This window comes from Carcharhinus amblyrhynchos, chromosome 35 (assembly GCF_965287045.1).
Source record: "Carcharhinus amblyrhynchos chromosome 35, sCarAmb.v2.hapA, whole genome shotgun sequence".
Lineage (NCBI taxonomy): Eukaryota > Metazoa > Chordata > Chondrichthyes > Carcharhiniformes > Carcharhinidae > Carcharhinus > Carcharhinus amblyrhynchos.
Window position 1 is genome coordinate 19,069,097 of NC_137358.1, and position 144,179 is coordinate 19,213,275.

Sequence of the window (144,179 nt, forward strand, 5' to 3'; positions counted from 1 at the left end):
ATAAAAAGGAAGAGGCTGGCTAGGGTGAACGTTGGTCCTTTAGAGGATGAGAAAGGGGACCTAGTGGTAGGGGATGGGGATGTGGCTAAGGTATTGAATAACTTTTTTGTTTCTGTCTTCACGGAGGAGGACGTGAATAATTTGCCGGGTGTTAGCGATGGAAAGGTGGTCGGACTGGAGGGTCTTAATGACATTACTGTTACTAGAGAGGCGGTGCTCGACAGACTGGAGGGGCTGATTGTGGACAAGTCCCCAGGACCGGATGGAATGCATCCGAGGGTTCTGAAAGAAATGGCGGAGGTGATAGTGGATGCCTTGGTGGTTATTTTCCAAACGTCGCTGGATTCCGGGGAAGTGCCGGAAGATTGGAAAACGGCTAATGTTACGCCGTTGTTTAAGAAGGGTGCCAGGCAAAAGGCAGGGAATTATAGGCCGGTTAGTTTAACGTCTGTGGTCGGTAAAATGTTAGAATCCATCATTAAGGAGGAAATTGCGAGGCATCTTGAGGGGAATTGCTTGATAGAGCAGACGCAGCACGGTTTCATTAAAGGGAAGTCGTGTCTGACAAATTTACTGGAGTTCTATGAGGATGTGTCCAGGGCAGTGGATAGAGGAGAGCCGGTGGATGTGGTCTTTCTGGATTTTCAGAAGGCGTTTGACAAAGAGGTTATTGCAGAAGGTCGAGGGACATGGAGTTGGGGGTAGGGTGTTAGCGTGGATAGAGGATTGGTTGTCAAATAGGAGGCAGAGAGTGGGGGTCAACGGGTGCTATTCGGATTGGCGGATGGTGACTAGTGGAGTGCCCCAGGGGTCGGTGCTGGGGCCTCAGCTATTTACCATTTATATAGATGATCTGGAGGAGGGAACCGAGTGTAGGGTGTCGAAATTTGCGGATGACACCAAGATTGGGGGAACGGCAAATTGTGCGGAGGGTGTGGAGAGTCTGCAGAAGGATCTAGATAGGCTGGGCGAATGGGCCAGGAAATGGCAAATGGAATTTAATGTTGGCAAGTGTGAGGTGGTCCACTTTGGAAGGAAGAATGGTAGGAAGGACTATTACTTACGTGGCGAAAAACTGCAGCAGGCGACGGTGCAGAGGGACCTCGGGGTCCTTGTGCATGAGTCGCAAAAACCCAGCTTGCAGGTGCAGCAGGTGGTCAGGAAGGCGAATGGGATGCTGGCCTTCATAGCGAAGGGGATTGAATATAAAAGTAGGGAGGTCTTGCTGCAGCTGTATAGGGCATTGGTGAGGCCGCAGCTGGAGTACTGTGTGCAGTTTTGGGCGCCGCACCTGCGCAAAGATATTTTGGCCTTGGAGGGAGTGCAGAGGAGGTTTACTAGGCTGATACCGGAGTTGAGGGGGTTGAGCTATGAGGAGAGGCTGAATAAACTGGGCTTGTACTCGTTAGAGTTTAGAAGAATGAGGGGAGATCTCATTGAGACGTATAAGATAATGAATGGGATGGATAGGATAGAGGTGGAGAGACTCTTCCCGCTCAAAAAAGACAGTAGGACTAGGGGGCACAGCCTCAAGATAAAGGGGGGGGCGTTTTAGAACGGAGTTGAGGAGGAACTTCTTCACTCAAAGGGTGGTGAATCTCTGGAATTCTCTGCCCGTTGAAGTGGTGGAGGCTGCCTCGCTAAATATTTTCAAGAAGCGGGTTGATGGGTTTTTGATAAGAGAGGGGATTAAGGGTTATGGGGAGAGGGCCGGAAAGTGGAACTGAGCCACGACAGATCAGCCATGATCTTATTGAATGGCGGGGCAGGCTCGAAGGGCCAGATGGCCTACTCCTGCTCCTATTTCTTATGTTCTTATGTACTGAGTTAATTATTGTTACACTACTTTTTATTTAAATAAAGATCATTTTTCAAACAGTGTGTTCGACCACCTTATTAATGGTTCCAGTGTACCTTTGCATCATTAATTCTGAAATTATAGTGTCCGCCACTCTATACAGTTGTCCCAAAAGGCCCACCAATGCTTAATATCGGTTTACCTAATCAGTAATCTGTAAACTGTCTATGCTTTATATGCTCTGTCTGAGGCCAGAACTCTCCATTCACCTGACGAAGGGACTAACCCCGAAAGCTTGTGCGTTTACTATCAAATAAATCAGTTGGACTAAAACCTGGTGTTGTCAGACTTTTTACTGTAATATCGGTTTAACAGAACTTCCTTGCTTTTGTGTTCTACAATCCTATTTATAAAACACAGGATGTCATATGTTTTATTAATCGCGCTCTCAATTAGTCTTGTAACCTTGAATAATTATTGCATGTTTACACCCAAGCCCCTTTTTCCCCTTCCCCCACCCCTCTTTAGGATGGCACAGTGGGTTAGCACTGCTGCCTCACGTTGCCAGGGACCCGGGTTTGATTCCAGCCTCGGGTGTGCCTTCTCCCCATGTCTGCATGGGTTTCCTCCGTGCGCTCCAGTTTCCTCCCATAATCCTAAAGACGTGTGGGTTTCGGTGCATTGGCCCTTCTAAATTGATGCTTGTTGTCCCAAGGTAAAGAACAAAGAACAAAAACAGCCCAGGAAACAGCCCAGCAGAGTGCCTCAAGGATCTGTTCTGGGACCCTTGCTGTTTGTCATTTTCATAAATGACCTGGATGAGGAAGTGGAGGGATGGGTAAGTAAGTTCGCTGATGACACTAAGGTCGGTGGTGTTGTGGATGGTCTGGAAGGATGGCAAAAGTTGCAGCAGGACATAGATAGGATGCAGGACTGGGCGGAGAAGTGGCAGATGGACTTCAACGCGGATAAATGTGTAGTCGTCCATTTTGGCAGAACCAACGGGATGAACGAGTACACTATCAAGGGCAGAAGTCTGAGTAGTGTTGAAGAGCAGAAGGATCTTGGGGTCCGGGTCCACAGGACTCTTAAATCGGCCTCGCAGGTGGAGGAGGTGGTCAAGAAGGCGTATGGTGTACTGGCCTTCATTAATCGAGGGTTTGAGTTTAGGAGTCGGGAGGTAATGCTGCAACTTTATAAGACCCTTGTCAGACCCCACTTGGAGTACTGTGCGCAGTTCTGGTCGCCTCACTACAGGAAGGATGTGGAAGCTATTGAAAGGGTGCAGAGGAGATTTACAAGGATGTTGCCTGGATTGGGAGGCATGCCTTATGAAGATAGGTTGAGGGAGCTGGGACTCTTCTCCCTGGAGAGACGAAGGTTGAGAGGCGACCTGATAGAGGTTTACAAAATGTTGAGAGGAATAGATAGGGTGGACTCTCAGAGGCTATTTCCCCGGGTTGAAATGGTTGCTACGAGAGGACACAGATTTAAGGTGCGGGGAGGGAGGTTCAGAAGTGATGTTAGGGGTAAGTTTTTCACTCAGAGGGTGGTGAGTGAATGGAATCGGCTGCCGTCAGTGGTGGTGGAGGCGAACTCGCTGGGGTCTTTTAAAAGACTTCTGGATGAGTATATGGGGTTTAATGAGATTGAGGGTTATAGATAGGTCTGTAGGTTGGTAGGTGTTGATGTGATCGGCACAACTTGTGGGCCGAAGGGCCTGTTTGTGCTGTAGTGTTCTATGTTCTATGTTCTATGAAACAGGCCCCTCGGCCCAATGAGCCCGCGCCACCATTTTAACATTATTCAGTCTGCCTTGTTGTCCAACGAAATGGGTCGTACGAGGGCTGCTCTTGGATGTTTTGAGAATAGCCTAGTGCTTCATGTCGTTAGTGTGCGCCTAAACTGGACCAGATACTGGGCAAGACGACAGCTCAGTGACTATCACTGATTGCTGTGCAGACACATGGATTTGGGCCGGTGTCTGTGGGAGTTTGCGCATTCTCCCCGTGCTTGCGTGGGTTTTCTCCGGGTGCCCCGGTTTCCTCCCACACCTCAAAGATGTGCTGTTAGGCTGATTGGTGTAATAAATTGTCCCTAAATTAGTTTCCCTCAATGTGGATGGCCATAATCATAGACAAGGGTCATGGGTGGAGAGGGGGACCGGTAATGTTAAAATGTGTAGGTTAGGGGGATTAGTGGGGTAAATAGGTGGCTCTATGGGGTTAGGGCCAGGGTAAAATGCTGTGTTGGAGAGTTGGTGCTGACCCGATGGACTGAATGGCCTCTTTCTGCACTGTAGGAATTCTATATATTCTTTATTTTATATTGTCGCTCTGTGTTTCCAGTCTTGGTGTCCCCTCAGAATCCTTGGCTGCATCACATCCAGTTCCAGTAATTTAAAAACTTTAAATACAGACTCCTTACCAAGCGTCTGAACCATATCCTTTCCATCTTGTCCTAAGTAGCATCTCCATCTTTGGTAAAGACAGGCGCAAAATATTTATTTAGTTCCTCAGCCACGTCCACAGTCTCCAGGCTTTATTGTCTAGAATCAGCCCTATTCCTCCTTTTACCTGCCTCTTATTAGTTGCCTGCCTACACAAGACTGTCGGTTTATATTTTATGTTGGCTGCCAATCTCTTCCTGTACTCTCCCTTTGCTTCTCTTATTTGCTTCTTCAATTCCCTTCTTAACCTTATAGATTATAACAGTCTGCAGGTGCAGCAGGTGGTCAGGAAGGCGAATGGGATGCTGGCCTTCATAGCGAGGGGGATTGAATATAAAAGTAGGGAGGTCTTGCTGCAGCTGTATAGGGCATTGGTGAGGCCGCAGCTGGAGTACTGTGTGCAGTTTTGGGCGCCGCACTTACGCAAAGATATTTTGGCCTTGGAGGGAGTGCAGAGGAGGTTTACTAGGCTGATACCGGAGTTGAGGGGGTTGAGCTACGAGGAGAGGCTGAATAAACTAGGCTTGTACTCGTTAGAGTTTAGAAGAATGAGGGGAGATCTCATTGAGACGTATAAGATAATGAATGGGATGGATAGGATAGAGGTGGAGAGACTCTTCCCGCTCAGAAAGGATAGTAGGACTAGGGGGCACAGCCTCAAGATAAAGGGGGGTGGTTTAGAACAGAGTTGAGGAGGAATTTCTTCACTCAAAGGGTGGTGAATCTCTGGAATTCTCTGCCCGTTGAAGTGGTGGAGGCTGCCTCGCTAAATATTTTTAAGACGCGGGTTGATGGGTTTTTGATAAGCGAGGGGATTAAGGGTTATGGGGAGAGGGCGGGAATGTGGAACTGAGCCACGACAGATCAGCCATGATCTTATTGAATGGCGGGGCAGGCTCGAGGGGCTAGATGGCCTACTCCTGCTCCTATTTCTTATGTTCTTATGTTCTTATGTATAATATCCTCCTGACCTCAGTTATGTGTTTCTCATCTTAATCTCTTATCACTTTCATCGTGCAGGATGTTCCGGATTTCTTTGCCTCATGTTTCCCCTCCCTTCAGTGTCACAAGAGGCTATTCAGCCCATCGAGTTTGCACTGACTCTAGAACAAAGAAATTTTCCCAAAAATATACTTTATTCATAAAAATCTCAAATAAACCATTGCAAATCTGCAGGGCTTTGAACTGCAAACAGTGCAGAATTAAAACATTTTTACAGTTCTATACAAATTACAGTCAGAACATTTCAATACTTAAAACTCTAAACGTGCCTCAATGAACAAAGAAAATTACAGCACAGGAACAGGCCATTCGGCCCTCCAAACCTGCACTGACCATGCTGTCCCACTGAACTAAAACCCTCTACTCTTCTGGAGACCCTATCCCTCTAATCCCCATCCTATTCATGGATTTGTTAAGATGTCCCTTTGTGGTAATATATAAACAGGGCCTAGTTTTAAGGCTGATAAAATTGGATATCCTAAATTAAAGAATTGGGCATATTAAAAATCAAACACAGTCAAACCTCGGGCAGGCCAGTTGTACAATACCCAAACCTGTCTGGGTCTGACTCATCAATCTCCCATCAAAGGTCGCTGCACCCTACTGATACTTAGCAGGAGATCATTGCACCCCATTGGAATGAACCGGCCTATTGTTAGAAGCCCAGATCGGGCCAGACTTCCTGTCACCGAGAGTTCCTGCAGTTGGTTTAATCCAATACCAGGTTACATGTAAGCAGCAGCGTGGAGATGGACACCTGGGGACGGACCCTGGTGTCCTGTCTGACAGACATCAAGAAACCCACTGGGTATCGGAACCCTCTCCTGGGACCTCATTGGCCGGAAGCCAGAGAAGTTTCTGGAAAGGCGAGCAGGCAGGGGATAAAGGAACACATTTTCAGACACCAGAAGCGAAGACTCAATGAAGGAGGTGACCCTTGACCCTCCGGAAGGCTGACCAGAGAAGGAAGAAGCTGCCATCGAGACTCACCTTCGTGACCACAGACCAGAGGGACTCAGAGAATCGAGCCTGCAGTTTTAACCAAACCATCTTTGCGGGTAGTATATCTGATTTTGGGGTATCCTCTTGTCTTACGTGGGTAATTTAAGGGTTAGTAGTGTTATTGTTAATAAACTTGTTGAACTTTTACTTGTGTTTGTCCTTTGTCCGTCTTGCAAATACGGGCACCGGGGAGTAAGCAAACTGTTGAAAGTATCTGAGAATTAACAAGTACAACGCCATAAAATTCACTATCTTATCTGCTTTCACTACCTCCCCCAGCAGCGAGTTCCCACCACCCTCTGTGTAAAACATTTGTTTCATACATTTCCTTTAAACCTTGCTCCTCACACCTTAAGCCTATACCCTCTTTTCCCCCGGGGAAAAAGCTTCTGACTATCCACTCTGTCCACGCTCCTCATAATCTTGTAGATTTCTATCAGGTCTCCCCTGCAAGATCTGTCATTCCAGTGAGAACAAACCAAGTTTCTCCAACCTCTCCTCATAGCTAATGCCCTCCGTACCAGGCAACATCCTGGTAAATCTTTTCTGTCCCCTCTCCAAAGCCTCCACATCCTTCTGGTAGTGTGGGTGACCCAGAATTGAACACTATATTCCAAGTGTAGCCTAACTAAGGTTCTATAAAGCTGCAACATGACTTGCCAATTTTTAATCTCGTTGCACCGGCCAATGAAGGCAGGCATGCCGTATGCCTTCCTGACTACCTTCTCCACCTGCATTGCTACTTTCAGTGACCTGTGTACCTGTACACCCAGATCCCTCTGCCTATCAATATTCTTAAGGGTTTTACTGGATATTTCCCATCTCGATGCATTACCTCACATTTGTCCAGATTAAACTCCATCTGCCATCTCACTTCCCAAGTCTCCAACTGATCTATATCCTGCTGTATCCTCTGATGGTCCTCATCGCTATCCGCAAATCCACCAACCTTTGTGTTGTCCACAGACTTATTAATCAAACCAGTTACATTTTCCTCCAAATCATTTATATATATTACAAACAGCAAAGGTCCCAGCACTGATCCCTGAGGAACGCCACTTGTCACAGCCCTCCATTCAGAAACACACCCTTCCACTGCTACCCTCTGTCTTCTTTGACTGAGTCATGATGTGGGTATGCCGGCGTTGGACTGGCGTAAACAGAGTGATAAGTCTGACAACACCAGGTTTTAGTCCAACCAATTTATTTGATAATAGACTCACAAGCTTTCGGGGTTAGCCCCTTCGTCAGGTGAATGGAGAGTTCTGGCCTCAGACAGAGCATATAAAGCACAGACAGTTTAGAGATTACTGATTAGAATGCGAATCCTTACACCTAACCTGCTGTTCAAGTCCTAAAGTGACTGATAATTATCAGCCACTTCAGGTCTTGAACAGGGCTGATAATTATCAGCCACTTCAGGTCTTGAACAGGGCTGATAATTATCAGCCACTTCAGGTCTTGAACAGGGCTGATAATTATCAGCCACTTTAGGACTTGAACAGCAGGTTAGGTGTAAGGATTCGCATTCTAATCAGTAATCTCTAAACTGTCTGTGCTTTACATGCTCTGTCTGAGGCCAGAACTCTCCATTCACCTGACGAAGGGGCTAACCCCGAAAGCTTGTGAGTCTATTATCAAATAAATTGGTTGGACTAAAACCTGGTGTTGTCAGACTTTTCACTTTCTTTGACTGAGCCAGTTCTGTATCCACCTTGCCAGCTCTCCTCTGATCCCGATCGACTTCACCTTCTGCACCAGTCTGCCATGAGGGACCGTGTCAAAGGTGCTCCAGTTAGGTGGATTGGCCAAGCTAAATTGCTTCTTAGAACATAAGAACATAAGAAATAGGAGCAGGAGTAGGCCATCTAGCCCTTCGAGCCTGCCCCGCCATTCAATAAGATCATGGCTGATCTGTCGTGTCTCAGTTCCACATTCCCACCCTCCCCCCATAACCCTTAATCCCCTCTCTTATCAAAAACCCATCAACCCGCGTCTTAAATATATTTAGCGAGGTAGCCTCCACCACTTCAACGGGCAGAGAATTCCAGAGATTCACCACCCTTTGAGTGAAGAAGTTCCTCCTCAACTCTGTTCTAAACCGCTCCCCCTTTATCTTGAGGCTGTGCCCCCTAGTCCTACTGTCCTTTCTGAGCAGGAAGAGTCTCTCCACCTCTATCCTATCCATCCCATTCATCATCTTATACGTCTCAATGAGATCTCCCCTCATTCTTCTAAACTCTAACAAGTACAAGCCTAGTTTATTCAGCCTCTCCTCATAGCTCAACCCCGGCATCAGCCTAGTAAACCTCCTCTGCACTCCCTCCAAGGCCAAAATATCCTTGCGTAAGGGTCCCAACATGTGTAGGTTAGGGGGATTAGTGGGTTAAATGTGTGGCTATGGTGATACGGTGGGCAGTGGGATCTGGGTAAGATGCTCTGTTGGAGAATGGCTGCAGTCTCGGTGTTCGGAGAAACAATGATGGGAAGTGGGATATAACAGGGGATGGAAAGATGGATCGGTGGAAGAAATGAAAATAAATGGATAGAATTAAAAATGGGGTGAAAGTGAAGGAGGGAGTTGACAGTCTGAATTTGTTGAACTCAGTGAGGGAATGGGCTTAACTGGAAGATGAGGTGTTGCCCCTCCAGTTTGCGTTGGGCTTCACTGGAACATTGCAACAGGCTAAGGACAGAGAATGGGTTAAAAAAAATGGTTCTCTCAACCTGCCCAGCCACCTTCAATGATTGTACACATATATCCCTGGAGCACTCTCTTCCTGCCAACCTCTTTAGAAATCTACCCTTTATTTCATCTTGTTCTTCCAATCAAAATTCCACTTATTTTTCAAAAATATTCTTTATTTGTAAAATGTGTAAAAGTACATTAAATAACAGTTGATATTTGACATTACATAAAGTACAATACAGATCAGTTAATTCAATCATTGCAGATGACACCAAGATTGGTGGCATAGTGGACAGTGAAGAAAGTTATCTGGGATTGCAACGGGATCTTGATCAGTTGAGCCAGTGGGCTGACAAATGGCAGATGCAGTTTAATTTAGATAAATTTGAGGTGATGTATTTTAGTTGATTGAACCAGGGCAGGACTTACTCAGTTAATGGTAGGGTGTTGGCGGAGAGTTACAGAACAAAGCGATCTAGGGGTACATGTTCATAGCTCCTTGAAATTGGAGTCACAGGTAGACAGAGTGGTGAAGAAGGCAGTTGGCATGCTTGGTTTCATTGGTCAGAACATTGAATACAGGAGTTGGGACGTCTTGTTGAAGTTGTACAAGACATTGGTAAGACCACACTTGGAATACTGTGTCCTGTTCTGGCCACCCTATTATAGAAAGGATATTATTAAACTAGAAAGAGTGCAGAAAAGATTTACTAGGATGCTACCGGGACTTGATGGATTGAGTTATAAGGAGAGGCTGGATAGACTGGGACTTTTTTCTCTGGAGCGTAGGAGGCTGAGAGGTGATCTTATAGAGGTCTATAAAATAATGAGGGGCACAGATCAGCTAGATAGTCAATATCTTTTCCCAAAGGTAGGGGAGTCTAAAACTAGAGGGCATAGGTTTAAGGGGAGAGGGGAGAGATACAAAAGGGTCCAGAGGGGCAATTTTTTCAGAGTGATGAGTGTCTGGGACAAGCTGCCAGGGGCAGTAGCAGAGGCAGGTACAATTTTGTGTTTTAAAAAGCATTTAGACAATTACATGGGTAAGATGGGTTTAGAGGGATATGGGCCAAATGTGGGCAATTAGGATTAGCCTAGGGGTTAAAAAAAAGGCAGCATGGACAAGTTGAGCCAAAGGAGCTGTTTCCATGCTGTAAAGCTCTAAGACTCTATGAATCCAGTGCATGAGGTACCTCATGTCAGTTGCCTTTAAAATTTGTTTATTCGTGTCACGGGTAGGCTTATATTAACGCTGCAATGAAGTTACTGTGAAAATCCCCTAGTCGCCACACTCAGGTGCCTGTTCGGGGAGAACGTGCAAACTCCTCACAGTCACCCAAGGCCAAAATCAAACCCAGCTCCCAGGTGCTGTGAGGCAACAGTGCTAAGGGATGGGGTGTATTATTGACCGGAATAATCACATTTTAATTTGATGTTTCTTAAGTTGCCTTTGTTTTTGTTCGGGCTGTTCCCTTTCCTTTTGGGGAGCTGCCCCTCTTTGTCCTAATTTAGTTTGAGTTTGTTTTTCGGTTTGACCTTAAAGGAGGGAGACAACAGTGTTAACCACTGACTAAGTCTGGTCAACCTTCGCTCTACTCCTGTCATTGGGCAATCACAGAACAGAATCATTGAATCCCCACAGTACAGAATAAGGCCATTGGGCCCATTGAGTCAGCACTGACTCTCTGATAGAGCATCTTACCTAGCCCCTTTCTCCCACCTTATCTCCGTGACCTCACACAATAATAATCCTTCCTAAGGTACAGGGACCAAAAACAGCACACACAATTCTAAAGGAAGAGGAATAATCCAGGATAGTGCTGGAGCAAGGCAACTTTGAGCAAGCTGTTCCCAGTATACCTTCAAATTCAACCTTTTACTCCTGTTCCTAAGACTGGACTCTTAAATGCTCTAATAACACTACCGTCTAATTAAGCTGACCTTTTTCTACACCCAGCTATGACTGCAACATTACATTCTGCACTCTCTCCTTTCCCTCTCCTCTGTATACTCTATGAATGGTATACTTTGTCCGTACAGTGCGCAAGAAACAATACTTTTCACTGATACTAATACATGTGACAATAATAAATCAAATCAAAATCAAAGAGAATTAACAAACACACAGCTGTGTTGTGTTTCCTTTCACTTTGGAGATTGGTGGCACTGTGGTTAGCACTGTTGCCTCACATACCAGGGACCTGGGTTTGATTCCCAACTCGGGTCACTGTCTGTGTAGAGTCTGCACATTCTCCCCGTGTCTGCGTGGGTTTCCTCTGGGTGCTCTAGTTTCCTCCCAGTCTGAAAGATGTGCGGGTTAGGGTGCATTGGCCATGCTAAATTCTCTCACTGTGTAACCCAAACAGGAGCCAGAGTGCGGCAACTAGGGGATTTTTCACAGTCACTTCATTGCGGTGTTAATGTAATCCGGCTTGTGGCTATAATAAAGCTCCGCTATGGGCTGACTGCGCCCCCTGCTGCGTTAATGGGGAACTGCAGCCTGTCCGCCTCGCCTGCGGCATGTTGGGGGCGGGGCGGAAGGGGGAGGGGGCGGGAGTGAGGCCCTTCTTTTTGTCCTGATTGGACAAGAATGATGTCAATCATATACCGGCGCTGCTGCTGATTGGAGGAGAAACGTGTCAATCAAAAGGTGGGCAGCGGCTGAGTAAACAGAAACCTGGTAAGAAATCTGATAACAGGTTAAAGTCCAACAGGTTTATTTGATAGTAAAAGCCACTGGCTTTCGGGGTTTGACCCTTTGTCGGGTGGGTGGAGAGTTCTGGAGGGTTAAATAACTGTTAAATAACCCGGTCCAACACCGACCGGCAGCTGCTGAAACCTGACAGAGCCCGCCATCTGATTGGGCAAGCGGGCTGTCAATTAACCGTGGGCGGGACCAAAGCGAGACCCGGATGTTCGGAGCGCGCATGCGTTGAGCTTTGGCAGTTGCCCGGTGGATGTGGCGAACGGGAGCGGGAGTGAGGTGAGGGGGTGAGGGAGAGGGGGTGAGGGAGGGAGGGGGTGAGGGAGGGAGGGAGGGGTGAGGGAGAGGGGGTGAGGGAGAGGGGGTGAGGGAGGGGGGGTGAGGGAGGGAGGGAGAGGGGGTGAGGGAGGGAGGGAGGGATGAGGGAGGGGGGGTGAGGGAGAGGGGGGTGAGGGAGGGAGGGAGGTGTGGGGGAGAGGGGGTGAGGGAGGGAGGGTGAGGGAGGGAGGGAGGTGTGGGGGAGAGGGGGTGAGGGAGGGAGGGAGGGGGGTGAGGGAGGGAGGTGAGGGGGTGGGGGTGAGGGAGGGAGGTGAGGGGGGTGAGGGAGGGAGGTGAGGGGGTGGGGGTGAGGGAGGGAGGTGAGGGGGGTGAGGGAGGTGAGGGGGTGGGGGTGAGGGAGGGAGGTGAGGGAGGGGGTGAGGGGGGTGGGGGTGAGGGGGGTGGGGGTGGGGGAGAGGGGGTGGGGGAGAGGGGGTGAGGGAGGGGGGGGGTGAGGGGGGTGGGGGAGAGGGGGTGGGGGAGAGGGGGTGAGGGAGGGGGGGGGGTGAGGGGGGTGGGGGTGGGGGAGAGGGGTGGGGGAGAGGGGGTGAGGGAGGGGGGGAGGTGAGGGGGGTGGGGGAGAGGGGGTGAGGGGGGTGGGGAGAGGGGGTGAGGGGGGTGGGGGAGAGGGGGTGAGGGGGGTGGGGGAGAGGGGGTGAGGGAGGGAGGGAGGGGAGGGGGGTGAGGGAGGGGGGGAGGTGAGGGGGGTGGGGGAGAGGGGGTGAGGGAGGGGGGAGAGGGGGTGAGGGGGGTGGGGGAGAGGGGGTGAGGGAGGGAGGGAGGGGAGGGGGGTGGGGGAGAGGGGGTGAGGGGGGTGGGGGAGAGGGGGTGAGGGAGGGGAGGGGGGTGGGGGAGAGGGGGTGAGGGAGGGAGGGGAGGGGGGTGGGGGAGAGGGGGTGAGGGAGGGGGGTGGGGGAGAGGGGGTGAGGGAGAGGGGGAGGGGGGGTGGGGGGGGTGAGGGAGGGGGGGGTGGGGGAGGGGGAGTGGGAGTGGGAGGGGGGGGTGGGGAGGGAGGGGGAGATTGGAGCGGTTCCGGTAAATGGGGATTTCTTCATTAATTATTATTGTTTTTAAGTTGAGAAACTCCATGAGTTTTAGTGACACTCGGGGCTGGTTCAGCCTCAGCTGTCAGGGGCGGGAGGGGAGGGGAGGGGAGGGGGGAGCAGAGGCCGTAGATTTCAGGAGTTTGGGTAAATAATTTGGTGCTCGGGTAATTGTGATGAGAGAGAGGGAGATGGGAGCAGGATTCAGGGACAGGGTTCAGTAATTCAGGGATCAGTGACGGGGTTCAGTAGCGTCCAAAGCAAATGGGGATAATCGAAGGGAAAGGATTGACCAGGGTGTTGGCAAAGGAGCAGTGGGATATCCCCACTGCAAATATGATGGGCTGAATGGCCTCCTGTTGTCAGACACTTTGTGACATTCCTTCATCACCAGTGGGATTTTTGAGTACAGGAGGGGGTAAAGTCTTCCCTCAATTCTGTGCGACCGCGCCTGAAATTTTGTGGGCTGTTTTTGGCCCCCCGCCTTCCTCAGGGAGGATTATTATTGTGGGGGGTTATGGAGATAAGGTGGGGGAAAGGGCCTGGGGTAAGATGCTCTGTCAGAATCAGTGCTGACTCGATGGGCCAAATGGCCTTATTCTGTACTGTAGGGATTCAACGATTCAATTCTGTGATTGCCGAATGACAGGAGTAGAGCGAAGGTTTACCAGGCTTGTGTAGTGGCACTGCTGCCTCGCAGTGCCTGGGACCTGGGTTTGATCCTGGCGACTGTGAGGAGTTTGCACATTCTCCCCATGTCCGTGTGGGTTTCTTCCAGGTGTTCCAGCTTCCTCCCACACTCAAGGTTAGGTAGATTTAAAATGCTAAATTGCCCCCTTAGATTAAGCAGGTAAATACAGGGGGATGGTAGCCTGGGTAAGATCGTCTCTCAGAGAGTCAATGCATACTCAGTGGACTAAATGGCCTCCTTCTGCACTGTTGGGATTTAATGGTCTTCTCCTTATTGATGGGATGTGGGTGTTGCTGGCTGGGGCAGCGTATATTGTCCATTCCTGAGAGCATTTCAGACTCTCATGTAGGCTAGATCGCATAAGGGTGACAGATTTCCTTCCGTAAAGGGCATTTGTGAACCAGATGAGTTTTTATGACAATGGTTTCGTAGTCATTAAAGTTTTTATTCCAGATTTTTATTGAATTCAGATTTTACCATCTGCCATGGTGGGATTGAAACCTGGGTCCCAGAGTATTATCTCTGGATTGCTAGTCCAAAGACAATATCACTACACCACCACCTCCTTTTTAAAGCAGAGCCTGAGTTAAGAAATGTGCTTTTTAAATCTTGACCTTGATCTTGCCAATGAATTTGCATTCGTTTTTCCCACATTTAAATAGGTTTTTACCTAAATCCTGCAGCCAGCCAAGGAAATGTCCTTCTTTTCGAAATGGATGTCCACAGCAGCTAAAAAAGGTGAGAGTTGGTGGGGACCCTGATCTGTGGGTGAAACTTGGGAAAGTGATCCGTTCATCAGCGCCCAAGAACTGTAATTTCAATTACAGTTTTTTAAAACTTTTTTTATTTTTTATTTCAATTCAAATCAAATCAAATCCAATTCAGAGTCCCAACAAGTTGGGACATTCCCGATCCAAGCTGACAAGACAGGGCTCTCACCTCCTGTCTTGGGCTTGATCTACATGATCCAAGCTGATGGGAGTAGGTGTAGCTCCTGCTCCAAGGCTTGATCTCATTTGCATCTTAGCCAAAAGGCCCAGATGCCGCTTTAAAAATTGCGTCAAATGAAGCTGAAATGTAACCGAATGACTTCAACCAAGAGTAGCATGTCGATAGTACACTTGATCTTAGCCAAAAGTCCGATACAGTTATTTACATTGAGAGGGGGCTTGGTTACAAAAGATGGAAGTTGGTTATTGTTGGAAGAAAGGCTTGTATTTTTATAGCACTTTTCACAACCGCTTGGATTACTTTTAAAAATGCCGTCACTATTGTAATGTAGGAAACGCGGTAGCTAATTTGCCTCAGAAAACACTCGCAAACAATGTGATACTAGCAGGCAGTTTGTTTCAGTAACTTTGGTTGAGTAAGAAATATTTACAAGGACACTTGGCGAAAAGCCCCTTCTGTACTTCCGTGGGAGCCTTCAAGCCACTGGAAAGGTTAGACAGCCTCAGTTAGAAGTCCCATGTGACAGTCTGCACCCCTGGTAACGTAGCCCTGCTATATTTGCATTGGAAAATCGAGATGGTGCCACAATGTGACGATTTTTTTTGTCCCCACCATATCCTCTAATTCTACCTTTACCCTCGTTTTAAAACTTACTTTAACTTTTTTAAACTCTAATAATGTTGTTTCAATCTCTTATCGTCTTTTAAGTTGATCTTTCTCTACATCTTTCCTAATGACTGTAACACGACATTCTGCACTGTCTCCTTTCTTTCTCTATGAATGGTATGCTTTGTCTGTACAGCGTGTAAGAAACAATACTTTTCACTGTAGCTCAATACATGTGACAATAATAAATCAAATCAAAATCACTGGAGGAGCGTTGGCTGAATTGTGTGCTTAAGTCAAGATGATGCAGTGTTAGTTCTTTGAGAAGGTGACCAAAAAGGTGGATGAGGGTAAAGCAGTTGATGTGGTCAAGTAGATTTCAGTAAAGCATTGATCGGGGGCTGAGTGTAGGGTAATAAAATTTGCTGATGACACGACGATGAGTGGAAAAGCAAATTGCGTAGAGGGCGCGGAAAGTCTGCAGAGGGATCTGGATAGGCTGAGTGAGTGGGCGAGGACCTGGCAGATGGAGTATAATGTTAGCAAGTGTGAGGTTATCCACTTTGGTAGAAATATTAGTAGGAGGGATTATTATTTAAAGGGTGAAAAGCTGCAGCATGCTATGGTGCAGAGGGACCTGGGGGTCCTTGTGCACGAATCGTAAAAAAACCAGTCTGCAGCAGGTGATCAAGAAGGTGAATGGGATGCTGGCCTTTATAGCGAGGAGGATAGAATATAAAAGCAGGGAGGTCTTGCTGCAACTGTACAGGGCACTGGTGAGGCCGCAGCTGGAGTACTGTGTGCAGTTTTGGTCCCTGTATTTGCAAAAGGATATATTGGCCTTGGAGGCGGCACAGAGAAGGTTCACCAGGCTGATACCGGAGATGAGGGGGTTAGCTTATGAAGAGATGTTGAATAGACTGGGTCTGTACTTGTTAGAGTTTAGAAGGCTAAGGGGGGGATCTTATAGAGACTTACAAGTGAAGGGGATGGATAGGGTAAAGGTGGAGAGATTCTTCTGGCTTAGAAAGGACAGCAGGACTAGAGGGCACAGCCTCAAAATAAGGGGGGTGCAGTTTAGTTCGGAGTTGAGGAGGAACGTCTTCTCTCAAAGGGTGGTGAATCTTTGGAATTCTCTGTCTGTTGAAGTGGTGGAGGCTACCTCACTAAATATATTTAAGTCACAGGTAGATAGGTTTTTGATAGACAAGGGAATTAAGGGTTATGGGGAGAAAGCAGGAAAGTGGAACTGATCCACTTCAGATCAGCCATGATCTTATTGAATGGCGGGGCAGGCTCGAAGGGCTAGATGGCCGACTCCTGCTCCTATTTCTTATGTTCTTAGAAGATACGGAGGTATGGGATTGAAGGTGATTTTGCAGTTTGGATCAGATATTGGCTAGCTACAAAAAGACAGAGGGCGATGGTTGATGGGAAGTGTTCATCCTGGAGTTCAGTTACTAGTGGTGTACCGCGAGGATCTGTTTTGGGGCCAATGCTGTTTGTCATTTTTATAAATGACCTGGATGAGGGCGTAGAAGGATGCGTTAGTAAATTTGCAGATGACATTAAAGTCAGTGGAGTTGTCGACTCCACAGGTTGCAGGTTACAGAGGGACATAGATAAGCTGCAGAGCTGGGCTGAGAGGTGGCAAATGAAGTTTAATGCGGAAAAGTGTGAGGTGATTCACTTTGAAAGGAGTAACAGGAATGCAGAGTACTGGGCTAACGGTAAGATACTTGGTAGTGTAGATGAGCAGAGAGATCTCGGTGTCCATGTGCATAGATCCCTGAAAGTTGGCACCCAGGTTGATTGGGTTGTTAAGAAGGCGTACAGTGTGTTAGCTTTTATTGGTAGAGGCATTGAGTTTCGGAGCCGCAAGGTCATGTTGCAACTGTACAAAACTCTGGTGTGGCTGCACTTGGAGTATTGTGTACAGTTCTAGTCGCCACATTATAGGAAGGATGTGGAAGCATTGGAAAGGATGCAGAGGAGATTTACCAGAATGTTGCCTGATGTGGCAGGAAGGTCTTATGAGGAAAGACTGAGGGACTTGAGGCTGTTTTCATTAGAGAGAAGAAGGTTAAGAGATGACTTAATAGAGGCATATAAGATGATCAGAGGATTAGATAGGGTGGACAGTGAAAGCCTTTTTCCTTGGATGGACGTGGCTAGCACGAGGGAATGTAGTTTTAAATTGAGGGGTGATAGATATAGGACAGATGTCAGAGGTAGGTTCTTTACTCAGAGTAGTAAGGGCGTGGAATGCCCTGCCTGCAACAATAGTGGACTCACCAACATTAAGGGATTTAAATGGTCATTGGATAAGCGTATGGATGATATTGGAATAGTGTAGGTTAGATGGGCTTTAGATTGGTTTCACAGGTCAGTGCAACATCGAGGGCTGAAGGGCCTGTACTGCGCTGTAATGTTCCATGTTCTACTACTGCCAGAGTCCCGGGTTCAATTCTGGCCATGAAAGACCATGTAGAGTTTGCGTGTTCTCCTTGTGTCTGCGTGAGTTTCCTCCGGGCGCTCTGCGTCTTCCCATAGTCCAAAAATGTGCAGGTTAGTTGGATTGGCCATGGTAAATACTCAAGGTTACAGGAATAGGGTGGCAGAGGGTCTGGGTGGTTGCTCCTTTGGAGAGTTGATGCAACCTTAATGGGCCAAATGGTCTCTTTTTGCACTGTAGAGATTCTATGGAATGGGGCATAGTCCTGACTCAAAGATGAGAATGTTACAACCTGAACCACTGCGCTCACCATAGCACTGGGACGTGCCTCTTTAATCCACTGATTCCAGTTAAAATCAATCTGGTTCAAGCTGATAAAGGTAATAGAACAAAGAACAAACAAAGAACAACACAGCACGGGAAACAGGCCCTTCGGCCCAACGAGCCCGCGCCGCCGTCCCACTGTCTCAGTGTCCTATTCATGATTTTAGTCTACGCCTAATGTGCGAGGATCAGGGAGGTCCAATTTAGGGACAATTTAGTACCCAATCAATCAGCCTAAAAGCACATCTTTGGGGATGTGGGAGGAAACCGGAGCACCCGGAGGAAACCCACGCAACCACGGGGAGAACGTGCAAACTCCCACAGACACAGGCCCAAATCCATGTGTCCGCACAGCAACAGAGATAGTCTCTGAGCTGTCATGTTGCCCTCGAGATGGTCCAGTTTAAGCACACTAACGACATGAAGCAATAGGCAACTCCCGAAGCAACGTCCAAGAGCAGCCCACTACAACCTGCCGCATGCATGCCCCTTGCTGGACTTAAATGCCTGTGGAGACAAAAAATTCATTATTAAACAGGCAAAGACTGTAACATCCCTAAGGCAAAACGTATTCCCAAGCCTACAATGTTTAGCAAGGCCTACTATATCCCCCTATATGTAGCCCGCTCATGTGGCTGTCTAAGTGACTCTTAAACAACCCTAGCGTGCCTGCTTCCACCACCTTACTCGGCAGTGCATTCCACACCCCCACTACCCTTTGCGTGAAAAACTGCCCTCTAATATTTGTCTTATACCTAGCCCCCCTCACCCTAAGCTCGTGACCCCTCGTTCTATCCATTTCTAATAACGGAAAAAGCTTACCACCATTTACTCTATCTATCCCCTTCATAATCTTATAAACCTCTATTAGATCCCCCCTCAGCCGACGTCTCTCAAGGGAAAACAGCCCAAGTTCATTCAATCTTTCCTCGTAAGACAGCCCTTCCATACCAGGCAGCATCCTGGTAAATCTCCTCTGCACTCTCTCCAGGATCTCTACATCCTTCCAGTAGTACGGCGACCAGAACTGGACGCAGTACTCCAAGTGAGGCCTAACCAACGTTCTATACAACTGCAACATCAGACTCCTACTCTTATATTCTATACCTCTTCCTATGAAGGCTAACATACCATACGCTTTCCTCATCACATTCTGCACCTGCACCGACACCTTCAGGGACTTGTGCACTTGCACCCCCAGGTCTCTCTGCGTATCTATACTCCGGATAGTTCTACCTTTTATCGTATAACTCCCCTCCACATTATTCCGGCCAAAGTGCATCACCTCGCATTTCTCCGGATTAAATTCCATTTGCCATCTATCTGCCCAATCTACCAGCCTGTCTATGTCCTGTTGCATTGCCAGGCACTGCTCCTCAGTACCCGCCAATCCAACCATCTTAGTGTCATCAGCAAATTTGCTGATCACACCACCTACCCCCTCTTCCAAGTCATTAATATATACCACAAATAGAAGAGGTCCTAGTACCGAGCCCTGCGGCACACCACTGGTGACAGACCTCCAATTGGAAAAGGAGCCATCCACTACTACTCGCTGTCTCCTCCTCCCAAGCCAGTTCTCCACCCATCTACATACCTGGCCTTGTATCCCATGAGCCTTCACCTTTTCTATCAGCCTACCATGAGGGACCTTGTCAAACGCCTTACTGAAATCCATATAGACGACATCAACGGCTTGTCCTTCGTCAACCGTTTTTGTCACCTCTTCAAAAAATTCCACTAGATTCGTAAGGCACGACCTCCCTGTAACGAAGCCATGCTGCGTATCCCTGATCAGATTGCAGCGCTCCAGATGTTCATACATCCTATCCTTGAGGATCCTCTCCATTAGCTTGCCTATAACTGAAGTCAAGCTCACCGGCCTATAATTCCCTGGGTTATCCCTCTGACCCTTCTTAAACAACAGTACTACATTTGCAATGCGCCAATCCTCTGGGACCTCACCTGTGTCCAAAGAAGAGACAAAGATTTGCGTCAGAGGCCCAGCAATTTCATCCCTCGCCTCCCTCAGCAGCCTGGGATAGATGCCATCAGGCCCCGGAGATTTATCCGTCTTTATACTGTCTAAAAGTCCCAACACCTCTTCCCTCGTGATGACTATTTCCCTCAACGGATCCTCAAACTCCTCAAGCACAGCACCAGACACCAGGCCCCTCTCCTGCGTGAATACCGACGCAAAGTATTCATTCAGGATCTCCCCCATTCCCCCAGGCTCCAAGCATAGTTCCCCTCCTCTGTCCCTGAGAGGACCAATCTTCCCTCTAACCATCCTTTTATTTCTAACATAGGAGTAAAATGCCTTAGGATTTTCTTTAATCCTACCCGCCAAAGCCATTTCGTGGCCCCTTTTTGCCTTTCTGATGCCCCTTTTAAGTTCTCTCCTACATTCTCTGTATTCTTCTAACGCTATCTCTGTCCTCAAATGCCTAGATCTAATGTACGCCTCCCTCTTCCTCCTGACCAAGTCCTCAATATCCCTAGTTACCCACGGCTCTCTAATCCTACCCTTCCCATCCTTCCTCTTGACCGGCACATGTCTTTCCTGCAAAGATTTTAGTTTTCCCTTGAGAGACTCCCACATACCCAGCGTCGACCTGCCATCAAACAGCTTACCCCAGTCCGTATCTTTAAGATCCTGCCTAATCCGGTTGTATCTAGCCCTCCCCCAGTTTAACACCCTCCCCTTAGGACAGGTTTCATCTTTATCCATTAATATCTTAAACCAGACAGAGTTGTGGTCACTGTTAGCCACATGCTCTCCTACTTCAACGTCAACCACCTGCCCAGGCTCATTCCCCAGAACCAAGTCCAGTATAGCCCCCTCTCTGGTCGGGCTATCCACATACTGCTCCAGGGATCCTTCCATTACACACTGTACAAATTCCTCCCCGTCAGCACCCTCTGATCTCGGCACCTTCCAGTCTACCCCGGGGAGATTAAAATCTCCCACTACCACCACCCTATTCTTCCTGCACTTATCTAGAATGTCCCTACTTATCCCTTCTTCCACAGCCCTCGGGCTGTTGGGCGGTCTGTAGTACACACCCAACATAGTAACATCTCCCTTTCTATTCCTCAACTCCACCCAAAGCGACTCGATTCCTATATCATCTATACCTCCCTCCCTCTGCACTGCTATGATGCAATCCTTAACTAACAACGCCACTCCCCCACCTCTCAGCGACCCACCCCTATCACGCCTGAAGCACTTATACCCGGGAACATTCAACTGCCAGTCCTGCCCTTCCTTTAACCAAGTCTCTGTCACCGCCACCACTTCCAACTTCCTTTCGAACATTATTGCCTTCAGTTCATCTGTTTTGCCAGTCACACTCCTAGCATTGAAACACATGCACCGAAGACCCTCAGAAACAATCCGATCCTTCTTCCTACCCTCCGGGCTTACCCTATCCCCAATCCCAGTTCCGTCCACCTCCCCACCCCCCCTCCATATTAGTTTAAACCCTGCCGAAACACTCCAGCTAACCTTCCAGCTAAGATATGCACGCCCTTCCCAGTTAACTGTACCCCATCCCTCTTGTATATTTGCCCCTCTTTCATAAAGACTTCCCAGTGGTCTACGAATCTAAAACCCTCTGCCCTACACCAATCCTTCAACCACGCATTGAGTTGGAGTATCTCATTATTTCTAGCCCTGCTAGCCCCAGGCACCGGCAGTAGCCCAGAGAACGCCACCCTGGAGGCCCTACATTTCAGCTTAGCCCCTAACTCCCTGAACTGCCTACATATGTCCCCCCTGCACTTTGTTCCTACATCCTTCTCTCCTACGTGCACTATCACATCAGACTCAGTCCCTCCACCCTCCAAAATTCCCTCTACCCTTTCTGAAACATCCTGTACCCCTGCTCCAGGGAGGCAGACTACCATCCTGGAGTCCCGCTTTTGCCCACAGAACCGCCTATCAATCCCTTTGACTCTCCCATCCCCCACCACTATCTCACACCCTGCACTCTTCCCTTCCTCCGAGGTATTCTGATCTCCCTCCCTTGCCTTCTCTACCCCAGCTGTCACCCCACCCTTGATATTCCGGGGTAATTCCTCCGGGGCGGTCCTAGTGCCAATGTCAGCATTGTAAGGATGATATCAGAAATGTGTGGATTATCCATATCAGGAAATGATAAATTGGCTGGATCTCTTTCGTCATTAAAAAAAAAGAATGTCAGTGTGAATTATGTGCTCTTTGGAGTGTGGAGGAAACCCACACATATACAGGGTGAACGTGCAGACCCTGCACAGACAGTGACCCGAGGCCAGAATTGAACCCAGGTCCTTGGTGCTATGCAGCAGCAGTGCGAACCACTGTGTTGCCTTTATTAAATAAATGTATTGCTTAGTTGCATTCACTGCAGTGGTGGGATTTGAACCTCTGTTCCCATAGTATTAGCCTGTGCCTCGGCCTTGCTAGTGTAATGACGCTACCACTACACCACTTTGCTTTACTGATGTTCATTGTCCTCTCCACTTATTCTTCCCACACAGGTCTCTGCCGTGAACTGAGCTTCACAGTTCCATGGGGCCACATTGCGGCCAAGGCTTGGGGCCATCCTGATGGGCCGCCAGTATTATGCCTGCATGGTTGGGCAGATAATGCAAACACTTTCGACCGACTTATTCCATTGCTTCCAGAAGGTGAGTACTGGGCTACGTTAAAATCATGACAGGCAGTTCAACTTTAAGACAATCCAAAAGAACATTGATTCTTAACCCCAGAGGGTTGGATTGGAGGCCCCTGCCTCAGCTCGTCTGCTTCGGAAACCCTCATTTTTTTTACCTTTCTTGTCCCTAGACTTGACTATTCCAGTGTTCTCCTGGCTGGCTTTCCCCACACACCTGTCTTGCTCTGTAGAAACATATAAAATAGGAATAAGCCATCCAGTCCTTGGAGCCTGCTGTGCCGTTCAGTATAATCATGGCTAATCTGCTAACTCAAAGATCTGCTTTAGTGGCCCACTAGATGGCAATCCCTTGTGGTAAAAGATTCCTAATTCTCATCACTCTGGGTAAAGCAGACCTGAATTCAATACTGGATTATCAGTGACTTATGACCCCTAGTTTTGATCACCTACACAAGGAGGAAACATCTTCACTACATCTGCCCTGTGAATCCTCTTTGTAATCTTAAAAATCTCAATAGATCCCCCACAGGCCTCTCTTTTCTAGAGAAAAGAGCTGCAGCTGGTTTGAACTTTCCTGGTGGTGGAATCCTTCAGTTCGCTGGTAGCAGGGAGATGGTGATGTAATGGTAATATTGCTGGTCTAAAAATCCAGCAACCCAGACTATTGCTTTGGGGATGTGATTTGACATCCCACCACTGCAGCTTCTGGAACTCAAATCGAATGAATAAAATCTGGAATTAAAAGCTGTTGAGACTGCGGCAATCACTGCAAAAGCACCAATTTCCTTTTCCTTTAGGGAAGGAAATCTGCTGTTCTTCCTCAGTCTGGCCTGCATCAGACTCCAGAGCTACAGCAACGTGGTTGCCTCTGAACTGGCCTAGCAAGCCACTAAGTTCAAGGGTAGTTAAGTTTAATTTTATTTATTAGTGTCACAAATAGGCTTACCGCAACAAAGTTACTGTGAAAATCCCCCAGCTGCCACACTCTGGCGCCTGTTTGGGTATGCTGAGGGAAAATTTAGCAAGGCCAATACACCTAACCAGCACATCTTTTGGACTGTGGGAGGAAACTGGAGCACCCGGAGGAATCCCGGGGATAATGTGCAGACTCCGCTCAGAGAGCCCCTGGCGCTGTGAGGCTAACTAGAGATGGGCAGCAAATGCTGGGCCAGTCAGCGATTTGCACATCCCATGAAAGAGTAAAATAAAAATAAATATCAGCCTGGTGAATCTATTGCAGTTACAGAGGCATGGACATGAGCTGAGCCTTTTTCTGAGTTGATATTGTGCTCCAGGATTTGACCGGAGCTGGGCTGACAAAGTGATCTACGCTTCACGGAGGAAAATGATTCTTCTGCAGAGACAACGTGTGCTGACTGTTCTTTCCTCTTTCAGAGTTGTATTATGTGGCGTTGGATTTTCCTGGTCATGGTATTTCCTCACACCGGCCCCCTGGTGTACCCTATTACTTCACTGAATACATCACTGACGTACGGAGAGTAGCAGATTGTAAGTTTCAGATCTGCGAGTGGGATTTACTGGATTTGGGTGGTGGGGGGGATGTTAAATCTGGTCTTGAGAACATTATTCGTCCACTCAGCTGCTGTTGGTTCCTCGTTGCGGATGCATATAGCTGAGGCAATAAGAACAGAAAGTGCTGGAACTGCTCAGCAGGTCTGGCAGCAGCTGTGAGAGAGAAAGGTTTTGAGCCCAGTATGACTCTTCTTCAGAACTGCAGGGGGAGGGGTACATGGAGCAACAGCAGAGGACAGATTAGAGGCCAGGAGAGATTATGTTCCAAAGATGTTATAGATGTTTGCAACATGGAAACATGCCTTTCGGCCCAACTTGTCCATGGTGCCCTTTTGTTTAAACCCTGAAGCTAGTCCCAATTGCCCGCATTTGGCCCATAATCCCTCTATACCCATCTTAACCATGTAACTGCTTTTTAGAAGATAAAATTGTACCGACCTCTACTTCCACCTCTGGCAGCTTGTTCCAGACACCACCTTCTGTGTGGAAAACATTGCCCCTCTGGACACCTCTCCCCTCTCACCTTAAACCTATGTCCTCTAGTTTTAGACTCCCCTACTTTTGGGAAAAGATAATGACTATGTAGCTGATCTATGCCCCTCATTATTTTACAGCCCTCTATAAGGTCACCCCTCAGCTTTCTATGCTCCAAGGAAAAAAGTTCCAGTCTATCCAGCCTCTCCTTATAACTCAAACCATCAAGTCCTAGTAGCATCTTAATAAATGTTATTTGCAATCTTTCTAGTTTAATAATATCATTTCTATAATAGTGACCAGAACTGTACACAGTATTCCAATTGTGGCCTTACCAATGTCTTATACGACTTCAACACGATGTCCCAACTCCTGTATTCAATGTTCTGACCAATTAAACCAAGCATGCCGAACGCCTTCTTCACCACTCTGTCCACCTGTGACTCCACTTTCAAGGAGCTATGAACCTGTACCCCTAGATCTCTTTGTTCTGTAACTCTCCCCAGCGCCCTACCATTAACTGAGTAAGTCCTGCCCTGGTTCGATCGACCAAAATGCATCACCTCGCATTTATCTAAATTAAACTCCATCTATCAGACAGGGCTTTAAACTAATTAGAGGGGGGGAGGGTGCGAGGGTAGGTGACGCTACGAGGTCTAAAGTTAAGGATAGGGTACAGGTAAGGGAAGAGGCCAAGGATGTCCCAATTGGTGGCGTTACGGCAAATAGGGTCCAGGTGAAGGCTGGGATGAAAGCGCTTTATCTGAATGCACGAAGCATTCGGAATAAAGTGGATGAGCTGGTGGCGCAGATCGACACAAATGGATACGATCTGGTGGCCATTACAGAGACGTGGCTGCAAGGTGACAGGGACTGGGAGATGAATGTACAGGGCTATCAAGTGTTTAGGAAGGATAGGCAGGAGGAAAGAGGGGGTGGCGTAGCTCTGCTGATTAAGGATAGTATCAAGGTGGTAGCAAGGGATGATATCGGAGCCAAAGAGCAGAACGTGGAATCGTTGTGGGTGGAGATTAGGAACAGCAAAGGGAGGAAGACGCTGGTGGGTGTCGTCTATAGGCCCCCGAATAATGATCTGGAGGTGGGGCGGGCTGTTAACACGCAAATAAGTGCGGCGTGCAGGAATGGGACGGCAGTAGTTATGGGAGATTTCAATCTGCATATTGATTGGTCGACCCATGTTGGACGAGGTGGGCTCGAGGAGGAGTTCTTGGAATGCTGCCGGGATAATTTCCTTGAACAGTGTGTGTTGGAGCCGACGAGGGAGCGAGCTATCTTGGATCTGGTGCTATGTAATGAGGCGGGTAGAATTAGGGACCTTGCGGTGAAGGATCCTCTTGGAGAGAGTGATCATTGTATGGTGGAGTTTCTGGTGCAGATGGAGGAGGAGAAAGTGGGTTCCCGGACACGCGTCCTTTGTTTGAATAGAGGGGAGTATGGTAGGATGAGAGAAGAATTGGCGAATGTGGACTGGGGGAGTGCGTTGGAAGGTAGGTCTGCTGAGGAGCAGTGGAGGATCTTTAAGGAGATCTTTCTTGGTGCTCAGCAGAAATTTATTCCGATGGTTAGAAAGGACAGTAGGAAGAGAGGTAATAAGCCGTGGATAACGAAGGAGGTGAAGGAAAGTGTTAAATTAAAAGCGGAGGAATTTAGAGTAGCTAAGAGTAGTGGGCGAGAAGAGGATTGGGAAAGGTTTAAATGTCAACAAAGATTGACAAAGAAGTTGATAAAGGAGGGTAGGAGAAGCTATGAGGCTGGGCTAGCACTTAATATAAAAAAGGATAGCAAGAGTTTTTATAAATATATAAAAAGGAAGAGGCTGGCTAGGGTGAACGTTGGTCCTTTAGAGGATGAGAAAGGGGAGCTAGTGGTAGGGGATGGGGATATGGCTAAGGTCTTGAATAACTTTTTTGTTTCTGTCTTCACGGAGGAGGACGTGAATAATTTGCCGGGTGTTAGCGATGGAAAGGTGGTAGGAATGGAGGGTCTTAATGACATTACTGTTACTAGAGAGGTGGTGCTCGACAGACTGGAGGGGCTGATTGTGGACAAGTCCCCAGGACCGGATGGAATGCATCCGAGGGTTCTGAAAGAAATGGCGGAGGTGATAGTGGATGCCTTGGTGGTTATTTTCCAGACGTCGCTGGATTCCGGGGAAGTGCTGGAAGATTGGAAAACGGCTAATGTTACGCCGTTGTTTAAGAAGGGTGCCAGGCAAAAGGCGGGGAATTATAGGCCGGTTAGTTTAACGTCTGTGGTAGGTAAAATGTTAGAATCCGTCATTAAGGAGGAAATTGCGAGGCATCTTGAAGGGAATTGCTTGATAGGGCAGACGCAACACGGTTTCATTAAAGGGAAGTCGTGTCTGACAAATTTACTGGAGTTCTATGAGGATGTGTCTAGGGCAGTGGATAGAGGAGAGCCGGTGGATGTGGTCTTTCTGGATTTTCAGAAGGCGTTTGACAAGGTACCTCACAAGAGGTTATTGCAGAAGGTCAGGGGACATGGAGTTGGGGGTAGGGTGTTAGCGTGGATAGAGGATTGGTTGTCAAATAGGAGGCAGAGAGTGGGGGTCAACGGGTGCTATTCGGATTGGCGGTTGGTGACTAGTGGGGTGCCCCAGGGGTCGGTGCTGGGGCCTCAGCTATTTACCATTTATATAGATGATCTGGAGGAGGGAACCGAGTGCAGGGTGTCGAAATTTGCTGATGACACCAAGATTGGGGGAAAGGCAAATTGTGCGGAGGGTGTGGAGAGTCTGCAGAAGGATCTAGATAGGCTGGGCGAATGGGCCAGGAAATGGCAAATGGAATTTAATGTTGGCAAGTGTGAGGTGGTCCACTTTGGTAGGAAGAATGGTAGGAAGGACTATTACTTACGTGGCGAAAAACTGCAGCAGGCGACGGTGCAGAGGGACCTCGGGGTCCTTGTGCATGAGTCGCAAAAACCCAGCTTGCAGGTGCAGCAGGTGGTCAGGAAGGCGAATGGGATGCTGGCCTTCATAGCGAAGGGGATTGAATATAAAAGTAGGGAGGTCTTGCTGCAGCTGTATAGGGCATTGGTGAGGCCGCAGCTGGAGTACTGTGTGCAGTTTTGGGCGCCGCACCTGCGCAAGGATATTTTGGCCCTGGAGGGAGTGCAGAGGAGGTTTACTAGGCTGATACCGGAGTTGAGGGGATTGAGCTATGAGGAGAGGCTGAATAAACTAGGCTTGTACTCGTTAGAGTTTAGAAGAATGAGGGGAGATCTCATTGAGACGTATAAGATGATGAATGGGATGGATAGGATAGAGGTGGAGAGACTCTTCCCGCTCAAAAAAGACAGTAGGACTAGGGGGCACAGCCTCAAGATAAAGGGGAGGCGGTTTAGAACGGAGTTGAGGAGGAACTTCTTCACTCAAAGGGTGGTGAATCTCTGGAATTCTCTGCCCGTTGAAGTGGTGGAGGCTGCCTCGCTAAATATTTTTAAGAAGCGGGTTGATGGGTTCTTGATAAGAGAGGGGATTAAGGGTTATGGGGAGAGGGCGGGAAAGTGGAACTGAGCCACAACAGATCAGCCATGATCTTATTGAATGGCGGGGCAGGCTCGAAGGGCTAGATGGCCTACTCCTGCTCCTATTTCTTATGTTCTTATGTTCTTATCATTTGTCAGCCCACTGGCCCAATTGATCATGGAACATAAAACAAAGGAAGTGGTTATGATTGTATTAACAACTAGAGCTTTGATCCAGGGTTGATGTTAATAGCAGAGTAAAGATCAGCATGTCTGAAAGCAGCATTTTGCTGGGCTGTTCCAGTATTTTTTATCATTATTTCAGATTTTCAGCATTCTGTTTTGATGTTGCTCATGATGTGGGTATGCCGGCGTTGGACTGGCGTAAACACAGTAAAAAGTCTGACAACACCAGGTTTTAGTCCAACCGATTTACCTGACGAAGGGACTAACCCCGAAAGCTTGTGAGTCTATTATCAAATAAATCGGTTGGACTAAAACCTGGTGTTGTCAGACTTTTTACTTTGATGTTGCTGAGGCATGCAGATTGGCAGAACTCAGAGTCAAACCACTTTCTGTGCTGATGGGTTTGGGAAAATCAGTCAACTTTTGATCACTAGGGAAGTGGACAGTTGTCATTGGTTTGTATTGTTATGATGGTCAAGGTTCAGACATGAAGCAAGTCTGCTTTGATGAGGTACCAGAGGATGATTATCCCAGCACATGTTACAGTAATGTGGCTGTGCCACTGGTCTGGCTATCCAGAGGCCTGGACCAAATGGATTTGCATTTATATTGTGTCTTTCACAAACCCAGGACATCCCAAAGTGTTGTAATATCACTGAGGTACCTCTGACATGCAGTAAAGAGATATACAGCCTAGAAACGGGCCCTTTGGCCTAACTCATCCATACCAACCAGGTTTTCTAAACTGAACCAGTCTGTGTTTGGCCCATATCCCTCTAAACCTTTCCCATCTGTGTCCCTGTCCAAAAGTTTTTAAAATGTTGTAATTGTACCCGCCTCTGCCACCACCTCTGGCAGCTCATTCCCTCCATGTGAAAAGGTTGCCTCTCTTGTCTCTTTCAAACCTTTCCCCTCTCATTTCTGGTTTTGGACTCTCCTACCCTGGGGAAAAGACCTTGGCTATTTACCTTGTCTATGCCCCTCATGATTTTATAAACCTCTATATAAGGTCACCCCTCATCCTCCTACACTCCAGGGGAAAATCACCCCGCCTTCCCCAATCCAGCCTCTCATAATTCAAATCTTCCGTAACATCCTTGTAAATTTCCAGTTCACTAACTTCCTTCCTATAGTAGGGCGACCAGAATTGTAAGATATGCTCCATTGGCTTGACCAATGTCTTGTATAGTAGTAACATAATGTCCAAACTCCTGGACCCAGTGCTATGAAGGCAAGTGTGCCAAATGCCGCCTTCACCACCCTGTCTACCTGTGACGCCACTTTCAAGGAGCTATGTACCTGCAACACCAGGACTCCCTGTTCGACAACATTCCCCAGGGCCCTACCCTTAATTGTGTAAATTCCGCCGTGATTTGTCTTGCCAAACTGCAACATCTCACATTTATCTGAATTCCATCTACCGTTCCTAGGCCTACTGGCCCAGTTGATCAAGATCTAGTTGTAGTGTTAGGTAACCTTCCCTATCTACTGCACCATCAATTTTTGTGTCATCTATAAACTTAGAAGGCATGGTTACTATCTTCATGTTCAAATTGTTGTATAAATGATAAACAGCAGTGGACCCAGCACCAACTCCTGTGGCATACTGCTAGTCATGATGTGGAGTTGCGGTGTTGGACTGGGGTAAACACAGTAAGAAGCCTGACAACACCAGATTAAAGTCCAACCGATTTATTTGATAGTAAACTCACAAGCTTTCGAGGTTAAACTCTTTGTCAGGTGAATGGAGAGTTCTGGCTCTTACCCTGGTTGACTTTGGCTCCCGAGGCCAGCTCGAACTGCTCGCAGACCTGGAGGAGCCTGCGAACAGACAAGGGGTCTGAGCAGAAGACAGCCACGTCATCCATGTACAGGGAGGCTTTGACCTGCGTGCCTCCGCTGCCTGGGATTGTCACCCCTTTGATGCCTGGGTCGCTTCTGAGGGCCTGGGCAAAGGGTTCAATGCAACACACAAAAAGGATGGAGGAGAGAGGGCAGCCCTGTCTGACTCCAGACCTGATTTGGAAGCTATCTGTTTCCCACCCGTTGACTGAGACTGCGCTACTGATGTCTGTGTAGAGCAGTCGGATCCAATTGCAGATTCCCTCCCCAAAACCCATTTTGGAGAGCACATCCATCATGTAGCTGTGCGATATTCTGTCAAACGCCTTCTCCTGGTCGAGGCTGATGAGGCACGTATCCACCTGCCTGTCCTGCACGTAGGCGATCGTGTCCCTGAGTAGCGCCAGGCTGTCAGAGATCTTCCTGCCGGGTACAGCACAGGTTTGATCAGGATGGATTACTGACCCCAGAGCAGACTTGACCCGGTTGGCGATGACCTTGGCCAGAATTTTGTAATCCACGTTCAATAGTGAAATGGGTCGCCAATTCTGAATTTCTTCCCTCTCCCCCTTCTGCTTGTAGATGAGGGTAATGATGCCTTTCCTCATGGATTCTGACATCCTGCCCTCCAGGAGCATACTCTCGTATACTTCCAGGAGGTCCGGGCCCGTCAAGTCCCACAACGCCGAGTAAAACTCCGCCGGTAAGCCGTCGCTTCCGGGAGTTTTACCCTTCTGCAAGGACTCGACGGCCTTGGTCAGCTCTTCCAGAGGCATCGGTCTCTCCAGGCTGTCCCGCTCGCCGTCGTCTAAGACCTGCGTGATAGACGACAGGAAAGACTGGGAGGCCGTGCTGTCTGTCGGCTTCAGGTCATACAGTCCCAACCAGGGTAAGGGCGAGGCCATGTTCTTTGGGAACTGGGCCGACAAATCCTTTGTCCCCTTCACCGTCAGGGCAGAGTACCTGAAGGTGCTGGGGATATGGTTCGGAGCGGCAGGGGCATGCATCAAAAACTGGGAGGAGCGCATCGCCAAAGCCAGGCAGAAACTCGGCTTGTGGGAGCAACGCTCGCTCTCCATGACAGGGAAAAACCTGGTGATCCGGTGTGAGGTGCTGTCTGTGTTGTTGTACGTGGCGCAGGTGTGGCCTATCCCCAAATCCTGCGCTGCAGCAGTGACGCAGGCCATCTTCAAATTTATCTGGAGATCAAAGATGGATCGCGTCCGGAGGGAGACGATGCACAAATCTCCAGAGAACGGAGGGAAAAACGTTCCCAACGCCGCCCTCATCCTGATGGCTACCTTTGTGTGCGGCTGCATCAAGCTGTGCGTAGATCCTCGGTACACTAATAGCAAGTGCCACTACTTTTTGAGGTTCTACCTGTCCCGAGTGTTGCGAAGGATGGGTCTGGCCACACTGCCGCAGAACGCTCCGAGTAGTTGGACCGTACCGCAGCACCTGTCCTTCGTGGAGAAATTTTTCCGCAAACACACCTTTGACCACAAGGCGATTAAGCAGTGGTCAGCGCGTAACGTCCTTGGGGCCCTGAGAGAAAAGGAGACGGCGGATCCTGTCGGATGGTTCCCTGAGCAGACTGTCAGTGTCATCTGGCAGAACGCCTCATCACCAGAACTGACAAACAAGCACCAAGATCTGGCTTGGCTGTTGGTGAGAAGGGCACTCCCCGTCAGATCCTTTATGCACGCTCGAGGTCTCAACATCACTGCACGCTGCCCTCGAAGCGGCTGCGGGGCTGACGAGACGGTCGCACACCTCCTTGTGGAATGTGCCTTTGCAAAGAAGGTCTGGAGCGAGATGCAGTGGTATTTGTCGAGGTTCGTCCCGAGCAGCTCGGTGACGCAGGGCTCTGTGCTCTATGGGCTGTTTCCGGGAACGCACACCGAGACAAATATCAACTGCTGCTGGAAGGTCATCAACTTGGTGAAGGACGCACTTTGGTCCGCCCGAAACTTGCTGATCTTCCAGCTGAAAGAACTGTCCTCGACCGAGTGTTGCAGACTGGCACATTCCAAGGTCCAGGACTACGTGCTGAGGGACGGGCTGAAGCTTGGGGCAGCCGCCGCAAAGGCACAATGGGGAAAGGCCACACTGTAAGGCCTTTTAACGGAGGCAGACCGAGGGCCCAGGAACTGCAGAATACCCTCGACCTGCGTAACTGTGTGCCAATCTGAGCACTAACAGCACACAATAATCTATTGAGGCATGTATATAATTTTAAGTGTTGAAATTTGTATAAATGTAATTTGTATAAATGTGTAAAAATGTTTTGATTCTGCATTGTTTGCAATTGAAAGCCATGTAGATTTTCAATAGTTTATTTGAGATTTTTATGAATAAAGTATATTTTTGGGAAAAAAAGGAATGGAGAGTTCTGGCCTCAGACAGAGCATATAAAGCGCAGACAGTTTACAGATTATTGATTATTGATCGGGGCAACTCGCATTCTAATCAGTAATCTGTAAACTGTTCTTAGTATGCTCTGTCTGAGGCCAGAACTCTCCATTCACCTGACGAAGAGTTTAACCTCGAAAGCTTGTGAGTTTGCTATCAAATAAATTGGTTGGACTTAAACCTGGTGTTGTCAGACTTCTTACTATACTGCTAGTCACAGGCCTACAGTCTGAAACACAACCCTCTACTGCCACCCCCTGTCTCCTACTGGGAAAACACAGTAAAAAGTCTGACAACGCCAGGTTTAAGTCCAACTGATTTATTTGATAGTAAACTCACTAGCTTTCAGGTTAGTCCCTTCGTCAGGTGAATGGAGAGTTCTGGCCTCAGACAGAGCATATAAAGCACAGACAGTTTACAGATTACTGATTAGAATGCGAATCTTTACACCTAACCTGCTGTTCAAGTCTTAAAGTGGCCGACAATGTGAGTGGAAGGAGCACTGATCACAGGTTAACGAGATGTGTATTGTCTCCAGACAGGACAGTAAGTGAGGTTTTGCAAACCCAGGCAAGTCATGGGGGTTACAGATAGTGCGACATGAACCCAAGATCCTTGTTGAGACCGTCCTCATGTGTGCGGAACTTGGCTATCAGGGAAGTCAATTTTGTATCCAATTGGCTAGTTCTCTCTGGATCCCATATGATCTAACTTTACTGATCAATCTACCTTGCAGTGCCGTGTTGAAGGCCTTACTAAAGTCCGGGTAAACAATATCTGCTCCACTGCCTTCAACTATTTTCTTAGTCACCCCTTAGAAAACTATCACATTTGTATGACATAATTTGCCACTCAAAGCTGTGCTGACTATCCCTAATCAGTCCTCGCCTTTCCAAGTCATGGTTGTAAAGGCATTGAATCTCCACAGGGCAAGGAATACACCACAAACCTAGCAACTTAATGACCAGATAATGTTTTCTTTAGTGATGTTCGCTGAGGGATAACGTGGCTGTGACATCAAGGAGATCTCCACTGCTTGTCTTTGAATAATGAGATGGATCTTTAACTCCTACCTGAGCTGGGAAAACTTCAGCCCATAGTCCAGGCTGATACGATAAGGCACTGTACTGTCGGAGATTTGAAATGCCTTTCTGCTCTCTCGGATGGATGGAAAAGATCCAGCAGTGCTCTTCAAAAAGGCTCCAACCAAGGTGCTGGAAAATATGCTGTCACCATCCTGGGGGTTACCGTTGACCAAAAACTGAACTAGACTAACCATATAAATATTGTGGTTACCAGAGCAGGTCAAGGGCTAGGAATCCTGTGGCACGTAACCCATCTCCTAACTCCGCAGAGTGTGTCCACCATCTACAAGGTACAAGTCAGGAATGTGACGGAATATCATCTGCTTGCCTGGATGAGTGCAGCTCCAGTAACACTCCAGAAGCTCAACACCATGCAGGGCAAAGCTTGATTGTTGCCACTTTTACAAGCATTCAATCCCTCCAGTGGCACTGCAGAAACTCACCAAGATTCCTTAGGCAGAACCTTCCAAACTCATGACCACTACCATCTAGAAGGGCAGCAAATATTTGGGAACACCACTGAGTCATTCGCCATCCTGACTTGGAAATATATCGCTGTTCCTTCACTGTCACTGGTCAAAATCCTGGAATTTCCTCCCTAACAGCAAGATCGTACCTCAGGTACTGCAGCTGTTCAAGAAGGCACATCACAGTACCTACTGAAGGGCAACGAGGGTTGGGCAATAAATTCTGACCTAGTCAGTGATGTTCACATCCCATAAAATGAATTTTAAAAATCTATGGACCTTGGTCTTGGTGAGGAGTTAAAATTAGCTGGAGGGGAGACTGGAAATTAATGAGAAATTAAAGCTTCTGCTGTGTTTCTAATCTTATTTCATTTTCTTATTACAGCCTTGAACTGGAATAGATTCAGCATTTTAGGCCACAGCATGGGTAAGTGGACATCCTAAATACACTACTGTGTGTCGCTGTACATCCAAATCGCATGTAGTCTTCAGGTGAAGTGGGCTGAGAGACCAGCAGAATACGTACATTTCAAGTGAATCGGAAGATTCCAGGTTCAGGCCCCACTAAGAGAATTGAGCACATAATTCACACTGACATTCTCAGTGCAGAACTGAGGGGAGTACTGCAGGGGCAGAGGTGCTGTTCTTCTAATGGTGCGAATGTTCTGGGGAGCAGGGTTCGAATCACCCCACGGCAGCTCGTGGAATTTGAATTCAGTAAAAAATATCTGGAATTAAGAATCTACTGATGACCATGAAACCATTGTAGATTGGTGGAAAAACCCATCTGGTTCACTGATGTCCTTTAGGGAAGGAAATCTGCTGTCCTCACCCTTTCTGGCCTACATGTGACCACAGAGCCACAGCAATGTGGTTCACTCTCAACTGCCCTCCAAGGGCAACTAAGGAATGGGCAATAAATGCTGACCATTTGGGGACTTTAACTTTACGAATATTGATTGGAATTGCTATAGTTCTAGCTCGTTAGAGGGGCCAGTGTTTGTACAAAGCGTGCAGGAAGGTTTTTTGACTCAGTATGTAGATAGGCCAACTAGAGGTGAGGCTATATTGGATTTGGTGCTGGGAAATGAGCCAGACCAGGTGCTAGACTTGGAAGTTGGTGTGCATTTTGGTGATAGTGACCACAATTCGGTTACGTTCACCTTAGTGATGGGAAGGGATAGGCATGAACCTCGGGCCAGTAGTTTTAGCTGGGGTAAGGGTAATTATGAGGCTATTAGGAGTGAATTAGGAAGCATAGATTGGACTAGGAGATTACAGGGACTGGGAACGTCCGAAATGTGGAGTTTTTTCAAGGAGCAGCTACTGCGAGTCCTTGATAGGTATGTCCTTGTCAGGCATGGAGGAACTGGTAGATCTAGGGAACCGTGGTGCACTAAAAGAGTTGAGTCGATGGTTAAAAAGAAAAAGGAGGCTTATGTTCGGATGAGATTTGAGGGCTCAGGTAGTGCACTAGAAAGCTTTAGATTGGCTAGGAGGGAGTTGAAGAGTGAGTTAAGAAGGGCTAAAAGAGGACATGAGAAGACTTTGGCTGATAGGATTAAGGAGAATCCTAAGGCGTTCTATAGGTATGTCAGGAACAGAAGGTTGGTCAGGGCAAGATTAGGGCCAGTTACAGACAGCAGAGGGAAGTTGTGTGTGGAACCGGAGGAGATTGGAGAAGCATTGAACCAATATTTCTCTTCGGTGTTCACGCAGGGGGACATGAATATAGCTGAGGAGGACACTGGGTTGCAGGGGTGTAAAATAGACAGTATTACGGTTGATAAGGGGGATGTGCTGGATATTCTTGAGGGGCTGAAAATAGATAAGTCCCCTGGTCCGGATGGGATCTACCCTAGGATTCTCTGGGAGGCTAGAGAGGTGATTGCAGAGCCTCTGGCTCTGATCTTCAGGTCGTCATTGGTCTCTGGTGTAGTCCCGGAGGATTGGAGGATAGCGAATGTTGTCCCATTGTTTAAGAAGGGGAACAGAGACTTTGCCGGCAATTATAGACCGGTGAGTCTTACTTCTGTTGTGGGCAAGGTTTTAGAAAAAATTATTAGGGATAGGATTTATAGTTATTTGGAGTGTAATGAATTGATTAGAAATAGTCAGCATGGTTTTGTAGCAGGTAGGTCGTGCCTTACTAACCTTATTGAGTTTTTTGAGAAGGTGACCAAAGAGGTGGATGGGGGCAAGGCAGTTGATGTGGTATATATGGATTTTAGTAAGGCGTTCGATAAGGTTCACCATGGTAGGCTTCTGCAGAAAATGCAGATGTATGGGATTGTGGGTAATCTAGGAAGTTGGATCAGGAATTGGCTATCAGATAGGAGACAGAGGGTGGTGGTTGATGGTAAATATTCATCATGGAGTTCGGTTACGAGTGGTGTGCCTCAGGGATCTGTTTTTGGGGCCACTGTTGTTTGTAATCTTTATTAATGATCTGGATGAGGGTATAGTTGGGTGGATTAGTAAATTTGCTGATGACACCAAAGTCGGAGGTGTGGTAGATTGTGAGGAAGGGTGTCATAGTCTGCAGGGAGACTTAGATAGGTTGCAGAGCTGGGCCGAGAGGTGGCAGATGGAATTTAATGCGGAGAAGTGTGAGGTAATTCACTTTGGTAGGAGCAACAGATGTGTCGAGTATAGGGCTAACGGGAGGACTTTGAATAGTGTGGATGAACAGAGGGATCTAGGTGTATGTATACATAGATCCCTGAAAGTTGGGAATCAAGTAGATAAGGTTGTTAAGAAGGCGTACGGTGTCTTGGCGTTTATTGGTAGGGGGATTGAATTTAGGAGTCGCAGCGTCATGTTGCAACTGTACACTACTCTGGTGCGGCCGCACTTGGAGTATTGTGTGCAGTTCTGGTCCCCACATTACAAGAAGGATGTGGAGGCTTTGGAGAGAGTGCAGAGGAGGTTTACTAGGATGTTGCCTGGTATGGTGGGGAGGTCCTATGAGGAGAGACTGAGGGATTTAGGGTTGTTTTCGTTGGAAAGAAGGCGGCTAAGAGGGGATCTTATTGAAACATATAAGATGATTAGAGGTTTAGATAGGGTGGATAGTGATAGCCTTTTTCCTCGGATGGAGAAAGCTAGCACGAGGGGGCATGGCTTTAAATTAAGGGGGGGTAGCTACAGGACGGATGTCAGGGGTAGGTTCTTTACCCAGCGGGTGGTGAGGGATTGGAATGCCCTGCCTGCTGCAGTTGTAAATGCGCCTAGTTTGGGGGCGTTTAAGAGATCTGTGGATAGGTTTATGGACGAAAAGGGATTGGTATAGGCTAGTGGGTCATTGTTTTTGTAACTGGTCGGTGCAACATCGTGGGCCGAAGGGCCTGTTCTGCGCTGTAATGTTCTATGTTCTATGACTAGGTAGCGATGCCCATGCCTCACAAATGAATCATAACCTCAGGTGAGACATCAAACAGTTAATTGTTCCATGCTGTATTCCCCATGGCAGCGCTCTGCCAATCGGTAGCCACTTGCCAACCAATCAGCACATTCTTCTTATGCAGGATGCAATGTTGTTCTCTTCGCTATTGGTGATTTCATGTGAGCTGTCCTGATGAGTACAAGACACCAAGCTTTGACAGCATGTCCGTTTATTTCAGTAATATTCAAGTTCTGTCTTACCGAATGATTATCTGATATAATGATACTTGATGAGGAGGGGTTGGGAGAAGATTCTTGTGGAATATAAATGCCAGCATGATGCCAGTGGAGCCAAACATTTCTCTGCTGTAAACGCCAGCTAATTCTGTTTCAGCTATTAATGTGTTCTTCACGATTCTTTTTCAGGGGGAAATGTTGCAGCCCTCGTAAGTGCTGAGACTTTAACCATTTTAAAATGAGCTGCAGATTATAAAGCTGTGGTTTAATTTTGTAATTGTCCTTTCTGTTTCTTGCACTAACATGCTTTTATTGCCATATAGTACCTGTGGCGTAATAACCATCATGCGTTGTCGAAATTGCTCAGTTTTTTTCAGAGTCTGGGACTGCGGGTGACCCAGGAAACCCTGAGGGTGGAAAGGCAGTGCTCTTGATCTGTCCTACTGTGGGTTGTTGAGTTTGGTTTTGCCCTCAGCGTTTATTCCAGGTGATTAAGTGGGTGATTCAAATGAAGATTGACAAGCTGTCCAGCTGGCTGTGGGAACAGACCCAGATAAACAAATAATACACAGAACAGTCTGCCTGAGGCAGTGCAGTTTTTTGTTAGATCGTTTTGAACTCTGAGGTTTTGTAAATAGAGAACACCTGGGGGCAGCAGCAGCAGCATTTACTAGTGGAAATTTTCTCGCATCAGTACGTCAGATGATGTGAACACTATCTAAATCATAGAATGATACAGAAGGAAGCCATTCAGTCCGTTAGTCTGTGCTGGCTCTTTGGCAGAGCTAACTATTCAGTCCCATTCTCGTGCTCTTTCCCCATAGCTCTGCACTTTGGCTGCATGGTGACACAGTGGTTAGCATTGCTGCCTGACAGTGCCAGGGATCCGGGTTCAGTTCCAACCACCAGGTGACACTGTGGAGTTTGCACATTCTCCCCAAATCTGCGTGGGTTTCTTCTGGATAGTCCGGTTTCCTCCCGCTTTCCAAAGATGTGCAGCTCAGGTGGATTGATCAATGCTAAATGGTCGTTAATCTCAGGCTGACCAGCAGGGTAAACATATGGGCATAGGGCCTGGGTGGGATTGTAGTCGGTGCAGACACGGTGGACCTATGATTTATGCAATTCTCTTTTGAAAGTTATGTCTGAATTTGTTTCCACCGCCCTTTCAGGCAGCCCATTCCAGATCACAATTTGCAGATATGTGGCTGTACCATGAAATCCCCCATCCAAAACCATCCTGACTTGGAAATACATCGCTATTCCTTCACTGCAGCTGGATCAGAATCCTGGAACTGCCTTCCTAACAGCACTGAGGGTGTACCTGCACCATGTGGACTGCAGTGGTTCAAGAAGGCAGCTCACCACCACCTTCTCAAGGGCAATTAGAGATAGGCAATAATAAAAGTGGCCTAGCTAGTGACACCCAAGACCTGCGAATGAATAAAAATGGCCATGCCATCACTGGTTCATTTGCCCATCAGTTGTAATTTGTAACTAAGGACAGAAGTGTTGGGAAAATTCAGGTGAGGCTGTGTGTGTGAACAGAGAAATGGTTAATGTTTCAAGTTTAGTATAACTCTTCAGAACTGAAGAGAGGTAGGAATGTGCTGGGTTTTATCCTGTTGAAAAAAGAAGAGTCGTATTGGACTTGGAAAAGTTAACTGTGTTTCTGCCTATCCGGATGCTGCCCAATCTGCTGAATTTATCCAGTGTTTTCCATTTTTATTTCAGATTTCCAGCATAGAGCCATTGAACTTTACAACACAGAAACAGGCCTTTTGGCCCTTCTTGTCTGTGCCGAACCATTTTTCTGCCTAGTCCCACTGACCTGCACCTGGACCATATCCCTCCACACCCCTCTCATCCATGAACCTGTCCAAGTTTTTCTTAAATGTTAAAAGTGACCCCGCATTTACCACTTCATCTGGCAGCTCATTCCACACTCCCACCACTCTGTGTGACGAAGCCCCTCCTAATATTCCCTTTAAACTTTTCACCCTTCACCCTTAACCCATGTCCTCTAGTTTTTTTCTCCCCAACCTCAGTGGAAAAAGCCTGCTTGCATTCACTCTATCTATACCCATCGTAATTTTATACACCTCTATCAAATCTCCCCTCGTTCTTCTACGCTCCAGGGAATAAAGTCCTAACCTATCCAATCTCTCTCTGTAACTCAGTTTCTCAAGTCCCAGCAACACCCTTGTAAACCTTCTCTGCACTCTTTCAACCTTATTAATATCCTTCCTGTAACTAGGTGACCAAAACTGCACACAATACTCTAAATTCAGCCTCACCAATGTCTTATACAACCTCACCATAACATTCCAACTCTTATACTCAATACTTTGATTTATAAAGGCCAGTGTTCCAAAAGCACTCTTCAACGACCCTGTCTACCTGTGACACCACTTTTAGGCATCTGCGTCTGCATCTGCAGTACTTTAATTTACTCCTCGAATCTTTGCTGCTGTTAAAGAGAAAGATCCTGGTCTCTCCACATAACTTCGTTTTTTGACAGAAGTCCATTAGTCAGAGAATGCGACACAAGAGGCAACTGTAACCAACTGGAAATTGTTCTTCTGGAGTACAGTGGTTAGCACTGCTGCCTCACAGCACCAGAGACCCGGGTTCGATTCCCGGCTTGGGTCACTGTGTGGAGTCTGCACGTTCTCCTCGTGTCTGTGTGGGGGTTTTCTCCGGATGCTTCAGTTTTACTCCCGCAGCCTAAAGGTGTACAGATCAGGTGAAGTGGCCATGGTAAACTGCATGTGGTTATGGGGATAGGATGGGGGAGTGGGCCTGGGTAAGATGCTGTTTGGAGAATCAATGCACACTCGGTGAGCTGAATGGTCCCCTTCCATATTCTATGATTCTAAGAGTTGTAATATATTGCTCTTTATTTAATAGTGCTCTTTATGTATTTATTTGAGTAATTGTGTCCATGTACATAGCGCATTGGTGACAGTTATAACAGAGTCTCATTCTTGTGTTCTGATTAGCTAACCTCTGCTTTTGTTTGCAGTTCAGTTCAGTCTTCTCTGAGATGGTGGATAAACTCATTATACTGGATGGATATGGGTTTTATCCAATTCCTGCTGTAAGTTTTATTCTTCATTAGATAAATATGAATACATAGGCAAGGTAAAAGTAAGCTGGCAATATGTTCTGTACAGAATAACAGCTGATAGTGCTGTGCACGTGGCTGCTTCCTGCTCTGACACTTCAGCGATATCCAGTCAGGTGCTGTGGGGTCCTGCTGCTTGATTCCCCCGCCCCAGCAGAAACAACCGGTCTCCCAGCAACAGGAGAAGTACAGTGGAATATCACTGGACTAATTATCCCCAGACTAATCCCCTGGAGAGACAGATTCGAATCACATCACAGCAACTATCACCAATTGTCATAAAACCCCGCCTGGTTCACTAATGTCCTTTAGGAAAGAAAATCTGCGGGCTTATCTGATCTGGCCAACATATGACTCCAGATGAACAGTAATATGGTTGACGCTAAACTGCCCTCCTGAAATGGCCACTCCCCTCAAGGGCAGGTAGGGATGGGCAATAAATGCTGGCCTCCCTCGTCCCATGGAAGAATAAATAAAAAGTAACACGAGGGAGTTCAAAAGAACATTGAGGCAATGCTGTCTAGGTTTTCAGAGAGGTTGTCACTCGCAGCTGCAGTGTTTTAGTCCGTTCTGCTGTAACTCAGAGTGGGTAGTTGGACCTCATTGCCAAGCCTTAGCCTGAGAATGCCTCCCCTTGTAGACTGCACTCGACTTCCAATGAATGGTAGAGTCTCCTGGCATCCATTTCCAGCATGTCCTGCTCTCAGGCAAACAAAAACCTATCAATCTCTGTTTTAAAGTTACCAACTGATCTAGCATCAGTTGCCCTTTGCAGGAGAGGGTTCCATCCCCTGACCACCCTTTGTCTGAAGAAGTGGTTCCCAATAAGTAAATAACAAATGTGAGCCCAGGTAGGGATTGGAGTCAGTGGCAACTTTCATTAGGACAGAGGTGATTGGATAGAAATATTGAAAATTATGGTGGGACAGTGTAGAATGAAACAGTATTTCCAGTGAGTCGTGCAGGAGGGGCAGAAGTATAAGATTAAAAGTTTCTAGTTAGAGTACAGGAGAAATCTTTATATATAATGTTAAGCTTTGAAATGCACGTCAAACATCAATGGTTGAAGCACCGACCATGTCAATATTCAAGAACTTGTAGACAGAATGGTTAGCACTGTTGCCTCTCAGCGCCAGGGACTCAGGTTCAATTCCAGCCTCTGGGTGACTGTGTGGAGTTTGCGTGTTCTCCCCATGTCTGCATGGGTTTCCTCCAGATGCTCTGGTTTCCTCCCACCTTGGTTTGATTGCAGCCTTGGGTGACTGTGTGGAGTGTGCACATTTAGGTGGATTGGCCGTGCTAAATTGCCTCTTAGTGTCCAAAGTTGTGTAGGTTAGATGGATTAACCATGGCAATTGCATGGGGTTATGGGAATAGAGCAGAGGGGAAGGCTTGGGCAGGATACTCTTTCGGCGATTTGATGCAAGCTTAATGGGCTGAATGGCCTCTTCTGCACTGTCAGGATTCTGAGTCAAATGGTGAAATCTTTGTATAATTCTCTGATCTGGTGCAGTCTGGCCCAGGTTAATGCCCAGAATGGGAATTGAGTTGGTAAAAAGAATTGTGTGGAAATTGCAACAGGTGATAGCTTCAGTCGTAGTCGTGGAGTCATGGTGTTTTACAGTAGAGAAAAAGACCCTTTGGCCCATAGTGCCTGCTCAGGCCTTCAAACAGCTAACACTTTTAGCTGAGGAAAGGTATGCTTTGATCTTGAACAAACAATTTGACAGCATGAGACAGTTGAGGATTCAAGACAGGGAGTGCTGTGATAGAACTGGTGCCATTAGATAAAGAATGGAAGCTGGGAGTACAGCCACAGATGTCCCCAAGAGAGATCATACAGGAACCTCACACAAGTCCAAATCAACTTAGCCCAACATGGCTTGTGTTACAGCCTGAATCTGACTCATCGGGTGGGTTTTCCAGCCGTGTTCGCACCAAGTTCAGAAAATCCCGCCCGAGGTCAGCGGACCTTTCCGTGCTCCGTTCCCTGTGGACCTTTCTGCGCTCCGTTCCCTGCTCGCTTCGATTCCCGTGGCGGGTGGGATGGGAACATTCCACCCACTGTCGGAGGAAGGGGAAGGGTTTGTTTTAATATGCAGGAAGGAGATGGGGAGAGCTGTTTCTCGTCAGGTTGGGAGTGCCTGTGATAAATTTTCATTCTGAAATACTTTGTCCTGATTCCCAGAATGCTATACAAAGTCAACTTCAGAAAGGAATCGATGAACTTGTAAGGCTGGAGAAGGAGCAGGGTCCTCCCAGAGTGTATACGCCTGATGGAGCTCTAAGGAGGTTGGTACTGGCACTGTGGCAGGAATTAAGAATGAGATTAGAGGGCATGGTCTGCTGTCCTAATCTGCGAGTGTGTTTGTATTTACATAGCACCTATCACAGTTTGGACATCCCAAGAATTCCAGTTATTTCTGAATTACCATCACTGTTGCCCTGCAGGCCCTCACAGCAGCCAGTTTGCACACCTCCAAATCCCTGCATTCTGAAATTTAGAAGGATGAGAGGCAATCTTATTGAAACATATGAGATGCTGATTGGGTGGATACCGGGAGGCTTTTTTTCCATTTGTGGGAGAAACTGGAACTTTGAGCCACTGTTAAAGAATAAGTGTCGGGGGAATTAGGAGGGTAAATAAACAGGGATAGGGCCCAGGTGGGATTGCTGTTGGTGCAGGATCAATGGGCCAAATGGCCTCCTCCTGTACTGTACTGTAGGGATTCTATGAAGTGGTCTACTGTTTAAAATGGCAGAGAAGTTCCCTGGAGGCTCAATGTTCTGTGCAGCTCTCCTCCCCAGCAAGCAAAGAACAACACAGCATGGGAAACAGGCCCTTCGGCCCAACGAGCCCGTGCCGCCATTTTAACAAGCAGTAGAGGCTGGGTCATTGAATTTATTCAAAGCAGAGTGAGACAGCCTTGTGATTGACGAGGGATTTAAGGGATGCAGTCTGCAAAGTGGTGTTAAGACTGCAGCTCGCTCAGTCATGACCTTATTGAAGGGTGGAGCAGGCTCGAAGAGCTGAATGGCCTATTGCTGCTCCTGAGTCTCCTCTGTTCCACCAACAGTAACAAGGGCGATTGGCCAGTTCATCTCTTTTGGGTAATGTTGCTAAAGGTAGGGTTGCTGACTGGGACATAAGGGCAGATAGAACATAGAACATTACAGCGCAGAACAGGCCCTTCGGCCCACGATGTTGCGCCGACCAATTAAAAAGCAATGACCCTCTAACCTAAACCAATCCCTTTCCATCCGTAAACCTATCCACGGATCTCTTAAACGCCCCCAAACTAGGCGCATCTACAACTGCCTCCGCATCCTTCCTATAATGTAATATAATATAATGTAATATAAAGAACTGATCTTTGAGTATGGCTTTTACTTGCATCTGAGCAGGAGGGTGTGTCAGCGAAAAAGACAGCACTCTGACAGTACAGTACTCCCGCAGTATGGCATTGAAATGTTAGCTCAAATTACGTGCTCAGTTGGAGCTCAAACCCACAAACATTTGACATGGGCAGATATTTATTTAATACTGCGAGGTTGAGGCCCTTTCATTCTCCAGCAAGTTTGATTCCTGCCGCAGAGTCGCAAATCTTGCCATCAGTTTGTGATTCTGTCCTACCCACTGAACCTGAACCCTCGGCTGTCCTTGCCGACTTGTCAGATCCTGAGCAGGGCCTCCAACAGTGTACTCCTCCCTGCCCATCAAGACCACTCGCTCCCACTAATATCACCGACCTTGTTCGAATTGAAGAACGATTTGAAAGCAGACAAGGCAATGAAGGGATTTAAACCCAAGGAGGTTGGAGAAGCAAACACCCTTTAGAGAGAAAGAAAAGAGAATCCAGCCTTGGCTGAGCTGGGAGCCAGGGATTTGCAGAGATATCCTAATCTGGAATCATAGAATCCCTACAGTTCATCCCATCGAGCCTGCACTGACACTAATTCCATCCCGTAAGCCCACATATTTACCCTGCTAACCCCCCTGACACGAAGAGGCAATTTAGCATGGCCAATCAACCCAACCCACACATCTTGGACTGTGGGAGGAAACCAGAGCACCCGGAGGAAACCCATGCAGACATGAGGAGAATGTGCAAACTCCACACAGACAGTGACCCGAGCCGTGAATTGAACCAGGGTCCCTGGCACTGAGAGGCAGCAGTGCTAACCACTGTGTCATTGTGCTGCACCTTGTGGAGAGTAACCACCTCAGGATGTGGCAGAGCTGCCTACAGCTTTAATTGTCCTCTAGTTGTGCCTATTTAAAGGTTTTATGGGCTTTGGGGAAAAAAATATTTACAACTCAACTCCCCAGTAGAATAAGTGTTCCATATGTCACATAGGATAATGTCCTTTTTAACTAACATACCCTCTTTTGAAATTTGAATGAATCTGCCTCCACCAGCCATCATGCAGTGCATTCTAATCACACCTCGCTCTTTCCTTTAAATCTCTTCAATTCACATCTGGTTCTTTTGCCTATTATCTCAAATTTGTTTCCTTGAGGTACTGACCCTTCTGTTGGTGGAAACAGTTCTGTTTATTTTTGTTCTCTCAATAAGCTTCATGATTTTGAATATCTGTCTTAAATATTCCTTTGTACTTCTCTGCTCCAAAGAGGGCATTCTAATCTTGCCACAAAACTAAAATCCTAGAGAGGCACAGTGGTTAGTGCTGCTGCCTCACAGCGCCAAGGACCTGCACTTGATTCCCAGCTTGGGTCACTGTATGTGCACAGTCTGCATATTCTCCCCAGTGTCTCTACTTTCTCAGAGGACTAAGGAAATTTGACATGTCAGCTATGACTCTCAGCAACCTTTACAGCTGCACAATAGAAAACATTCTTTCTGATTGTATCACAGCTAGGTCTGGGCTCCTGCTCTGCCCAAGACCACAAGGAACTACAAAAGGTCGTGAATGTAGCCCAATCTATCACACAAACCAGCCTCCCATCCATTGACTCTGTCTACACTTCCCGCTGCCTCGGCAAAGCAGCCAGCATAATTCAGGATGCCAATATCCCAGACGTTCTGTCTTCCACCTTCTTCCTTTGGGAAAAAGATACAAAAGTCTGAGGTCACGCACCAACCGACTCCAAGAACAGCTTCTTCCCTGCTGCTGTCAGACTTTTGAATGGACTTACTTTGCATTAAGTTGATCTTTCTCTACACCCGAGCTACGACTGTAACCCTATGTTCTGCACACTCTCATTTCCTTCTCTATGAACAGTATGTTTTGTCTGTATAGTATGCAAGAAATAATACTTTTCACTGTATGTTAATATACGTGACAATAAATCATATCAAATCAAAATGCCTGCGTGGGTTTCCTCCGGGTGCTCCTGTTTCCTCCCACAGTTGTGCTGGTTAGGTGCATTGGCACCCAAATCCTCCCTCGGTGTACCCGAACAGACGCTGGAGTGTGGCGAATAGGGGATTTTCACAGAAACTTCATTGCAATGTTAATATAAGCTTAGTTGTGACACTGATAAAATAAATAAATCCTTCATCTTTGGCACCCAGTTTAAAGTTTATTTATTAGTGTCACAAGTAGGCTTACATTAACACTGCAATGAAGTTACTAGTCTCTTCCACATGAGAAAGGGTGCAGAGGAGATTCACCAGGATGTTGCTTGGGCTGGAGTGTTCCACCTGGGGTTATTTCAGATTTTTTTCCCCATCTGTCTGCTTTATTGTTCTGCTGTGTACCGAACTTTCAAATTTTCTTCAAACTCTTTCCCTTATTCAGGTTGCTGCAAGGGAATGACTCGGTTTCCGAGGAAAGTGGCAAGATTCTGCTTCAGCGGGGATCCGCTGAGGTACCTGGAGGTACAGTTAGGCTGCAAAATGGGAGTCGATTTTTATTTTACACCATAAGATATAAGAACAGAATTAGGCCGTTTCGCCCATTGAGTTTTCCTCAGGACAGTTATAATGGGACAGAACTGGGCTCTTGGCTCATTGAGTTCGGGCTGTTAACGCGCAAATAAGTGCGGCGTGCAGGAATGGGACGGCCTTAGTTATGGGGGATTTCAATCTGCATATTGATTGGTCGACCCATGTTGGACGTGGGGGGCTCGAGGAAGAGTTCTTGGAATGCTGCCGGGATAGTTTCCTCGAACAGTGTGTGTTGGAGCCGATGAGGGAGCGAGCTATCTTGGATCTGGTGCTATGTAATGAAGCGGGTAGAATTAGGGACCTTGTGGTGAAGTATCCTCTTGGGGAGAGTGATCATTGTATGGTGGAGTTTCTGGTGCAAATGGAGGAGGAGAAAGTGGGTTCCCGGACACGTGTCCTTTGTTTGAACAGAGGGGAGTACGGTAGGATGAGAGAAGAATTGGCGAATGTGGACTGGGAGAGCGCGTTGGAGGGAGGGTCTGTTGAGGAGCAGTGGAGGATCTTTAAGGAGATCTTTCTTGGTGCTCAACGGAAATTTATTCCGATGGTCAAAAAGGATAGTAGGAGGAGAGGTAATAAGCCGTGGATAACGAAGGAGTTGAAGGAAAGTGTTAAACTAAAAGCGGAGGAATTTAGAGTAGCTAAGAGTAGTGGGCGAGAAGAGGATTGGGAGAGGTTTAAATGTCAACAAAGATTGACAAAGAAGTTGATAAGGAAGGGTAGGAGAAACTATGAAGCTGGGCTAGCGCTTCATATAAAAAAGGATAGCAAGAGTTTTTATAAATATATAAAAAGGAAGAGGCTGGCTAGGGTGAATGTTGGTCCTTTAGAGGATGAGAAAGGGGACCTAGTGGTAGGGGATGGGGATATGGCTAAGGTCTTGAATAACTTTTTTGTTTCTGTCTTCACGGAGGAGGACGTGAATAATTTGCCGGGTGTTAGCGATGGAAAGGTGGTAGGACTGGAGGGTCTTAATGACATTACTGTTACTAGAAAGGCGGTGCTCGACAGACTGGAGGGGCTGATTGTGGACAAGTCCCCAGGACCGGATGGAATGCATCCGAGGGTTCTGAAAGAAATGGCGGAGGTGATAGTGGATGCCTTGGTTATTTTCCAAACGTCGCTGGATTCCGGGGAAGTGCCGGATGATTGGAAAACGGCTAATGTTACGCCGTTGTTTAAGAAGGGTGCCAGGCAAAAGGCGGGGAATTATAGGCCAGTTAGTTTAACGTCTGTGGTAGGTAAAATGTTAGAATCTGTCATTAAGGAGGAAATTGCGAGGCATCTTGAAGGGAATTGCTTGATAGAGCAGACGCAGCACGGTTTCATTAAAGGGAAGTCGTGTCTGACAAATTTACTGGAGTTCTATGAGGATGTGTCTAGGGCGGTGGATAGAGGAGAGCCGGTGGATGTGGTCTTTCTAGATTTTCAGAAGGCGTTTGACAAAGTGCCTCACAAGAGGTTATTGCAGAAGGTCGAGGGACATGGAGTTGGGGGTAGGGTGTTAGCGTGGATAGAGGATTGGTTGTCAAATAGAAGGCAGAGAGTGGGGGTCAACGGGTGCTATTCGGATTGGCGGATGGTGACTAGTGGAGTGCCCCAGGGGTCGGTGCTGGGGCCTCAGCTTTTTACCATTTATATAGATGATCTGGAGGAGGGAACCGAGTGCAGGGTGTCGAAATTTGCTGATGACACCAAGATTGGGGGAACGGCAAATTGTGCGGAGGGTGTGGAGAGTCTGCAGAAGGATCTAGATAGGCTGGGCGAATGGGCCAGGAAATGGCAAATGGAATTTAATGTTGGCAAGTGTGAGGTGGTCCACTTTGGTAGGAAGAATGGTAGGAAGGACTATTACTTACGGGGTGAAAAACTGCAGCAGGCGACGGTGCAGAGGGACCTCGGGGTCCTTGTGCATGAGTCGCAAAAACCCAGCTTGCAGGTGCAGCAGGTGGTCAGGAAGGCGAATGGGATGCTGGCCTTCATAGCGAGGGGGATTGAATATAAAAGTAGGGAGGTCTTGCTGCAGCTGTATAGGGCATTGGTGAGGCCGCAACTGGAGTACTGTGTGCATTTTTGGGCGCCGCACCTGCGCAAAGATATTTTGGCCTTGGAGGGAGTGCAGAGGAGGTTTACTAGGCTGATACCGGAGTTGAGGGGGTTGAGCTATGAGGAGAGGCTGAATAAACTGGGCTTGTACTCGTTAGAGTTTAGAAGAATGAGGGGAGATCTCATTGAGACGTATAAGATGATGAATGGGATGGATAGGATAGAGGTGGAAAGACTCTTCCCGCTCAAAAAAGACAATAGGACTAGGGGGCACAGCCTCAAGATAAAGGGGGGCGGTTTAGAATGGAGTTGAGGAGGAACTTCTTCACTCAAAGGGTGGTGAATCTCTGGAATTCTCTGCCTGTTGAAGTGGTGGAGGCTGCCTCGCTAAATATTTTTAAGACGCGGGTTGATGGGTTTTTGATAGGAGAGGGGATTAAGGGTTATGGGGAGAGGGCGGGAAAGTGGAACTGAGCAGCGACAGATCAGCCATGATCTTATTGAATGGCGGGGCAGGCTCGAAGGGCTGGATGGCCTACTCCTGCTCCTATTTCTTATGTTCTTATGTTCACATTGGCTCAGTGTGGTCCTGCTCCTCTGCTCTGTCCCCATGCTGCTGAGATTTTATTTTGCTCCAATGTGCATTCCATTTCCTATTGAAATCATTGTTTCTGTGTCCACCAGCCTTGTTGGCAGTAAGCTCCAGGTTACCGCTTGCTGCTTTTTAAAATGAAAACATTAATTCCTTACAACCCCTGCTATCTATCTCCTGCCAAAAAAATCTTAACCTTGAACTGGGGTCTTCTGTTTTATGGCTGGATTATTTTAGAAATACTAAAAAGTAATTGTGTTTAATATTTTTCGCAAAGGTAACCAACTCAGATTTAAAGCATAATAAAATGTATTACCAAAAATAGTTTTGTTATAAAATATGCAAACAATACAAAGAACAAAAAAGATTCGACAAATACAATACTTCAGCTGAGGGGGCGTATGGTGATGCGACAGCAGATTCCTCCGCAGATCTCGACGTTCATGCCAAAAACTTGGAAATTATGCAATTTGGTTATCTTAGATGCAGCCCAGCAATTAACTAAACCTGATCTCATTTAATATTCAACTCATCAATCTAGTCATGACAACATTCTCAAATTGAATTACAATGTGACAACTTAAATAATGATTAGTTATTTGTTTGTTTGTTCAACTATTGGGAGTATACTCCTCAACAAAAATGGCATCCTTGTTGCTTAGCAATAATAATCTATACTTTTCATTTATTTTGCAAGATTAGGACTAGTTTTCCCCACTGGCTGCGGGCCCATACATCTGGCAGAATTCCCAGCCCAAACTCCTTGTTCTCCAATATAAATTTATATAATTTTGTTCTTTTAAACAATGGATGGTTTCATATGTACTGTGTTTGAGAGTGAAAAATCATGTCTCACAAATTTGATTGAGTTTTTTGAAGGGGTACCCAAGAAGGTAGATGAGGGTGATGTAGTTGATGTTGTCTACATGGACTTCAGCAAGGCCTTTGACAAGTTACCGCATGATAGGTTGTTGCATAAATCTCAGGGGATCTAGGGTGAGGTATCTAAATGGATACCAAATTGGCTTCTTGACATAAGCCAGAGGGTGGTAGTAGAGGGTTATTTTTTTTAAACTGGAGGCCTGTGACCAGCGATGTGCCTCAGGGATCAGTGCTGTGTTCACTATTATTTGTTATTTGTACTAATGATTTGGGTGAGAATATAGAAGGCTTGGTTAGTAAGTTTGCAGATGATGTCAAGATTAGTGGCAATGTGGACAATGAAGAAAGTTATCTAATTGCAATGGGATCTTGATCAATTGGGCCAGTGGGCTGATGAGTGGCAGATGCAGTTTAATTTAGACAAATGCGAGATGATACGTTTTGGTAGATTGAACCAGGTCAGGATTTACTCAGTTAATGGTAGGGCATTGGGGAGAGTTACAGAACAAAGAGAGCAAGGGGGACAGGTTGATAGCTCCTTAAAAGTGGAGTCACAGGTGGACAGAGTGGTGAAGAAGGCATTTGGCATGCTTGGTTAGAACACTGAATACAGGAGTTGGGACATCTTGTTGAAGTTGTACAAGACATTGGTAAGGCCACACTTGGAATACTGTGTACAATCCTGGTCACCCTATTATAGAAAGGATATTATTAAACTAGAAAGAGTGCAGAAAAGATTTACTAGGATACTACCCGGACTTGATGGTTTGAGTAATAAGGAGAGACTGGATAGATTGGGACTTTTTTCTCTGGAACATAGGAGGCTGAGGGGTGATTTTATAGAAGTCTATAAAATAATGAGGGGCATAGATCAGCTAGATAGTCAATATCTTTTCCCTAAGCTAGGGGAGTCTAAAACTAGAGGCACAGGTTTAAGATGAGAGATACAAAAATGCCCATGGGGGTAATTTTTTCACAGAGGGTGGTGAGTGTCAGGAACAAGCTGTCAGAGGTGGTAGTAGAGGTTGGTACAATTTTGTCTTTTAAAAAACATTTAGACAGTTACGTGGGTAAGATAGGTAAAGAGGATATGGGCCTTCTGCTCCTACGTTTTATGGGATTTGTAATCCAGATGCCTGTATTAATGATCCAGAGATTGAGTTCAAACCCCACCAGGGCAACTGGGGAATGGAACATTGGAAGATAAAAAGGCGATCTTTTAACTCTCTTTTGGCTATTAGTAATGGCGATTATGAAATGACTGTATTGTCACTGAAAACTAATCTGCTTCATTTAAGGAGGGAGATATTTTTTCTCAGGTGTTCTATGTGTAACTCCCTCTGAAATCGCTGAGCAAGCCACTCAAGCTGGTGACTCAGCACCAGGCCTAGAGGACAATTAGGGATGGGCAGTAAATAACTGGATTTGTCAGTGATGCACACGTCTCATGAATAAATTCTGTCCCCGATCTGCTGCCCAACGTTTTATCCCTCAAACCAACATAAATTAGGAAAATTTATCTGACTGCTGCTTGTAGGAGCTTGCTTTGTTTCAGACCTTACCAGTTTGAAATTTATTTATTAGTGTCACAAGTAGGCTTACATTAACACTGCGATGAAATTACTGTGAAAATCCCGGAGTTGCCACGCAGTCCGGCACCTGTTTGGGTTACACTGAGGGAGAATTTAGCATGGCAAATACACCTAACCAGCTTATCTTTCGTTTTATGGGAGGAAACTCATCCAGACGCGGGAAGAATGAGAATGTGCAGACTCCGCACAGACAGTGACCTAAGCTGTGAATTGAAATCGGGTCCCTGGTGCTGTGAAGCGTCTGCGCTAACCACTGTGGCACTGTGCTGCCCTGACTACCTGATGTACTGAGGGTATGAAAGGCTCTGCATTGATGCAACTCCTTTCCTTCAAAGCAATCTTTGGAGTGTGGCCTTTCTAAAGGACCTGTAGGTGTGGTTCTTTTCAGAAGTGTGACATTCTTTAATGGGTCTCTGAAAATGAAACGTGTAAATGCTAACAGGGAGTTTACCAGCAGATGAACTGAGAATTGTAATTTTTCTTGTTGGTTTCTGATCATTTGTATCATTCTTTTAAGGTCTTGTCTTCACCCGAGATTTGAGAATCAATCTGGTGAGTTCTCTTTTTAACTTTGGTATGTGTGATACCTCTGATAATGAGTACTTCACTTACTTCCATTAGCCATACCACCCCCAAACACTGATTCGCCCTCACCATGGATTCCTTCATGTACTCCCACTGCCCCCAAAAGGCTGGGGTACACTCAGGATCAGAGGTATTAATATTTGTTCCCTAGCAAAAGAGTGACTGAGACGTGACCTCAATAAGTATACACGATATTAAACTGTACAGTATAGGCAAACCCAGGTCACCACTTCAAGCTGGACGATGACAGTCAGATTAGAGAGGGAGAGAAACGGTTTGAAACAGTGACATCTTTTAAAAATTTGTTCGGGGGATATAAGGCCGGTATTTATTGCCCATCCCTAATCACTCAGATGAGGGTGCGTGGCCACCTGAACCATGGCTGTCCCTGTGGTTTAGGTACACGCACCCTGATGTGGGGGAGATAAGAATGTAAAAATTTAAGGGCAGGAGTTGGTTATTCAACCCCTCAAGCCTACTCTGCCATTCGATAAGATCATGCCTGACCTGATTGTGCCCTTAGCTCCACTTTCCTGCCTGCTCTGATTTCCTTGCAAACCAGTGAATGTATTCATCAACCCAGTCTCCACAGCGCTGGGGAAGAGAATTCCAAACAACCCCCAGAGGAGAAATTCCTCCTCATTTATTATCTTTAATGAAAAATCTCTTATTCTGAAAAGATGCCACCTAATTCTAGATTCCCCCTGGAGAGGAAACATCCTCTCAGCGTCTACCATCTTTTGTCCAATCAGAATCTTTTATGTTTCATAAGATCACCTATTATTCTTCAAAATTCCAATAAGTATTGGCCATAGTCTGCTCAGTCCTTCTTTGCAAGATGATCCCTTCGTTCTCAGGAACCCCCACATTTACCCTGCTAATCCCCCTGACACTAGGGTTAATTTAGTGTAGTCAACCGAACTAACCCCCACACCTTGGACTGTGGGAGGAAACCACAGCACCCGGAGGAAACCCACGCACACCCAGGGAGAACATGTAGACTCCACACAGAGTCACCCAAGGCCAGAATTGAACCCGGGTCCCTGGTGCTGTGAGGCAGCAATGCTAACCACTGTACCATTAAATAAGGAGACTAAAAGGTGTCGAAGTTTGCAGGGTGACTTGGACAGGTTGCAGAGCTGGGCCGCGAGGTGGCGGATGGAGTTTAATGCGGAGAAGTGTGAGGTAATCCATTTCGGTAGGAATAACAGATGTGCTGAGTATAGGGCTAACGGGAGGACTTTGAATAGAGTGGAGGAGCAGAGGGATCTAGGTGTATGTGTACATAGATCCCTGAAAGTTGGGAATCAAGTAGATAAGGTTGTTAAGAAGGCATACGGTGTCTTGGCGTTTATTGGTAGGGGGATTGAATTTAGGAGTCGCAGCGTCATGTTGCAACTGTACACAACTCTGGTGCGGCCGCACTTGGAGTACTGTGTGCAGTTCTGGTCCCCACATTACAGGAAGGATGTGGAGGCTTTGGAGAGGGTGCAGAGGAGGTTTACCAGGATGTTGCCTGGTATGCAGGGGAGGTCCTATGAGGAGAGACTGAGGGATTTGGGGTTGTTTTCACTGGAAAGAAGGCGGCTAAGAGGGGATCTTATAGAAACATATAAGATGATTAGAGGTTTAGATAGGGTGGATGGTGATAGCCTGTTTCCTCGGATGGAGAAAGCTAGCACGAGGGGGCATGGCTTTAAATTAAGGGGGGGTAGTTATAGGACGGATGTCAGGGGCAGGTTCTTTACCCAGAGGGTGGTGAGGGACTGGAATGCCCTGCCTGCTGCAGTTGTAAATGCGCCTAGTTTGGGGGCGTTTAAGAGATTGGTGGATAGGTTTATGGACGAAAAGGGATTGGTTTAGATTAGTGGGTCAATGTTGTTTTTTTTTTAAAAATAAGACTGGTCGGCGCAACATTGTGGGCCGAAGGGCCTGTTCCGCGCTGTTATGTTCTATGTAAAACCATGCGTAATATTCCAGGTGCAGCCTCGCTAATGACCTGTATGCTTGTAGTAAGCCGTCCCTACTTCTGTGCTCCAACCCGTTTGCAGTAGAGGCAAACCTTCCATTTGCCTCCGAATTACTTGCTGTACCTGTATGCTATTACCTTAAGTACATCTGTTACATCAGTTTACACTAATCTGTACAAATTGTCCCTCTAATTTAACACTTTAAGTTTGGCATCAATCTGGTGAATCTGCACTGCATCACCTTCAAGGCTAGTGTATATTTCCTGAGTGCCCACGTCTGTACGCAGTTAATTCCTGAGATGGAGTGTCCACATCTGTACTTTGGATTATGTCTGAACTCTACACAGGAGAATCATTCCTTCCACCACATTGTATTTCAGCCCCTTTGAAATAAGGCCGATATTCCATTTGACTTATTTTTTGGTACCTTTTACCAGCTTTTCTGTACCTGGGGTCCCTAACACTCTCTGTTCCTCCACACTTCCCAACTTTTTCACCCTTTTCTTGAAATTGCTTCATCTGTTGGTCTTAGAACATAGAACATAGAACATTACAGCGCAGAACAGGCCCTTCGGCCCACGATGTTGCGCCGACCAGTTACAAACACAATGACCCACTAGCCTATACCAATCCCTTTTCGTCCATAAACCTATCCAGAGATCTCTTAAACGCCCCCAAACTAGACGCATTTACAACTGCAGCAGGCAGGGCATTCCAATCCCTCACCACCCGCTGGGTAAAGTCTTGGGTCACTTTCCCACAATGCACTCCTATATGCCACAGTTCTGTCCATTCACTTAATCTGTCAATGTTTTCAACCTTCCTGCTCCCACCTACAACACTTACCTCACCTCACTAGTGTCATCAGAAAACATGGATATACAGCTCACAGCTCCTTCACCTCAATCCTTTGCAAATATAGTGGAAAAGCTGAGATCCTATTGCCAATCCCTGAGTTGTCCACAAGTTGTATTGTGTCAATTTGAGAATATCCTTCTTCCCTCGCTCCTAATGTATTCCCTATCCAAGCCAATAGGCTGTCCCCACTCCATTGCTCTTTTTTCAAAAGTCTATTATATGGAACCCTACTAAATGCCTTCTGGCAGTGTTTTTATAAAGTCAGTTAGATCCATTAGACATGACTTATCCGTTACTCTGCTGCCCTATCTCCCTGAGCAACTCCGCTTTCTCCAAATGCTGTCACTCTGCCTTTAACAGATTCTAGCGAGTTTTGCACAATGAACATCAGCCTAATGGGTGTGGAGTTTCCTAGTTTATCTCTTCTACCCTTAAATAATGGTGGTGGACATTTTCCTCAAGGGTACCCTCGCCTCCTGTCCTGTGTGTTTCACTGATACCCACTGCCCCTGTGTAACTGGGTCTAAGGATTACAGGAGTTTCCTTCATCATTTTCCCTTGATCTAGCCTGCCAAACATCAGGGGGCGATTCAGCAGGGCAATTGTGGGTGCCTTTGATGGGGTGCTAGGCCACCTGGTAGGGTTTTCTCATCCATCTTGGACCACCCTCATTCATAAATGCCCATGAGAGCCATGTCCCTGAAGAATGGATTCATCAGTTTGGAAGAGCAGTTGGCAAAAGCTGAATTTAATGATTTCGCCTTGTGGTTAATCTCACCAGACCACCCCTGTAAGGATCACAGTCGACCAGTGTCTGGAGTTTCTGAAGAATATCACTGCAGCCATTCTGATGATTAGGTACGTCTCTCACCTGCCTGTAACATTCCCAGACTGTTTTCCCAGCTGTCAGCTGGGGCTTGTGAATTCTGAGCTCAGAGTGAGGAGCTTGTCAATTCCAGTCCCACTCCAGAGGACTGAGGACAAAAACTAAGCCAACTCTTCCAGTGCAGTGCTGAGGGAATGCTGCACTGCCCAACCTACCACCTTTCTGATGACACATTATAAGAAATAGGTGCTGGAGGAGATAATATGGTGCCTCTTCCTGATTTGTTATTCAGTATGATCATGGCTTACGCTGGCTTCAGTTCCACACAGAGAGTTTTATCAAACATTATGATGATCGGGTTAGTTCAGCATTAAGTTTATAATTGTCAGCGCTTTCCTTTTCCCATGAGGATTCCGTGAATATATCCACCTCAGGCCCTGGCACAGCACGGATATGGAGATGTCGGAGTTGGACTGGGGTAAACACAAGTCTCACAACACCAGGTTAAAGTACAACAGGTTTATTTGGTAGCAAAAGCCACTAGCTTTTGGGGCTCTGTCCCTTCATCAGGTGAGTGGGAGTTCTGTTCACAAACAGGGCATATAAAGACACACGCTCAGTTTACAAAATAATGATTGGAATGTGAGTCTTTACAGGAAATCAAGTCTCAAAGGTACAGACAATGTGAGTGGAGAGAGGGTTAAGCACAGGTTAAAGAGATGTGTATTGTCTCCAGACAGGACAGTTAGTGAGATTTTACAAGCCCAGGGAAGTCATGGGGGTTACAGATAGTGTGACGTGAACCCAAGATCCCGGTTGAGGCTGTCCTCGTGTGCGGAACATGGCTATCGGTCTCTGCTCAGCGACTCTGTGCTGTTGTGTATCGTGAAGGCCGCCTTGGAGAACGCTTACCCGAAGATCAGAGGCCGAATGCCTGTGACCGTTGAAATGTTCGCCAACAGGAAGAGAACACTCTTACCTGGTGATTGTCGAGCAGCGTTCATTCATCTGTTGTCATAGCATCTGCATGGTCTCCCTAGTATACCGTGCCTCAGGACATCCTTTCCTGCAGCATATCAGGTAGACAATGTTGGCTGAGTTGCAAGAGTACGTACTGTGTTCCTGGTGGATGGTGTTCTCACATGTCAGTGATCTGGCATGTCTTGCAGAGGTTGCTGTGGCAGGGTTGTGTGGTGTTTTGAAGGCTGGGTAGTTTGTTGCAGACAGTCTGTTTGACGTTGTGTGGTTGTTTGAAGGCAAGATGTGGGGATGGCCTTCGCCATCTTCATCAATGACATGTTGAAGGATCCGGAGAAGATGTCGTAGCTTCTCTGCTCCGGGGAAGTACTGGACGACGAAGGGTACTTTGTCCACCATGTCCCGTGTTTGTCTTCTGAGGAGGTCATGTGGTTTTTTTTTGTAGCGTGTCAGAACTGTTGATTGATGAGTTGAATGCTATATCCTGTTTTTATGAGGGCATCTTTCAACGCCTGGAAATGTCAGTTACGATTCTCCTCCTCTGAGCAGATCCTGTGTATACGGAGGGCTTGTCCATAGGGGATGGCTTCTTTAACGTGTTTAGGGCGGAAGCTGGAGAAGTGGAGCATTGTGAGGTTATCCGTGATCTTAAGTGTGTATGGCACAGTTTCAGTGCACTGAGGGACAGGAGAAAGCATTTGGGATAATCCTGAGCCCTATTTTCCTGGAAAGTGCCTGTGTGTGGAGTGTCTGATGGGGGTAGGGATGTTCTGCAGTGTCGATTAGCCTGGTTTCACACACAAAAATAGCCAGGAGTCAGGCACTTGGTGGCAGAGCGGGATGGGGGGGTGGTGGAGGCTGCTTTACGGAGAACATAACATAAGAAATAGGAGCAGGAGTAGGCCATCTAGCCCCTCAAGCCAGCTCCGCCATTCAATAAGATCATGGCTGATCTGAAGTGGATCAGTTCCCCTTTCCCGCTTTCTCCCCATAACCCTTAATCCCCTTGCCTACCAAAAACCTATCTACCCGTGTCCTAAATATATTTAGCGAGGTAGCCTCCACCACTTCAACGGGCAGAGAATTCCAGAGATTCACCACCCTTTGAGTGAAGAAGTTCCTCCTCAACTCTGATCTAAACTGCACCCCTCCCCCCCACCTTATCTTGAGGCTATGCCCTCTAGTCCTGCTGTCCTTTCTGAGCGGGAAGAACCTCTCTACCTCTATCCTTTCCATCCCCTTCATCATCTTATATGTCTCTATAAGATTCCCCCCCCCATCCTTCTAAACTCCAACGAGTACAGACCCAGTCTATTCAGCATCTCTTGCTGTTCAACCCCCTCAACTCCGGTATCAGCCTAGTGAACCTCCTCTGCACTCCCTCCAAGGCCAAAATATCCTTGCGCAAGTGCAGCGACCAAAACTGCACACAGTACTCCAGCTGCGGCCTCACCAGTGCCCTGTACGATTGCAGCAAGACCTCCCTACTTTTATATTCTATCCCCCTCGCTATAAAGGCCAGCATCCCATTTGCCTTCCTGATCACCTGCTGCACCTGTAGGCTGGGTTTTTGTGACTCATGCACAAGGACCCCCAGGTCCCTCTGCACCGTAGCATGCTGCAGCTTTTCACCCTTTAAATAGTAGTCCTTCCTACTATTATTCCTGCCAAAGTGGATAACCTCACACTTGCCAACATTATATTCCATCTGCCAGGTCCTCACCCACTCGCTTAGCCTATCTAGATCCCTCTGCAGACTTTCTGTACCCTCCGCACAATTTGTTTTTCCACTTATCTGTGTGTCATCAGCAAATTTCGACACCCTACACTCAGCTCCCCTGTCCAGATCATCTATATAAATGGTAAATAGCTGAGGCCCCAGCACCGATCCCTGCTGCACTCCACTAGTCACTAACCACCAATCCGAATAGCCCCCATTAACCCCCACTCTCTGCCTCCTATTAGACCCCAACATGAGTCAACCTCCTGGGAAGGGGAGCGCGGGCACAAATCATCCCCCACCCCCCCCCCCCCCCCAACCCCCCAACCACCACCACCGCCGCCACCAAAAAACCCATCCCTCTATCAGACAATGTGCTGGAGCAATGTATGTGTTAGAATTACAGAGACTGATCCGCAAAGGGGTTTTTCTGGGCTGATGGGGCAGCTTTCTACACACACACACACACACACACCACCACACGTCAGTAGCTCTGTACCATTATCTTTTCAGTGCCAAGGATGGACAGTTGAAGCAGGAGAAGTGGAATCCGGACAAACCGCCATTTAGCTGCATACTGGAGGGATACCGCACTCATTGTAATCAGGTAAAAGAGGTATCTCAGATGTCAGGATTGAAAACATCTCTGCAGCCTGGCTCTTTAAAACAAAACTCATTCCACCAGGGCAGCTTTGACTTGGAGCAGAACTCAACCCAACACCTTCGATAGGGTGGTCTGGTCTTCGCTCCTATGACACTTTTGCTGTGGATTCTTTCCTGCTATTTTATTACATTTTAACTTGCAGCAATCAAGGCATAAAAACGTGGAAAGCTGCAAGTTATGGAACTCTAAAAGCAGGCAGTAGCTTTAAACAGCGATGTAGAATATTGGTGAGGATGTCTCCTTTAGTCCCACATTATTAAACATAGTAGTTTTGCTGATTAGAACATAAGAACAAAAGAACATAAGAAATAGGAGCAGGAGTAGACCATCTAGCCCTTCGAGCCTGCCCCGCCATTCAATAAGATCATGGCTGATCTGTCGTGGCTCAGTTCCACATTCCCGCCCTCTCCCCATAACCCTTAATCCCCTCTCTTATCAAAAACCCATCAACCCGCGTCTTAAAAATATTTAGCGAGGCAGCCTCCACCACTTCAACGGGCAGAGAATTCCAGAGATTCACCACCCTTTGAGTGAAGAAGTTCTTCCTCAACTCCGTTCTAAACCGCCCCCCTTTATCTTGAGGCTGTGCCCCCTAGTCCTACTGTCCTTTCTGAGCGGGAAGAGTCTCTCCACCTCTATCTTATCCATCCCATTCATCATCTAATATGTCTCAATGAGATCTCCCCTCATTCTTCTAAACTCTAACGAGTACAAGCCTAGTTTATTCAGCCTCTCCTCATAGCTCAACCCCCTCAACTCCGGAATCAGCCTAGTAAACCTCCTCTGCACTCCCTCCAAGGCCAAAATATCCTTGCGTAAGCGCGGCGCCCAAAACTGCACACAGTACTCCAGCTGCGGCCTCACCAGTGCCCTATACAGCTGCAGCAAGACCTCCCTACTTTTATATTCAATCCCCCTCGCTATGAAGGCCAGCATCCCATTCGCCTTCCTGACCACCTGCTGCACCTGCAGGCTGGGTTTTTGCGACTCATGCACAAGGACCCCAAGGTCCCTCTGCACCGTCGCCTGCTGCAGTTTTTCGCCACGTAAGTAGTAAGCTGGACTTTGTAGATAGATGAGTTCATTCTTTTGTGTGCACAGATATCTAGTGAGAACGTATATCACCCAATCAGACTCCCCACTCAGTGTAAACACTCTGTAACACCATTTCTGATACGATAGGGACACTGTTAATAACTCCTTTCAAAGCCAAAACTTGATATAAGTGTTGCCTGAACTGCAGCTACTCATCCATTGAGTAGCTGGAGTGAGATTGAGGGGAGATCTCATTGAGACATATAAGATGATGAAAGGGATAGATAGGGTAGAGGTGGAGAGGTTCTTCCCGCTCAGAAAGGAGGGGGGGGGGGGGGGGGCGCAGTTCACAACAGAGTTGGGGAGGAACTTCTTCACTCAAAGGGTGGTGAATCTCTGGAATTCTCTGCCCGTTGAAGTGGTGGAGGCTGCCTCGCTAAATATTTTTAAGACGCAGGTTGATGGGTTTTTGGTAGGCAAGGGGATTAAGGGTTATGGGGAGAGGGCGGGAAAATGGAACTGATCCACTTCAGATCAGCCATGATCTTATTGAATGGTGGGGCAGGCTCGAAGGGCTGGATGGCCTACTCCTGCTCCTATTTCTTATGTTCTTATGTTCAGTGCTCAATGTTACTGTGTGTCTTGTGTGTCTCCCACTCTCTTGTTGTGTGTGAGCATCTCTGTCTTTGCACCGTCTGAAGCCTGGACTTCCAGTACTTCTGTAATCTTGACTGCTCAGGGTTTTTTTGTGTAAATGGCTTTGGGATCATCTTTGCTAGCTGCATCTTTCTGAATTATGGCTAGGTTAAACTTGGCCATTTTTTGATTTTTGCCACGGTTCCTCCCTATCTTGTCATCATTAGCATGGTTGCTAATGCATTAAGATGCTGCACTCAAACGAGTGTCCATTTCATATTTAAAAATAATTGCATCTAAAAATAAGTTCTTTAGATACTAAAACTGCCTCATCTTGATTCCTGCCCAGAAGGGAGAAGGAATGCAGTTCATGACTTCCGCCCTTTTAACTGGTCAGTTCCAGGCTCTGGGATTTCTGTCACAGCCTCTTCAGTGTGAGAACCAGCACATTCCAACACTTTGAATTTTAGGGGAAATTGCCTAGGCTTAAATCAGAAACAGCAAAGAGCAGGATAGCAGAATAGGCACACGCCCTTGAGAGTGGTATACATCCTCCTCCTTAAATCCCTGGCTGTCATCAGCTGCAGGTCTTAATGTTTTTTATTAGCATCACAAGTAGGCTTACATTAACACTGCAATGAAGTTACTGTGAAAATCCCCTAGTCACCACACTCTGGCGCCTGTTCGGGGACACTGAGGGAGAATTTAGTATGGCCAAAGCACATCTTTCGGACTGTGGGAGGAAACCCACGTAGACACAGGGAGAACGTGCAAACTCCACACACAGTGTCCCAAGCCGGAAATCGAACCCGGGTCCCTGGCGCTGAGGCAGCAGTGCTAACCACTGTGCTGCCCATTTGGTGTCTTCCTGACTAGCAGCAATCATTCTCCGCAATCTTTTAGAAAAATTGAAGAAACGTGAGTTGCCAGAGAGCTATTGGACTGGATTCTTTAATGATTAGGCCCATGGGGCAAAGTCGCATTCATCACTGTAATAAAAACAGGAAAAGCTGGTCAGAGTCAGGTCTGGCATCAGTGGAGAGTAGATGTGGAGATGCAGGCATTGGACTGGGTAAGCGCACTAGGAAGCCTCACAGCATTAGGTTAAAATCCAACAGGTTTATTTGGTAGCACGAGCTTTCAGAGTGTCACCTGGAGACTCACCCGAAGAAGGAGTGACACTCCTCGTGCTACCAAATAAACCTGATAAACTTTAACCTGGTGTTGTGAGACTTCTTACAGAGAGAATAGAGCCAATGTTTCTGTTTGTTTTAGATTTCAGCATCCACAGTATTTTGCCTTTATCTTCATCAATCTAATATCACGTCATTCAAATGGTCTGTCTGAAGGAATAGCAGTTAAAAGCAGCTATTATATACCAAAAATGCCAAACCTTTTAGTTTGCAACTCTAACTCTCCCTTTGCTATTCCTATGTATGTAACTTGCACAAAGTTACAGTGTAGCACAGCATTTCCCCAGTTCAACACTCTCCTTTCTCCCTATTCCCACGTGTGTAACACTTGCTCATTCTCGATTCCTGCGGCTACGTCTATCATCATGACTGCCTTTGCAAAATTCTCACTCCCTCTTCGTTTTCCACAGTTCCGATTGGAGCAGGTTGAAGGAAATCACCATGTCCACCTGAATGAGCCAGAGCGAGTTGCAGGAATTATCAACGAGTTTCTCAAGATGGACATCTCCTCCAAACTATGAGGGTGAATGTGGGCAGATTGTGGCTGGCGCTGGTTAAAGAGCGGAAAACACACAGTCACTGGTAACGGAACCAGATTTACCAATCCTTCTGAGTACAGCTAACCAGTAAATAACCAGTTTAACTATCTGTTAACAGGAAATAGTAATGAAGTAAAATTAATTGCTGCTTTGAATTGCAATGTTGGGATGATTTCTTGCTGAGTAACTGTAAAGCTGATGGTTTGTTGAAACAGCAGATGTGGCAGCAGGTTAATTTCGGAATGGTGAAATGCTGGCAGGTTGTTGAAGTTTAATGGCTGTAATGTGTGGGGGCTGGTTTGTTCAGTAGACAGCGTAGAAAATCAAACTCCTCGGTTAGATGTTGTGATTGAGCCGAGGCGAATGTCTTTGGCCTTCTCTGACCATGGTGGTCTGAAGCCCATCCCAAAGGCAGGGTTTGCCATACAGCACTGATTACTAATGCATCATTACTACATCAGAGATAATCCGTCGAGGGGCCAGCTACGATAAAAGCAAAACACTGTCGATGCTGGAATCTGAAACAAAAACCGAAAATGCTGGAAAACCTCAGGTCTGACAGCGCCTACGGAGAGAAAATAGAGCCAACATTTCATAGAATCCTGCAGTGCAGAAGGAGGCCATTCAGCCCATTGAGTCTGTACTGACCACAATCCCATCCAAGCCCTATCCCCATAACTTCATGCATCTATCCCAGCTAGTCCCCCTGAAACTAAGGGTCAATTTATGATGGCCAATCCATCTAACCCGCACAACTTTGGACTGTGAGGGGAAACTGGAGCATCCAGAGGAAACCCACACAGACATGGGGAGAACGTGCAAACTCCACACACACAGTGACCCAAGCAGGGAATTGAACCCGGATCCCTGGAGCTATGAGGCAGCAGTGCTAACCACCGTGGCACCTAACGCTGATGAAGATCACCCAGACTTGAAATGTTGACTCTATTCTCTCTCCACAGATAAAGAACAAAGAAAAATACAGCAGAGGACAAATCCTTCAGTCCTCCAAAACTGTGCCAATCATGATGCCTGCCTAAACTAAACTGCATTCATTTACAGAGTCCATATTCATCCATTCCTGTCCTGTTCATATTCGCCTAGCTGCCCCTTAAATGTCGCCATCATACCTCCTCCCACCACCTTCCCGGACAGCACGTTCCAGACATTCACCACCCTCTGTGTAAAAAAAAAACTTGCCTTGGACATCTCTCAACTTTTCTCCACACATCTTAAACCTGTGTCCCCAGTACTTGACTTTTCTACCCTAGGAAAGGGCGTTTGACTATCTACTCTGTCTGTATCCCTCAATCCTGGAGACTTATCAGGTCAGCCCTCAACCTCAGTCGTTCCAGTGAGAACAAACAGAGTTCATCCAATCTCTCCTCCAGACAGGCAGCATCCTGATAAACCTCTTCTATACCCTACCCAAAGCATCCACACTCTTCTGGTGGTCTAGCAACCAGAATTGTATACAGTATTCTAAATGAGAATTAACTAAGATTCTGTACAGCTGCAGCATGACCTGCCAGTTTTTATACTCAATGCCCTGACTGATGAAGGCAAGCATACCGTGTGCTTTCTTGACTACCTTATCCACCTGCATTGCCACTTTCAGTGATCAGTGGACATGTACACTCAGATCTCTGTGCCTGAAGATGCTGTCAGACCTGCTGAGATTTTTCAGCGTTTTCTGTTGATAGGACCAGCTACATTGGATTAAAAAGAACAAAGAACAAAATCAGCCTGGGAAACAGGCCCTTCAGCCCAACGAGCCCACGCTGCCATCTCAACACCACCTCTGTACCCATGACCCCTATCTAATGTTTATGGCCATCCAGATTGAGGGAAAACTGATTTAGGGACAATTTATTCCTGCCAATCAGCCTAACAGCACATCTTTGGGGTGTGGGAGGAAACCAGAGCACCCGGAGAAAACCCACGCAAGCACGGGGAGAATGTGCAAACTCCCACAGACACCGGCCCAAATCCATGTGTCTGCACAGCAATCAGCGTTAGTCACTGAGCTTTCGTCTTGCCCAGTATCTTGTCCAGTTTAGGCACACACTAATGACATGAAGCACTAGGCCAATCTCGAACAACCAAGAGCAGCCCAAGTACGACCCATCGCGTGTATGCCCCTCATTGGACACGAGGTGGACCGACTTAAAACCTGTGAATGAAAAGAGAAAAACATTATTATCATACTATGGAAGAGGAACTTCTTCACTCAAAGGGTGGTGAATCTCTGGAATTCTCTGCCCGTTGAGGTGGTGGAGGCTGCCACGCTAAATATTTTTAAGACGCAGGTTGATGGGTTTTTGATAAGCGAGGGGATTAAGGGTTATGGGGAGAGGGCGGGAATGTGGAACTGAGCCACGACAGATCAGCCATGATCTTATTGAATGGCGGGGCAGGCTCGAAGGGCTAGATAGAACATAGAACATAGAACATTACAGCGCGGAACAGGCCCTTCGGCCCACCATGTTGCGCCGACCAGTCTTATTTTAAAAAAAAACATTGACCCACTAATCTAAACCAATCCCTTTTCGTCCATAAACCTATCCACCAATCTCTTAAATGCCCCCAAACTAGGCGCATTTACTACTATTTATTTATTTACTACTCCTGCTCCTATTTCTTATGTTCTTATGTTATGTTCTAAAGTAGACGGAGTTGTGGTCACTATTAGCCACATGTTCTCCTACTGCAACCTCAACCACCTGACCCGGCTCATTTCCCAGAACTAAATCCAGTATCGCCCCCTCTCTAGTCGGGCTATCTACATACTGTTGCAAGGATCCTTCCAATACACATCTTACGAATTCCTCCCCATCAGACCCCCCAGCTCTAGGCACCTTCCAATCCACCCCAGGGAGATTAAAATCTCCAACTACAACAACCCTGTTCTTCCTACACTTATCCAAAATGTCCCTACATATACCCTCTTCCACTGCCCGCGGGCTGTCGGGCGGCCTATAGTACACTCCTAGCATAGTAATGGCCCCCTTCCTATTCCTCAACTCCACCCACAGAGACTCAATGTCCAACCCCTCCATGTTATCCTCCCTCTGCACTGCTCTGATCTGCTCCCTAACTAAGAGTGCCACTCCCCCCTCCTCTTTTCAACCCTCCTCTATCACACCTAAAACACTTATACCCTGGAACATTTAGCTGCCAGTCCTGCCCCTCCTTTAACCACGTCTCTGTCACTGCCACCACATCTAAATTCCTCGCGAACATCAAGGCCCTAAGTTCATCCAACTTTCCCGTCACACTCCTCGCATTAAAACAGATGCGCCAAAGACCCTCAGGCCCTCTTGGATCCTCCTTCTCCTGGGGGATTTCCCTATCAACTAGACTTACCCTGACCTCCAACTCACTCCCAGTGCCTGAGCTGTCTCTCTCCCCCCCCACCCCCCCTCCATACTAGTTTAAACCCTGCCTAAACACTCCAGCCAACCTCCCAGCTAAAATATGTGTCCCCTTCCCATTTAAGTGTTCCCTATCCCTCTTATACAAGTGCCCTTCCTTTGCAAAGACTTCCCAATGGTCAACAAAACGAAAACCCTCAGTCCTGCACCAATCCCTCAGCCACACATTCAGCTGCAGGATCTCATTATTTTTATCCCTGCTATTGCTGGGCACTGGCAGCAGCCCAGAGATCGCCACCCTGGAGGCCCTACACTTCAACCTGGCTCCCAACTCCCTGAACTGCGTACATATTTCCCCCCTACTCTTCCTTCCTATGTCCCTCTCTCCTACATGTATAATTACATCCGCCTGGGTCCCTTGGCCCTTCAAGATTCCCTCTACCCTCTCCGACACATCCTGTACCCCTGCTCCAGGGAGGCAGACCACCATCCTGGAGTCCCGCTTTTGCCCACAGAACCGCCTATCAATTCCTCTAACCGTCCCGTCCCGTCCCCCACCACTATCTCACATCCAGCCCCCTTTCTTCCCTCTGAGGCATTTTCCTCTTCCCCTCGTGCCCTTTCCACCTCAGTTGGTGCCTTACCCCTGCTATCTTGAGAGACTACCCCTGGGGTAGCCTTTGGAACATTACTCCTTTTTCCCCTTCCTAACTGTAACCCACCCATCCCCCCTCCTCGACTCTGAGGTCCCCTCATGAATCTGGTTCCTATTCATTAATGCCTCATTTTCCCGAACTAAAAATAAATCCTCCAGCCTCAGCTCCAGTTGCCTAACCCGGGCCCTCAAACGCTGCAACTCCAGACATTTGGTGCAGATGTGGACTCTCTGGAGATGCTGTGTCTCCAAGAACTCCCACATATTGCACCTTACACAGCTGACACGTCTCCCCAAGGACCCTGCCATTTGTCTACCCTCAGACCTATGTACACACTTTGAAAAACTTGACCAGTAACTCACCTTGCCTAACCCTGTGAGCCAAAGCCCTTGCAGCACTCACTCAGCCCCCGCCTCACTCCACTGCCCACTCCCGACGCTGCCCGCTATCTACTGTGACCTTGTTTTTATACTCCCTCACTCCCTTCCCAACAGCCCTTGCACCTAGGACCCTCTATGGAAAGCACAAAGGGAAAAAAACCCACAACCCAGCAACGTAATTTTAAAAAAACACAGAACACTCGCAGTTTACACTCACCAGCTACCAGTACACTGCTGCAGAGATTGATTGCACTAATGTTACCATCTAGCTTTCATCTAAAAGTGTAAATCTCTTATCCCTATGGAGGCTTAGTTTGGGTATTTATGTTGGATTTACAGCTGGGCAACAGGCCATTCGGCCCGACTGATCCATCCTGGAGTTTTCTACAACTCCCCAGCCTAAACCTTGCTGTGTAGTTCTCCAGTAGTCCAGAGGGTCTGTCTCTGTCCTGTAGCTCCACAGACTGGGAGCATTGCATGGCCCTGAAGTCAGCTGGTAAAAGACCGTCAGATAATACTCCCTGTGAAATCACCCCACCGTGTGAGAGGCACAGTCAGTAGCGGCAAGGGGGAGAGCTCAGAGAGAGAATATAAATCGACAGGTTTTATTTTTCTAGTATTTAGGAACGATTCTGGATGTACTCGAGGAGAGAGGGAAAGAGACAAATCCGTAATGAGAGAGTTTGGTAAGATTGTGAGAGAGAATGCTTTGTTCGGTCATAATTACTGAATAAGAATTGAAGTGACAGTTTGCACAATGCCCTCCAGCAACTCATGGCCAAGATAAAAATGTGCTTTTATTATTAAATTGTGGATATGATTTTTTCTTTAATTTCAAGTAATAATAAACACAGGATTCATTGTACTTTCAAGCAAGAAATAGACGTTCTTAATTGAATGGATGTAAAATAATTGTGACTGTGTCTGTTTCCTGCCTTATAATAATGAGATTAATTTGTCAGTTAATAAAGTTAAGCATTTTGTTCTGCAAGTTCTAAACCTCGGCTGGTTCTGGGTATGTTTCAAAATGCGACAACTAGCAATTGAGTACGGCTCAACAATTTTCTAAGCCAATGCAGAAACCTCTTTAGATAATACCTCTTAAAGATCAGAATCTGCGGTCGGAATTTTACAGCAGTTCCTGCCAGCAGGATTTTCCAGTCCTGCGGTGGGGAGTTTTTAACAAAAGGATACCCTGTCCAGTGGGACCGGAAGATCATGCCACTGGCCAGTGGCGGGCCACCTCCACTGCCACAAAACATGCCATGGGAGCATGGAAAAATCCCACTCCAGAATGGTCAACTGACCTGGTTTTTGCTCATTGTAGACATTATGTGAGATAATACAAGTACTGGGGTGGTTCCCACAACCTTCTTTTCAAAGAAGAAGATTCAAAAGCAATGTTCAAAATTGTGAAGGGATTTGAAAGAGTAAGCATCTAAAGTTTAAAGTTTATTTATCAGTGTCACAAGTAGGCCTGCATGAACACTGCAATGGAGTTACTGAGAAAATCCTCTAGTTGCCACACTCCAGTGCCTATTTGGGTACACTGAGGGAGAATTTAGCAAGGGCAATGCACCCTAACCAGCACGTCTTTCAGACTGTGGGAGGAAACCCATGCAGACATGGGGAGAACGTGCAAACTCCACACAGTGACCCAAGGCCGCCATTGAACCTGGGTCCCTGGTGCTAATCACTATGCCATCGTGTCACCCAGAAGATAGAGGATACCGATTTAAGGCTTTTGGTGTGGGACATCAGTGCCAAGGCTGGTATTTATTGCCCATCAGCTAGTTTTGGTTTGGAACGCACTGCCTGAAAGGGTGATACAAGTAGATTCAAAAGTCACTTCCAAACAGAATTTGATGTTCTCCAAAAAGGAAAGATAGCAGAACATAAAGTTACAGAGACAGTGTGTGATGAAGTGAGTGGATAAAATTGTGGTAAACAGTTCAGGAAGGCAGCAACTCACCACCACTCCCGAGGACCAACTGGGATGGAGAAGCGTTGGCCTTAGAGTAACGCTGGCAGGAAGATGAATTCCAGCGCAGGCGGGTGTGAGCTCATCCATTCTGAACCGTGAAAGGATGGAATTGAATATTCAAATGCTGAAGATTCAGGTTTTATCAGTAAATTGACCGTTTAAAGCAGGAACCGAGAGAGAGAGACAAAGGTGATGATGTTTATCATGATGGAGGAAATGTGGGGTTGGAAGTTCAGTTTGAGGTGGAGGACACAAGGCTTTATAGGATCGTACAATCCCTGCAGTGTAAAGAGAGACCATTCGGTCTAGCGAGTCTGTACCAACCTTCTGAAAGAACATTCCCCCCCCCCACCCTCCTCGTGCATTTACCATGTCAGTCCACCTAACTGGCACATCTTTGGACTGGGAGGAAACTGGAGGAAACACACACACAGCAGCTTTAACTGCTCTGGTTTAACCTAAGACTGGGAGGGGGAGGTGGAGTTGGATGTGGATGTGCCGGCGTTGGACTGGGTCGACGAAGAGGGAAACTTCGAAAGCTTGTGCGTTTACTATCAAATAAATCGGTTGGACTAAAACCTGGTGTCAGACTTTTTAAGGTGGAGTTGGTACAAGGGTAAATGACATCGATGACTACATGAGGGGGGTTGGATCGGTAAGTTTGCCGATGACACAAAGATTGGCCGGGTGGTTAACGGTGAGACTGAGTGCCTTGGGTTACAGAAAGATACAGATGAGATGGTCAAATGGACGGATAAGTGGCAGATGGAGTTTAACCCTGAGAAGTGAGAGGTGATGCACTTTGGAAGGAGTAATTTGATGAGGAGGTATACTATGAAAGGTCTGACACTGGGAGGTCCTGAAGAATAAAGGGATCTCGGTGTGTTTGTCCATAAATCTTTGAAGGCAGGAAAGCAGGTTAATGGGGTGGTGAAAAAGGCAGATGGCACACTCGCCTTTATCAATCGGGGTTTAGATTACAAAAGCAGAGAGATCATGTTGGAGTCGTATAGAACTTAGGTGAGGCCACAGTTGGAGCACTGTGTGCAGTTCTGATCACCATGTTATAGGAAGGAAATGAACGCACCCAGGGTGGGGGGGTGCAGAGGAGATTCATCAATATGGAACATTTAAGTTATGAAGAGACGTTAGGTAGGCTTGGGTTTTCTTCTCGGGAGCAGAGATGACTGAAGGGTGACCCTGATTGAGGTATTCAAGATTAAGAGGGGCGGGTGGATAGGGAGCAGCCTTTTGTTGAAGGCTTAGTTATGAGGGGACAATAAGTTAAAAGCGAGGGGTGGGAGGTTTGGGGGGGATTTGAGGAAATACTTATTTACTCAGAGTGGTGACACGCGCTGCCTGGGAGGCTCTTGGAGGCAGGGTGCCTCTCACAGTGACCCAAGCCGGGAATCGAACCCAGGTGCTGTGAGGCAACAATGCTAACCATTGTGCCATCGTGCCACCCCTAATTACAGGGTAAAAGATCCACCGGGAAGTAGTGATCATAATATTATTGAATTCCGTATTAAGTTTGAAAGTGACATACTCAAAAAAACTAATCTTGAACATAAGGCCAATAAAATAGGTATGAAGGAAACACTAGCTAGGGATTATTGTATGGATAGACTGGATGGAATAGCTATAAATGAACAGTGGGAAACATGAAGAAACATTTCAAAATATTTAAAAACAGGAACTCAGCAAGATTGATCTAACTGTGGCTTACTGAGGAAGTTAAAGATAGTCTTGGGTTAAAAGAGACATAATGTCACAAAAAATAGTAGTTAACTCTGTAGTAAAAGTAGTAAAGACTGATTGTTCATTGAATAAAAACTGAAAAATGAGAGTATGGGAGGAAACTAACCAGGAATATCAAACAAAACAGATTTTAAGAGCTTATTCAGGTATCTACAAAAGAGAGTAACTAAAGTAAAAAAGTGTTTGTCCCTTAGAGGCAGAATAGGAAATATTATCACCGGGAAGGAGGAAATGGCAATCTTTGAACAAATATTTTGTGTTTGTTTCGTGGCAGTTACAAGTTACATACCAAAGATAGAGGATAACCCAAGGTTTAATTAGAGCGAGGAAATGTAGGTAATTTAATACTGACGGCAAAGAAGTATTGGAGAAGTTTGAGGGATTAGGATGTGACAAATCCCCAGGACCTGGTGGCCTTTGTCCTGAGCTTGGGAAAGAAATCATAGATGTGGTGATTATGATTTTCCAGAATTCTGGAAATTGCAGGGCAGTGGTTAGCACTGCTACCTCACAGTAAAAAGTCTGACAACACCAGGTTTCAGTCCAACCGATTTATAAATTTATAAATCGGTTGGACTGAAACCTGGTGTTGTCAGACTTTTTGCTGTGTTTACCCCAGTACAACGCCAGCATATCCACATCATGACCTCACAGCACCACGGAGCCGGGTTTGATTCTCGGCTTGGGTCACTGCCTATGTGGAGTTTGCACTTTCTCCCTGTGTCTGTGTGGGTTTCGTCCCACAGTCCAAATCATGCTGCAGTTTTGGAATGGTTCTAGTGGATTGGAACTTAGCAAGTATAGCTCCACTATTCAAGAAATTAATGAGGGCAGGCCATCTAGTGTGGGTGACATGGCGGCACAGTGATTAGCACTGTTGCATTGCAACGCTAGGGACCAGGGTTCAATTCCAGCATAGGGTGACTGTGCGGAGTCTGCATGTTCTCCTTGTGTCTGTGTGGGTTTCCTCCAGGTGCTCCAGTTTCTACCCATAGTCCAAAGCTCGTTGAATCGTAAAATCCCTACAGTGCATTTGACCCATCAAACCTGCACTAACAACATATCCACCCAAGTCCCATCCCTGTAACTCCACACATCTACCATACTAATCTCCCTGACACTCAGGGACAATTGAACATGGCTAACCCACCCAACCCACACATCTTTGGAGTGTGGGAGGAAACCCACGCAGACACTGGGAGAATATGCCAACTCCACACAGGCAGTGACCCAAGGCCGGAATTGAACTGGGTGTCTGGCGCTGTGAGGCAGCAGTGCTTAACCACTGTGCAGGTTAGGTGGATTGGCCATGCTGGATTGCGCCTTAGATGTGTAGGTTAAGTGGTGTTATTGGATTAGGGTAGGGGGGTAGGCCTGGGTAAGATGCTCTTATGGAGTATTGGTGCAGGTTTGACGGGCTGAATGACCTTCTGCACTGTAAGGATTCGATGGTGATATCAGTCATGGGGAAATGCAGGAATCCATTATTAGGGATGTTTCACAATGTGCTTAGAAAATTGTGAACAAAGTCAACATGATTTTGCATAAGGGAAATCATATTTTACAGGCTTGTTGGAAATTTTTGAGGGTGTAACCAATAGGGTAGATGAAGGGGAACCAGCAGATGTACTTGGATTTCCAAAAGATATCAGGCAAAGGATTGATCCTAATGATGGGAAGAAGCGTGCTGCCAGTTGTTGAGAATGGAGCCAACTTGTGCATCAAGTCACATCGTGTTTTGAACTCCAACATCTTAATGATGAGGCAGAGCAGGAAAGAAATGAACTCAAACCCTGCACTCTGAATTCCACTATCGTAGAACCCTACAGTGCAGAAAGAGGCCATTCGGCCCATCAAGCCTGCACCAACCACAATCCTACCCTGGCCCTATCCTCATATCCCTACATATTTACCCACTAATCCCTCTAATCTATACATCCCAGGACACTAATGGGCAATTTAGAATGGCCAATCAACCTAGCTCGTACATTTTTAGATTGTGGAAGGAAACTGGATCATCTGGAGAAAACCCACGCAGACACAGGGAGAATGTACAAACTCCACACAGACAGTGATCCAATGGAGCAAATGGGCCCTGATAACATTCTGGAAATAGTACTGAAGACTTGTGATCCAGAACTTGCTGCTGCCCTAGCCAAGCTGTCCCAGTACAGCTACAACACTGGCATCTACTCTGTAATGTTGAAAATTGTCCAGGTACATACTGTACACAAGAAACAGTCCAATAACTGCTCCATCAGCCTACTCTCAATTATCAGTAAAGTGATGGAAGGCGTCATCAACAGCACCATCAAGTGGCATTTACTCAGCAGTAACCTGCTCACTGTGGCTCAGTTTAGGTTCTGCCAGGGTCACTCAGCTCCCGACCTCATTACAGCCTTGGTCCAAACATGGACAAAACAGTTGAACTCTAGAAGTGAGGTGAGAGTGACAGCCCCTGGTATCAAGGCTGCATTTGATCATGTATGAAAATTGCTGGAGCCAGGCCCAAACAGAGGTGGGTGAGAGAGCTGCCGGACTCAGAAAGGCAACTGTGATTGCCGGCTACCTAAAACAACTCTGTGGAAGGGAAACGAAAATAAAAAGAATGAAACAGGCCAGAGGCCCAGTTAGCCAAGGTGAAGGACGTAAGAGAGAAACAGTTTAATCAAATTAACAAAGACAAGGATAGCCAAATAAAATTACAGCAGGATATGATGGGCACATGATGGGCATCCATCAACTAGAAACCGAGGCAGCAATGAGAGAGGAAAGGAACTGTGTCAACCTCGTACGTACGAGTCAATCCCAGGCCCAGTATGACAAAGCTCATCAAAAAACACCGCGGCTGCGGTAAAAGTCTTATACCCAACAGGGGAAGGAAATAGGAGCCGCGCTATGGAGCATATCACACGCCTGCACGAGATAGAGGGATTACCGTCCCCATTGACCGTTAAAAGAGGAGTTTTGTGTGCCTTCACCACACATTCCCAGTGACCTGGGGTAGAATGGCAGGAAGCAGAGCAGGATGCCTCTGTCTATGCAACAGCAAGACCCACTGCCGACTGGGGGACCCCCACCCCCTTCCAAAAGACAGAACCCAACCTACCTCCTGAACAGTCCCTGGAATGGAACCCCATCCCTATGAATCCACCCGCAGACAGGACAGACATGACCCCAACATCACTTACATAACACCCTAAACCGAAACCACTGACATCGCAAAAGTGAACAGGATCACCCAGTACCATGTCCTAAACAGGCTAGACAAGACAGAGGAAGTCAAACTCATCCTCCTACGCCTGATCCATGCAATCTGCTCTGCCCTACTCCACACCAAAATCTAGCAGAGGGTACCTAGCCCCAGAGGAAGGTGGTGGTTCTCAATGCCAAAGGATCCAGTCCAGATGATCCAGTCAACAGGCCCAACAATTCTCAACAAAAGCAAGGGGAACATCCAATGGCATTCGCAGGTTCGGTTCCAGAACCGGTTCACTGGGGTTTCAGTCAGACGAACAGAGGCCAATTAGACCCACATCATCGATGTACATGGATCCACACCCTGATAGGCAATGCTGTGAACACCAGTCGCAAAATGTATGAGAATTACAACCCTGAAGACGATACAGCGAGGCCTGGGCTATCCGGAAAATGACTCACTCTGGCAAGTGGGACCTCAAACAGGTAAACAGTCCCAAGTTCCGCCAATCAGTTAAAATCAATCCCATCCGCCCCAACTCAAATGTTGACCCAGTGTGGCGAAACGTGGGGGTATCAGGAGACCAGCAAACCCGAACACTCGCCGCCATGTCCCCCTGCTAATCGCTAATACAGGGAACCACGAGCACGCATAGGACATACGCCCAACCCCTGACGCCAGGAACCGTACAGCGCTGAGCCCAGCGCCCCCTATAAGCAACTTTATAACTGCGGGCAACCCACCCATTTCAGACTGTAGATTACCACCCAACTATCCCACATGACCGTTCCAGCGGCTCCCCAGTGATAGACCCTGACCCTTACCCCTCAAAAGACCGGCCCAACAAACCCCGTTAGAAAACTCTAACACCCTCTTCAACTTATATCCTCAATTAAGATACAGATCTGAAGCGTGGCGGTGCCCAGCCTCACTGATTTGGGTGTGTAACACCAACTGGGATCGTGTAGGGAGATGCCTGATACAAGGAAAGGTTATAGGCTGCCTCACTGAGTTCCTCTGGGACACAAAGGGATCCCACACTAAACATATCCCGTGACCTCGACTGCACAAGGTGTACCTTGAAAAACGATCATATTAAGTGGTTCTACAGGTCACCAGTGAGAGGGTGCAGAAACTGATCCGCTGGAATTCAGATTCGGAAACCTGGAATGTCACCAACCTGTCATCTTAACAAAACTCCACCCCGAAGCTGGACGTACACAAGGATCCGATCTAATGAGAAAATGCAGCTTAGCATTTGACCTGGAAAATTCTTGTATTTGACAGATGCCGGCCACCCGTGAGTGCCTGACCAATGTGGCCCCTGGCTGGTATTCCAACCGGATCTCCACCACCATGGAATTGTGGTTATGTCCCACTGAAATGACAGACAATCCCGGGGCACAACATAGACGCGGGTGTTCACCACCAGTAAAGGGAGAGGTGGTCATAGAGGCCCCTGACCCAAAGCCCCAAAGACAGAATGGTCTCCCTAAGCAAGCCAAAGGGGAAGTGGCCAAGGTAATAGATGGTTTATTACAATGCAGAGTCCTGCGTCCCTTCGTCTCCACCAACATTCCCCCAGTCTGGCCAGTGAGGAAACCGGACAGTTCCTGGAGGCTCACCATTGACTACAGAGCACTGAACCAAATCACCCTGATCACAGCCCCTACAGTGGTGACCAGCCCTGAAGCCATGATGAGGTGGGTCCCACATGTTGAATATTTTACAGTGTTCGACATTAGTAACGGCTTCTGGTCCTTCCCCTTAGATCGACACTGTCAATATAAATTCACTTTCATGTTCCAGGGACAGCAGTACACCTGGATAAAAACGGATGCTGGAATCTGAAACCAAAAGAGAAAATGCTGGAAAATCTCAACAGGTCTGGCAGCATCTGTAAGGAGAGAAAAGAGCTGACGTTTCGAGTCCTTTATCAAACCATTTATCAAAGGTTTGTTTGCTGTTGGGTTTCCACAATTCCTGCTCCATATTTTTCCAGCAACTGGCTAAAGGCTTGGAATGGTTCTCCAGGCCTGAAACTCTAGTACAAGATATCAATGACCTCCTTCTCCAAACTCAAACAAGAGAGGAACACAATCATAGAATCATAGAAACCCTACAGTGCAGAAAGAGGCCCTTCGGCCCATCGAGTCTGCACCCAACACAATCCCACCCAGGCCCTACCCCCATATCCCTACACATTTTCCCACTAATCCCTCTAACCTACACATCCCTGGACACTAAGGGGCAATTTCTCAGCATGGCCAATCAACCTAACCCACACATCTCTGGACTGTGGGAGGAAACCGGAGCACCCGGAGGAAACCTTGAACTTTTAAAGGAACTGCTGAACCTCCTCACTACACTGGGGTTAAAGTTCAATCCCAAGAAAGCCCAAATCATGAGGTCACAAGTCTGCTACTTAGATACCGTAGTGACTGAGGGAAAGCACAATGTTGAAAGGAGCTGTACTGAGTCGTGAGCGAGCCTTTCCCTGCCAAAGGACGCAAGCTTGTTTTGTTCCTTTCTAGGTTTGGTGAGACACTGCTGGAACCATCGACAATTTCATTACCAAAGCCCCCATTTCTGGACTTCACCCCATGGATCTGGACCCACCAACACTCAGATCTCAGATCTCAAACAACCCCTGGCATCGGCCTCTGCTCGGCAAGTACCCGACCCTAACCTCCCACTGGAGGCAGCAGCCACAGACATCACATTGGCAGCTGTACTCCTTCAGGAGCAGCATACGTGACTTGGCCTGTAGCCTGCACCTCCCCCACGTCACTAGTGGGACACAGCTTCTCGATATGCGAGAAACATCTGTATCGGACTTTTGGGCTGTGCACTGTCTTAATTATACAGTCGGCCTAAATGCCCTCCCCATCCACACTGAACATACCCCCATACAACTGCTGCTGAATGGATGGATAAAACAGGCCAGAACAGGGTGACACTTATACTCTGAGGCTGGGACATTGCAGTGAAACATACCCAACGTTCTGACAGTGGGTGGGGGAGGGGAGGGGGGGTCTCAGGAATGCCAGATTCCTGCAGTAAATGACCCCAAGGGGCCATTTCTGCCTAAAGAAATGGGGGAAGAAAGCAGGGAGCCAGACAGGCACAGAACAGCGTAAAAAATTATCATGATGGATCTTCCGTGGTGGAAACAGGAAAATGGGATGTGGCGTCTACATGGAAGACCATGAAGGGAAGCCCCTGAGGGAGATTGCCCTAAAACTCCCTGCATACGTGAGTTCCCAGGCTACAGAAGCTAGTTTACGTAGTCAGCACCAACACCGTTTCCCACACCAGCAGACACACACTCGGAAAGTACGCCTGCAACAGTTTAGTGGATTTTATGTCCCTTTGGGCAGGAAGGGGATTTATCTCAGCGGATGGCCCCATGATTGAGATTCACGCCCATCGCCGCACCTCCCCAGTTGGGAATGTAAGAGCAGACAAATTAACCAAACAAGGTGCCCGAGAGGGAAAGTTTTGGCAGCCCCCCCACCCCGTCACTGAACACATTGAAGCCGTTACTGTCAGTCAAACCAAGGCTGAAGACCTCAGACAAACCCAAAGCAGCGCCTGGGACTGGAAACTGATCCAGGAAGGGTCACGTCCACCTCTCGTAGACAAATGGTGGAGCACTGTCACCGTCCAGGACAGGCTGGTGCTCAAGGACGGCAGAGACCTGGTCCCGACCAGGGACTGGAATCAAATTATTTTCCAAAATCACGATATCCAGGGCCATCAAGGAGCGAGGGCCACCAGCGAACAAACCCAAGGATTGTGCTGGTGGCTGACACGAGAACAGATGTATGACATTATGTTGATAATTGTGTAATCTGCACCCAAAACTCAGGCACGCCCGCCCTGTAGAAAGGCAGTGGACAAACCTCCATAACAATGACGTTGGTCCTCCGCCACTTGGTGCCTGGTTGTGGGGTGGGGCAGGGGTGGGGTGGGTGAGGTGGGGGTACATCCTGGTCAAAGAACAAAAGAAAGAACAGAGAACAATACAGCACAGGACAGGCCCTTCTGCCCTCCGAGCCTGCACCACTCACATGCTCCTAACTAGACCATCTGTTTATATCTCTCTATTCCCAGTCTGTTCATGTGGCTATCTAGATAAGTCTTAAGTGATCCTAGTGTATCTGCCTTAACCACCTTGCTTGGTAGTGCATTCCAGGCCCCCACCCTCTGTGTAAAATATGTCCCCTGCATATCTGTATTGAACCTTACCCCCCGCCACCTTACCTTGAACTTGTGACCCCTTGTGTTTGTCATTTCTGACCTGGGAAAAAGCTTCCAACTGTTCACCCTATCTATATCCTTCATAATTTTATAAACTTCTATTAGGTCGTCCTTCAACATCCGTCTTTCTAGGGAGAACAACCCTAGTTTACTCAATCTCTCCTCATAGCTAATACCCTCCATACCAGGCAACATCCTGGTAAACCTTCTCTGCACTCTCTCCAAAACCTCCACGTCCTCCTGGTAGTGTGGAGGCCAGAACTGGACGCAGTATTCCAGATGTGGCCTAACCAACGTTCTATATAACTGCAACATCAGATGTTAACTTTTATACTCTATACCCTGTCCAATAAAGGCAAGCATGCCATATGCCTTCTTCACCACCTCTCCACCTGTGCTGCCACCTTTAAGGATCTGTGGACTTGCACACCCAGGTCCCTCTGTGTGTCTATACTCCTGATGGTTCTGCCATTTATTGTAAAGCTCCCCATAGTATAGTCGTGAATACCTTTAGCAAGTAGGTGGAGGCTTTTCCAACCTGCACCAAAATTGCTAAGGTCATGGCTGACATCCGAGTGCAACACATGTTCACTTGGTGGGGTTTGCTCTGCAGTATTGACTCAGACCAGGGCACTCACTTCACAGCCCAGGGACTGTAACAGGCGATGGGAATGTAACAGGCGATGGGACTGTAACAGGCGATGGGACTGTAACAGGCGATGGGACTGTAACAGGCGATGGGACTATAACAGGTGATGGGAATGTAACAGGTGATGGGAATGTAACAGGCGATGGGAATGTAACAGGCGATGGGAATGAAACAGGCGATGGGACTGAAACAGGCGATGGGACTGTAACAGGCAATGGGACTGTAACAGGCGATGGGACTATAACAGGCGATGGGAATGTAACAGGCGATGGGAATGTGACAGGTGATGGGACTGTAACAGGCGATGGGAATGAAACAGGCGATGGGACTGTAACAGGCGATGGGAATGTCACAGGTGATGGGACTGTAACAGGCGATGAGACTGTTAGGAATGGAACAGCAGTTCCATGCTGATGCTGCCCCCAATCCGGTGGCATTGGAGACTGAATGAACCACACCCTACAAGACATGATCCGCAAGACGGTTCTGCAGAACAGCCATTCCCTGGAATACTGTCCTGCCCTTCGTACTCAGGATAGTGAGAAACACCATGTCTAGTTCCACCGGTTTCACTCTCCACGTCATAATGACCAGGTAACTGATGTGGGGAATCGAGCTCCTATTGGGGTTGGATTTATTGGGGCTGAGATTCACGGCCCTCGTCCACGGGATCGCTGTGAAAGGGATAATACAAAACCTACAGGCAGCACAACGAGCCACAGCGATAAAGGTGGGCAAAGAAAACAGCAGAGCAAGGCTTACTTCAACAGGAAAGTAAATCCGGTGAGTACGAGCTCGGGCAAAAGGTTAATGCTCCAAGTTCTCCAGCCATCACCTCTCATCCCCCAAATACGCTGGACCCTCTCCAGTAACAGATAAGGCCAGTCTCTCTGTATACACGGTATTGGTAGACCCAGTAAAGCCACATGGTATCATAGCAACCAGATGAAGACATTTGGCTCACAACAGAACTTCCACCAACACCAAGTCGCACTAGAGGGGATCTTTGAACCCCCAGAACCCCTTAACCTACACCCTATGCTCCAGGCCCCGAACCTCCACCCAACGCCCCCGGAATCGATTCCGGCCCATCCCGTCCCAGGTCCGATTCACTGGACATCAGGAGGAAGGCCCCGTCTGCGGAGACCTCGACCAAAAGGACACGGGGGCACCATGGCATCCCTGGTACCAGGACTCGCAGAACTGCCTGGCCCAGCACTCACCAGCAAAGGTGGTGGCACCACAGACACCGGGCAGCCAAAGCTCGCCCACATTGTCCTGACAGGATAGTGAGACACTGCCGTCTTAACTGTAAAGTCTCTGCCCACTCCACACATCCACTCAATTATAAAATCACACTATTACTGCGTCGTAACCCCTCCACTAATAACAGTCTGGTTACGAGATGGAGGACATGTGTAACACTTAACTCTGCACTCAGTCCCAAAGGCGCTTCCTCAATCCCCACAGCCCAGCGGCTCAGGAACCGCCAACCCCACCCTCTTCCCTGTGAGTGGCTCTCATCCCCGTCCCAGGACCCTCCTGCACCCAAATTAAACACATGTCAAAACAACCTAACTTAAATTTAGCCAGTGATCGGGGACAGGAGGACAGGGCTGTGAGTGAGGCAGATAGGGGGATTCAGGAGATTCAGCCCTTATTGTTGTCCAGCAGCTTTGAGATTCTTGCTCCCTGTGTGATGGGCAACGGGGACTGCAGGGAGGATGAGCCAACTGACCACAGCACTGTGGAGCAGGGAGCTATTCAAGTGGGGGGACAGAGAAGAAATGTAGTTGTAATTGGGGGTAGTATAATTAGGGGCATTGACACTGTTCTCTGTGACCAGGATCAAGAGTCCTGAAGGTTGTGTTGCCTGCCTGATGCTCGGGTTCGGGATATCTCATCTGGGCTGCAGAGGAACTTGGAACAAGAGGGTAAAGATCCAGTTGTCGTGATCCACATAGGTACCAACGATATAGATAAAACAAGGATGGAGAAAGCTAGCACGAGGGGGCATGGCTTTAAATTAAGGGGGGGTAGCTACAGGACGGATGTCAGGGGTAGGTTCTTTACCCAGCGGGTGGTGAGGGATTGGAATGCCCTGCCTGCTGCGGTTGTAAATGCGTCTAGTTTGGGGGCGTTTAAGAGATCTCTGGATAGGTTTATGGATGAAAAGGGATTGGTATAGGCTAGTGGGTCATTGTTTTTGTAACTGGTCGGCGCAACATCGTGGGCCGAAGGGCCTGTTCTGCGCTGTAATGTTCTATGTTCTATGTTCTATTAAGGTTCTGCTCAGGGAGTATGAACAGCTGGGAGCTGAATTAAAAAGCAGAACCCAAAATGTAATAATCTCTGGATTACTACCTGAGCCACGAGCTAATTGGCACAGGGTCAATAAGATTAAGCAAGTAAGTGCGTGGCTTAAAAATTGGTTTGGGAGAAATGGGTTTGAATTCCTGGGACATTGGTACCAGCACTGGGGAAGCAGCGACCTGTTCCGATGGGATGGTTTTCTCCTGAATTGTGCTGGGACCAGAATCCTGGAATATCGTATAACTAGGACTAGAGATGGAGAATTTATATTGAATGGAGGGTGTTCAGTTGTAGGAAAAATTAGAAAACCCAAATTGAAAGAGGAGGTAAGAGTGCAGATTAGCAATGTGGCGGAGGTTATCAGACAATAAAAGAGAGAGATGGAACATGTGAATGTCTTTATGCACCAGGGAATTATAAAAGAGTAGGGAAATTTACCAGTGGAATAAATTTCAAAGCTTTGTATGTAAATGTAAGAAGGATTTGGAACAAAATTAACGAGTTAATGGTGCAAATAGAAAGAGGAGTATAATTTGGTGGCAATTACTGAGACATGGTTACAAGGAGACCAGGTCTGGGAATTGAATATCCAAAAGTACTCAGCATTTCAGGAAGATAGACTGAAAGGAGAAGGAGGTGGTGTATAGAAGGAGGTGTGTAGAAGGAGGTGTGTAGAAGGAGGTGGTGTATAGAAGGAGGTGTGTAGAAGGAGGTGAAGTGGATTGGTGCGGTGGTGAGAAATGACATAAACACAGGAGATCAAGATGCAGAATCAGTCTGGGTAGAAGTAAGAAATTGCAAAAGAAAAAGTACTTGGTGGGAATAATCTAAAGATCCACAAGCAATGGTTCTGCAGTGGGGCACGATATAAACCAGGAAATACTGGGGATTTGAAAGCAACAATCATGGGTGATTTTAATATGGAAATTTCAAGGGTAGCCTGGAGGCAGAGTTCATTCGATGTATTAGAGATTGTTTCTTGGCACAGTAAGTTGTGGAACTAACCAGGGAGTGGGCTACTCTGGATTTGCTATTGTGTAATGAGGAGGAATTAATTGATAACCTCACAGTTAAGGATTCTCTAGAGAGCAGTGACCATTGAATGATAGAATTCAAAATTTCAGTTTGGGGGTGAGAAAGTGGAGTCCCAGATGAGTGTTCTGGAATTAAACATAGGCATGAGGACAGATTTGGCCTGAGTTGAGTGGACAGGATGACTGAAAGGTCAGACAGTGGGTCAGCAATGGCAGTTGTTTAAGGAGATACTCAGGTCCTCAAAACTGAAATATATCCCAGTGAGGAAGAAAGGTGGTAATTGGGGGGGGTAAGAAAAACATCCATGGCTAAACTAAGGTACACCGGATCACAAAGGCCAGTGGCAGGCTGAAGGATTGGGAAACAAGGGATACTAAAAAATAATAAAAAGAGCTAAGGTAAATTGTGAAAAAAAACTAGCACAAAGTATCAAGAAGGATAGCAAAAGTTTCTATAGGTAGATAAAAGGGAAGAGAGTTTCTGGGGTGAATTTTGGTCCCTTGGAAGATGAAACTGAAGGGTTAATAGCGGGAAAACTAGGCGTCCTTATACACGAATCGCAAAAACCCAGTCTGCAGGTGATCAGGAAGGCGAATGGGATGCTGGCCTTCACAGCGAGGGGGATTGAATATAAAAGCAGGGAGGTCTTGCTGCAACTGTACAGGGCACTGGTGAGGCCGCAGCTGGAGTACTGTGTGCAGTTTTGGTCACCACACTTGTGCAAGGATATTTTGGCCTTGGAGGGAGTGCAGAGGAGGTTTACTAGGCTGATACCGGAGATGAGGGGGTTGGACTATGAAGAGAGACTAAATAGACTGGGTCTGTACTCGTTAGAGTTTAGGAGGATGAGGGGGGATCTCATAGAGATAATGAAGGGGATGGATAGGGTAGAGGTAGAGAGATTCTTCCCGCTTAGAAAGGACAGTAGGACTAGAGGGCACAGCCTCAAGATAAGGGGGGTGTAGTTTTGAATGGAGTTGAGGAGGAACTTCTTCACTCAAAGGGTGGTGAATCTCTGGAATTCTCTGCCTGTTGAAGTGGTGGAGGCTGCCTCACTAAATATATTTAAGTCATGGGTAGATAGGTTTCTGATAGACAGGGGAATTAAGGGTTATGGGGAGAAAGCGGGAAAGTGGAACTGATCCACTTCAGATCAGCCATGATCTTATTGAATGGCGGGGCAGGCTCGAAGGGCTGGATGGCCTACTCCTGCTCCTATTTCTTATGTTGTTATGAAATACTGAGATGGTAGAGATGCTAAATCAATACTTTGCCTCGGTTTTCACAGTGGAGAACACTTGTACCATTCCTAAAGGAACCGGCGAGTCAGAGATAATAGAAAGGGTAGAACTTAGAACAATCGACACTGATAGGGAAAGGATACTCAGTAAGTTACTGGGATTGAGGGCAGACAAGTCCCCCAGGCCTGAAGGCCGACATCCTGGGATATTAAAGGAAGTAGCGGCGGAGAGAGTGGATCCATTAGTTATAATATTCCAAAATTCCCTGGACTCAGGGAAAGTTCCAATGATTGGAAAAATGCTAATGTAACATCCTTATTCAAAAAGGGAGGGAGGCAGGGAAATTACAGAGCAGTTAGTTTAACATCATTGTTGGGAAAATGTTAGAATCAATTATCGAGGAAACAATATCAGGACACTCGGAAATCAAAATACTGCCTATCAGAGTCAGCATGGTTTTGTGAAAGGGAAATCATGTTTGACTGATGGGGATCCTGTAGATACCTGGACTTCCGGGAGGCATTTGATAAGGTGCCACACAAAAGGTTAATTCACAAGGTTCGATCAGATGGGATTAGGTGTAATTTATTAGTTTGGATAGGTGACTGGCTGATGGACAGAATGGGGAGATGCCAGCGTTGGACTGGGGTAAACACAGTAAAAAGTCTCACAAACAACAGGTTAAAGTCCAACAAGTTTATTTGGTAGCAAAAGCCAGTAGCTTTTGGAGCACTGCCCCTTCATCAGGTGAGTGGGAATCCTGTGGTTGAGAAACGAGGGAAGCTCCTAGGCACCAGTCTGGAGAAATGTGTACACACAGACAAAACTGTCGTGTGTCCGTATCCGATATACAAAGTGAACACGTCCTGTGTGGATTCAGGACAATCACTGATTGGAATTGTGCACTGGAGGTTCCCAGTCTGGAAAGGGGAATCACCCAAGTAGCCTATGGGGGGGGAGGGAGAATACCGTGTCACAACCTCGCTAGCCCAATATCAATACATGTAGCATTCCCAACATTATCCACTGTTTTAGGCCTCACATTCCTGCCCGGATAGTCAAGACAATAGACAGAAAAGAGAACAAACACTGATAAACACTAGTGAGGGGTTGAGGCAGAACGTGGGGAGATCGTTTGAAAGGTTTGATACCGGGATGATACTTCTGTCCTACAGACCCCAACAAATCTGGACACAATTAATCACCACATTGAAGACCTTTGTCAAAGTGGAACAGAAACCAGGGAAAATAAAGGGAATTAGTGCGATTAAAGTCACTACACGGTGGGAGGACCTCTGGGATTGGGGTTCAAATATCCAAACTCACTCATGGGCCCAGCCCCTGTCCCACCTGACTGTAATAGGCATTCTACTCATGGCAGTCCACCTAACCTCACACTCGGGTACATCCGATGGAAAGGAATTTCTCTGACTCCTGGATTCAAGAAAGGCCCCCAAAACTGTGAAAGACTGCACGATGAGGAACGTTGACACCCCATCATGTGCGTGACCGTGTAGTTATTCTGAACCTGTATGTACAGATATGTATGTATATTAGCACATCGTTTGCACTGGGTTATTTTAATACTTTGTGAACACCCCACAGTTCATGTACCCTTTTAAATGTAACGTTTGACTGATCTGATAATATAGTGGGCGAGGGAGCTAGTATTTTAAACCCAGGATTCGGATATTTGCTCGTTTGAGGATTGTGTGACCCGGTTTGCTGAGATTCTCTGGGTGAAGAGAAAGGGATGTATTGCTGAGCCCAAAATTGGACAAAGTAAAGAATTGGGCATTCTCGATTAAACTACAGACAGTTCCAGCAGGTCACCTGCAGAAACTCACACCTGGCCAAAGTTTGAGTAGACAGAACTGGGCTACTGGGGCATGTCTGGATTCACCCCATCGATAACCCATCAAGTTATCTTCGCTCCTATTTGACATGCACCGGCCTATTGTCTCCGGTCTAGATGGGACCAGACGCCAAGGCACCCGGGGACGTGGCTCAGGTGTCCTGTCAACTGGACATCAACTAGACCATTGGGCACCGAGACCCCACTCCCTGAGATCCCATTGGCCAAAGGCCAAGGGCAGGTGGAAAAAGTGGGATGCCACTTTCAGACACTGTTCCAGACGCCGAAGATTCGAGATGACCGAGACCGGACAGACCAGAGAAAAAAGGCAGGAAACAAGCAAGGAAGAAACAGCCAGCGAGAACCACCTTTGCAAAGAGGAGCCAGAGGGACTCATGGACTACAGCCTACGAGGCCATCTTTCCGGGTAGTGTAGCCAAATCCTGGGGGCTTCTTATATACGTAGTAGGTAATTTATGGATTAACTATATTTAATAAAGTTTGTTGCGTTGTATCTGTGTTCGTACTTTGTTCTTCTCATAAATAAAGGCCCCTGGGTATGACTTTGATGAAGAAGCTGGTTGCAGTATCTGACTTGGACAGATACAACAGCCGTGTGGACCATCTACAAGACACGCTGCAGGAACTCAGCAATGGATGGAACTGTAACAGGCGATGGGAATGTCACAGGTGATGGGACTGTAATAGGCGATGAGACTGTAACGGGCGATGAGACTGTTAGGAATGGAACAGCAGTTCCATGCTGATGCTGCCCCCAATCCGGTGGCATTGGAGACTGAATGAACCACACCCTACAAGACATGATCCGCAAGACGGTTCTGCAGAACAGCCATTCCCTGGAATACCGTCCTGCCCTTCGTACTCAGGATAGTGAGAAACACCATGTCTAGTTCCACCGGTTTCACTCTCCACGTCATAATGACCAGGTAACTGATGTGGGGAATCGAGCTCCTATTGGGGTTGGATTTATTGGGGCTGAGATTCACGGCCCTCGTCCACGGGATCTCTGTGAAAGGGATAATACAAAACCTACAGGCAGCACAACGAGCCACAGCGATAAAGGTGGGCAAAGAAAACAGCAGAGCAAGGCTTACTTCAACAGGAAAGTAAATCCGGTGAGTACGAGCTCGGGCAAAAGGTTAATGCTCCAAGTTCTCCAGCCATCACCTCTCATCCCCCAAATACGCTGGACCCTCTCCAGTAACAGATAAGGCCAGTCTCTCTGTATACACGGTATTGGTGGACCCAGTAAAGCCACATGGTATCATAGCAACCAGATGAAGACATTTGGCTCACAACAGAACTTCCACCAACACCAAGTCGCTCTAGAGGGGATCTTCGAACCCCCAGAACCCCTTAACCTACACCCTGTACTCCAGGCCCCGAACCTCCACCCAACGCCCCTGGAATCGATTCCGGCCCATCCCGTCCCAGGTCCGATTCACTGGACATCAGGAGGAAGGCCCCGTCTGCGGAGACCTCGACCAAAAGGACACGGGGGCACCATGGCATCCCTGGTACCAGGACTCGCAGAACTGCCTGACCCAGCACTCACCAGCAAAGGTGGTGGCACCACAGACACCGGGCAGCCAAAGCTCGCCCACATTGTCCTGACGGGATAGCGAGACACTGCCGTCTTAACTGTAAAGTCTCTGCCCACTCCACACATCCACTCAATTATAAAATCACACTATTACTGCGTCGTAACCCCTCCACTAATAACAGTCTGGTTACGGGATGGAGGACATGTGTAACACTTAACTCTGCACTCAGTCCCAAAGGCGCTTCCTCAATCCCCACAGCCCAGCGGCTCAGGAACCGCCAACCCCACCCTCTTCCCTGTGAGTGGCTCTCATCCCCGTCCCAGGACCCTCCTGCACCCAAATTAAACACATGTCAAAACAACCTAACTTAAATTTAGCCAGTGATCGGGGACAGGAGGACAGGGCTGTGAGTGAGGCAGATAGGGGGATTCAGGAGACTCAGCCCTTATTGTTGTCCAGCAGCTTTGAGATTCTTGCTCCCTGTGTGATGGGGAACGGGGACTGCAGGGAGGATGAGCCAACTGACCACAGCACTGTGGAGCAGGGAGCTATTCAAGTGGGGGGACAGAGAAGAAATGTAGTTGTAATTGGGGGTAGTATAATTAGGGGCATTGACACTGTTCTCTGTGACCAGGATCAAGAGTCCTGAAGGTTGTGTTGCCTGCCTGATGCTCGGGTTCGGGATATCTCATCTGGGCTGCAGAGGAACTTGGAACAAGAGGGTAAAGATCCAGTTGTCGTGATCCACATAGGTACCAACGATATAGATAAAACAAGGATGGAGAAAGCTAGCACGAGGGGGCATGGCTTTAAATTAAGGGGGGGTAGCTACAGGACGGATGTCAGGGGTAGGTTCTTTACCCAGCGGGTGGTGAGGGATTGGAATGCCCTGCCTGCTGCGGTTGTAAATGCGTCTAGTTTGGGGGCGTTTAAGAGATCTCTGGATAGGTTTATGGACGAAAAGGGATTGGTATAGGCTAGTGGGTCATTGTTTTTGTAACTGGTCGGCGCAACATCGTGGGCCGAAGGGCCTGTTCTGCGCTGTAATGTTCTATGTTCTATGTTCTATTAAGGTTCTGCTCAGGGAGTATGAACAGCTGGGAGCTGAATTAAAAAGCAGAACCCAAAATGTAATAATCTCTGGATTACTACCTGAGCCACGAGCTAATTGGCACAGGGTCAATAAGATTAAGCAAGTAAGTGCGTGGCTTAAAAATTGGTTTGGGAGAAATGGGTTTGAATTCCTGGGACATTGGTACCAGCACTGGGGAAGCAGCGACCTGTTCCGATGGGATGGTTTTCTCCTGAATTGTGCTGGGACCAGAATCCTGGAATATCGTATAACTAGGACTAGAGATGGAGAATTTATATTGAATGGAGGGTGTTCAGTTGTAGGAAAAATTAGAAAACCCAAATTGAAAGAGGAGGTAAGAGTGCAGATTAGCAATGTGGCGGAGGTTATCAGACAATAAAAGAGAGAGATGGAACATGTGAATGTCTTTATGCACCAGGGAATTATAAAAGAGTAGGGAAATTTACCAGTGGAATAAATTTCAAAGCTTTGTATGTAAATGTAAGAAGGATTTGGAACAAAATTAACGAGTTAATGGTGCAAATAGAAAGAGGAGTATAATTTGGTGGCAATTACTGAGACATGGTTACAAGGAGACCAGGTCTGGGAATTGAATATCCAAAAGTACTCAGCATTTCAGGAAGATAGACTGAAAGGAGAAGGAGGTGGTGTATAGAAGGAGGTGTGTAGAAGGAGGTGTGTAGAAGGAGGTGGTGTATAGAAGGAGGTGTGTAGAAGGAGGTGTGTAGAAGGAGGTGAAGTGGATTGGTGCGGTGGTGAGAAATGACATAAACACAGGAGATCAAGATGCAGAATCAGTCTGGGTAGAAGTAAGAAATTGCAAAAGAAAAAGTACTTGGTGGGAATAATCTAAAGATCCACAAGCAATGGTTCTGCAGTGGGGCACGATATAAACCAGGAAATACTGGGGATTTGAAAGCAACAATCATGGGTGATTTTAATATGGAAATTTCAAGGGTAGCCTGGAGGCAGAGTTCATTCGATGTATTAGAGATTGTTTCTTGGCACAGTAAGTTGTGGAACTAACCAGGGAGTGGGCTACTCTGGATTTGCTATTGTGTAATGAGGAGGAATTAATTGATAACCTCACAGTTAAGGATTCTCTAGAGAGCAGTGACCATTGAATGATAGAATTCAAAATTTCAGTTTGGGGGTGAGAAAGTGGAGTCCCAGACGAGTGTTCTGGAATTAAACATAGGCATGAGGACAGATTTGGCCTGAGTTGAGTGGACAGGATGACTGAAAGGTCAGACAGTGGGTCAGCAATGGCAGTTGTTTAAGGAGATACTCAGGTCCTCAAAACTGAAATATATCCCAGTGAGGAAGAAAGGTGGTAATTGGGGGGGGTAAGAAAAACATCCATGGCTAAACTAAGGTACACCGGATCACAAAGGCCAGTGGCAGGCTGAAGGATTGGGAAACAAGGGATACTAAAAAATAATAAAAAGAGCTAAGGTAAATTGTGAAAAAAAACTAGCACAAAGTATCAAGAAGGATAGCAAAAGTTTCTATAGGTAGATAAAAGGGAAGAGAGTTTCTGGGGTGAATTTTGGTCCCTTGGAAGATGAAACTGAAGGGTTAATAGCGGGAAAACTAGGCGTCCTTATACACGAATCGCAAAAACCCAGTCTGCAGGTGATCAGGAAGGCGAATGGGATGCTGGCCTTCACAGCGAGGGGGATTGAATATAAAAGCAGGGAGGTCTTGCTGCAACTGTACAGGGCACTGGTGAGGCCATGGCTGGAGTACTGTGTGCAGTTTTGGTCACCACACTTGTGCAAGGATATTTTGGCCTTGGAGGGAGTGCAGAGGAGGTTTACTAGGCTGATACCGGAGATGAGGGGGTTGGACTATGAAGAGAGACTAAATAGACTGGGTCTGTACTCGTTAGAGTTTAGGAGGATGAGGGGGGATCTCATAGAGATAATGAAGGGGATGGATAGGGTAGAGGTAGAGAGATTCTTCCCGCTTAGAAAGGACAGTAGGACTAGAGGGCACAGCCTCAAGATAAGGGGGGTGTAGTTTTGAATGGAGTTGAGGAGGAACTTCTTCACTCAAAGGGTGGTGAATCTCTGGAATTCTCTGCCTGTTGAAGTGGTGGAGGCTGCCTCACTAAATATATTTAAGTCATGGGTAGATAGGTTTCTGATAGACAGGGGAATTAAGGGTTATGGGGAGAAAGCGGGAAAGTGGAACTGATCCACTTCAGATCAGCCATGATCTTATTGAATGGCGGGGCAGGCTCGAAGGGCTGGATGGCCTACTCCTGCTCCTATTTCTTATGTTGTTATGAAATACTGAGATGGTAGAGATGCTAAATCAATACTTTGCCTCGGTTTTCACAGTGGAGAACACTTGTACCATTCCTAAAGGAACCGGCGAGTCAGAGATAATAGAAAGGGTAGAACTTAGAACAATCGACACTGATAGGGAAAGGATACTCAGTAAGTTACTGGGATTGAGGGCAGACAAGTCCCCCAGGCCTGAAGGCCGACATCCTGGGATATTAAAGGAAGTAGCGGCGGAGAGAGTGGATCCATTAGTTATAATATTCCAAAATTCCCTGGACTCAGGGAAAGTTCCAATGATTGGAAAAATGCTAATGTAACATCCTTATTCAAAAAGGGAGGGAGGCAGGGAAATTACAGAGCAGTTAGTTTAACATCATTGTTGGGAAAATGTTAGAATCAATTATCGAGGAAACAATATCAGGACACTCGGAAATCAAAATACTGCCTATCAGAGTCAGCATGGTTTTGTGAAAGGGAAATCATGTTTGACTGATGGGGATCCTGTAGCTATAGGATACCTGGACTTCCGGGAGGCATTTGATAAGGTGCCACACAAAAGGTTAATTCACAAGGTTCGATCAGATGGGATTAGGGGTAATTTATTAGTTTGGATAGGTGACTGGCTGATGGACAGAATGGGGAGATGCCAGCGTTGGACTGGGATAAACACAGTAAAAAGTCTCACAAACAACAGGTTAAAGTCCAACAAGTTTATTTGGTAGCAAAAGCCAGTAGCTTTTGGAGCACTGCCCCTTCATCAGGTGAGTGGGAGTCCTGTGGTTGAGAAACGAGGGAAGCTCATAGGCACCAGTCTGGAGAAATGTGTACACACAGACAAAACTGTCGTGTGTCCGTATCCGATATACAAAGTGAACACGTCCTGTGTGGATTCAGGACAATCACTGATTGGAATTGTGCACTGGAGGTTCCCAGTCTGGAAAGGGGAATCACCCAAGTAGCCTATGGGGGGGGAGGGAGAATACCGTGTCACAACCTCGCTAGCCCAATATCAATACATGTAGCATTCCCAACATTATCCACTGTTTTAGGCCTCACATTCCTGCCCGGATAGTCAAGACAATAGACAGAAAAGAGAACAAACACTGATAAACACTAGTGAGGGGTTGAGGCAGAACGTGGGGAGATCGTTTGAAAGGTTTGATACCGGGATGATACTTCTGTCCTACAGACCCCAACAAATCTGGACACAATTAATCACCACATTGAAGACCTTTGTCAAAGTGGAACAGAAACCAGGGAAAATAAAGGGAATTAGTGCGATTAAAGTCACTACACGGTGGGAGGACCTCTGGGATTGGGGTTCAAATATCCAAACTCACTCATGGGCCCAGCCCCTGTCCCACCTGACTGTAATAGGCATTCTACTCATGGCAGTCCACCTAACCTCACACTCGGGAACATCCGATGGAAAGGAATTTCTCTGACTCCTGGATTCAAGAAAGGCCCCCAAAACTGTGAAAGACTGCATGATGAGGAACGTTGACACCCCATCATGTGCGTGACCGTGTAGTTATTCTGAACCTGTATGTACAGATATGTATGTATATTAGCACATCGTTTGCACTGGGTTATTTTAATACTTTGTGAACACCCCACAGTTCATGTACCCTTTTAAATGTAACGTTTGACTGATCTGATAATATAGTGGGCGAGGGAGCTAGTATTTTAAACCCAGGATTCGGATATTTGCTCGTTTGAGGATTGTGTGACCCGGTTTGCTGAGATTCTCTGGGTGAAGAGAAAGGGATGTATTGCTGAGCCCAAAATTGGACAAAGTAAAGAATTGGGCATTCTCGATTAAACTACAGACAGTTCCAGCAGGTCACCTGCAGAAACTCACACCTGGCCAAAGTTTGAGTAGACAGAACTGGGCTACTGGGGCATGTCTGGATTCACCCCATCGATAACCCATCAAGTTATCTTCGCTCCTATTTGACATGCACCGGCCTATTGTCTCCGGTCTAGATGGGACCAGACGCCAAGGCACCCGGGGACGTGGCTCAGGTGTCCTGTCAACTGGACATCAACTAGACCATTGGGCACCGAGACCCCACTCCCTGAGATCCCATTGGCCAAAGGCCAAGGGCAGGTGGAAAAAGTGGGATGCCACTTTCAGACACTGTTCCAGATGCCGAAGATTCGAGACCGGACAGACCAGAGAAAAAAGGCAGGAAACAAGCAAGGAAGAAACAGCCAGCGAGAACCACCTTCATAAAGAGGAGCCAGAGGGACTCATGGACTACAGCCTACGAGGCCATCTTTCCGGGTAGTGTAGCCAAATCCTGGGGGCTTCTTATATACGTAGTAGGTAATTTATGGATTAACTATATTTAATAAAGTTTGTTGCGTTGTATCTGTGTTCGTACTTTGTTCTTCTCATAAATAAAGGCCCCTGGGTATGACTTTGATGAAGAAGCTGGTTGCAGTATCTGACTTGGACAGATACAACAGCCGTGTGGACCATCTACAAGACACGCTGCAGGAACTCACCAAGGCTCCTTAGACTGCATCTTCCAAACACACGACCACTACCATCTAGAAGGACAAGGGCAGCAGGTACCTGGGAGCACCAGCACCTGGAGAGTCCCTCTCCAAGTCACTCACCATCCTGAATTGGGAATATACCGCTGTTCCTTCATTGTCACTGAGTCAAAATCCTGGAACTCCCTCTTTAACAGCATTGTGAGTGAACCTACATCACATAGACCTCCGCGGTTCAAGATGGTGGCAATTAGGGATGGGTAATAAACGCTGGTCTATCCAGCAATGCCCATATCCGGTAAATTATTATTTTTTAAATGATATTCACACTGCCCAAGTCCCAACCACTCCCCCCAAGTGAAATAAAAGAACAAAAACAGCCCGGGAAACAGGCCCTTTGGCCCAGCGAGCCCACGCCGCCGTTTTAACATTACGAGTCCCCCCTCCACCCATGACCCCTGTCTAATGTTTTATGCAGTAAAAAGTCTGACAACACCAGGTTTTAGTCCAACCTATTTATTTGATAATATACTCGCAAGCTTTCGAGGGGTTACCCTCTTCGTCAGGTGAATGGAGAGTTCTGGCCTCAGACAGAGCATATAAAGCACAGACAGTTTAGAGATTACTGATTAAAATGCGAATCCTTACACCTAACCTGCTGTTCAAGACCTGAAGTGGCTGATAATGTGAGTGGTAGGAGCACTGATCACAGTTTAAAGAGATGTGTATTGTCTCCAGACAGTACAGTAAGTGAGGTTTTGCAAACCCAGGCAAGTCACGGGGGTTACAGATAGTGCGACATGAACCCAAGATCCCTGTTGAGACCGTCCTCATGTGTGCGGAACTTGGCTATCAGTCTCTGCTCAGCGACTCTGCGCTGTCGTGTGTTGTGAAGGCCGCCTTGGAGAATGCTTACCCGAAGGTCAGAGGCTGAATGCCCGTGACCACTGAAGTGTTCGCCAACAGGAAGGGAACAGTCTTGCCTGGTGACTGTCGAGCGATGTTCATTCATCCGTTGTCGTAGCGTCTGCATGGTCTCCCCAATGTACCATGCTTCGGGACATCCTTTCTTGCAACGTATCAGGTAGACAATGTTGGCCGAGTTGCAAGAGTATTTACCATGTACCTGGTGGATGGTATTCTCACGTGTGATGATGGTATCCATGTCGATGATCCGGCATGTCTTGCAGAGGTTGCTGTGACAGGGTTGTGTGGTATTGTGGTCACTGTTCTCCTGAAGGCTGGGTAGTTTGCTGCGAACAATGGTCTGTTTGAGGTTGTGTGGTTGTCTGAAAGCAAGAAGTGGGGGTGTGGGGAGGGCCCTGGCGAGATGTTCGTCTTCATCAATGATATGTTGAAGACTCCGGAGAAGATGTCGTAGCTTCTCCGCTCCGGGGAAGTACTGGACGACGAAGGGAACTCTGTCCACTGTGTCCCGTGTTTGTCTTCTGAGGAGATCGGTGCGGTTTTTCGCTGTGGCGCATCGAAACTGCCGATCTATGAGTCGAGCACCATATCCTGTTCTTACGAGGGCATCTTTCAGGGTCTGGAGGTGTCTGTCACGATCCTCCTCATCTGAGCAAATCCTGTGTATCCGGCAAGACATGCCGGATCATCGACATGGATACCATCATCACACGTGAGAATACCATCCACCAGGTACATGGTAAATACTCTTGCAACTCGGCCAACATTGTCTACCTGATACGTTGCAAGAAAGGATGTCCCGAAGCATGGTACATTGGGGAGACCATGCAGACGCTACGACAACGGATGAATGAACATCGCTCGACAGTCACCAGGCAAGACTGTTCCCTTCCTGTTGGCGAACACTTCAGTGGTCACGGGCATTCAGCCTCTGACCTTCGGGTAAGCATTCTCCAAGGCGGCCTTCACAACACACGACAGCGCAGAGTCGCTGAGCAGAGACTGATAGCCAAGTTCCGCACACATGAGGACGGTCTCAACAGGGATCTTGGGTTCATGTCGCACTATCTGTAACCCCCGTGACTTGCCTGGGTTTGCAAAACCTCACTTACTGTACTGTCTGGAGACAATACACATCTCTTTAAACTGTGATCAGTGCTCCTACCACTCACATTATCAGCCACTTCAGGTCTTGAACAGCAGGTTAGGTGTAAGGATTCGCATTTTAATCAGTAATCTCTAAACTGTCTGTGCTTTATATGCTCTGTCTGAGGCCAGAACTCTCCATTCACCTGACGAAGAGGGTAACCCCTCGAAAGCTTGCGAGTATATTATCAAATAAATAGGTTGGACTAAAACCTGGTGTTGTCAGACTTTTTACTGTGTTTACGCCAGTCCAACGCCGGCATACCCACATAATGTTTTATGGCCATCCACATTGAGGGAAACTAATTTAGGGACAATTTATTACCTCCAATCAGCCTAACTGCACATCTTTGGGGTGTGGGAGGAAACCGGAGCACCCGGAGAAAACCCACGCAAGCACGGGGAGAATGCGCAAACTCCCACAGACACCGACCCAAATCCATGTGTCTGCACAGCAATCAGTGATAGTCACTGAGCTGTCGTGTTGCCCAGTATCTGGTCCAGTTTAGGCACACACTAACGACATGAAGCACTAGGCTATTCTCGAACATTCAAGAGCAGCCCCAGTACGACCCATCGCGTGTATGCCCCTCGTTGGACAACAAGGCGGACCGACTTAAAACCCGTGAATGAAAAGAGAAAAACAAACATTATTATCATACTATACCCATTTACATTTCAAGGGACGCCCCAATGCAAATGAACCTTATTTAAAACAATCTCCTATATCCTCCCATCTCCAACCCACTCATGTGCCTAAGTAACTCCTAAACAACTCCAGCATGGGTTTACATTTACTTATTTTAATACAGTATACCGTAAGCGCCCCTCTTACACTGAGCGAGCACAAACACTGAATGGCTGACCACAAATCACAGGATTGTTACAGTGCAGAAGGAGGCCATTTGGCCCATCATGTCTGCACCGACCCTCCAAATCAGCATCATGACTTAGTGCCATTCCCCGCGCCCCAGCCCCCTGCACAATGTTTCTGTTCAAATCATCATCTAATGTGCTCTTGAGTGCCTCAGTTGAAGTTGCCTCCACCGCTCTCCCAGGCAGCACCTTCCAGACTCCAACCACTCACTGGGTGAAAATATCTTTTCTCACCTCACTTTTGTTTCTTTTGCAAATTACTTTAAATCTGTGCCCTCAAATTCTCCATTCTTCTACGAGAGGGAATCGTTTCCCCCTATCTGTCCAGCCCCCTCATGATTTAGCTGCCTTCCCTCCAAGGAGAACAGTCCCGACCTCTCCAAACTATCCCCATCACTGGGACAATTGTAAACCCCCCTCTGCCCTCTCCAGTGTTTCCATAGAAACATGAGGTTTGAGCCCACAATCCGGGCTGAGGCTGAGGAGCTGCTGGAGGTTGCGACGAGGAGTTAAGCCCTCCGAGGTGGGTCATCGGGTGTGATATACTCTCGGGGTTGGCGTATGTGGTGCAGGCCTGGCCCATATCCCCATCCTGCACTGCAGCATTCATCCCAGCCACTTTCGGATCCATCTGGAGATCCAAGATCGATCGTGTGAGAGATTACCTGCAGTGCAGAAGGAAGCCAACTCTCTGATAGATCACCACCCAACACCCAATCCCCGTTATCCCACATATTTACTCTGCCAATCTCCCTAATCTGCTCATAGAAGGAGGCCATTCGGCCCATCAAGTCTGCACTAACCACAATCCCACCCACCCTATTTCCATCTTTGGACACATGGGGCAATATATGGGCAGTTCCCAATTTGTTCCTGCACAAAATTGTGAAGTCTCTTCAGCAGCCAGTCACATCAGCAACGCTCTCTTTTAAAGGCAGTGCGCATTCAGTCAGGAATCCCTCTTTGGAGAGCCCACAAATGATCTTGACGTGTATCTTCAAATGAGAGTTAATTGGGGGAATCTGTGGGAAAGCAAAAGGACGTCTGGTACGAGGGAGGCTTTCAAATGTGTTAACCAGGGTCTGAGCACATTCCTGTTAGAGTGAAGGGCAAGGCTGGTAAATGTAGGGAACCCCGGATAACTTGGGATATTGAGGCACGTGATATGCACAGGCAGCTGGGATCAAATGGATCCCTTGAAGAGTATTAAGGGTGTAGGAATAGAGTTAAGAGAGAAATCAGGAGGGCAAAAAGAGGACACAAGATTGTTTTGGCAGATAGAAGAGCAAAAGAACAAAAACAGCCCGGGAAACAGGCCCTTCGGCCCAACGCGCCCGAGCCGCCATTTTAACATTACCAGTCCCCCCTCCACCCATGACCCTTATCTATGCTTATGGCATTCCACATTGAGGGAAACTAATTTAGGGACAATTTATTACCTCCAATCAGCCTAACCGCACATCTTTGGGGTGTGGGAGGAAACCGGAGCACCCGGAGAAAACCCACGCAAGCACGGGGAGAATGCGCAAACTCCCACAGACACCGGCCCAAATCCATGTGTCTGCACAGCAATCAGTGATAGTCACTGAGCTGTCGTGTTGCCCAGTATCTGGTCCAGTTTAGGCACACACTAACGACGTGAAGCACTAGGCCAATCTCGAACAACCAAGAGCAGCCCTAGTACGACCCATCGCGTGTATGCCCCTCATTGGACAACAAGGCGGACTGACTTAAAACCTGTGAATTAAAAGAGAAAAACATTATTATCATACCACATCCTTATACATTACCAGGGACGTCCCAATGCTAATGAACCTTATTTAAAACAATCTCCGATATCCCTCCATCTCCAACCCACTCATGTGCCTGTCTAAGTTATTCTTAAACAACTCCAGCGTGCCTGCCTCCACCACCTTACTTGGCAGAGCATTCCATACCCCCACTACCCTCTGTGTGAAAAACCTCCCTAATATCCGTGTTATATCTCTCCCCCCTCACCCTAAACCCATGGCCCCTCGTACTGTGCATTTCTATCACAGGAAATAGCTTACCTCTGTTTACTCTATCTATACCCTTCATAATCTTATATACCTCTATTAGATCCCCCCTCAGTCGCCATCTTTCAAGGGAAAAGAGCCCCAATTTGCTCAATCTTTCCTCATACTCCAGTCCTTCCATACCAGGCAACATCCTGGTAAACCTGCTCTGCACTCTCTCCAGAGTCTCCACGTCCTTCCGGTAGTAAAGTGACCAGAACTGGACGCAGTACTCCAAATGCGGCCTAACCAACGTTCTGTACAACTGCAACATTAGACTCCAGCTCTTATATTCTATACCCCTTCCTATAAAGGCTAACATACCATAGGCTTTCGTCACCACACTCTCCACTTGTACTGCCACCTTCAAAGACTTGTGCACTTGCACCCCCAGGTCTCGCTGCGATTCTATACTTTTTATAGGTCTACCATTTATCATATAACTCCGCCCTACATTATTCCAGCCAAAATGCATCACCTCACATTTATCCGGATTAAACTCCATTTGCCATGTATCTGCCCAATCAACCAGCCTATCAATATCCCGCTGTATTGCCAGACACTGCTCCTCACTGCCCGCCAATCCAGCCATCTTGGTGTCATCAGCAAATTTGCTGATCACACCACCTACTCCCTCTTCCAAATCATTTATATACACTACAAAGAGAAGAGGTCCCAGTACTGAGCCCTGCGGCACACCACTAATGACAGACCTCCAGCTAGAAAAGGACCCCTCCACTACTACTCTCTGTCTCCTCTTAGCAACGTAAAAAGTCTGACAACACCAGGTTTTAGTCCAACCTATTTATTTGATAATATACTCGCAAGCTTTCGAGGGGTTACCCTCTTCGTCAGGTGAATGAGCCATTCACCTGACGAAGAGGGTAACCCCTCGAAAGCTTGCGAGTATATTATCAAATAAATAGGTTGGACTAAAACCTGGTGTTGTCAGACTTTTTACTGTGTTTACGCCAGTCCAACGCCGGCATACCCACATCATGTCCTCTTAGCAAGCCAGTTCTCTACCCATCTTGATAAGGCAAAGGAGAATCCAAAGAGCTTCTACAAATACAATTAAGAGCAAAAGAGTACCTAGGGAGAGAGTTGGGCCTCTTCAGGATCAACAAGGTCACCTATTTGCAGATCCACATGAGATGGGTGAGATCCTAAATGAATATTTCTCATCAGTATTTACTGTTGAGAAAAGCATGGATGTTAGGGAACTTGGGGAATTAAATGGTGATGTCTTGAGGAGTGTACACTTTACAGAGAAAGAGGTGCTGGAAGTTTTAAAGTGCATCAAGATAGATAAATCCCTGGGACCTGATGAAGTGTATCCCAGGACATTGTGGGAGGCTAGGGAGGAAATTGGGGGTCCCCTAGCTGAGAATATTTGGATCATTGATAACCATGGGTGAGGTGCCTGAAGATTGGAGAGGGCAAATGTTGTCCCTTTGTCTAAAGAGGGCTGCAGGGAAAAGCCTGGGAACTACAGGCCAGTGAGCCTCACATCTGTGGTGGGTAAATTGTTGGAAGGTATTTTGAGGGACAGGATCTACAGGCATTTAGAAATACAAGCAATGATTAGGGACAGTCAGCATGGCTTTGTGAGTGGAAAATCATATCTCACAAATTTGATTTGCGTTTTTTTGGAGGGGTAACAAAGAAGGGAGATGAGGGCGGTGCAGTTGATGTTGTTTACGTGGACTTTAGAAAGGTCTTTGACAAGGTACCACATGGTAGGTTGTTGCATAAAGTTAAATCTTACGGGATCCAGGGTGAGGTATCGAAATGGAGACAAAATTGGCTTGATGACCAAAGACAGAGGGTGGTTGTAGAGGGTTTTTTTCAAGCTGGAGCCTGTGACCAGCGGTGTGCCTCAGGGATCAGTGCTGGGCCCACTTATTTATTATTTATACTAATGATTTAGATGAGAATTTAGGAGACATGGTTAGTAAGTTTACAGATGACACCTAGATTGGTGGCACAGTGGTTAGTCCTGTTGCCTCGCAGTGCCGGGGGCCCAGGTTTGGTTCCCGGCATGGGCCGCTGTCTGTGTGCACATTCTCCCCATGTCTGCATGGGTTTCCTCCCACAGTCTGAAAGTGCTGCTTAGGTGCATTGCCCGAACAGGCGTCAGAGTGTGGCGACTAGGGGAATTTCACAGTAACTTCACTGCAGTGTTAATTTATGAGTCACAACTAAGCCTTAATTGTGACTAATAAATAAACTTAAAAAAAATTTAGTGGACAGTGAAGAAGGTTATCTGGGATCGCAACCGAATCTTGATCAATTGGGCCAGTGGGCTGACAAATGGCAGATGGAATTTAATTTAGATAAATGCGAGGTGATGTATTTTGGTCGATCGAACCTGGGCAGGACTTGCTCAGTTAATGTTAGGGTGTTGGGGGAGAGTTACAGAACAAAGAGATCTCGGGGTACAGGTTCATAGCTCCTTGAAAGTGGAGTCACAGGTGGACAGAGTGGTGAAGAAGGCAGTCGGCATGCTTGGTTTCATCAGTCAGAACATTGAATACAGGAGTTGGGACATCTTGTTGAAGTTGTACAAGACATTGGTAAGGCCACACTTGGAATACTGTGTACAGTTCTGGTCACCCTATTATAGAAAGGATATTATTAAACTAGAAAGAGTGCAGAACAGATTTATTGGGATGATACTGGGACTTGATTGAGTTATAAGGGGAGGCTGGATAGACTGGGACTTATTTCTCTGGTGTGTAGGAAGCTGAGGGGTGATCTTATAGCGGTCTATAAAATAATGAGGGGCACAGATCAGCTAGATAGTCAATATCTTTTCCCAAAGGTAAGGGAGTCTAAAACTAGAGAGCATAGGTTTAAGGTGAGAGGGGAGAGATACAGAAGGGTCCAGAGGGGTAACTTTTTCACACAGAGGGTGGTGAGTGTGTGGAACAAGTGCCAGAGGTAGTCGTAGAGGTGGGTACAATTTCGTCTTTTAAAAAGCGATTAGACATTTACATTGGTAAGATGGGTATAGAGGGATATGGGCCAAATGTGGGCAACTGGGACTAGTTTAGGGGTTAAAAAGGGGCAGCATGGACAAATTGGGCCGAAGGGCCTGTTCCCATGCTGTAAACTCTATGCCTCACCAAACTGTGCCTGCCATACTTTCCCCATAGCTTCAAAAGGTTCTCAGACGGTAGTGCAAGGCTCTATATAAATGCAATCTTTTGTGTCTCAGTGATCTCCTCACTTGCAAAGACCCCCCTCATGCACGTTCCACGGTCCTGAGGAAGCCCTTTTTTTTACTCCCCCTCCCCTGGGCTTCACCACTGCTTTAGGTAGTAACCCTCCAACTCCACCAGTTATAGACCACTACCGCCAGTCAGCGCCAGGGACCTGGGTTCAATTCCAGGCTTGGGTGACTGTGTGTGGAGTCTGCATGTTCTTTCTGTGTTAGCAGGGGTTTCCTCCAGGTACTCCAATTTTCTCCCAAACTCCAAAGATGTGCAGGTTAGGCGGATTGGCCATGCTTAATTGCCCCTTAGTATTAGGTATATTAAAAAGCATTAAAAATCCCCAGGGCCAGATGGCATCAATTCCAGGCGGTGACAAAATTGGTTGATAAGGGGAAGATTGTCTATATGGACTTTAGTAAAACATTTGACAAAGTCCCTTATGATAGGCTAGTGCAAAAAGGTTAAATCACCCAGGATCAAGGGTGAACTAGCTGGATGGATTGGCCATAGATGACAAAGAGTAGCGTTAGAAGGTTGTTTTTCTGAATGGAGGTCTGTAACCGCAGGGATCAGTGCTGGGACCCCTGCTGTTTGTAATATATATAAATAACTTGGAAGAAAATGTAGCTGGTCTGATTAGCAAGTTTGCAGATACTAAGATTGGCGGAGTTGTGTATAGTGATGAAGATTGTTCGAGAATATAACAGGATATAAATAGGCTGGAAAATTGGGCAGAGAAATGGCAGATGGAATTTAATCTGGAAAAATGCGAGGTGATGCATTTTGGTAGATCCAATTCAGGTGGGAGCTATAAAATAAATGGCAGAACCATCAGGAGTATAGACACACAGAGAGATCTGGGAGTACAGGTCTACAATATGGATTGCCGTAAAACATTAGACAGGGGTCATGGGTGGAGAGGGGGACTGGTGGTGTTGAGACGGCGGCGGGGGCTCATTGGGCCGACGGGCCTGTTTCCCGGGCTGATTTTGTTCTTTGTTTACAGATCCTTAAAAGTGGCAGCACAGGAGGAAAAGGTGGTGAAGAAAGCATATGGCAGGCTTGCCTTCAGCGGAGAGGGCATTGAGCATAAAGGTTGGCAAATTATGTTACAGTTGTATAAAACGTTGGTTAGGCCACATTTGGAATATTGTGTCCAATTCTGGTCACCACACCAGCAGCAGGATGTGGAAGCTTAGGAGGGAGTACAGTTTACCAGGATGTGGTCTGGTATGGAGGCCACATTACAAATATTCAAAAAGGTGATTGAGGATAAGATTTTTCATTCATTGCTGGGACATGGGCACTGTTGGCCGGCCAGTATTTATTACCCATCGCTTAACTGTCTTTGAACTGAGTGTCTCGCTCAGCTATTTCAGAGGGCAGTTCAGATTCAATCACATCACTGTGGCTCTAGAGTTATATGTAGGCCAGGTCAGATGGGTTCTTCCAACAGTCGATAATGGTTTCATGGTCACCAGCAAATACTTAATTCCAGATATTTTTTATTGCGTTCAAAGTCCAGCATGTGCCGTGTTGGGATTTGAACCCGGGTCCCCAGACCATTAGCTGCATTTCTGGGTTGATCGTTTAGCGATAATACCACTTGGCCACTGCCTTCCCAAAAGTACACTAGTCTGCGAGACAGCTCTTCCAATGTTGGCACAAGCGCTCAGATGCTCGTAAGGACTTTGCACGGATGGCAGGGCTGAGTTTGCTGCTGTGGATTTTGATGCTGGGGCAATGCTGGAAGATCCATTTGAATTAGATTTCACAGCAGTTTGGTACAATGAGCATCTTTCTTGGCCCTTTAACCGCATTGCTGTGGCTCTGGAATCACATGTAGGCCAGACTAGCCAAGAATGGCAGATTTCCTTCCCTAACGGGCATTTTAACTCTGATTTCAAGATCACTTTTACTGAGTCTTGCTTTTAATTCCAGATTTCTGAACTGAATTTAAATTCCACCCCAGCTGCCGTGGTGGGATTTGAATTCAGGTCCCTGGCGCTGTGAGGCAGCAGTGCTAATCACTGTGCCACCGTGCCCCCAGGAATTGAACCCAGGTCCCTGGCGCTGTGAGGCAGCAGTGCTAACCCACTGTGCTACCATGTCACCCAAAATTTCTTCTGCTTGGATCTGCTGTTGATGTTCAGGCTAACGAACGAGTATCTGAAAGTCCTGGGATTTGATTTGGAGGGGCTAGGTGTGGTGTGGTGGGACTGCCAAAAACAAATATATATCCAATTGAGAAGGTGGGAGAGACTTCACTTTGCAGCTAAGAAACTGATCTTTCGGTGTGACATGCTCCCAGTGCCAGAGATCATGTTCCGCTCCCGTCCCAGTGCGATCCTCCAAATCCGCTCAGTGACTATCACTGACTGTGCAGACACATGGATTTGGGCTGGTGTCTGTGGGGGTTTGCGCATTCTCCCCGTGATGGCGTGGGTTTTCTCCAGGTGCTCCGGTTTCCTCCCACACCCCAAAGATGTGCTCTTAGGCTGATTGGTGTAATAAATTGTCCCTAAATTAGTCTTCCCTCAATCTTCCCCAGTAGGTGTAGAGAAAGGTCATGGGTAGAGGAGGGCACTCATAATGTTAAAATGGCGGCGTGGGCTCGTTGGGCCGAAGGGCCTGTTTCCCAGGCTGTGCTGTTCTTTGTCCAAATCCCTGGCGGAATCCTTCACAATGAAAACTCAAACTCAACTTTATTGCTTTTAAGATTTAAAAAAAAACAGCAGAAGAAGTTTGATAAAGCTTTAATTTTAAATTCATAAATCAAAGTAGTAGGAATTTGCTTGACAAATGTTAGTTTAGCTAACAGAAAACTTTTGAACTTTAAAGGAATCAGTTCTGCTTCCTCCCTCGGTACAATGTTATCTTCAATATCGGAGCGACTCGATCAAAGCTTTCAGGAAATGAAGTTTCTCTCGATCTACCCTGTTGGACCTCTCCTTCCATCGGTTGGGGAGTCTCGGACCAGGGTGAGGAAACTCCAGAAAGAGTGGCTAAAGTCGCAAACTCTTCCATGAGGAGATTTGGATTCATCTTCGACAACTTGTATTTCTCGTGCCTGAAACCTTCCGAACCTCTTCACAGAGATAAATGGTCTGGTCAAACTGGTCGCAAGAGAGGTTAGGAGGGGGTTGGTGATCAAAAGCTTGATCAAGGAGGCTGCTTATGAAGAGGATCCAAAATGAGAAGAAAGGTGGAGAGGTTCAGGGAGAGAGTTCCAAAGCGAAGGCAGGGTGAAGGGAGTGAGCAGTGTATGGGTGCCCAGAATTGGAGGAGAGCAGGGATCTGGGTAGGGCGTGTGGCCTGGAGAATGTTGCAGAGGTCGAGGAGGATCGAGGAAGTCAAGGACAAGGATTTGAAATGAGAGCGTTTGCCAAAGTGAAGTCAGTGAGCAGAGGCGAGTGGGCCTTGGTGGGAGTCAGGAAGCAGGCAGCAAGGTTTTGAGTGAGCGAAGGGTGCATGATGGGGCAGGCCCTTGTAGGAGTGGTTAATAGAGGATTGAGTCAGTAATGTGAATGCAGAGATGGGAGTGCGTGTTTACTGGGGGGGGGCTAGATTTCCCCTGGCTGCTCCCTAGAGCTATTTGACAAATAGCCTTGCTCGAATCATCCTCATAATTCCACCAACTTCCCCTCCCCTCCTCACCCACCTCCCCTCCCCCTCAGGGTGCTCTGGTTTCCTCCCATACTCTGAAAGACATGCAGATTAGGGGGATCGGCCACGCTAGATTCTGGGGGGAGGTGGGAGCAGATCCATTTCTTGAGGTGAAAGCGGATCCCTTTCTCGAGGTTGGAGTGGATCCCTTTCTCGAGGTAGGAACGGATTGCTTTCTCGAGGCGGGAGTGGATCCATTCTTGAGGTGGGAGCGAACCCTTTTGCGAGATGGGATGGATCCCCTTCTTGAGGTAGGAGTGGATCCTTTCTTAAGGTTGGAGTGGATCCTGTCCCAAAGTCGGAGCGGATCCTTTCTCAAGAGAGTGTGGATTCTTTCTTGAGGTGGGAGTGGATCCTTTCTCAGGGTGGGAGTGGATCGTTTACTTGGGATGGGGCTGGATCCTTTCTCCAAGTGGCAGTAGATCCTTTCTGAGGTTCTAATGGCTGCTGCCATGCCTGTGCCTCATCTTCAGCTAGAAACTGGAACCTCAGTAGCAAAATATTTGGACTGGGTGACTGGGGGGTGGTGGTGGGGGGGGGGGGAACCGCGGCAGCCTGGGGAGGGGGCACGTGAAGCTGATTCTATTGCTGTGTCACTTAACAACCTGCACACAGCAGGGAAACCGGGTGTATTAATCTTAGCAGAGGGAGAAACACGAGTTAGAGGTAAATTTGGGAGTGATGGTCTGAGATTATCAGAGAGTGGGGGGAATTAGACAGAGAGACAAAGAGAAGGACTGAAAGAAAGAGAGAGGTTTGGGGGGGAGAGGGAAGTTGCTGAGATACAGTGAGGGTCGGTGGTGGGTGGCCGGGCAGGAGGGGCAGATGCAGCGTGGGGGGGGGGGGCACCCAGATTTAACCCTTTGCATTCTGGAAACCTCAAAACCCAAGGAAGACGAAATAAAATCAGGTGGGAGAAAGTGCGCAGGAAAACCCAGAAAGATGAGCAGCGGGAGGGTAAACCTCCGGCTCCTGTTTCAAATTACACAATTAATTCCAGAACAAAACAGACATTCAAGTGTCGATACGCCTGAGAGAAACAAGACCCAGGTCAGAGCTGCTGCCGTGGTGACAAAGGCCGATTTAAGGCCTTTTCTTCTCCTGGGTCTTCACCAACGATTTTTCAGGATACAGGTACAGCACCACCACGCCGGAAGGGTTGATGGTGACGGTGAACTTGGTGTCTACCTTCAGGTCGTGGTGCACCCAACCCGAGTACACGTCCAGAACCTAAATCCAGAAGGAAAACAACACACCAGGTGAAAGCAAAATCCCACGGACGCGGAAATCTGATCCAATAACAGAAAACGCTGGAATATCTCAGCAGGTCTGACAGCCTCCATGGAGAGAGAATAGAACCAACATTCACATCACAGCTGCTCCATCACAAACCTGCTCACTTAACAAAGAACAAAAACAGCCCGGGAAACAGGCCCTTCGGCCCAACGAGCCCGCGCCACCATTTCAACATTACCAGTCCCCCCTCCACCCATGACCCTTATCCACGCTTATGGCATTTCACATTGAGGCAAGACTAATTTAGGGACAATTTATTACCTCCAATCAGCCTAACAGCACATCTTTGGGGTGTGGGAGGAAACCGGAGCACCCGGAGAAAACCCACGCAAGCACGGGGAGAATGTGCAAACTCCCACAGACACCGGCCCAAATCCATGTATCTGCACAGCAAACAGTGATAGTCACTGAGCTGTCGTCTTGCCCAGCATCTGGTCCAGTTTAAGCGTACACTAACGACATGAAGCACTAGGCTGTTCTCGAACATTCAAGAGCAGCCCTTGTACGACCCATCGCGTGTATGCCCCTCGTTGGACAACAAGGCGGACCGACTTAAAACCTGTGAATTAAAAGAGAAAAACATTAGTATCGTTCCATATCCTTGTACATTACCAGGGACGTCCCAATGCTAATGAACCTTATTGAAAACAATCTCCTATATCCTCCCATCTCCAACCCACTCATGTGCCTATCTAAGTAACTCTTAAACAATTCTAGCGTGCCTGCCTCCACCACCTTACTTGGCAGAGCATTCCATACCCCCACTACCCTCTGTGTGAAAAACCTCCCTCTAATATCCGTGTTTTATCTCTCCCCTCACCCTAAGCCCGTGGCCCCTCGTACAGTGTGCCTCTAACATAGAGTAAACAGAGGTAAGCTATTTCCTATCTATACCCTTCATAATCTTATATACCTCTATTAGATCCCCCCTCAGTCGCCGTCTTTCAAGGGAAAAGATCCCCAATTTGTTCAATCTTTCCAGTCCTTCCATACCAGGCAACATCCTGGTAAACCTCCTCTGCACTCTCTCCAGGGTCTCCACGTCCTTCCGGTAGTAAGGTGACCAGAACTGGACGCAGTACTCCAAATGCGGCCTAACCAACGTTCTATACAACTGCAACATTAGACTCCAGCTCTTATATTCTATACCCCTTCACTGAGTTCTTATCGGGAGTTCAGCAAATAAGAATCAAAGAAATCACATTTCTATAGCAGCCTTTACAACTTAACATCCCCAAAACATTTTACTGCCAATGGGGTGATTCTGAAGTACAGTCGCTGCCCTGATGTAGGAAATACTTAGGAGATTATTTCAGCGCAGCAAGATCCCATAAACAGCACTGCGATAATGACCCAATAACCTGCTTTTAGTCGAGTGAGTTGAGGGATAGATGTTGATCCATTCGACTCCCCAAATACAAAATAGGAGCAGAATCATCATAGATTCATCAGGAGGCCATTCAGACCCTCAAGCCTATTCTACCATTCAATAAGATAGAGTCATGGAGGTTTACAGCATGGAAACAGGCCCTTTGGCCTAACTTGCCCATGCTGCCCCTTTCTTTTAACTATTAAGCTAGACCCAACTGCCTGCATTTGGCCCATATCCATTGTGGAGTCCAATAGGTGTAGACAAAGTCATAGGTAGAAGAGGGCACTCACAATGTTAAAATGGCGGCGAGGGCTCATTGGGCCGAAGGGCCTGTTTCCTGTGCTGTGTTGTTCTTTGTATCCCTCTATATCCATCTTACCCATGTAACTGTCTAAATACTTTTTAAAAGGCAGAATTGTACCCGCCTCTACTACTACCTCTGGCAGCTCGTTCCAGACACTCACCACCCTCTGTGTGAAAAAATTGCCCCTCTGGACCCTTTTGTATCTCTCCCCTCTCACCTTAAACCTATGCCCTCTAGTTTGAGACTCCCCTACCTTTGGGTAAAAATGTTAACTATCTACCTTATCCACACCCCTCATTATTTTACAGACCTCAATAAGATCAGCCCTGAGCCTCCTATGTTCCAGAGAAAAAGTCCCAGTCTATCCAGCCTCTCCTCATAACTCAAACCATCAAGTCCTGGTAACAACCTAGTAAATCTTTTCTGCACTCTTTCTAGTTTAATAATATCTTTTCTATAATAGGGTGACCAGGACAGTATTCCAAGTGTGGCCTTACCAATGTCTTGTACAACTTCAACAAGACGTCCCAACTCCTGTAATCAATGTTCTGACTGATGAAACCAAGCATGCCAAATGCCTTGATCTGTTCATGTTTCAAGTTCCACATTCTCATCGCCTTCCAATAACCTTCGACTCACTTGCCTAACAAGAATTTATCTACCTCAGTCTTAAAAATATTCACTGACCTCGCTTTCTGAGGCAGAGTTCCAGAGTCGCGGAGAGAAAATAATTCTTAGAACATAGAACATTCCAGCGCAGTACAGGCCCTTCGGCCCTCGATGTTGTGCCGACCAGTGGAACCAATCTAATGACCCTCTAACCTAAACTATTCCAATATTATCCATATGCCTATCCACTGACCATTTGAACGCCCTTAAAGTTGGCGAGTCCACAACTGCTGCAGGCAGGGCATTCCACGCCCTTACTACCCTCTGAATAAAGAACCTACCTCTGACATCCGTCCTATAATTACCACCCCTTAATTTAAAGCTATGTCCCTTCACGTTAGCCATCACCATCCGAAATAAAAGGCTCTCACTGTCCACCCTATCCAATCCTTTGATCATCTTGTATGCCTCAATCAGGTCACCTCGTAACCTTCTTCTCTCCAATGAAAATAACCTCAAGTCCCTCAACCTTTCCTCATAAGACCTTCCCACCATACCAGGCAACATCCTGGTAAACCTCCTCTGCACCCTTTCCAATGCCTCCACATCTTTCTTATAATGCGGCAACCAGAACTGTATGCAATACTCCAAGTGCGGCCGCACCAGAGTTTTGTACAGTTGTAACATGACCTCATGGCTCCGAAATTCAATCCCTCTACCAATAAAAGCTAACACACCGTACGCCTTCTTAACAACCTTATCAACCTGGGTGCCAACTTTCAGGGATCTATGCACATGTACCCCGAGATCTCTCTGCTCGTCAACATTACTAAGAGTCCTTCCATTAGCCCTACATTCTGTACTCCTGTTACTCTTACCAAAGTGAATCACCTCACACTTTTCCGTATTAAACTCCATCTGCCACCTCTCGGCCCAGCTCTGCAGCTTGTCTATGTCCCTCTGCAAACTGTAACATCCATCCTCACTGTCTACAACTCCTCCGACTTTGGTGTCGTCAGCAAATTTACTAATCCATCCTTCTACACCCTCATCTAGGTCATTTATAAAAGTGACAAACAGCAGTGGCCCCAAAACAGATCCTTGAGGCACACCACTTGTAACTGAACTCCAGGTTGAATATTTCCCATCAACCACCACCCTCTGTCTTCTATCAGCTAGCCAATTCCTGATCCAAACTGCTAAAACACCCTCAATCCCATACATCTGCATTTTCTGCAATAGCCTACCATGGGGAACCTTATCAAACGCTTTGCTGGAATCCATATACACCACGTCAACTGCCTTACCCTTATCCACCTCTTTGGTCACCTTTTCAAAAAACTCTAAGGTTTGTGAGGCACGACCTACCCTTCACAAAACCGTGTTGACTATCCCTAATCAATTTATTTCCCTCTAGATGATTATAAATTCTTATAATTCTTTCCAAAACTTTGCCCACAGCAGAAGTAAGGCTCACTGGTCTATAATTCCCAGGATAGTCTCTACTCCCCTTCTTGAACAAGGGGACAACATTTGCTATCCTCCAGTCTTCCGGCACTATACCTGAAGCCAATGACGACATGAAGATCAAAGCCAAAGGCTCTGCAATCTCCTCCCTAGCCTCCCAGAGAATCCTAGACTAAATCCCATCCGGCCCAGAGGACTTATATAGATGATCTGGAGGAGGGAACCGAGTGTAGGGTGTCGAAATTTGCTGATGACACCAAGATTGGTGGAACGGCAAATTGTGTGGAGGGTGTGGAAAGTCTGCAGAAGGATCTAGATAGGCTGGGCGAATGGGCCAGGAACTGGCAAATGGAATTTAATGTTGGCAAGTGTGAAGTTGTCCACTTTGGTAGGAATAATGGTAGGAAGGACTATTACTTGCGTGGCGAAAAACTGCAGCATGCAACGGTGCAGAGGGACCTCAGGGTCCTTGTGCATGAGTCGCAAAAACCCAGCCTGCAGGTGCAGCAGGTGGTCAGGAAGGCGAATGGGATGCTGGCCTTCATAGCGAGGGGGATTGAATATAAAAGTAGGGAGGTCTTGCTGCAGCTGTATAGGGCACTGGTGAGGCCGCAGCTGGAGTACTGTGTGCAGTTTTGGTCGCCGCACCTGCGCAAGGATATTTTGGCCTTGGAGGGAGTGCAGAGGAGGTTTACTAGGCTGATACCGGAGTTGAGGGGGTTGAACTATGAGGAGAGGCTGAATAAACTGGGCTTGTACTCGTTAGAGTTTAGAAGAATGAGGGGAGATCTCATTGAGACATATAAGATAATGAATGGGATGGATAGGATAGAGGTGGAGAGGCTCTTCCCGCTCAGAAAGGACAGTAGGACTAGGGGGCACAGCCTCAAGATAAAGTGGGGGGCGGTTTAGAACGGAGTTGAGGAGGAACTTCTTCACTCAAAGGGTGGTGAATCTCTGGAATTCTCTGCCCGTTGAAGTGGTGGAGGCTACCTCGCTAAATATACTTAAGATGCGGGTTGATGGGTTTTTGATAAGCGAGGGGATTAAGAGTTATGGAGACAGGGCGGGAATGTGGAACTGAGCCACGACAGATCAGCCATGATCTTATTGAATGGCAGGGCAGGCTCGAAGGGCTAGATGGCCTACTCCTGCTCCTATTTCTTATGTTCTTATCTATTTTCACACTCTCAAGAATTGTCAACACCTCCTCCTTATGTACCTCAATCCCGTCTAGTCTACTACCTGGTATCGCAGTATTCTCCTCGACTACCCTGACTTTTTCCTGCGTGAACACTGACGAAAAATACTCATTCAGTGCCTCTCCTATCTCTTCAGGCTCCACACACAACTTCCCACTGCTGTCTCTGACTGGCCCTAATCTTGCCCTAACCAATCTTTTATTCCTGACATACCTATAGAAAGCTTTAGGATTTTCCTTGATCCTATCCGCCAAAGTCTCCTCATGTCCTCTTCTAGCTCTTCTTAACTCTCTCTTTAGCTCCTTCCTGGCTAATTTATAACTCTCCAGTGCCCTAACTGAACCTTCACGTCTCATCTTTACATAAACCTCCTTCTTCCTCTTCACCAGAGATTCAACTTCCTTAGTACACCAGGGTTCCCTCGCTCGACCACTTCCTCCCTGTCTGACAGGTACATATTTATCAAGGACTCGCAGTAGCTGCTCCTTGAATAAGCTCCACATTTCAGATGTTCCCAGCCCCTGTAATTTCCTACTCCACCCTATGTATCCTAAATCTCGCCTAATAGCCTCATAATTACCTTTCCCCCAGCTATAACTTCTGCCCTTCGGTATATGCCTATCCCTTTCCATCACTAAGGTAAACGTAACCGAATTGTGGTCACTATCACCAAAGTGCTCACCTACCTCCAAGTCTAACACCTGGTCTGGTTCATTACCCAGTACCAAATCCAATGTAGCCTCAGCTCTTGTTGGCCTATCCACATACTGTGTCATGAAACCTTCCTGTGCACATTGGACAAAAACTGACCCCTCTAACGTGCTTGAACTATAGCTTTTCCAATCGATATTTGTAAAGTTAAAGTCCCCCATAACAACTACCCTGTTACTTTCGCACCTATCCAGGATCATCTTTGCAATCCTTTCCTCTACATCTCTGGAACTTTTTGGAGTCCTATAAAAAACTCCCAACTGTGTGATCTCTCCTTTTCTGTTTCTAATCTCAGCCCATACTACCTCAATAGACAGGTCCACATCAAACGTCCTTTCTGCCACTGTAATACTGTCCTTGACTAACAATGCCACGCCTCCCCCTCTTCTACCACCTTCTCTGCTCTTCTACCACCTTCTCTTATCTCTGTCCTACAAGGGTGACACCTAATTTAAAAAACCATGCCGTCTAGTCCTGGGCTCACCCACAAGAAGAAACATCCTTTCTACATCCATCTTATCGAGACGGTCAGGATCTTATAGACTTCAATCAGGTCACTCCCTCATTCTTCTAAGCTCCAGTGGAAAAAGGTCCAGCCTCTACAACCCTTCCTCAGGAGACAACCTGCTTATTCCAGTAAACCTTTTCTGAAGCACCTCCAACACACTTACATCCTTCCTTAAACAAAGGAACCAGAACTGCTCTTAGTATCCAGGATGTGGTCTCACCAATGCCCTGTATAACTGAAACATAACATCATTATTTTTATGTTCAATTTCTCTTGAAATAAAGACTGGAGGATGAACGAACCTTTGGCATGATACCCCTTCAGACAGCACAGAGTTCCCTCAGCACTGTATTGGAGTGTTGCCTCGATTATGTTTTGGGGAGTTGGACCCTGATTTCCTTAACAAGAAAGAGGCCCCATGGGTTTTGACAAACGCAGCTTTGAACATCCAGGGGTAGGTTCCTTCTTAAAACGGCAGCAGTATGAGCAGGATATTTGGAGGCAGTTATTCCCTCACCCCATTAACTCCCGGGAGAAGGCAGTGAGATTTCTGACTTTATTTAGTTACAAGCTGCTTTATATGAATTGGTGGGGAAGGGGGCAAGAGGATACAGCTTTAAGTTCTGGTCTTTGCTGAGTTACAATTGGCCCCCCCACCCTGCCCTCTTACCTCTGACTGACGACTCAGTGCTTTAGCTATACACAGACCGTGCGAGACTGCAGCTGTGTTTTGACTGTTTGAAGGATCTTTTCCTCAGGTTCGGCTGCAGGGCAGACCGGTGCAGAGGGAGGGAGGGGAATGGTGTGGGCAGATCAGAGGACCCCCGGTCAGTCTGCTCCTAGGCTTGGCTAAAGTGACCATTAACAGGTCCAGGCAGTGAGCTGTGGAGGGAGTCATTAAGCCGGACTGTCTACCCCTGTTCCACGGTTAAATTCTCCCCCGTGTGTCCCTGTTCATGCCGTGTTCATCAGTACACCTGCGACCAATGGCCTCCATCGGGGCTGGGAGTGAATCATCAGTCCCTGAACATTTAGTTTGAGATGTTTAAAGTTTTGGCTTTTTATTACACTGTCCCTTTATTAGATAACTTGCTAATTCTGTTGGCTTGGTTTTACAAAGGAACATTTAACAAAAGCAGCCAATGTAAACTTGTCTGGCCCCAGCCCAGACAGGCACTGCAGGTACAGGGTTTAATTAGTATGCAGTGTTTATTTAGGGAGTTCCCATTGTAAATATGGAGAGAGGCAGAGAAAATAATTCTCCTCATCTCTCCTCTGAGGCCTGATGGAGGTCTACAAAATGGTGAGAGGCGTAGACAGGGCGTTTAATCAGAGGTGGAAGAGTCAATTACAAGGAGGCACAGTTTCAAAGTGAGGGGGGAAATTTTAAGGAGATGTATTTTCCACACAGAGAGTGGTGGGTGGCTGGAACGCGCTGCCAGAGGAGGTGGTGGAAGCAGGCACATTAGCAACGTTTAAGAGGCATCTGGATGGGTACATGAACAGGGAGGGAATAGAGGGATACAGTTCAAGTAAGGGCAGAAGGATTTTTTTAGTTTTGTTAGGGCATTATGATTCTCATGGGCTTGGAGGGCTGAAGTTCTTTGTGTAATCAGTCAGCACGGATTTACTAAAGGGAAATCATGCTTAACAAATCTACTGGCATTCTCTATTGACGTAACTAGTCGAGCTGACCCGGGAGAACTGGTGGATATGGTTTATTTAGATTTTCAGAAGACAAGGGCTGAAATTTTGCCACGCAGTCCGCCACGGGAATCAGAGTGGGTAAGGGGCGGACTATTGACCTCAGCAGGATCTTACGGTTTTGGGATGAACGAGGCTGTAAAATTCTGCCCAAAGTCTCACATAGCAGATGACTATGTAAAATTAAAGCACATGAGATTGTGGGTACTGTCTTGAGATGGCTAGAAAGCTGGTTAGCAGACAGCATCAAAGAACAGGGATAAATGGGTCTTTTTCCGAATGGCGGACAGTGACTGGTGAGGGACTGAAGGGATCTGTGATAGGATAGATGTTCACACTGTAAATGATTTGAACGAGGGAACTAAATGTGTTATCTCCAAATTTGCAGATGATGCAGAGTTGGGTGGGAGGGTGAGCTGTGAGGAGGATGCAGAAATGCTTCAGTGTGATTGGACAGGCTGAGTGTGTGGGGATCTGCAGGGCAGGTGCAGTATCATGTGGATAAATGTAAGGTTATCCACTTTGGGAGCAATATTAGGAAGGCAGATTATTTGAATGAGAGAGATGGATACTCAGTGAGACCTAGGTGTCCTCGTGCATCAGTCGCTGAAAGTAAGCCTGTAGGTACAGCAGGCAGTGAAGAAGGCAAACGGTATGTTGGCCTTCATAGTGTGAGGGTTTGAGTATAAGAATAAGGATATTTTACTGCAATTGTATAGGGCATTAATGAGGCACAATTGGAGTATTGGGTGCAGTTTTGATGTCCTTATCTGAGGAAGGATGTCCTTGCTATAGAGGGACTACAGCAAAGGTTTACCAGGCTGATTCCTGGGATGGCAGGTCTGTCATATGAGGCGAGACTAAATCAGTTAGGATTATATTAATTGAATTCTAGGAGAGTGGGAGGGAATCTCATAGAAACTTATAAAATTCTAACAGGGTTAGATAGGGTAGATTCAGAAAGAATGTTCCTAATGGTGGGGGAGTCCAGAACTAGGGGTGATAGTTTGAAGATAAGGGATAAACCTTTTAGAACTGAGGGTGAGGAGGAATTTCTTCACTCAGAGGGTGGTGAATGTGTGGAATTCACTACTACAGAATGTAGTTGAGGCTAAAACGTTGTGCGATTTCAAGAAGAAATTAGATATAGGTCTTGGGGCTAAAGGGATCGAGGAACGTGGGAGGATCAGGGTATTGAATTGATGGTCAGCCATGATCATAATGAATGGTGGAGCAAGTGTGAAGGGCCAAATGGCCTCCTCCTGCTTCTAGTTTCGATGTATTCAGCTCATCGGGTCCACGTCAGTCAAGAACAATCTAACTACACTAATCCCAAATTCCAGCATTTAGCTCAATAAATCTATAAATTCCTGAAAGCGTTCTCTCTACATTTACCTCATCAAACCCTGTTCATATTAAAGACATCACTTTCAGTTCTCACATCACCAGGGAAAAGAGTCTCAGCCGAGTCAAACTCCCGCGATAGTCATAACCTCTCTGTGCTGGTATTATCCTTGTGAGTCTATTTTCTATTGCCTCTCCATCCTGTGCAAGTTATAAAAGGGAGCCCGTACTCACCGAGAACACATCAGGGGCAGTGATGTTGAGTTGGCTCAGTGCCGTGGTGTAGTGGTACGGCATGTCTACGCGCTGGCTGAAGAAAGCCAATGCCATGGTTGACGAAGAAAGTTCTCGCATCCAGACCTCAATATCGTCGATACCCTGGCAGTGAGAGAGGGGAACAGGAAAATTAATAAAGATTGGAAACGTATTATGGAGGAACAGGAGGCCATTCGGCCCCTCGAGCCTGTTCCACCATTTAATAAGATCATGGCTGATCCGATAGTGACCTCAAATCTCCAACCTACCAACCCCTCCCTATAACCTATCCCACCCCCTTGTTTACCAAGAATCTATCTGCCTCTGCCTTAAAATATTCAAACACTCTGCTTCCGGAAGAAATTTTCAGAGATTCACCACCCTCCAAGAGAAAATATTTCACCTCACTGCCATTTTAAATAGACAAAGAACAAGAACAGCCCGGGAAACAGGCCCTTCGGCCCAACGAGCCCTCTCTACCCACGCCCCCTGTCTAATGTTTTATGGCCATCCACGTTGAGGGAAACTGACTTAGGGACAATTTATTCCTGCCAATCAGCCTAACAGCACATCTTTGGGGTGTGGGAGGAAACCGGAGCACCCGGAGAAAACCCACGCAAGCACGGGGAGAATGCGCAAACTCCCACAGACACTGACCCAAATCCATGTGTCTGCACAACAAACAGTGATAGTCACTGAGCTGTCGTGTTGCCCAGTATCTGGTCCAGTTTAGGCACACACTAACGATATGAAGCACTAGGCCAATCTCGAACAACCAAGAGCAGCCCAAGTACGACCCATCGCGTGTATGCCCCTCGTTGGACACAAGGCGGACCGACTTAAAACCTGTGAATGAAAAAAAATCTTATTTTTAAGATTGGTTGCTCCATTTCAGTGGGGCTCACAGCCATGGGGATCAGGATCGCCTTGCCCGTGATCCTGATCCCCGCTGCTAACTGGGACCACCTAGTCCATAAATGCCAGAACTGTGAGTAACACTGACACACACTTGCTGACACACACACGTGCACTCTCACGTGCACCACTCACCACATACAGCCTGCTCAACACACGCACACACATGAACACGTGCCAATTCTAACACCTCGCAATTTGTCTTGTGAATGGTTAACTCATTAGAAGCTAAAATGACCTGTGACTTTTGGTCCACATGCCTTAAGGGTGCTTTTAAACCCCTCACCAGAGTCGCAATCCCACTTTCCTTCATTCTTCTCGAGTGTTTCGATACTGGGCCCAATCCCCCCTCCAGCCCCTCACTCCTTCTTCTATCTGCTGCTCACCTTCAGTATCATCCGGCCCTGCAGCCCCAGCGGATCCTGGTTAATCCTGATCAGTAGTTTATTCTGTAGGATGGCTGAGTCCTGGATGGAGATCGCCCTCAGGTCATTAGACATAAAGAGGGGAGCAGCCAGAATGGCCCAGAGGGCCATCTGCGATTTGGACTGCTCGAAACTCAGGCCAAAGTTCCCGATAATTAGCTGGGGAGAAAAAACAGAGAGTATGAGAGGGATGTGACTGATTATTTAACAAACACAGCCTGCATTTATAAAGCAGCCTAAAACACAACACTTCACAGTGGAGCAACCAGACAGAATCTGACCCCAATCCAATGTGAAGATATTAGACCAGGTGAAGGCACTTTTAAGGAGAGGAGGAAGAGGCGGAAACTTGGAGAGGTTTAGGATGAGGATTCCGTAGCTCAGGAGCCAGGCAGCTATTGACAGAACCTGCCAGTAGTGGAGAGATGGAAATCAGGGCCAGATTTGGAGGAGAGCAGTTGTCCTAGAGAATTGCAGAGCTGGAGGAGGTAACAGACATAGGGACAAGAGAAAGATTGGCATGACAGGGAGGTGATGGCTTAGTGGTCATCACTAGAGTATTAATCCAGAGACTCAGCTCATGTTTGAGGGACATGGGTTCAAATCCCGTCACAGCAGAGAGTGGAATTTGAATTCAATTAAAAAAAAATCTGGAATTAAGAATCTACTGATGACCATGAAACCATTGTTGATTGTCGGAAAAACCCATCCAGTTCTCTAATGCCCATTAGGGAAGGAAATCCGCTGTCCTGGTGCGGCCTAAATGTGACTCCAGAACCACAGCAATGTGACTGACTCTCAACTGCCCTCAGGCAACTAGGGATGGGCAATAAACGCTGGCCAGCGACACCCACGTCCATGGAGAATAAAAATAAAACAAGGGCGAGAATCTGAAGTACCAGGAGCCAATGTGAGTCAGTGAGAACAAAGGTGAACAGGACTTGATGAGAGTTAAGATACAGAGAATAGTGTTTAAAGTGAGCTGAAGTTTATGGAGTGGCAAAAGTGGAGTCAAGAGCACAATGAAATAGCCTAGTTTGCAGGAAATAAAAGCATTGAAAGCTGCGTTCCCGCTGCTGGTAGAATCAGGGATGGAATGGGACGATAGTACGGAGGGGAAAAGAGGTGATGTTGGAGAGATTTTTTTTATTCATTCATGGGACATGGGCATTGCTGATCGACCAGCATTTATTGCCCATCCCGAGTTGCCCTTGAGAAGGTGGTGGTGAGCTGCCTTCTTGAATCGCTGCAGTATGTGTTCCGTGGGTTGACCCACAATGCCATTAGGGAATTCCAGGATTTTGACCCAGCGACTGTGAAGGATATATTTCCAAGTCAGGATGGTGAGTGGCTTGGAGGGGAACTTGCAGGGGGTGGTGTGCCCGTGTATCTGCTGCCCTTGTCCTAGATGGAAATGGTGGTGGGTTTGGAAGGTGCTGTCTAAGGATCTTTGGTGAATTGCTGCAGTGCATCTTGTAGATAGTATAAACTGTTGTTACTGAGGTGGTGGAGGGATTGAATGTTTGTAGATGTGGTGCCAATCAAGGCTGCTTTGACCTGGACGGTGTCAAGCTTCTTGAGTGTTGTTGAGCTGCACCCATTCAGGCAAGTGGGGAGTCACACTCCTGACTTGTGCCCTGTAGATGTGGATAGGCTCTGGGGAATCAGGAGGTGAGTTACTCGCCGCAGTATTCCCAGCCTCTAACCTACTCTTGTAGCCACGGTGTTCATGTGGTGAGTCCAGTTGAGTTTCTGGTCAATGGTAACCCCAAGGATGTTGAAAGTAGGGAATTCAGTGATGGTAACACCGCTGATTGTCAAGGGGCAGTGGTTAGAGTGTCTCTTATTGGTGATGGTCATTGCCTGGCAGTTTTGTGGTGTGAATGTTACTGCCACTTGTCAGCCCAAGTCTGGATATTGTTCAGATCTTGTTGCGGGGTTGGAAGCTCAGCTCAGGGTCAAACAGGATGTCAAGATTATGAACAGTAGGTAGTTACACAGGAGAGGGATAGAATTGATGACAGGGATCTGAGAGACACTAACATTCATTTGCAATGGAATAAGAAGAGTCAACACATTATTCCAACTGGTAAATGTTATGTTGAAGGAGTTTCACACACAAACATCACCCTGTAAGCACCAGTCTGAGAAATCCTAAGATTTCTACTGGGATTGTCCCGATCTCCTACTAACACTCCAGGAGAAATTAAGGGGGAGTGTGACAATCCTTCTCTTAATCCCCTTCTGCCAGCGGGAATAGCTGCTCCCACGCAGAGATTTCACCACAGGTGATGGCAGATCAGAGGTCCCACAAAAGCAGCGAAAACAAATCTCCACCTGTCAAGGACCAACTGGGACAGACTGCTCGACCTGCTACACCCAGCACTGCAGCATCAGAAATGAAGCAAGAAAATGTCAGGAATACTCAGGTCAGGGCAGGACCTGTGGAGAGAGTAGAGAGCAGCAGCAGACGAAGAGCTGACTGGAATTTTCTGGCTGATCGCGCCACTGGAATTCTCCAATCCCGCTGCAGTGAACAGAGATTTGACTGGGCACCAAATTCACCATCCTGGCTGGCAGCAGTGACAGGGTGACTGGAGAATTCCGCGCTGAGTTTTCAGTACTCCCTCTTTGGATTTCACATTTCCAGCTCCTGCAGTATTTTGCTGTTTGTATTCCTGCAGCAAGTGTGCTCAATGTTGTCAGAATATTAAACTAACACACAATGAAGGAATTTGTATTTTGTTGCGTCTTTTCCAACCTTGGGAGATTTCAAAGTGCGTTAAAGCCAATGAAATGTTTTGGAAGTGTAGCTGAGGGTTGTCGTGTGATGTGTAATTCACAACAAGATCCCAGAGTCAGCAATGAGATAATCACCAGATAATCTACATTTTGTGGTGTTGTTGATGGGTGAACATTGTTCAGGGCACCAGGGATAACTACCTTTGAATAGCACCATGGGATCCTTTCATAGAATCTCTACAATGCAGATGGAGACCATTTGGCCCATCTGCATCGGGCCCCCAAAAGAACACCTTATCCAGGCCCTATCCCCTTAACCCCACTAATCCACGTAACCTAGACATCTTTGGACACTAAGGGGCAATTTACTATGGCCAATCCACTGAATCTGCACATTTTTGGACTGTGGTAGGAAACCAGAGCACCCAGAGGAAACCCACGCAGACACAGGGAGAACGTGCAAGATCCACACAGAGAGTGACCCAAGGCCAGGATCGAACCTGCGTCCCCTGTGTTGTGAAGCAACAGTGCTAACCACTCTGCCACTGTGCCGGCCAATCACAGGACAGAAAGTCCACAAGTTAACATCTCATTCAAAAGGTAGCTGCGCTGACAGTGTAGCACTCCCTCAGCGCCGCACTGGGAGTGTCAGCCTCGATTATGGGCTCAAGGGTCTGGAGTGGGACTCGAACCCACAAGTTTCCGAATGGAGACTGGCAGTTGTAATTGCCAGTGGACGTGGTGTGAATATTGAAATTATACAAATGGCAGAGGCGGGGGGACATGTCAAGTGCCTGCAGCAACCCCCTACCCCAGACTCTAACTGCAGCATCGAACCCTGCTTCACCTGGAGATTCCCATTCTGTGGCAGTGCAGGAACAGCAATGTAAAGTAAGGCAGGGTACCATGTCTGGGTCGTTCCACCTCCCCGGCCCAGCCACACGCTGCAGAACGTCCTGGTGCATCGAGTACCAGTTAATGATTCCACGAACACTCTCCCACGAATCATCAATATCATCGTAATTTCTCCACAGATTACAGATCTCCCCCAGGAGAGTGTAGTTCACCTGGAAACAACCCAACAGAACAAAACTTAATGCCAATGAGAGGGAGAGGAGGGGGAGGAGGGGGCGGGGAGAAAGAGGGAGGGGGGGGCAGGGAGAGAGGGGGGGAAAGGGAGAGAGAGGGAGGGGGGACGGGGAGAGAGAGGGAGGGGGGCGAGGAGAGAGAGGGAGGGGGGACGGGGAGAGAGAGGGAGGGGGGCGAGGAGAGAGAGGGAGGGGGGCGAGGAGAGAGAGGGAGGGGGGCGGGGAGAGAGAGGGAGGGGGCGGGGAGAGAGAGGGAGGGGGCGGGGAGAGAGAGGGAGGGAGGCGGGGAGAGAGAGGGAGGGGGCGGGGAGAGAGAGGGAGGGGGCGGGGAGAGAGAGGGAGGGAGGCGGGGAGAGAGAGGGAGGGGGCGGGGAGAGAGAGGGAGGGGGGCGGGGAGAGAGAGGGAGGGGGCGGGGAGAGAGAGGGAGGGGGGCGGGGAGAGAGAGGGAGGGGAGCGGGGAGAGGGGGGGGCGGGAAGAGAGAGGGAGGGGGACGGGGAGAGACGGGGGGTGCAGGGAGAGACAGGGAGGGGGAGCGGGGAGAGAGGGAGGGGGGGACAGGGAGGGGGGGGGAGAGAGAGGGACGGGGGGGTGGGGAGAGAGGGGATCAGGGAGACAGGAGGGGGCTAGGGAGAAGGATTGGAATGGAGGCAGGGGTGAGAGTTGCAGGAAAAGAGGGAGGAGGATGGCGAGGCAGTGAGAGGGCGTGGAGGCAGGAAGAAGAGGGTTTGTCAGGGGGAGTGAAAATGAAACACAAGCTAAATATTTTTTCATTGTCTTCAGCGTCTCAGGAAATCCCAAAATGCATTTCTACCCTTTTAATAAAGTGTTGTTATGCACGCACCAATTTCATGGAATCATAGAATACAGTGCAGAGGGAGGCCATTTAGCCCATCCAGTCTGGACCGACCACAATCCCATCCAGGTCCTATCCCCATAACCCCATGCATTTACCCTAGCCAGTCCCCCTGACACTAAGGGGCAATTTACCACAGCCAATCTACCTAACCTGCGCATCTTTGGACTGTGGGAGGAAACCAGAACATCCAGAGGAAACCCACGCAGACACAGGGAGAATGTACAACTTCACACGATGTGGGTATGCCGGCGTTGGACTGGCGTAAACACAGTAAAAACTTCACACACACAGTGATCCAAGCTAGGAATTGAACCTGGGTCCCTAGTGCTGTGAGGTAGCAGTTGCTAACCAAGATCCTGATGGGAGGCCCCCTAACAGTGGTCAGGATGTGGGACAGAAAATAAATCAGGAGATAGAAAAGGCATATAAAAAAGGCAATGTTACAATAATCATGGGGGACTTCAATATGCAGGTGGACTGAGTAAATCAGGTAGGTATTGGATCCCAAGAAAAGGAATTTATGGAATGTTTAAGAGATGGGTTTTTTGTGACAAAGCCTACTAGGGAACAGGCAATTCTGGATTTGGTGATGTGTAATGAAGCAGGATTGATTAGGGAACTGAAGGTGAAGGAGCTCTTAGGGAGCAGTGACCACAATGTGATAGAATTTACCCTGCAGTTTGAGAGGCTGGAATCAGATGTAACGGTATTACTATTAAATGAAGGTAACTACAAAGAGACGAGGGAGAAGATGGAGAGTTGATTGAAAGGGAGCCGAGCAGGGAAGACAGCGGCAGGAGGTTTTGAGAGTTATTCGGGAGGCACAACAGAAATTCATCCCAAGGAGGAGGAAACATGCTAAGGGGAGGATGAGGCATCCATGGTTGACGAGGAAAGTCAAGGGCAGCTTTAAAACAAAAGAAAAGGCATACAAAGTGGCAAGGATTAGTGGGAAGCTATGTTTCTATGTAGGAAAAACTAGAACCAGAATACACAGCCTCAGGCTAAAGGGACGGTACTTTGAAACAGAGATGAGGAGGAATTTCTTCAGTCAGAGAGTGGGGAATCAGATTATGAGGTGAGGTACTCCTCTGAGTCTCAGACAGGAGATCAACCTCTGCTTCAGAACACTCAGCGATAACATTTGCAGAGATTAAAAGCTTCTTTTGTACATTTGCATTTCCTCCAGGTTTACCCTTGGGGAGTTCTACTTATTTCTGATCATCTGTACATACGAACATGGCAGCATGGTGGCACAGTGGGTTAGCGCTGCTACCTCACAGCGCCAGGGACCCAGGTTCCGTTCTGGCCTTGGGTCACTGTCTGTGTGGAGTTTCCACATTCTCTCCATATCTACGCAGGTTTCCTCCGGGTATCTGATTAAGGATACGCAGTGTGGATTTGTAAAGGGGAAGTCTTGCCTTACGAATCTGGTAGAATTCTTTGAGGAGGTGACAAAAACGGTCGACAAAGGACGAGCCGTTGATGTCGTCTATATGGATTTCAGTAAGGCGATTGACAAAGTCCCTCATGGTAGGTTGGTAGAAAAGATTAAGGCTCATGGGATATGTGGTCAGGTATCTAGATGGGTAGAGAACTGGCTTGCAAAGAGGAGTCAGAGTAGTAGTGGAGGGGTCCTTTTCTAGCTGGAGGTCTGTCACTAGTGGTGTGCCGCAGGGCTCAGTACTGGGACCTCTTCTCTTTGTAGTGTATATAAATGACTTGGAAGAGGGAGTAGGTGGTGTGATCAGCAAATTTGCTGATGACACTAAGATGGCTGGATTGGCGGGCAGTGAGGAGCAGTGTCTGGCAATACAGCGGGATATTGATAGGCTGGTTGATTGGGCAGATACATGGCAAATGGAGTTTAATCCGGATAAATGTCAGGTGATGCATTTTGGCCGGAATAATGTAGGGGGGAGTTATATGATAAATGGTAAGCCCATAAAGAGCATAGAATCACAGCGAGACAAGTCTTTGAAGGTGGCAGTACAAGTGGAGAAGGTTGTGAAGAAAGCCTATGGTATGTTAGCCTTTATAGGAAGGGGTATAGAGTATAAGAGCTGGAGTCTAATGTTGCAGTTGTATAGAACGTTGGTTAGGCCGCATTTAGAGTACTGTGTCCAGTTCTGGATGCCTTGCTACTAGAAGGACGTGGAGACTCTGGAGAGAGTGCAGAGCAGGTTTACCAGGATGTTGCCTGGTATGGAAGGACTGGGTTATGAGGAAAGATTGAGCAAATTGGGGCTGTTTTCCCTTGAAAGACGGCGACTGAGGGGGGATCTAATAGAGGTATATAAGATTATGAAGGTATAGATAAAGTAAACAGAGGTAAGCTATTTCCTATGTTAGAGACACCCGGTATGAGGGGCCATGGGCATAGGGTGAGGGGGGAGAGATATAACACGGATATTAGAGGGAGGTTTTTCACACAGAGGGTAGTGGGGGTATGGAATGCTCCGCCCAGTAAGGTGGTGGAGGCAGGCACGCTGGAGTTGTTTAAGAATAACTTAGACAGGCACATGAGTGGGTTAGAGATGGGTGGATATAGGAGATTGTTTTAAATAAGGTTCATTAGCATTGGGACGTCCCTGATAATGTAAAAGGATGTGGTATGATAATAATGTTTTTCTCTTTTAATTCACAGGTTTTAAGTCAGTCCGCCTTGTTGTCCAATGAGGGGCATACACGCGATGGGTCGTACTGGGGCTGCTCTTGGTTGTTCGAGATTGGCCTAGTGCTTCATGTCGTTAGTGTGTGCTTAAACTTGACCAGATACTGGGCAACACGACAGCTCAGTGACTATCACTGTTTGCTGTGCAGACACATGGATTTGGGCCGGTGTCTGTGGGAGTTTGCGCATTCTCCCCGTGCTTGCATGGGTTTTCTCCGGGTGCTCCATTTTCCTCCCACACCCCAAAGATGTGCTATTAGGCTGATTGGAGGTAATAAATTGTCCCTAAATTAGTTTCCCTCAATGCGGATGGCCATAAACAATAGATAAGGGTCATGGGTGGAGGGGGGCTGGTAATGTTAAAATGGCGGCGCGGGCTCGTTGGGCCGAAGGGCCTGTTTCCCGGGCTGTTTTTGTTCTTTGTACTCTGGTTTTCTCCCACACTCCAAAAATGTGCTGGTTAGGTGGATTGGCCATGCTAAATTGCTCTTTTGTGTCCAAAGATGTGCAGGTTAGGGGAATTAGCCATGGTAAATGTGTGGGGTTAAGGGGATAGGGCTTGAGTAAGATATTCTGGCAGAGAGTCTGGGTGGACTCGATGGGCCAAATGGCCTCTTCTGCACTAAAGGGATTCTACGATCCCTACACGTTCCAGAGGGTAGGAACCAGCCCCGGAAGAGAAGTCCAAAGCAATGCTTTATAAACCCTCTGCAGAAGTTCCAGACTCACTCCTCAGTCAGCCAGCAATGTTTCCCTTGGGTACCAGCTCCAGGAGGGTCCAATGCAATGCCACTGTCCATTCGAAGGGTATCGGCTGCCAACAGTGAGAGAGAAGCAGGAGGTCAGCAGAGATTAAGGCAGCATCTGCTGAATCCAGGAAAAAGAATTTGAAACAAAGAGGAAGTGTGAAGTAACACATTTTAGGAAGTGTGACAAGACAAGGGAATACGCAAAAACAGAGAGGATACTGACAAATGTGAGACTTTGGAGTAGAAAACACACAAAATAAGAGCAAGAGTAGACCATTCGGCCCTTCGAGCCTGCACTGCTATTCATCATGATCATGTCTGATCCTCTATCTCAATGCCAAACTCCTGCACTCTCCCTATTCCCCTTGACATCCTGATTTTAGAACGCTATCCATTTCCTTCTTAAGTATATTCAGTGATTTGGCCTCCACTACTTTCTGTGGTAAAGAATTTGAGATTCACCACCCTCTAAATGAAGAAATTCTTCCTCATCTCAGTCACGATGATCAGACCCCCCTGGGAGGCAGCTCCCGGCCCCCCCGGCAGACTGGTGGGGAACGGGCTCAGATGGATCTCTGGTTGTGAGGTGGGGGTGGTGGTGGATGTGTGGTGGTGGTGGGGGGGGAGGGGGGGGATGGGCTTAGAAGAATCTCCATTTCCCCCCAACCAGAGATCCATCAGAGCACCCCACCCCCCCCCACCCACCCACCTCCAACAGACGCCAGGGGGAGGCCAGGAAGGTGCTGCAGGCTCTCCAATGAGTGCAGGTCAGAAGGATGGTGGAGGGAGAGCAGCAATCGAGGTAGGTTGGAGGGAGGTGTGCTCTGCCTCCCTCCCGGTGGGATGTGGGGCGGGGGGGCGGGGTCTGCCAGGGTGGTTAGCAGGGGGTCTGCAAAGGGTGTTCGAGGAGGACGAGACTTCGGAGCTTCCCCTGCAGAATAGGAATCCGCTTCGGGTTTTTATTCTGCAGGTTGGTAACAGCACAGATCCGGAGTGGATCCGAAGACGGTAAAGTAGGATTTGGTGGTAGTGTTGGTGCGCGGTTCATTAAGTTGATTTAAATGCATGCTAATGCATTTAAATTGTTGGGTCACCCACTGGGGCACGGGCTGGATCCGCACCCAAATCGGGTGTCGGTAAATCTGCTCGGAGTCGAGTGCAGATCGCGTTACAGGCCCGATGCCCAAATTTACCGCGATTTCACGCCCGAAAACGGGTGTGAATTTTTGGTAAAATCGGCCCAATGGGTTGAACATCTCCTTCTGCACTGTAGGAATTCTATCTGCTGTGATTTCTTTTCTAGGCAAATTCAAAAGAAAGTGCCCTGGGCCTCAACTCTCAAGAGAAAGGACTTGGTCACCCCTCACTGCACTCACTAGAAATGATGGGGTAGTGGTATAATCACTGGACTAGTAATCCAGAGACACAGGATAATTTTCTGAGGGCCTGGGTTTGAATCCCACCACAGCAGACAGTGGAATTAAGAGAATACTGAGATACAGGCTATTAGACTAGACGGGATTGAGATTCATAAGGAGGAGGTGTTAGTAATTCTGGAAAGTGTAAAAAAATAGATAAGTCCCCTGGGCCGGATGGGATTTATCCTCGGATTCTTTGGAAAGCTAAGGAGAAGATTGCAGAATCTTTGGCTTTGGTCTTTGTCGGATGGTGATGGCTAGTATGAGGGGACATAGCTTTAAACTGAGGGGTGATAGATATAGGACAGATGTCAGTGGTAGGTTCTTTACTCAGTCAGTAGTAAGGGCATGGAATATTCGAAACTGAAGAGGAAAAGGAGAAAATCTTATATATCGCACCTCCCTGTTGTGTGAGATCCACAATGAGAATAAATAGACAGGGCATTTTTACAATTATGAATAGCTTTGATAGGGTTTGATGTTGAAAAAGACATAGCCCCTTATGGCTGAATCCAAATCTAGGAGTCATAAATCCAACAAGAGAAATGTCTTTGCCCAGAGAGCTGGTTAGAATATGGAACTCATACCATAGGGGGAAGTTGAGGTGAATAGTCTGGATATAAAAGAGGAAGTTAGATAAACACAAGGATGTAAGCCTCCAGCCAATAACCTTTGCAATTTTGTAATTTGTATTGTATTTCTGCTCTGCTGTTGTTTTAAACCTATAGTGAATATTTAAAGTCATAAGAATATAAGAAATAGAAGCAGGAGTAGGCTATCTAGCCCTTCGAGCCTGCCCCGCTATTCAATAAGTTCATGGCTGATCTGTTAGTGATTCAGTTCCACTTTCCCGCTTTCTCCCCATAACCCTTAATTCCCTTATTGATCAAAAATCTATCTATCTGTGACTTAAACACATTTAACGAGGTAGCCTCCACTGCTTCATTGGGCAGAGAATTCCAAAGATTCAGCACCCTCTGGGAGAAGAAGTTCCTCCTCAACTCTGTTCCAAATTGACTCCCCCATATTTTGAGGCTGTGGCTCCTAGTTCTTGTTTCCATTCGAAGTGGAAATAACCTCACTGCTTCTACCCTGTCTAGCCCCTTCATTATCTTATATGTCTCTATAAGATCCCCCCTCAGCCTTCTAAACTCCAATGAGTACAGGCCCAGTCTACTCAATCTCTCCTCATAAACTAACCACCTCATCTCCGGAATCAACCTGCTGAACCCCCTCTGTACCCCTTCCAAAGCTAATATGTCCTTTCGCAAATAAAGGGACCAAAATTGTATACAGTACTCTAGGTGCGGCCTCACCAGTGCCCTGTACAATTGCAGCAAGACCTCCCTGCTTTTATATTCTATTCCTCTCACGATGAAGGCCAACATTCCAATCGCCTTCTTGATTATCTGAGTTTTGCAAGTGCATGTTGTATTTAATCTCACTTGGTCGATATTGATCTTAATCCAGCTATGATTGTGCTTCGATTAACTCTTAGAACCATAGATCATTGAGTCTATAGAATCTTTACAGTGCAGAAGTGGCCATTCAGCCCATCAAACCTGCACTGACAACAATTCCACCCAGCCCCTATCTCCGTAATCCCATGTATTTACCCTGCAAATTCCCCTAACCTGCACGTCTTGGGATACTAAGGAGCAATGTAACATGGCTAATCCACTGAAACCAAACATCTTTGGACTGGGGGAGGAAACATATGCAGACATGGGGGGAAAATGTGCAAACTCCACATAGACAGTCACCCAAGGCTGGAATCAAACACAAGAACTAGGAGCAGGAGTCGGGCATCTGGTCCCTCGAGCTTGCTCTGCCATTCAATAAGATCATGGCTGATCTTTTCGTGGAATCAGTTCCATTTACCCGCCTGCTACCATAATCCTTAATTCCTTTTCTGTTCAAAAATTTATCTATCCTTGCCTTAAAAACAATCAATGAGGGAGCCTCAACTGCTTCACTGGGCAGGGAATTCCACAGATTCACAACCCTTTGGGTGAAGAAGTTCCTCTTCAACTCAGTCCTAAATCTGCTTCCCCTTATTTTGAGGCCATGCCCCCTAGTTCTAGTTTCACCGCCAGTGGAAACAACTTCCCTACTTCTATCTTATCTATTCCCTTCACAATCTTATACGTTTCTATAAGATCTCCCTTCATTCTTCTGAATTCCAAAGAGTATAGCCCAGTCTACTCAGTCTCTCCTCATAAGCCAACCCTCTCAACTCCGGAATCAACCTAGTGAATCTCCTCTGCACCCCCTCCAGTGCCAGGATATCCTTTCTCAAGTAAGGAGACCAAAACTGTACACAGTACTCCAGGTGTGGCCTCACCAGCACCTTATACAGCTGCAACATAACCTCGCTGTTTTTAAACTCCATCCCTCTGGCAATGAAGGACAAAATGGATGATCTCACATTTACCAACATTGTACTCCATCTGTCAAACCCTCTCCCACTCACTTAGACTATCTATATCCCTTTGCAGACTTTCAGTATCTGCAACTCATCTTAGTGTCACCTGTGAATTTTGACACACTACACTTGGTCCCCAACTCCAAATCATCGATGTAAATCATAAACAACTGCGGTCCCAACACTGACCCTGAGGCTCACCACTAGTCACTGATCACTAACCAGAAAATCACCCACTTACCCCCCACTCTTTGCTTTCTGTTAGTTAACCAATCCTCTATCCATGCTAATACATTACCCGTAACACCCTGCACCTTTATCTTATGCAGCAGTCTTTAGTGCGGCATCTTGTCAAATGCCATCTGGAAATCCAGATACACCACATCCACAGGTTCCCCACTGTCCATTGCACATGTAATGTTCTCAAAGAAATTCACCAGATTAATCAAACATGACCTGGCCTCATGAACCCATGCTGTGTCTTACCAGTGGTACAATTCATATCCAGATGTCTCGTTATTTCTTTCTTGATGATAGATTTAAACATTTTCCCTACTATAGAAGTTAAGCTAACCAGCCTATAGTTACCAGCCTTTTGTCTACCTCTTTTTTTAAACAGTGGAGTCACATTTGCTCCTTTCTAATCTGCGGGAACCACCCCAGAGACCAGTGAATTTTGGTAAATTATCATTAGTGCAATTGCTATTGCCCCCACCATCTCTTTTATACCCTGGGATACATTCCATCAGGGCCAGGAGACTTGTCTATATTAGCCCCATTAACTTGCCCAACACTACCTCTTTTGTGATAATGATAGTTTCTAGGTCCTCACCTGCCATCACCTTCCTGTTATCAATTTTTGGCATGTTATTTGTGTTTTCCACTGTGAAGACCGACACAAAATACCTGTTCAATGCCTCAGCCATTTTCTCATTTCCAGTTATTACATCCCCCTTCTCATCCTCTGAAGTTCTATTTTAGCCACTCTTTTTCGTTTTATATATTTGTAGAAACTCTTGCTATCTGTTTTTATATTCTGAGCTAGTTTACTCTCATAATCCATCTTACTTTTCCTTATAACATTTCTCGTGGCTTTCTGTTGACCTTTAAAGAACCTGGGTGGCGGGCACTGTGAGGCAGTAATGTAACCACTGTGAGGCAGTAATATTAACCACTGTGAGGCAGTAATGTAACCACTGTGAGGCAGTAATGCTAACCACTGTGAGGCAGTAATGCTAACCACTGTGAGGCAGTAATGTTAACCACTGTGAGGCAGTAATGCTAACCACTGTGAGGCAGTAATGTAACCACTGTGAGGCAGTAATGTTAACCACTGTGAGGCAGTAATGTTAACCACTGTGAGGCAGTAATGCTAACCACTGTGAGGCAGTAATGTTAACCACCGTGAGGCAGTAATGTTAACCACCGTGAGGCAGTAATGTTAACCACCGTGAGGCAGTAATGTTAACCACTGTGAGGCAGTAATGTTAACCACCGTGAGGCAGTAATGTTAACCACCGTGAGGCAGTAATGTTAATCACCGTGAGGCAGTAATGTTAACCACTGTGAGGCAGTAATGTTAATCACCGTGAGGCAGTAATGTTAACCACTGTGAGGCAGTAATGTTAATCACCGTGAGGCAGTAATGTTAACCACCGTGAGGCAGTAATGTTAATCACTGTGAGGCAGTAATGCTAACCACTGTGAGGCAGTAATGTTAACCACCGTGAGGCAGTAATGTTAACCACCGTGAGGCAGTAATGTTAACCACCGTGAGGCAGTAATGTTAACCACTGTGAGGCAGTAATGTTAACCACCGTGAGGCAGTAATGTAACCACTGTGAGGCAGTAATGTTAATCACTGTGAGGCAGTAATGCTAACCACTGTGAGGCAGTAATGTAACCACTGTGAGGCAGTAATGTTAATCACCGTGAGGCAGTAATGTTAACCACTGTGAGGCAGTAATGTTAATCACTGTGAGGCAGTAATGCTAACCACTGTGAGGCAGTAATGCTAACCACTGTGAGGCAGTAATGTAACCACTGTGAGGCAGTAATGTTAACCACCGTGAGGCAGTAATGTTAACCACCGTGAGGCAGTAATGTTAACCACCGTGAGGCAGTAATGTTAACCACCGTGAGGCAGTAATGTTAACCACCGTGAGGCAGTAATGTTAATCACCGTGAGGCAGTAATGTTAACCACTGTGAGGCAGTAATGTTAATCACTGTGAGGCAGTAATGCTAACCACTGTGAGGCAGTAATGTAACCACTGTGAGGCAGTAATGTTAACCACCGTGAGGCAGTAATGTTAATCACCGTGAGGCAGTAATGTTAACCACTGTGAGGCAGTAATGTTAATCACTGTGAGGCAGTAATGTTAATCACTGTGAGGCAGTAATGCTAACCACTGTGAGGCAGTAATGTTAATCACTGTGAGGCAGTAATGTTAATCACTGTGAGGCAGTAATGTTAACCACTGTGAGGCAGTAATGTTAACCACTGTGAGGCAGTAATGCTAACCACTGTGAGGCAGTAATGTTAACCACTGTGAGGCAGTAATGTTAATCACTGTGAGGCAGTAATGTTAACCACTGTGAGGCAGTAATGCTAACCACCGTGAGGCAGTAATGCTAACCACTGTGAGGCAGTAATGTTAACCACTGTGAGGCAGTAATGTTAACCACCGTGAGGCAGTAATGCTAACCACTGTGAGGCAGTAATGCTAACCACTGTGAGGCAGTAATGCTAACCACTGTGAGGCAGTAATGTTAACCACTGTGAGGCAGTAATGCTAACCACTGTGAGGCAGTAATGTTAACCACTGTGAGGCAGTAATGCTAACCACTGTGAGGCAGTAATGCTAACCACTGTGAGGCAGTAATGTTAATCACTGTGAGGCAGTAATGCTAACCACTGTGAGGCAGTAATGCTAACCACTGTGAGGCAGTAATGTTAACCACTGTGAGGCAGTAATGCTAACCACTGTGAGGCAGTAATGCTAACCACTGTGAGGCAGTAATGTTAATCACTGTGAGGCAGTAATGCTAACCACTGTGAGGCAGTAATGTAACCACTGTGAGACAGTAATGTTAATCACTGTGCCACCGTAATAATCATTACTGACCTACCTCCTTTCTCAGATGAAGTGCCAAGCTGTTGGTGTTTCAGAACATAAGAGCTAGGAACAGGTGTAGGCCCTCAAGCCTGCTCCATCATTTAATAAGAACATGGCTGATGATTTGTTTAGACTAAATCTTGTTTGCCATTAGAATACTAAAATAAGTTGCTTTTTGATTGTGATCAGAGGTACTGTTCTACTGCATTCTGTTACCCTTGGGACCACATAGCAAGTCACTGAGTAATCGTATGTGCTGTGGTCATCTGAAGCATTGGAAGATGCAGTTTGATTAAAATGAAATAATATTTTGATTGATGACAGATGGGGAGACACTTCCAATAGCAGTGTAAACAAGTTGCACATTATGAAGTCTGCATGGCCTTGCAATACAAGTGAAAAGAATAAATAAGATTGGAAAAACTGTACCAAGGCCCTGAAAGGCTGGAAAGGCAGCCAGAATTTGGCCTTAAAGGAGACGTTGCTTTTTTGAAGGGGTAACCAAGAAAATAGATGTCAGCAGTGCCGTTGATGTTGTCTACATGGACTTTAGCAAGGCCTTAGGCAGGTTGTTGCATAACATTAAATCTCACATGATCCAGGGTGAGGTAGCTAAATGGATACAAAATTGGCTTGACGACAGAAGCCAGAGGGTAGCTGTAGAAGTTGTTTTTCAAACTAGAGGCCTGTAATCAGCGGTGTGCCTCAGGGATCAGTGCTGGGTCCACTGTTATTTGTCATTTATATTAATGATTTGGATGAGAATATAACTTTATAAGACCCTTGTCAGGCCTCATTTGGAGTACTGTGCGCAGTTCTGGTCGCCTCACTATAGGAAAGACGTAGAAGCTATTGAAAGGGTACAGAGGAGATTTACAAGGATGTTGCCTGGACTGGGAGGCATGCCTTATGAAGTTAGGTTGAGGGAACTGGGTCTCTTTTCCCTGGAGAGACGTAGGTTGAGAGGCGACCTGATAGAGGTTTATAAAATGTTGAGAGGAATAGATAGGGTGGACTCTCAGAGGCTATTTCCCCGGGTTGAAATGGTCGCTACGAGAGGACACAGGTTTAAGGTGCGGGGAGGAAAGTACAGAAGTGATGTTAGGGGTAAGTTTTTCACTCAGAGGGTGGTGAGTGAATGGAATCGGCTGCCGTCAGTGGTGGTGGAGGCGAACTCGCTGGGGTCTTTTAAAAGACTTCTGAATGAGTATATGGGGTTTTATGGGATTGGGGGTTATAGATAGGTGTTGATGTGATCGGCGCAACTCGTGGGCCGAAGGGCCTGTTTGTGCTGTAGTGTTCTATGTTCTATGTTCTATAGGAGGCATGGTTAGTAAGTTTGCAGATGACAACAAGATTGGTGGCACAGTAGACAGTTAAGAAGGTTATCTCAGATTACAACGGGATCTTGGTCAATTTGGCCAGTGGGCTGACAAATGGCAGATGGAGTTTAATTTCGACAAATGCAAGGTGATGCATTTTGGTAGATTGAACCAGGGCAGGACTTACTCAGTTAATGGTAGGGCGATGGGGAGAGTTACAGAACAAAGAGACCTAGCGGGTACATGTTCATAGCTCCTTGAAAGTGGAGTCACAGGTGGACAGAGTGGTGAAGAAGGCATTTGGCATGCTTGGTTTCATCGGTCAGAACATTGAATACAGGAGTTGGGATGTCTTGTTGAGGCTGTACGAGACATTGGTAAGGCCACACTTGGAATACTGTGTACAGTCCTGGTCACCCTATTATAGAAAGGATATTATTAAACTAGAAAGAGTGCAGAAAATATTGACTGGGACTTGATGGTTTGAGTTATAAGGAGAGGCTGGATAGACTGGGACTTTTTTCTCTGCAGTGTAGGAGGCTGAGGGGTGATCTTATAAAATAATGAAGCGCATAGATCAGCTAGATAGTCAATATCTTTTCCAAAAGGTAGGGGAGACTAAAACCAGAGGGCATAGGTTTAAGGTGTCCAGAGGAGCAATTTTTTTCCACACAGAAGGTAGTATCTGGAACAACCTGCCAGAGGTAGTAGCAGAGGTGGGTACAATTTTGCCTTTTAAAAAGCATTTAGACAGTTACATGGGTAAGATGGGCATAGAGGCATATGGGCCAAATGGGGGCAATTGGGATTAGCTTTGGGGTTTTAAAAAAAGGGTGGCATGGACAAGTTGGGCGAAGGGCCTGTTTCCGTGCTGTAAACCTCTATGACTCTATGATTCAGTGCTGCAAACAGAGTCGAATAGTCACCACGGACAACGGGGAGGAAGGGCCAAGAACAGAGTGACTGGATAGGTGGATATGGACAAGTTGTTTTCTTTAGTGGAAAAGACTGGGATCAGAGGGCACAGCCTCATAGAAACAAAGAAACTAGAAGCAGGAGGAAGCCATTTGGCCCTTCGAGCCTGCTCCACCATCCATTTTGGTCATGGCTGATCATCAAATTCAATATCCTAATCCCCCATATCCCTCGATTCCCTCTAGCCCCAGGAGTTATGTCTAATTCCTTCTTGAAACAGACAACATTTTGGCCTCAGCTACTTTCTGTGGGAGTGAATTCCACACATTCACCACCCTCTGGGTGAAGAAATTTCTCCTCACCTCAGTCCCAAAAGGTTTACCCCTTATCCTCAAACTACTACCCCTAGTTCCGGACTTCCCCCACCATCGGGAACATTCTTTCTGAATCTACCCTGTCTAATCTTGCTAGAATTTTGTACGTTTCTATGAGATCCCCTCTTCACAGCCAACTCCTGGAGTTATTATAAATAGGTTCTTGATTGGTAAGAGGATCAAATGTTACTGGGAAAAGGTGGGAGAATGGGCTTGAGAAATTTATCAGTCATGATTGAATGGCGGAGCAGAATCGATGGGCCAAATGGCCTAATTCTGTTCCTATGTCTATGGATTGACTGAGGCGTCCACCCATTGAGATTACTCAGTGGCTTGGCAATGTATGCACCGAGACCAAATTGGGGGTTTTTGTTTAAACAAACATCTATCTGTCTTCTTTCCTTCAGAAATGAACAAAACCCTTCCCTTTCTTACTTATTATTCCCCTTTTATATAGTATCAATTATAAATGTCATATTAACATAGAACACTACAGCACAAACAGGCCCTTCGGTCCACAAGTTGAGCCGATCATATCCCTACCTACCAGGCCAGCTATAACCCTCAATCCCATTAAATCCCATATACTCATCCAGAAGTCTTTTAAAAGACCCCAGCGAGTTCGCCTCTACCACCACTGACGGCAGCCGATTCCACTCACTCACCACCCTCTGAGTGAATTATGTAACCATTATTTAAAAAAATTGTTATTTGAACACAACACTTGTCATCGTCATTCATTCCTGTAAAGTCTAGAGCATGGCTCCAAACCTAAGTGAGGCTCTGGAAGGAATTCTCACCGTTCTTTATAAGGAAGAAAGGAATAGAAAGCTGATGGAGTGAGATGCTGAGGAGTAGGAAGTGTGGAGCATTAACACCGGCAGCATTTTATTGGGCAGCTGGTAAGCCGTGCATTTGATATCATTCTGTGTCAGTCAGTCACGGAATCCCTCCAGTGTAGAAGGAGGCCTTTCAGCCCATCAAGTCTGCAATGACAACAATCCAACCCAGATCCTATCCCCACAACCCCATGTAGTCACCCCACTAATCCCCCTGACTCTCAGGGACAATTTAGCATGGCCAAACTACCTGATCCACACATCTTTGGAGGGTGCTAGGAAACTGGAGCACCCAGAGGTAACCTGTGCAGAGACAGGGTCCACACAGACAGTCACCTGAGGCTGGAACTGAGCCCGAGTCCCTGTCGCTATGAGGCAGCAGTGCTAACTACTGTGCCACCGTGCCGCCCCCTCCTGTTCCACAAATCGCTGCCTCACCCTCTCTGCTCCCGCGGCCTATACGAGGTGCACACTGTGCTCTGCGGCCTTACCTCAGGGGGCAGCCCTCCTTCATAAGCTGGCCAGCTGCAGGAGAAGGCAATGTGCCTGCCTGTGGCGTTCAGTGCCTTCGACATCATTGGATAACCTGTTATAAAAAACACAAAGTGCTGAGTTAAAAACCCATCACTCTGCAGCTTGGAGCTAATGGAAGGATGAGCAGCACCTGGGAAACCAGGCCCCAACACGGTGTTCACTCCTTCAGGAGAAAGAAAAAAACTCAGCAGACAAGAAAAGCAGCCCCCCCTGCCCTCACTCCCAGTACCCATATCAGGAATCAGAGAAACATTATATTTTATGCAAATTTGTTCACACTCAACTTCATCCAGTCACATTTCTGCATTGATATTTAATGTGCAAACTGCCTGAGTAAACATTTTAGGGCAGGATTTTCCAGCCCTTCCCACCAGTGGGATCCCTCCTCCCACCGGCTGGGCAGAAGAACCGTACAAAACACCGCAGACTTTGGTGGGACTGGAAGATCCTGCCAACTGCCAATGGAGAGCTGTCTCCACCACCGGGGTGAGGGCAGAAATTTCCAGCCTATGAAGTCAATGTAAACAGTAGCATGTCACACAGCATTTACAGGTAGTGGCCACTAGGTGGTGATCAGGAACAATTTCCTGTCCAATGAGACAAAGGGCAGGATTTTACAGCCCTGCTCGTCACTAAACTGTTAAATCCTTCCCAAGCTCAATGACCTTTCCATTGTCTGCCCCTCGCCTGCTCCAATTCCTGTGGCAGGTGGGGTGGTAAAATTCCAGCCAAGAAGCTTCTTCTGGATTCCGACTGAATTTGTTGGTGAAGATTTTATATTTATAGCTAGTTCTAATCTATCAACTTGCATTCCTGCAGCAACTTTCAGAATATCCCAAAGCGCTTTTCAGCCAAGCAAGTACTTTTGAAGTATAATCATTAAGGGGAGGCAGTGGGCAGTAATCCAGAGACTCAGGATAATGTTCTGGCGACCCGGGTCAGTGCACCCAGACAGGTAGTGCAGTGTGGCCACTAGGGAATTTTCACAGTAACTTCATTGCAGTGTTAATGTAAGCCTGTGACACTAATAAACTTTAAACCTTAAAAAAGTAGAATTGAATAAAAATCTGGAAATTAAAACTCTACCGATGACCATGAAACCAGTGCAGATTGTTGTAAAAACCCATCTGGTTCACGAATGTCCTTTAGGGAAGGAAATCTGCTGTCATGACCCGGTCTGGCCTACATGTGACTCCAGAGCCACAGCAATGTGGTTGACTCTTAGCTGCCCTCAGGGACAGAGAATAAATGCTGGCCTAGTTACATCCCATGAACAAATTTAAAAAAAACTGTTACCTGTAGGGAATGTCCTTTAATTTGTGCACAGCAAGCTCCCACAAACCGCAAACTAATAATGCCCAGACAAGCTGTTTTATTTTCCAACATTGGCTGAGGGATAAATATTGGCCCAGGGCATCATGGAGAACTTCTCTGTTCTTGCTTGAAATAGCACCAGAGAATCTTTCACATCCAGAGGCCAGACAGAGCCTCAGTTTAATGTCTCGTCTGCAATTCTGTCAATCCAACACACCCTTAGTGTCTGGAAAATGGGCTCAAGCCTCTGGAGCTTGGAAGCGATGACCCCCAGACTCTGAAGAAGGAACGCTAGCTATTGATTTTTTTTTCACCAGCAGAATTTTTTTTGTATATAAACTTTATTCCAATCCAATCCAATCCATTCCAATCGAATCAAATCCAATTCAGAGTCCCAACAAGTTGGGACATTCCTGATCCAAGCTGACAAGATGTGGGAATGCCGGCGTTGGACTGGCGTAAACACAGTAAAAAGTCTGACAACACCAGGTTTTAGTCCAACCGATTTATTTGATAATACTCACAAGCTATCGAGGGGACTGCCTCTTCGTCAGGTCACCTGACGAAGAGGCAGTCCCCTCGAAAGCTTGTGAGTATTATCAAATAAATTGGTTGGACTAAAACCTGGTGTTGTCAGACTTTTTACCAAGCTGACAAGACAGGGCTCCCACCCCAGCCCCGATCCACACGACCCAAGCCGACCAGAGCAGGCACAGCCACACCCGCCACCCACTCCCCCCCCCCCCAACACGGCCTGATCCCACCCACATCCCAGCCAAAAGGCCGAGACGCCGCTCCAAAAACCTGCCTCAAATGAAGCCAAAATGCAACGCAATGACCCCAACCAAGCGCAGCATGCCGAATGCTAGCTATTGATGCTGGGACAGAGAATAATGATCAGGCTGGGTGAAAGCAGCATTCCTGACTGTCTGGCTCTTAACATCCAATAACGATTAAAGATAAAGTCACCAGATGACCAATGGGCTGCTCTCCCCAATGAGGGAGAGAGCTCACTGGTGGTGATTTTAACCTGAGGACACCTCAGGCAAGGGGCAAAGAGAATAACCCTCAGCCGGTAAGGGAATTAAATCCACTCTGTGGCATCGCTCTGCATCACGAGCCAGCCATCCAGCCAACTGAGCTGAACCAATCCCACAATGACTGAAGCAAGGAGGGTCAGTAACCAGAGGACACAGATTTAAGATGCACCCCTGTGTAATGGCCAAAAAGAGCCCATTAGAGAGGAGGAGAAATTTACTCACGTAGGGAGCTGTGATGATCTAAATGTGCTGCCTGAACAGATTGTATAATAACTTTACTAGATTAAAAATTTAAAATTACTAGAGAGGCGGTGCTCGACAGACTGGAGGGGCTGATTGTGGACAAGTCCCCAGGACCGGATGGAATGCATCCGAGGGTTCTGAAAGAAATGGCGGAGGTGATAGTGGATGCCTTGGTGGTTATTTTCCAAACGTCGCTGGATTCCGGGGAAGTGCCGGATGATTGGAAAACGGCTAATGTTACGCCGTTGTTTAAGAAGGGTGCCAGGCAAAAGGCGGGGAATTATAGGCCGGTTAGTTTAACATCTGTGGTAGGTAAAATGTTAGAATCTGTCATTAAGGAGGAAATTGCGAGGCATCTTGAAGGGAATTGCTTGATAGAGCAGACGCAGCACGGTTTCATTAAAGGGAAGTCGTGTCTGACAAATTTACTAGAGTTCTATGAGGATGTGTCTAGGGCGGTGGATAGAGGAGAGCCGGTGGATGTGGTCTTTCTAGATTTTCAGAAAGCGTTTGACAAAGTGCCTCACAAGAGGTTATTGCAGAAGGTCGAGGGACATGGAGTTGGGGGTAGGGTGTTAGCGTGGATAGAGGATTGGTTGTCAAATAGGAGGCAGAGAGTGGGGGTCAACGGGTGCTATTCGGATTGGCGGATGGTGACTAGTGGAGTGCCCCAGGGGTCGGTGCTGGGGCCTCAGCTATTTACCATTTATATAGATGATCTGGAGGAGGGAACCGAGTGTAGGGTGTCGAAATTTGCTGATGACACCAAGATTGGGGAACGGCAAATTGTGCGGAGGGTGTGGAGAGTCTGCAGAAGGATCTAGATAGGCTGGGCAAATGGGCCAGGAAATGGCAAATGGAATTTAATGTTGGCAAGTGTGAGGTGGTCCACTTTGGTAGGAAAAATGGTAGGAAGGACTATTACTTACGAGGCGAAAAACTGCAGCAGGCGACGGTGCAGAGGGACCTCGGGGTCCTTGTGCATGAGTCGCAAAAACCCAGCTTGCAGGTGCAGCAGGTGGTCAGGAAGGCGAATGGGATGCTGGCCTTCATAGCGAAGGGGATTGAATATAAAAGTAGGGAGGTCTTGCTGCAGCTGTATAGGGCATTGGTGAGGCCGCAACTGGAGTACTGTGTGCATTTTTGGGCGCCGCACCTGCGCAAAGATATTTTGGCCTTGGAGGGAGTGCAGAGGAGGTTTACTAGGCTGATACCGGAGTTGAGGGGGTTGAGCTATGAGGAGAGGCTGAATAAACTGGGCTTGTACTCGTTAGAGTTTAGAAGAATGAGAGGAGATCTCATTGAGACGTATAAGATGATGAATGGGATGGATAGGATAGAGGTGGAAAGACTCTTCCCGCTCAAAAAAGACAATAGGACTAGGGGGCACAGCCTCAAGATAAAAGGGGGGCGGTTTAGAACGGAGTTGAGGAGGAACTTCTTCACTCAAAGGGTGGTGAATCTCTGGAATTCTCTGCCCGTTGAAGTGGTGGAGGCTGCCTCGCTAAATATTTTTAAGATGCGGGTTGATGGGTTTTTGATAGGAGAGGGGATTAAGGGTTATGGGGAGAGGGTGGGAAAGTGGAACTGAGCAGCGACAGATCAGCCATGATCTTATTGAATGGCGGGGCAGGCTCGAAGGGCTGGATGGCCTACTCCAGCTCCTATTTCTTATGTTCTTATGTTCTTTAGAAAGAGAGTTGGAAGGGAAACTTTCTCAGGTTATGGGGATGAGCGGGGGTGGGGTAGGACCAATTGGATAGATCTACTGAAGAGCTGCTACAGGCATGATGGACTGAATGGCCTCACTTTGTGCCGTATGACCATCCTGCCATGAGTTGGGAATCCTAACCTCAGCAGTGATTCTCTGATCTTGTGGAGCCAAACTCCTTCGATAATGTGACTGAACACATTGACGAAGGAAGTGCCGTGGACGTAGTGTACATGGACTTCAGCAAGGCGTTTGATAAGGTCCCCCATGCAAGACTTCTTGAGAAGGTGAGAGGGCATGGGATCCAAGGGCCTTTGGCCTTGTGGATCCAGAACTGGCTTGCCTGCAGAAGGCAGAGAGTGGTTGTGGATGGGGCTTTTTCTGAATGGAGGTCAGTCACCAGCGGAGTGCCTCAAGGATCTGTTCTGGGACCCTTGTTGTTTGTCATTTTCATAAATGACCTGGATGAGGAAGTGGAGGGATGGGTAAGTAAGTTCGCTGATGACACGAAGGTCGGTGGTGTTGTGGATGATCTGGAAGGATGGCAAAAGTTGCAGCAGGACATAGATAGGATGCAGGACTGGGCGGAGAAGTGGCAGATGGACTTCAACGCGGATAAATGTGTTGTCGTCCATTTTGGCAGAACCAACGGGATGAACGAGTACACTATTAAGGGCAGAAGTCTGAGTAGTGTTGAGGAGCAGAAGGATCTTGGGGTCCGGGTCCACAGGACTCTTAAATCGGCCTCGCAGGTGGAGGAGGTGGTCAAGAAGGCGTATGGTGTACTGGCCTTCATTAATCGAGGGATTGAGTTTAGGAGTCGGGAGGTAATGCTGGAACTTTATAAGACCCTTGTCAGGCCTCATTTGGAGTATTGTGCGCAGTTCTGGTCGCCTCACTATAGGAAAGATGTAGAAGCTATTGAAAGGGTGCAGAGGAGATTTACAAGGATGTTGCCTGGACTGGGAGGCATGCCTTATGAAGTTAGGTTGAGGGAGCTGGGACTCTTTTCCCTGGAGAGACGAAGGTTGAGAGGCGACCTGATAGAAGTTTACAAAATGTTGAGAGGAATAGATAGGGTGGACTCTCAGAGGCTATTTCCCCGGTTTGAAATGGTCGCTACGAGAGGACACAGATTTAAGGTGCGGGGAGGGAGGTTCAGAAGTGATGTTAGGGGTAAGTTTTTCACTCAGAGGGTGGTGAGTGAATGGAATCGGCTGCCGTCAGTGGTGGTGGAGGCGAACTCGCTGGGGTCTTTTAAAAGACTTCTGGATGAGTATATGGGGTTTAATGAGATTGAGGGTTATAGATAGGTCTGTAGGTTGGTAGGTGATGTGGTCGGCGCAACTTGTGGGCCGAAGGGCCTGTTTGTGCTGTAGTGTTCTATGTTCTATGTTCCTCGGCAGGAAGGCTCAGGGAATGTTTACTCTCTCAGCGTGGGCCTGGTTTGGCCGGTGACTCCCGCACTCACCCATAGCCTTGGTGGAGGAGTTGGAATAGCAGCCATCAAACTTCAACATGTCCACACCCCAAGAGGCAAAGGTGCGAGCGTCCAACTCAATTTGGTCCAGTGTGGTGCCTGGATATCCACCACAGGTATAGGTGCCCAGATCTCCATAAATGCCAAGCTTCAAGCCTTTTGAATGGACCTGTGAAACAAGATGCAGAGAAACACCTCTTTTTTTTGTTGGACAAGGCTATTAAAGGGTTACAGAACCATAGAATCATAGAAAAAAACTACAGCACAAACAGGCCTGTCGGCCCACAAGTTGTGCCGACCTTATCTCTACCTCCTAGGCTTACCTATAACCCTCAATCCTATGAAGTCCCATGTACTCATCCAGAAGTCTCTTAAAAGACCCTATTGAATTTGCCTCCACCTCCACCGACGGCAGCCGATTCCACTCACCCACCATCCTCTGAGTGAAAAACTTACCCTGACATCTCCTCTGTACCTACTCCCCAGCACCTTAAACCTGTGTCCTCTTGTGGCAGCCATTTCAGCCCTGGGGAAAAGCCTCTGAGAATCCACCTTATCAATCCCTCTCATCATCTTATACACCTCTATCAGCTCCCCTCTCATCCTTTGTCTCTCTAAGGAGAAAAGATCAAGCTTTCTCAACCTATCCTCATAAGGCATGCCACCCAATCCAGGCAACATCCTTGTATATCTCCTCTGCACCCTCTCAATGGATTCCACATCCTTCCTGCAATGGGACGACCAGCACTGAGCACAGTAATCCAAGTGGGGTCCGACAAGGGTCCTATAAAGTTGCAGCATTATATTCTGATTCCTAAACTCAATTCCTTGATTGATGAAGGCCAGTACGCCATACGCCTTCTTGACTACATCCTCTACCTGCGAAGCTGATTTGAGAGTCCTATGAACCCGGACCCCAAGATCCTTCTGATCTTCCACACTGCTACCCTTAATATTATATTCTTTCATCCCATTTGACCTGCCACAATGTACCACTACACACTTATCCAGGTTGAAGTCCATGTGCCACTTCTCTGCCTAGTCTTGCATCCTATCAATGTCTCGCTGCAACTTCTGACATTCCTCCAAACTATCCACAACACCACCAACCTTTGTGTCGTCCGCAAACTTACCAACCCATCCCTCCACTTCCTCATCCAGATCATTTATGAAAATCACAAACAGCAAGGGTCCCAGAACAGATCCCTGGGGCACTCCAATGGTGGCCGACCTCCAGGCAGAAAAAGACCCATCCACAACCACTCTCTGCCTTCTGCAGGCAAGCCAGTTCTGGATCCACAAAGCAACGTCTCCTTGGATCCCATGCCCCCTCACTTTCTCAAGAAGTCTTGCATGGGGGAACCTTATCGAACGTCTTGCTGAAGTCCATATAAACCACATCCACCGCTCTTCCTTCATCAACGTGTTTAGTCACAGTTTCAAAAAACTCAACCAGGCTCGTAATACATGATCTGCCTTTAACAAAGCCGTGCTGACTACTTCTGATCATACTATACTTCTCTAAATGTTCATAAATCCTGTCTCTCAGGATCCTTTCCATCAACTTACCAACCACTGAGGTTAGACTCACTGGTCAATAATTTCCTGGGCTATCCTGTTCCCTTTCTTGAATATAGGAACCACATCCGCAATCCTCCAATCCTCCAGAACCTCTCCCGTCTTCATTGATGACACAAAGATCATCGCCAGAGGCTCTGCAATCTCTTCCCCCGCCTCCCACAGTAACCAGAAGTACATCCCATCCGGTCCCGGCAACTTATCTATCTTGATGCTATTCAAAAGCTCCAACACATCCTCTTTCTTAATGTCCACACACTCAAGCTTTTCAGTCCGCCACAAGACTGCACTACAACCACCAAGATCCTTTTCCACCGTGAATACCGAAGTAAAGTATTCATTGAGCACCTCTGCTATTTCTACCGGTTCTATACAAACTTTCCCACCTTCACATTTTATAGGTCCTATTCCTTCACATCTCATCCTTTTACTCTTCACATATTTGTAGAATGCCTTCGGGTTTTCCTTAATCTTACCTGCCAAGGCCTTCTCATGACCCCTTCTGGCTCTCCTTATTTCCTTAAGTTCCTTCGTACAAGCCGTATACTCCTTTAGATCCTTAACATTGCCTAGCTCCCTGACCCTTTTATACACTTTTCTTTTCTTTTTGATTAGATTCGTTACAACTTTCATGCACCACGGT

At 47.1% G+C, this 144,179-nt stretch overlaps 2 protein-coding genes across 2 annotated transcripts in view; one reads left to right on the forward strand and one right to left on the reverse strand.

Moving 5' to 3' along the window:
* The first annotated feature begins 11,878 nt into the window (after positions 1-11,878).
* Positions 11,879-68,384, forward strand: serhl (serine hydrolase like). Its single transcript, XM_080217409.1, has 13 exons — positions 11,879-11,923; positions 14,359-14,434; positions 22,554-22,703; positions 24,086-24,199; positions 34,585-34,626; positions 38,010-38,029; positions 40,846-40,920; positions 43,136-43,239; positions 46,711-46,790; positions 52,489-52,523; positions 56,166-56,242; positions 59,422-59,515; positions 62,847-68,384. The coding sequence occupies exons 2-13, from the start codon at positions 14,392-14,394 to the stop codon at positions 62,955-62,957; spliced, it is 945 nt and encodes a 314-aa protein (XP_080073535.1). The 5' UTR covers positions 11,879-11,923; positions 14,359-14,391; the 3' UTR covers positions 62,958-68,384.
* Positions 68,385-104,078: 35,694 nt separating this feature from the next.
* The window catches only part of LOC145361579 (alpha-N-acetylgalactosaminidase-like), a 45,410-nt gene continuing 5,309 nt past the window's right edge, over positions 104,079-144,179 (reverse strand). The window contains exons 3-8 of the mRNA XM_080217418.1: positions 141,950-142,127; positions 136,128-136,222; positions 120,762-120,923; positions 117,076-117,273; positions 115,754-115,897; positions 104,079-106,232 (exon numbers count right to left, since the gene is read on the reverse strand). Of these exons, the coding sequence (XP_080073544.1) occupies positions 106,086-106,232; positions 115,754-115,897; positions 117,076-117,273; positions 120,762-120,923; positions 136,128-136,222; positions 141,950-142,127 (924 nt within the window). The 3' untranslated portion in view covers positions 104,079-106,085. The remainder of the gene's footprint in view (positions 106,233-115,753; positions 115,898-117,075; positions 117,274-120,761; positions 120,924-136,127; positions 136,223-141,949; positions 142,128-144,179) is intronic.

Excerpts from the sequence above, each read along its gene's own strand:
- serhl (XM_080217409.1), top strand. The coding sequence starts at position 14,392 with ATGTCCTTCTTTTCGAAATGGATGTCCACAGCAGCTAAAAAAG. Across the intron at positions 38,030-40,845 it reads GGGGAAATGTTGCAGCCCTC|TTCAGTTCAGTCTTCTCTGA; the intron begins GTAAGTGCTGAG and ends TTTTGTTTGCAG. Across the intron at positions 40,921-43,135 it reads GGTTTTATCCAATTCCTGCT|AATGCTATACAAAGTCAACT; the intron begins GTAAGTTTTATT and ends CCTGATTCCCAG.